This window comes from Garra rufa, chromosome 4 (assembly GCF_049309525.1).
Source record: "Garra rufa chromosome 4, GarRuf1.0, whole genome shotgun sequence".
NCBI classification, from domain to species: Eukaryota; Metazoa; Chordata; class Actinopteri; order Cypriniformes; family Cyprinidae; genus Garra; species Garra rufa.
In genome coordinates, this window is record NC_133364.1 from 24,154,038 (window position 1) to 24,295,238 (window position 141,201).

General features: G+C 34.2%; 2 protein-coding genes across 2 annotated transcripts; one reads left to right on the top strand and one right to left on the bottom strand.

Moving 5' to 3' along the window:
• The first annotated feature begins 42,965 nt into the window (after positions 1-42,965).
• sema3c (sema domain, immunoglobulin domain (Ig), short basic domain, secreted, (semaphorin) 3C) lies at positions 42,966-121,362 on the top strand. The gene is made up of 18 exons (XM_073838889.1): positions 42,966-43,099; positions 53,678-53,843; positions 77,845-78,005; positions 79,686-79,748; positions 83,784-83,903; positions 88,188-88,278; positions 91,444-91,563; positions 92,109-92,251; positions 92,374-92,488; positions 96,017-96,086; positions 100,025-100,169; positions 102,885-103,107; positions 107,180-107,268; positions 109,537-109,578; positions 109,754-109,911; positions 110,686-110,753; positions 114,095-114,225; positions 117,195-121,362. Exons 2-18 carry the CDS (start codon positions 53,711-53,713, stop codon positions 117,591-117,593), a joined length of 2,271 nt encoding a protein of 756 aa, XP_073694990.1. The 5' UTR covers positions 42,966-43,099; positions 53,678-53,710; the 3' UTR covers positions 117,594-121,362.
• A 2,308-nt stretch (positions 121,363-123,670) lies between these two features.
• cd36 (CD36 molecule (CD36 blood group)) lies at positions 123,671-139,354 on the bottom strand. The gene is made up of 12 exons (XM_073838890.1): positions 139,135-139,354; positions 138,297-138,457; positions 136,849-136,997; positions 136,048-136,193; positions 134,779-134,870; positions 134,513-134,562; positions 134,326-134,395; positions 128,304-128,488; positions 127,714-127,832; positions 126,890-126,963; positions 126,729-126,783; positions 123,671-124,157 (listed from the first exon to the last, which is right to left on the bottom strand). Exons 1-12 carry the CDS (start codon positions 139,255-139,257, stop codon positions 123,975-123,977), a joined length of 1,407 nt encoding a protein of 468 aa, XP_073694991.1. The 5' UTR covers positions 139,258-139,354; the 3' UTR covers positions 123,671-123,974.
• Positions 139,355-141,201: the final 1,847 nt, after the last annotated feature.

Below are 141,201 nucleotides of genomic sequence, written 5' to 3' on the forward strand. Positions count from 1 at the left end.
AAACAGAAATTTCACTTGTAATCGTTTTGGATGTTACAAGCTTGCTCAGGAGCACAGCCGGCACAGAATTGGACTTGGGATGCAGGATCCTTGGGTACGAATCCCGTGAAAAACATGACTCACAATGAAAGAGCTGAAAACTAGCTAAAACAGCATGCTTGTAATTGCATTTTACGCCACATTAATTTTTGTTTATACTATCGGGTAGGTTTAGGTGTAGTGCAGATAGTACGTAATTTTAAGTCATCACAGAGCATTAGAGATATAGCGCCACTCCACAGACATTTCAAGTCAGAAGTGCGTCAAAACCAACTTACCATAAAATAAAATGTACCATATGTATGTTCATCTGTTTCAACGAAAACTCTTTTAGCTGCACTTAATGGACATTTCACATTGAATATGTCACGAAACTTACATAGGGGTACATATTTTCGCATCTTGCGAAAAGTTCCCATAGGTACGTTTCCGTCATGAAATCAGGTTAAAATTTGAAAGAGATAGATCTCCCACAAATTCTGTCATAATTTACTCACCCTCAAGTTGTTGTACCTGTATGACTTTCTTTCTTAGGTTGAACATAAAAGAAGATACTTTAAAGAAGGGTTGCCCCTTAATAGTCGACTAAAATTTTATTAATCGCTTAGTCGCAGACAAAAAAACAAACACAGGAAGTGGCAAAGTCATGCAGTCCGCACGGCTGGTCTATTTCTGGTAATACAGTACATCAGGCAGGCATCCAAACAATCTAATGATTCGTTGACCTCAAATATGGCTTTTTATTTGAAAGATGTATGTAGTAGCAAGTTTACATGGTTAAGTTAACATTAATCTAATGTTAACCTAGTAAAATGTGCGCTATTCAAGTGTCTTTGCTGAGTTTGGAAGCTGGATAGTAGTGTACTCACTGCATGACACTTGCTCTTAAAATACTCCGTCATTTCTGGTCATACAGATAAAAATAATACATCTTTAGAATCTGTAAATACTATGTTTATTTGCGTGCAATCACAATACCAACGAAACGTTGCACCTTTGTAAAATAATGAAATCAAACAGGATGCGCTTTCTGCCGTCTCGGTCTCTGTAAACTTGAGCGCGAAACTGTGCTTACAGACATAAAAAAAATATATATCTAAAGTGAGTGAAAAGTCTACTTTTAAATGAACCAATTCGCCGACTTAATTTTCCCAGAAAACAAAGAAAGCGCTACTTTATAAAAAAAAATATTAAAACGTTAATGCAGTCTCCTTGCTGTTTTTTCCAAGACACATTCTTATTTATTACATCTGCCGGTGTGCTGTGGCAAGCATTATTTGCGTGTGCTTGAGTGCTTATTAGGCTATGTGGGCAATTAATAGCTCATTAATTATAATAATGGTCCACTAATGCTTAAAATGAATGAAAATCTTTAGACAAGGGCAGTCCTACTTTAAAGAATGTGGGAAACCAATTACTTGCTTATCTCCACTGATTTCCAAAGTATGGAAAGAAAATACTACAGAAGTCAATGGGGTCCAAAAAACTGTTTGGTTACCCATATTTACCTACATCTTCCTTTGTGTTCAGCAAAAAAAAAGAAACTTATATGGCTTTAGAACAACTTGAGGGTGAATAAATGATGACAGAATTTTCACTTGTGGGTGAACTATCCCTTTACGAGCCCCAGTGGAAGCCACGATTTTGTGAATGACTTAAATTCTGGTCTTTTTACTCACACAAAGCAATCACACGGTTTCGGGAGACTTCAGATATAGTGCATAAAGTTGTATGAACTACATTTCCAGTGGTTTTTGACTTTTTTGGAACTTGCCAGTCCCTTGTTGAGGATTTTGCTAAATATATAAAGTTTTCCACGGAAGGAGGCAAATCATATGGTTTGGAACGACACGAGGGAGTAAATGATGATTTTTGGGTGAACTATGCTTTAAGGCTGTAAAGAGGAAAACTTACTTTGTAAATCCAGACCTGGCAATGTATTCAAGCGCAGGCTTGGTAAATATGACTTTCCATTAATAAGTGAGCATTTCTCTGGAGTCAAAAGGGTTTGGAGTCGAGACTGTGGGCCAGTCATCAGTGATTCATGCACAGAGGGTGGCACGTGGCCACTCGGTTATAAATGAATGCCCTCTGTGTTGAAAGGTTGGCTGATTTCCATTACAATCTTTGCTTTGTTTACTTTATAATTAATCATTGAATTACTCGCTGACCAACAGTCAATAGGCCCCATTTCTCTTCTTGTTTGCCTGACCACCACGGCTTACATTTAATGTCCATTGTGTGCCCATGTAAACACATGGCCGAGCGAGAACGTTTAAAAGGAAATCTTAAGGGATGCTGTTAGAGAAGAGAGTTTGTTTTAGCAAAAGTGTTAGATTTACTGTCCAAGAATGTGTATGCAGAGTGAGAAAAAAGGAAATAGAGACAGGAAATGTCTTCAGGGGTGTGAAAAACCGATATAGAGTGCCTAGCATCCTAACTGACATACATTTAAGTGAATAAAATAAGTGACTAATTTTGGAACTCTATATATAAACAACAGCTGCGTACGGAAGTCTGCTTTATTTCCACCTCAGAGGAAAAAATCCAGGGTCTACAGTGTTTCACTGCTCACGACCCAAGATGAAAGGCTTCTGCCTCACTGCCACCCTACATAGAAAAAGCTGCTTGAAAAAATAGATTGATGGAGATGAACATTAGAATCAAATATTAGACAAAGTAGCACTGTGAGATATAAAGAGACAAGTTGTAATGTAAAGTTATAGTTGCAAGAAATGCAAGCATTATATCTTGTTCCTAATCTTTGCAATGCATTCTGGAATTCATCCAACATGTATACATGTTGACATTTGAGCCAAAAGAAGGTATTTTCACTAATCTATATTATGACTGGATTGCGTTCTAAACTGCCATTCGGCAATGAAGCCATTTGAAGTGTTTGAGCCGCCATTTTACTATTCCCTACTGACAGAGGGCATCATTGACTGACAGCTAAAACCTTGACCTAAAATAACCCGATTTGAATCAGACACACGATTAGTTTTTATGATATGTGTATGTAAATTAATTGTTACTTCAGATGTCATCTGCAATGTTTATGGTCTTTTCGAGCAAGATAAGCGATATATTGATATCGTTAAGGTGGGTGTGTTTGCTGCAAACTGCCGACACAGGTAACTAATCTAATACAAAATATATTTCTTTATATACTTAATTAGGCAGGAAATATTAAACATGAGCATATATCTGTTTTATTATCAGAAATCGATTCGGATAAAATATTATGTATAAATATTACAATGCAAGCCTGTGTTAATATTGCTCTATATTGTATTGAAATTCAAAGCTTACCATGCATCGGCTTAAAAATAAAGCTTCATGTCTTTACGTCTATACCATATGTAGTTTTTGAATAGATTATGATAAGTGTATTTTTTGTGTCCTGATTTTGAGAAGCATCTATTTCTATAGAAGCCAATTTCCACAACTGAATAAAAAAAAGATAAATGTGACTTTTTATCCCACGACTTTTTTTCTGCAGTTGCATGTTTTTGGACTTTTCGATCTTAGAATTGCTCGCAATTGTTAGTTATTAAGTAAATATTTAAACTCGAAATTCTGAGAACAGTCTTTTCCCTCTCAGAGTTTGACTTCATAACTTGCAATTGCGAGTTTATATCTCACAATTCTGAGAAAAAAGTCAGATTTGTGAGAAAAAAAAAGAAGAATTGCAAAAAAAAAAAGTTAGAATTGCAAGATACAAACTCACATTTGCGAAAAAAGAGTTTTTGAGCAGCATCTATTTCTATGGAAGTCTGTTTCTGCCACTAAATTTAAAAAAAAATTAAATAATTGCAACTTTTTTCTCAGAATTGCATGATACAAACTCTCAATTAAGATTTTTTTCTCAGAATTGTGACATATAAACTTGCAATTCTGAAAAATAGAGGCAGTTCAAACTTTTTTCTCAGAATAGCCTGACATAAACGCACAGCTGTGAGTTATAAAGTCAGTAGCGCGTGAAATAAACTCGCAACTCTCAGAAGGAAGCCAAAACAACTGTGAGATATAAACAAAATTATGAGATATAAACTTACAATTCTGAAAAATAAAGATATAAACTCGCAGTTCAGACTTTTTCTCAGAATTGCGTGATATAAACTCACAGCTGCGAGTTATAAAGTCAGTATTGAGTGAAATAAACTCGCAACTGTCAGATAAAAACTCAGAACTGCGAGATATAAACTCAAAATTATGAGAAAGGAAGTTGCAATTCTGAGAAATAGATACTGCAAGATATAAACTAACAGTTCTGAAAACTTGCAGTTCAGATTTTTTTCTCAGAACTGCGAGATATAAACTCACAGTTGCGAGTTATAAAATCAGTATAGTGTGATATATACTCGCAATTGGGAGAAAAAACTCACAATTTTTTGCTGCACATTTATATCTCGCAATTCTGACTTTATTACACAAAATTGCGAGTTATTAAGTCAGAATTGTGAAATATAAACTTGCAATTTTGAGAACATAGTATTTTTCCCATCAGAATTGGACTGGATAACTCACAATTGCGAGTTTATATCTCACAATTCTGAGAAAAAAACTCAGAATTGCAAGATTTAAAGTTAAAATTATGAGAAATAAAGTTGCAGTTCAGAGAAATAAAGTCAGAATTGCGAGATATAAACATAATTCTGAAAAAGAATGAGATATAAACTTGCAGTTCAGACTTTTTTCTCAGAATTGTGTGATATAAAATCACAGTTGCGAGTTATAAAGTCAGTATTGCGTGAAATAGACTTGAAATAGTAAGAAAAAACTCAAAATTATGTGAAATAAAGTTGCAATTCTGAAAAATAAAGTCAGTATTGCGAGATATAAACGTACAATTCTGAAAAATTAAGAGATAAACTCGCAGTTCAGACTTTTTTCTCAGTATTGCGTGATATATACTCGCAATTGGGAGAAAAAAAACACAATTCTGACTTTTTTTTCCTAGAACTGCACATTTATATCTCACAATTATGACTTGCGAGTTTGTTTCACAATTCTGACTTTATAACACACTATTGCGAGTTTATATCTCACTATTCTAAGAAAAAAACTCAGAATTGCAAGATATATAGTTAAAATTATGAGAAATAAAGTTGCAATTTAGAGAAATAAAGTCAGAATTGCGAGATATAAACATACAATTCTGAAAAAGAATGAGATAAACTTGCAGTTCAGACTTTTCTCAGAATTGCATGATATAAACTCAGTTGCGAGTTAAAAAAGTCAGTACTGTGTGAAATAAACTTGCAATTCTGAGATATAAAGTGAGAATTGCAAGATTTAAACGTACAATTCTGAAAAATAAAGAGATAAATTCGCAGTTCAGACTTCAATCTCAGAATTGCGTGATTTGAAGTGACAGTTGCCAGTTATAAAGTCAGTATTGCATGATATATACTCGCAATTGGGAGAAAAAACCCACAATTCTGACTTTTTTCTCAGAACTGCGTATTTATATCTCGAAATTATGAATCGCGAGTTTGTTTCGCAATTCTGACTTTAATACACACAGTTGCGAGTTTATCTCAATTCTGAGAAAAAAAAAGAATTGCGAGAAAAAAAAGTCAGAATACAACATGTCAACTCGCAATTGAGAGAAAAAAAGAGAGAATTGTGAGATAAAAAGTCAAAATGACCTTTTCTATGCCATTTTACTAGCATTACAGTTTCCATAGGAGTAAAATGTTGTGTACAGTCGTGGCCAAAAGTTTTGAGAATTACATAAATATTGGAAATTGGAAAAGTTGCTGCTTAAGTTTTTATAATAGCAATTTGCATATACTCCAGAATGTTATGAAGAGTGATCAGATGAATTGCATAGTCCTTCTTTGCCATGAAAATGAACTTAATCCCCCCCCCAAAAAAAACACTTTCCACTGCATTGTTAAGAAGGCTTCAGGGCGTCCAAGAAAGTCCAGCAAGCGCCAGGATCGTCTCCTAAAGAGGATTCAGCTGCGGGATCGGAGTGCCACCAGTGCAGAGCTTGCTCAGGAATGTCAGCAGGCAGGTGTGAGCGCATCTGCACGCACAGTGAGGCCAAGACTTTTGGAAGATGGCCTGGTGTCAAGAAGGGCAGCAAAGAAGCCACTTCTCTCCAAAACAAACATCAGGGACAGATTGATCTTCTGCAAAAAGTATGGCGAATGGACTGCTGAGGACTGGGGCAAAGTCGTATTCTCCGATGAAGCCTCTTTCCGATTGTTTGGGGCATCTGGAAAAAGGCTTGTCCGGAGAAGAAAAGGTGAGCGCTACCATCAGTCCTGTGTCATGCCAACAGTAAAGCATCCTGAGACCATTCATGTGTGGGGTTGCTTCTCATCCAAGGGAGTGGGCTCACTCACAATTTTGCCCAAAAACACAGCCATGAATAAAGAATGGTACCAAAACACCCTCCAACAGCAACTTCTTCCAACAATCCAACAACAGTTTGGTGAAGAACAATGCATTTTCCAGCACGATGGAGCACCGTGCCATAAGGCAAAAGTGATAACTAAGTGGCTCAGGGACCAAAACGTTGACATTTTGGGTCCATGGCCTGGAAACTCCCCAGATCTTAATCACATTGAGAACTTGTGGTCAATCCTCAAGAGGCGGGTGGACAAAGAAAAACCCACTAATTCTGACAAACTCCAAGAAGTGATTATGAAAGAATGGGTTGCTATCAGTCAGGATTTGGCCCAGAAGTTGATTGAGAGCATGCCCAGTCGAATTGCAGAGGCCCTGAAAAAGAAGGGCCAACACTGCAAATACTGACTCTTTGCATAAATGTCATGTTATTGTCGATAAAAGCCTTTGAAACGTATGAAGTGCTTGTAATTATATTTCAGTACATCACAGAAACAACTGAAACAAAGATCTAAAAGCAGTTGAGCAGCAAACTTTGTGAAAACTAATATTTGTGTCATTCTCAAAACTTTTGGCCACGACTGTATGTTTAATTACGTATTAAATTAACTAACAAAATGCTTCAAAATGCTGTTAATGAAATTATTATTCAAACATTTGCAGTCAACCTACTGTACGAATAAAAACAATATAAAGAGTGAATGTACAAGGCAAATTAAATAGTTTCTGTTCACTGTAGGCAAAACCCAAACATACCACACAAACAGCCTAAGAGTGGCAGGTCACCACAGGCTGTGCCATTATATATTTAGTGCTAAACTGGCTGTGAAAGGTTGGATTGGGCCCCAGGGAGCCCTACTGGCTCTATAGGCTGCAGCGCACAACCGTGCTTACCCAGCATGCCACTGAACGCCCATGTCAAGCGCCTCCACTGATTTACGATATGATCAATGGATATGCTTATAGTGATCTCATCTCTAATTGACAGTGGCCAATCTACCACTGTGATGCTGACAACAACATTTATTCAAACAAAATCGATGAAGAGGAACAGTTTAAAATCTGCAGTTTGAAATCTTCAAAGGATATTCCCAAGATGCTAAAAACAGACCTTAATGTGTCATATGACTCATGTGTGCTATAACCCGACAGAATTACATACAAACAAGCATTTTGTGTACTGATAGCTATATAAATCACATGAAAGTGCATCTGTAGAGTCAATATCCACTAACATGCTGCCATGTACATTAAGGGTCGTAAGTCATCCAATGCAGCAAAATGCTGAGGCTGTAAAAGACTAATTATATGATCAGCTGTGCATGTGTTGATGGGTCAATCGGCCTTCGCAGTACAAAAGCTGCTGTATTTTTGTATGATATATGCTAGTAGCCCAAGTGTGTTTATTTGTGTGTGGCTCAGTGAAGCAGAGCAGCAAATCAAATTCTTAATGAATACAGTTATGGTTAGATGAGAGAGATTATACAGTAGACAACTGTTGACAAATGCGCAAGACGCTAAAACAGCATTATATTGACATGGTCTGCTGGTTAATGAGCCATTCAGTGATAATCCTGTCATCCTGTAATGTTTGCTGATGAGGGATTTCGTGATTTCATTGATGATAATGAAGACAAAATATATGCATGATGAGGATAATTAGATTATTTTAATTAAATCCATACTGCAGGATTAATAATGCGTTAACAATGTTTTTAAAAGAAAACTGCAGGGGGAAAACTTAAGAAATAGTTCAAATAATCCAAGTAAAATATGCTGAAGATGGAAACTAATGAACTAATAACCTGAAATCACTTTTACAGACAATTTGCTCACTCAAATGTTTACTAGATGACATTAACCAGCTATATTCACAAAATAATCACACATACATGGTAATAAGAATATTACTGATATTACTAGTTTTACTAGAATATTACTAGTAACCGATGTTGCCTTAAAAATGTTTCTTGTAATGCACTATCCAAAATATTATAAATGAGAGGCTTGCTGTTGTTTAATCATTGTTTAATTTAATGCAAACCTTTTATCTGTTTTAAAGCAAACTAATGACAATCATCATTTGATTTCATACAAATTTTTGCAAAAAAATAAATAAAATAAAATAAATAAATAATATATATATATATATATATATATATATATATATATATATAAATTAAACAATATTTTCTAAAATTAAGAAGCTAATTGTCAACACAACAACTTCCTCACATTGTGTCAATCACATTTACACACTGCCTCCGAAGCTGGCAGACGGAAATTTTGGACCTTAAAGGTCCTTCCACACTCCAAAATTCTGGATCATTTATTTGTTTTTGCATGTTAAAAAATAAGTATGAGCTCACGTTGTGTCAATAACATTTACACACTGTTTTTGATACTTTCGTCCTTCATAAAACATTTTTTGAACAATTTTCAGCATTTTTTGGCATCCGTTGCAAGCATTTTGAGAGGCGTTTTGACAATTCTGAGCCAACGTGATGTTCTGTGCATGACAAATTTTGACGAATGTGAACCAAAATGGTTCTTCTATGGTATTGCTTGAAGAACCTTTTAAAGCACCTTTATTTTTAAGAGTGTATAGTGTGCAAGGACCTTAAAGTTCCCTAAAATTCTCATCCTAAATTTTCACACGTTAAAAAATAAACACAACCTCACATTGTGTCAATCACAAATTTACACACTGCCTCAGAAACCATTAAAAAAACTGCATTGGGTTCAATTTTCTGCTTTTTATGCATCCCTAGCAAGGATTTTGAGAGGCGATTTGACAATTCTGAGCCGCCACAATGTTCTGCGCGTGACAAATTTTGATGAATACGAAAATTTCAGACCTAGTAAGGTCCTTGCACACTGAGTCCGAAATTCTCGTCCGAAATGTTTGCACGTTAAAAAATAAATATGACCTCACGTTGTATAAATCACATTTTACACACTGTCATTTGTATTTCTGGCATCTGTAGCAAGCATTTTGCGAGGCGTTTTGACAGTTCTGAGTCACCGTGATGTTCTGTGCAAGACAAATTTGACGAATATGAAAAAGCCATACAAAAATTTCAGATTCAGGGTGCAAGGGCCTTAAAAGTCCTTTCACACAGAGTCTGGAATTCTCGTCCTACATTTTTGCATGTTAAAAAATAATTGCCACCTGACGTTGTGTCACTGCCTCTGAAACTGAGTTTACACACTGCCTCTGAAACTTTCGCCCGTCATAAAAAAAATGCATCGGGTTCAATTTCTGGCATTTTTTGCATCCGTAGCAAGCATTTTAAGAGACGTTTTGACAATTCTGTGCCACCATGACATTTTGACAAATACTAAAAAACACAAACAGAAATTTTGGACTAGTGTGCAAGGACCTTTAAGTTCTTTCCACACTGAGTCCAAAATTCTCATCCTAAACTTTCACATGTTAAAAAATAAATAGACTTCACGTTGTGTCAATAATGTTTACAAACTCCTTCCCAGACTTTTGCAATTTTTGAAACTTTTTTGCATTCGTAGTAAACATTTTGAGAGGTGTTTTGACAATTCTGAGCCACCGTGCTTCGCAAATTTTGACGAATACAAAAAAAAAAAAAAAAAAAAAAATTCAGACTCAGTAAGGTCCTAGCACAGTTAGTCTGAAATTCTTGTCCGAAATGTTTGCATGTTAAAATATAAATATGACTTCACATTGTATCAATTGTTGTATCGTACAAAAATTTCTGATTCTGTGTGCAGGGACCTTAAAAGTCCCTTCACACCGAGTTCTGATCTGAAATATTTGCATGTTAAAAAATAAATGCCACCTCACATTGTGTCAATCACAAATTTACACACTGACTCCAAAACCTTCGTCTGTCATAAAAAAAATGTGTTCAATTTTCGGCTTTTTCGACATTTTGACAATTCTGAGCCACCGTGAAATTCAGTGCGTAATGAATTTTGACAAATACGAAAAAACGTATACGAAAAATTTTGGAATAGTGTGCAAGAGTCCAAAATTCTCATCCAAAACTTTCACACGTTGTGTCAATAACGTTTACACACTGCTTCCGAAACTTTTGTCCGTCATAAATTTTTTTGAATGAGGTTCAATTTTCTGCATTTTTTGCATTCGTAGCAAACATTTTGAGAGGTGTTTTGACGTGATGTTCTGTGCTTGACAAATTTTGACGAATATGAAAAAAAACTCTGTGTGCAAGTACCTTAAAGGCAAACAGCAAAATCCAGAATTAAAACAATCCTTACTGCTTGAAGACTCCATTGTGTATTGTTTTGTGATTGTTTTCCAACTAATTAATACACATCAGACTTAGTGTGCTAGGTTTCTGTGCATGACAAATTTTTAGGAAGACAAGTATGAAAAAATGCATACAAAAAATACGGACTCAGTGTGCAAGAACCTTAAGAGTAAGAGTAAGAGTGAGAGAAAGAGATTTAAAGATTTCCTGCTTTTGTCCTGATGAATGATGTCATTTCCTCTTTTCATGAGCAACTCAATAACAGTGACGGTTATATAGCTCAGAACCTTTTAAGTAATTAAAACTGGTAAAAGTCCGGGAGAGGTAATTACGTGCCTTTAACAAATTAGCTTGAAATTAGATGAGATACACAATTGAACACAGTTGAAGAGGGATAGTTGACTAAAAATGTAAATTCTGTGGTGCATTAAGAATTAATTGAAGGAGTGTACATTTGAATGGCAAAAAAATGCATGGTTGTGATTTTTGCTTTATATCTGGGGGGAAAAAGTAACCACATTCAAGAAAAAAATGTGGACTTAAATGGGATTAATGAAAATCCATGTCCACGTCCATAGATAATACCAATTGTTTCAGCTCTGGTTTGGACTGGTCACATATGTTTGTAATTGTGTGTGGTTGATTGGCCAGCCTGTTTTGCCGTAATGAACCCATTTCCCAGGATTCTCAAAGTGGCCTTGAACACTGTTTGAACCTTTCATCAGCAAATGAGGTAATGACACAATGAGGTTTTCCAGTAAAGAACCAAAGCCTTGTGTAAATGGATACATGATCTAGTCCTTCTGCTGGCCAGAGTCTTATCTTACCAGGTCTGTACCTGGAACTCTTACAATGTGGTGTTTAGGTGAATATCTGGACTTGCTATAATCAAAGTATAAAATGTTCAAAATGCAATCAGTCATCATCAGCCTGTTTCTGAACATCTAAATCAACAGTTTCCATCCCAAAAAATGATTAGTGTGAAGTGGTGCTCTATGAGTGTGGATATTAAGTTTAATAGCACTGCTTGTACCAGTTCACTTCTGTGTTCATGGTGTTTCAGAGTATGTGATTACACAACAATTTATTCAGAAATGGGAAATTACTTCTACTTGTATCTACTCAACTACTGTATATTTTGGATGCATAAAATAGTAATTTTAGGAAATATTATTACAGTTTAAAACAACTGTTTTCTAAGTAAATATATAAAAAAAAGTGATGCAAAGCTGAATTTTCAGCATCATTACTCTAGTTTTTAGTGTCACATAATCCTTCAGAAATCATTGTAATATGCTGATTTATTATCAATGTTGGAAACAGTTGTGCTGCTTAATATTTTGTTGGAACCTCTGATACTTTTTTTTCAGGATTATTTGACAAATAAAGTTAAAAAGAACAACATTTATTCAAAATATAAATATTTTCTAATTCTTTGCTATCACTTTCAATCAATTTAACACATCCTTGATGAATAAAAGTATTAATTTCTTTCAAAAAAAGAAAGAATACAAATTTACGGACCACAAACATTTAAATGGTAGTTTATATTGTTACAAAAGATTTCTATCTTAAATAAACGCTGTTCTTTTAAACTTTTTATTAATTAAAGAATCCTGAAAAAAGTATCACAGGTTCCTGCAAAATATTAAGCAGCACAACTGTTTCTAACATTGATTATGAATCAGCATATTACAATGATTTCTGAAAGATCATGTGACACTGAAGACTGAAGAGTAATGATGCTGAAAATTCAGCTTCGCATCACAGGAATAAATTTCATTTTAAAATATATTCACATAGAAAACCGTTATTTTACATCGAAATAATATTTCACAATATTGCTTTTTTATTTTGTTGAAATTGAGTATATGAAAAACTTCTTAAAAAAAAAAAAATGCCAGTGAGTGTGCATATATACACTTTAGCATTATTTCATATATCAGAATTCTCTTTCAATGTATATCTAGGAGTTCTATATCACAAACTTTACAAAATGATAAATGTGTGAAATATTCTCCAAAGTTTAATATTTAGGGTTAGGAGTTTGCTCAAATTACTAATTGTGCTAATAATGCATATTCATCTTCCATTGTTAGTATACAGTGTATGCTACATTTAGTCACTGTGTACATATTCAGTCAAGATTCATTTATAATATATAATCATTTACTTAAACAAAGGCAAACTTACACTAGTGCTGGAATGCTGCTGCTTATTTAATGGCTTATTCAAATGCACATTTGGCAGTTTTTTCAAATCTGGAATGTGTGTTGTTAACCTTGTCCATAAAAAATTCAATTCATCAACTGAAGTCAACATGCATCCTTCTTCACTAAATTAAACGTAATTGAATTGCACTGTGTGGATGACAGGCCCCGCTCAGATCCAGATTTACATGATGATTGGTCATGCCTGTCTGCAATGACCTCTGGCCCCAGGAAGCATATAAAACAGCAGGATGTTTGGACAGGGCGGATTCAGAACAGCTTGCCCAATGTTTAGCCAATACCCTTTCATTCCGCCCAACCGGACTAATCAGAGAAATGTGCCGTCGTCCCACGTTGATTGACCTTGTATGCAAAGGAATAATGCATGCCGCTCTATTCTTACTTGTAAAAACAAAGTCGCAAGTTAAGTGCATTGTTATTGATTGTTCAATCTTAGTGGGTCTTTTTCTAGGCTGGAGGAAATTTATAGCTTTAACACAATTCAATTTTCAGATGAGGCTATCATATTATTTAGTTAAACGTTAGAGCACTTTCAGTGGGAGGCACTTCCTGATGCGCTGACTTCCTGAAGTCAGATTTTCTTCAGGGAGTGTTTATTGAATAATGATAGAGGAAACTGAAACCATAATGACTCAGAAAGTGGAAAACAAGTCTAAAATATTTGTAAGCAGAGCATCTGGCAACATTGCCCAGAGGAAGAATTTGCTCTGCTCAGCAGCTACTGGTAAAATTAGCATCATAGAGACAATCGGAAATAACAAAATGTCATGCTTTCTGAAAAAAGCCATTCCAAACCCGTAAGACCTTTGTTCATCTTCAGAACACATACTTTGATGAAAATATGTAGCTTCGGTTGAACCACTGATGTCACATGGACTATTTTAATGATGTCTATACTACCTTTCTGAACCTTGAATAACAAAATTTTATTTTTTGTGTGAACTGTTCTTTTAAGAATATATACATAGCTCACGTCTTAATGTTTTTCTATCCTTTGACAGTATTCAGTATACGTAATTAAATATTTTAAAATGCTCTAAAGTAGTTTAAAAGGTTAATTTATGGTCAAAGTAACCAAGATTGCGGTTTACCATTTAAACCAAAAAATAAAATTGGTTCATTTTAGGAAAAAAAATAATTTAAAATAATCAAAAGAGCTGAAGGAAGAAACATTTCATATATGAAAATACCACACAGTGGCACACACATTTTAAGTGACATTCAAACAAATCACTTTAACAATTCATTGATTTCAAAGAACTAACTGCAGATATTAATCACACTTTTCATTCTGATCAACATCTTGGCTAATGAGGCTGAAATTAAATTATCTTCATCTAATTGCTTTAATATATGAGTTCTTACACAAGGAGTACAAAATGGGCCTGATGTCTTGATCTTTAGCACATTAAAATCATAGCAACATTCATAATGTCGGTTACTTTATTCCTATATATATACACAGTCAAGCCCAAAATTATTCATACCCCTGGTAAATTCTGACTTAAAGTTACTTTTATTCAACCAGCAAGTTTTTTGACCATAAATGACACAGGCTTCTCCCAAAAGATAATAAGACGATGTACAAGAGGCATCATTGTGGAAAACATATTTCTAAGCTTTTATTTACATTTGAACACAAAGTGGCATGTCCAAAATTATTCATACCCTTTGCAAACTGTCACAGTCTATGGGAAAATCCACTTTCTGAAAACCATTTCTGAATGGTACAGAACTTTTTCCAAAGTTCTGTACCATTCCAAATAACCCAAGCTGTTCTAAAGCATCCTGATTACCCTGATTCATTGGGAACAGCTGTTTTAATAAACTCAACAGGTAAAAAACAGAAGCCCTCTGCTGTTGGTTTGTGGACAGTCATGGCTAAAAGGAGCTCACTGAGGACCTGTGGCTGCGCATTGTGGCTGCTCACAAGTCAGGAAAGGGCTATAAGACCATATCTAAATGTTTTGAAGTTACAGTGGCTACAGTGCAAAGTATTATTAAAAAATACAAGACTTTCCGCACTGTGAAAAATCTCAGAGGATGTGGTCGGAAGCCAAAAGTGACACCTGAGCTGGCCAGGAGGATAGTGAGAGAGGTAAAAAAAGAATCCAAGGATCACCATCAAGGACATCCTGATGAATCTGGGCTCTGCTGGTGGCAACATCTCAAGGCAGACAGTCCAACAGACACTGCACACCGCTGGGTTCCACGGACGCAAACCAAGGAGGGCACCACTTCTCCAGATAAGGCACACAAAAGCCCGCCTGTCCTTTGCAAATGCTCATCTGGACAAAGTAGAAGACTTCTGGTCTTCTGTTTTATGGTCAGATGAAACAAAAATTTAATTGTTTGGCCACAATGATGTAGCCTTCATTTGGCGTAAAAAAGGAGAAGCCTTCAACCCTAAGAACACCATCCCCACTGTCAAACATGGTGCTGGGAACCTAATGGTTTGGAGGTGTTTTTCAGCCGGTGGACCAGGGAACCTAATCACAGTAAATGGCACCATGAAAAAGGAGCAATACATTAAAATTCTCAACAACATCAGGCAGTCTGCAGAGAAACTTGGCCTTGGGCACCAGTGAACATTTCAGCACAACAACGACCCAAAACACACAGCAAAAGTGGTGAAGAAATTGTTAGCAGACAAAAACATTATCGTTTTCTAGTGGCCCAGCCAAAGTCTTGACTTAAATCCTATTGAGAATCTGTGGAGGGAGCTAAAGATCAGGGTGATGGCAAGGAGACCCTCCAACCTGAAAGAGTTGGAGCTCATCACTAAAGATGAATGGGGAAAAATACCAGTGGAGACATGCAAAAAGCTGGTCAGCAATTGTAGGAAGTGTTTGATTGCTGTAATAGACAATAAAGGCTTTTCTATTGATTATTGAGAAGGGTATGAATAATTTTGGACATGCCACTTTTTGTTCAAATGTAAATGAAAGATGAGTAATAATTTTTTCCACAGTGATGCCTCTTGTACATCGTCTTATTATCTTCTGAGAGATGTCTGTGTCATTTCTAATAAAAAAACTTGCTTATTTAAATTGATCCCCACATTGTGTAATTAATTTGATTACAAATTATCATCAATTGACAGCCCTAATATAGATAGATAGATAGATAGATAGATAGATAGATAGATAGATAGATAGATAGATAGATAGTATCACCAAATAAATAAATATATCGATTTAAAATACTGTTAAAATTAAGATAAAATAACAAAAAAGTAATGGTAAGTTATACATTTCAGTTTCACTTTTTCAAAAACAATTGTCCATAGAATGTCACAACTGACATTGTATCAGATCACAATCATCGCATTGCTTGATTAGAATCAAGCATTATGATTTCGAACAATATCTGCTTTTCATCTGTACGTCCATCTGTGCGTTTCCCAATGAAACCAATACACAGCTGGACCGGGTGAACTTCAGGCCACCGTACAATGCTGCCTTGACCTGGTCGTCCCTCAGGACAGCCAGAAGTAGCAGACATCCAACCCTGGTTTCTTAACTACAGGTGAGTGAGCTTAGTAGGTGTCAAGAGGATGCTGGGACAGGTTTTAGTAGCTACCTGGGGGATAGTTTGGGTGTAGGAACTTTCATTAAGGTCAAAAAGGTGGCTGCATGAATAGAGAGTGTGGGTTTTGTGGTATATCAATTATTCCACAAGGGATGCTTCTCTCTCCCTCAGAGCCACATGAGGTCCCAAGGATTGAATAATGTCACATCATGCATCTGCATTCAATGGCTGGAGAGGTAACTGATATGTTTTGTCCTTTGACCTCAACAGAAAGGCCAACATTCGTCACGCAGGACTGGGCTTCTGGAACATCTGTCAAAAGGCAGGTAGTCACTAGGGCAAGCTTGGTCGGCGTTCCCGCCCATGATGAATGGATGCTAATGGAAACTGACTCAAGAGCCATGAGACGGCTTGACCCCTTAGCACACCTACATAGTCTTTCACATGTTGTGAATACTTGTGTAAAATAGTGTCTCAACAGTTTTTTGAAACATAATTTTGACTTTTAGCCAGCTTTGGTGGTCATGTGGTCAAGTTTATGTGTCTAATTGGTTTTCCTAATTAATTTGCTTATTCATTCAGTTAATTTTAGACTTTCAAGCTTTAAAATGTCAATGTGATGCTCATTTTGGTATTATGAGGGTAACAATTTATAATAACTTTTATTAATAAATCATTAACAAACATTATATAATCCTTAACAGAACTTTAGTTAATATATATATTCAGACAACTAAAACATGAGATAATGTGCTTGTTAATGTTTACTAATAAACCTATTAAATATTATCTAATGATAATGAACAGATCATTATTTCATATTAACTAAAATGCTTACAAATGTCATTAAGCTTATAATTCACTATAAATGATTTTAACAGATGTTAAACAATAATGTACAAAATTTTACTGCTATTGAGGTTAAGTTTATAGGCAGGTTTGGTTATGGATAGGTTTTGGTGTCGCTGTTTCACTGTTTCCCTGCTTCCTGTTTGCCGTGCTGCAGAGTGGTCTGTGTTTGTATCTCCCTGCAGCTTTGTTTTTCTGTTGGATTCTCTATCTTATTGTTAATTCTGCCATTTTAAATTGATAGATATAGCTTAACTTAATTTCTGATCTTATCCATCAAACTAATCTGACTAATTTGATCGTTCGCCTTATTCTATAATCGCGAGTGCAGCGCGTTAACATTCCATTAGCCGTTTAATTTGCCACTCGCACTCCATTCACGCTTTTAACTCTTGTTTACTATTTTTAGCATTGCGTTAGCCGGTTAGCTTGCCATCTGCGTTCCATTCACATTTTTTCTCTCGTGTTTAATATCGTTAGTACTCCTTTAGCCGGTTCCGTTCCGTTTTTTTCTCCCCCTGATCTGTTCTTCAGGAATTCATCAAACAACATTGGTAAGTTGGAATCATTCTACAATCACGGTGAGTAATGGCTTCTTCTCCTACAATTGTTGTCTGCACTGCTTGCCACATGTATAGCTTATCTATCTCTGTCAGCAGTGAGCCTTATACATGTGATAAATTGGGGTTAAACAACACGTGTCACGTCCGAAATCATACTCTAGATTTAATACTGTCACATGGAATTGATGTTAATGGTGTTGAAATTCTGCAGCAAAGCTCAGATCATTATCTAGTCTCTTGTATACTCCAGATAGCTAAAACTGTTAATTCAACTCCTTGCTACAAGTACGGTAGAACCATCACGTCTACTACAAAAGACTGCTTTGTAAGTAATCTTCCTAACTTATCTGAATTCCTCAGCATATCCAATAGCTCAGAAAAACTTGATGATGTAATAGAAACAGTTGCTCCAGTGCACTTAAAAAAGATTAAGAAAAACAGTGTAACACCGTGGTATAACGATCACACTTGCGCCCTAAAGAGAAAAGCATGAAAAATGGAACGCAGCTGGAGGAAAACAAAACTAGAGGTTTTTTGTACTGCTTGGCGTGAATGTGACTTATCTTATAGAAAAGCATTAAAAACTGCCAGATCGGATTACTTTTCGTCTCTCTTAGAAGAAAACAAACATAACCCTAGGTATTTGTTCAATACCGTGGTTAAATTAACAAAAAAATATAGCAGCAACAGGTGCAGACATTTCTCAACAGCACAGCAGTAATGACTTTATGAACTACTTTACCTCCAAGATAGACACTAGTAGAGATAAAATTATAACCATACAGCCGCCCACTGCAGTATCGCATCAGATAATGCGCTGTAGATCTCCTGAGGAACAATTCCACTCATTCTCTATTATAGGAGAGGAAGAATTGTATAAACTTGTTAAATCATCTAAACCTACAACATGCATGTTAGACCCTATTCCGTTTAATCTACTAAAGGAGGTACTTCCAGAAGTCATAGATGCTCTTCTGAATATTATTAATTCATCACTATTGTTAGGATATGTCCCCAAAACCTTCAAACTGGCTGTTATTAAGCCACTCATTAAAAAACCACAACTTGACCCCAATGAATTAATTAATTACAGACCAATTTCAAATCTCCCTTTTCTGTCAAAGATACTAGAAAAGGTAGTATCCTCACAATTATGCTCCTTCTTAGAGAAAAATGGTATCTGTGAGGATTTCCAGTCAGGTTTTAGACCATATCATAGTACTGAGACTGCTCTTATTAGAGTTACAAATGACCTGCTCTTGTCAACCGATCGTGGTTGCATCTTTCTATTAGTGGTACTGGATCTTAGTGCTGCGTTTGATACTATTGACCACAACATTCTTTTAAATAGACTTGAAAATTATGTAGGCATTAATGGTAGTGCACTGGCTTGGTTCGAATCGTACTTATCAGACCGTCATCAGTTTGTGGCAATAAATGAAGAGGTATCATTTAAATCGCAACTGCAGTATGGAGTACCTCAAGGCTCAGTACTAGGGCCATTACTTTTTACGCTTTACATGTTACCCTTGGGAGATATTATCAGGAAACATGGTGTTAGCTTTCATTGTTACGCTGATGATACTCAGCTCTATATTTCTTCGCAGCCCGGCAAAACATATCAATTCGAAAAACTAACAGAATGCATAGCTGATATTAAAAACTGGATGGCAAATAACTTATTACTGTTAAATTCTGAAAAAAACAGAGGTGTTAATTATTGGACCTAAAACCTCCACAAGTAATAACCTAAAACACAGTCTAATACTAGATGGCTGCTCTGTAAATTCGTCGTCATCAGTTAGGAACCTAGGCGTCCTATTCAATAGCAATCTCTCCTTTGAAAGCCACATTTCTAGCATCTGCAAAACCGCATTTTTCCATCTTAAAAATATATCAAAATTACGACCGATGCTATCAATGTCAAATGCTGAAACATTAATTCATGCGTTCATGACCTCAAGGGTAGATTATTGTAATGCTTTATTGGGTGGTTGTTCTGCACGCTTAATAAACAAACTCCAGCTGGTCCAAAATGCAGCAGCTAGAGTTCTTACTAGAACTAGAAAGTATGACCATATTAGCCCGGTTCTGTCAGCACTGCATTGGCTCCCTATAAAACATTGTATAGATTTTAAAATCTTGCTAATTACTTATAAAGCCCTCAATGGTTTAGCTCCTCAGTACTTGAGTGAGCTCCTATCGCATTATAGTCCCTCACGTCCGCTGCTTTCTCAAAATTCTGGCAATTTGATAATACCTAGAATATCAAAATCAAGTGCGGGCGGCAGATCATTTTCTTATCTAGCGCCTAAACTCTGGAACAATTTAACACTGTTCGGGAGGCAGACACAATCTGTCAGTTTAAATCTAGATTAAAGACACATCTCTTTAACCTGGCTTACACATAAAAACATTAACACATTCCTATAATTCAAATCCATTAAAGGATTGTTAGGCTGCATTAATTAGGTCAACTGGAACCGAAAACACCTCCCATAACACCTGATGCACTCGTTGCATCGTAAAAAGAATGGCATCTACGCTAATATTAGTCTGTTTCATTCTTATTCCGAGGTCACCGTAGCCACCAGACCCAGCCTGTATCCAGATCAGATGGTCACTGCAGTCCCCCGGATCCAGTCCGTACCCAGCTTAGATCATGGATCACCACCTGGAGATGACTTCAATAGCCGTGGATGTCAACCAGATGAGCTCCAGAGACGGATCATCAATGAAGACCTAGACGGCCATCGGTGCTACACCACGGGATCCTGACGAGTTCTCTACAATCAGACATTGTTACAAACTGCTGGTTTCGTCTGGCCAGAGGAGAACTGGTCCCCCGACTGTTTTTTTTTCTCCATTTCTGTCACCTGTGGAGTTTTGGTTCCTTGCCGCTTAGTTGGGGACACTTTCCAGCAATATCGTATACTATTTGAACTGAACTGGATGATGATATCACTGAATTTATTGATGAACTGCCTTTAACTGAAAATTGATTATTTACAATAATGCGTTACTTACACACTATTGTGCTGTTCAAATACTGTGCAGTTGCTTTGACACAATCTGTATTGTTAAATGCGCTATATAAATAAAGGTGACTTGACTTGACTTGACTTATGGTTTGGTAAAGGGAATAACAGTGAACATGGGTCAATTTTAATACTGTTCTATTTATATTACATTGTTTTGATAAATAAACAATATTTTCTTGAGAAATCAATTTGTTTTCTATTTATTTCTCCTGTTGATGTATGAATACAGGAATACCCTACACAACAGCATACTAATATAAGTGTTGAGGCAATAAAAACATGTTTTGCAACCAAATTACAAAGTGTGTTATGTCTTCAAGCATTTAGCCTTACCTAAGCACCTTTTACACAAAAGCTGTTACAGCAGCTAAAAGTCCAATGCCCATAAAGATACTAAATGATTAGTAAATGTTTATAACATCTTAGACTGGGTACTGCAAAACATGAACAAATGAGTCAAATGAATAGTCAAAATTTGAAAATAGGGTGGATTCTAGTTATTTGGGACAATTTTGTCATTGACATTACTGCTCATAAAGGTAATAATGATTAGTCAACCTTTAAAAACATTTACAAATGATTAATTATTTCCACTTTGGAAGTCTACACAACAAACAGAGTCCAAACATATGATTTTTAGAGACTGTGATTATGAGTTCATGAATAATATGTTAACATGAAGAGTTTGTGAAGTGCTTAAAATGACTAATTAAGCTACTTTTCATTTGTAAATGTGAAAAGAGCATCAGGTAATATATGAACTGATGTTTAATGGCATTTGTTAGTATTAAAAAGTACTTGAACGTACAAGCTTTACATCACTGTAGACTTTGTTCAAATAATTTGAGAATTTTGTAAGGGCATGAGCATATGAATTTGACACTAATGATCCATTAAGCATTATATAATGTTTGTTAATGATTTATTAATGACGAAACTTTAATGACATTTCTAAGCATTTTAGATGAAATAATGATCCCTCAATTATTCGGTAATGTTTAACAAGTTTATTAGTAAACATTAGCACATTATCTCATATTTCTAGCTATGTGAATATGATTTGATAAGCATTATATAATGTTAATGATTTATTGGTAACACTTTATAATAAGGTGTCATTTGTTAACATTAGTTAATGTATTAGCTAACATGATTAAACAATGAACATTTATTGCAGTATTTATTAATCTTTGTTAATGTTAGTTAATGAAAATACAGTAGTTCATTGTTTGTTCATGTTAGTTCACAGTGCATTAACTAATGTTAAAGGGGTCATCGGATGCCCATTTTACACAAGTTTATATGATTCTTTAGGGTAATGAGAAGTCTATAAAACACTTTGGTTAAAATTTATCAATGGTAGAGTAAAAAACACTCTTTTTACCTTGTCAAAATCAGCCCTTTTTAGAGCGTGCTATTCTGTTGCGTGTTCCTTTAAATGCTAATGAGCTGCGCTCGCCCCGCCCCTCTCTGCCATGGGATGACGAGCCGTAATGTTTACTTTAGCCGCATTTAGCCACGAAACTTGCTAACTAGCACATTATTAAGAAAGGCATTTACAAAGATGCATAAAAAACCATTATAATCACTTCTGCTGTGGGTGTGTTACGGTTACTGAGGGTGAGAAGCCAGAGGGAAACTCACAGAAGCCAGGAGTATAAACAAACATGTATTTATTAAAACAACAAACAGAAAACCAGGAATTAAACAACACGACGTAACTTTAAGACCGGACAAGGAAACTGAGGAACAAACGACTAATAAAGGCTGGCAGAGGAGTGTGGCATGTTGACAAGAACAGGTGATACAAATCAAGGTAACAAGGGGGAAGTCCAAATATGGGCAAAAGGGGAAACCAATACAAACTAAACAATAGGAGTCCATAGGGGGGAAAACCTCTAGGAAAACAACAGAACAGTCTATAATCCTGATAGGGTGAAGCGGCATCACGAATGATTCGCACAAACATAGACGCATATGTAAAATCATCAAAAATGAAAGTAACATTAATCCTCTGCATCCGACAACAGAACACTACAATTGCTCAATCGGAGACATTCTTGTCTTCCCCTGCACCTGAGTCACACAATGGCGATCAGTGTTTCAGCTCAGTGAGGGCGGGTCTAAGGTAAGGCGCTCATGTCAATCAACTGTCGTGGGAGCGGCCTCTGTTGGTGTGTTGTCACAATGACAAGAAGCTGAGAATGACCTGATTTTAAAAAGGGTATATTGCTTTTAAAGATTAAAAAATACCACTGGGTGGATTTTTATCATTGTACCCCTTTAACAAACACAACTTGTAATTTTAATAATGCATTTGTAAATGTCAACATTAAGACGAACCAATGTAGTTAACTAATGAACCTTATTGTAAAGTGTTACCGATTTATTAATGAAAGTTATTATAAAGTGTCACCAAAGGTTTAGTTTGCTTACGTTGGACTGAAAGATCCTACCTGGTCTCATGATGAAAACACACCTCTGGGAACTTTTTCGCAAGACGTGAAACGTACCAATAAGCAGCACATGTCACTGCAGTTTCTAACAGAAATGAACACTAGAGGCGGTAAAAAAGCGAGCATTTGTAATCGTTGTTGTACACAGTTAAGATTACAGCTTCATATGTTTGGCTTTCCAGACATAACTAGCTTACTCGGTAGCTCAGCCGGCACAAAATTGGACTTAGGATGTGGAATCTTTGGGTACAAATCCTGTCAAAAACATGACTCACTATGAAGGAGCTGAAACATGAGAGATCGAAAAACAAGCTAAAACGACATGCTTGCGATTGTGTTTTTTATGTCACATTCGCTTTAGTTCATACTATTGAGTAGGTTTAGGTGTAGTGCAGATGGTATGTTATTTTAAAACGTCATAGAGCATTAGAGTTCTAGTTCTAGAGTTCTGTTAAAAATTCAAATTAAATCAGATGTTTGAAGTTCAATTCACTGATCTTAACAGTTTTTAGAGTCAGAACTACAAAACTACAGTATTTTTTACAAGACTACAATGTGTAATATCTATTTCACCATTTCAGCTAATTTCGTAAGAGTTTTAGTTGAAATGATAGAGTAAGAGTAATTTGTTGAAATGATGATTTGGAGCTTTACAGTTAAGGTTATTGCACACTGAGTCTGAATTTTTTTTTTTTTTTTTTTTGTCGTATTCATCTTTCTTTCCTATCAAAATGCTTGCAACGAATGTGAAAATGCAGAAAAGCGAACCTGATCTGAATTTATGACGGATGAAAGTTTCAGCGGCAGTGTATGAACATGATTGACACGTGTGGTCGTTTTTTATTTTTTTGTTGTGCAAAATTTTCGGACAGAAAATTCTCACTCAGTGTGCAACGACCTTTACGGTTCAAAGCAGTTATTATTGTATGTATTTAATTGTATCTGCATGAAGGTCTTCAAAACATAAATTATTTTGGTTCTCAGTCAAAAGAAAACCTTAACCTTTGGACTTGTATGAACGTGGGCCACATTTGGTTGCATTTGGATTTTGGCTTGATTAGTTTCATACCATATCCTTTCTGAAACTGCCAATTGAAATCTATTTGTTATACTGTGAACAAGAGTAGGCTACTCAGTTGACCAGATGAGTATTCTTCATTACCTTATTTCCCTTGAGGTCGAGAAGGTCACCCTTGAGACTGCCACTCCAGTTTAGACGGACAGCTGACCTACGACCTTTCCAAAGGCTCAATAGGAGAACCATGACCATTCGCAGCAGTCAACACTGATGTGATTTCCTAAAAGAGAAAGACCACAGAACAAAATCTATTGACACCAGCTGCATAGATGGAGGAATTGAGCATCGAGCCACTCTCATTCAAAAAGATAGACACAATTGCACTCAGTAAGTTGTTTTCCATTAACACAAGCAAATTAAAATTCCTCTGGTGTGTCCTTTTGAGCTCTTCGAGATACTAGAAGTAACCTACAATGGCAATTAAATCAAAACACTGTACTTGTAAAAAGTAAATTCTGAATTAGTTACTCAACCTCATTGTTCTCATATTGTTCATCTTTACACAAATTAAGATATTTTTGATGAAATCCAAAATCTTTCTGAACCTGCGCAAGTACAGCTACAAGATTTTTCTTTTTTTTTTATTGTGGAAAACTATTATGTGTCATTGACCCAAGAATGTAGCTGAATCCTCAACTTTAAAATCTGACTGTTTGACAGGAATCTTGTTCCAGGACCCAAAAAATGTGAATCTAAGAACATGCCCTACTTAACAAAACCGCAGTAGGCCTGTCCAACTGAATGGAATAAGAGGAGTCATTATGATGGATGAATCCTTGAAGGGAATGTTGAACCTGGTGCACCATGTTCACAACAGGTCTAATTTATCACGCTTGTTTCAGACCTATCCACATTGAAGGAGGTCAGTGACAGTCAGAAAGTATAGAAACTAAGCCGTGACCCCTTCAAGAAAGGTCAAGCAGGTTGGTGAAAACCTGAGTTTGAGGGTAGCTTGTTTTTACTGTCTAAAAATGTTTTTAAAACTTTTTCTGTCTCAACCTTGTGTGTCCACATACACATTCTTTCGAAGGTGTTCGCTTGGTATGTTCATCTGTTTTCACTTGCTGTAGGTTCCACCTGTCTACCAGCGAGTCAAACAATACCGTGTCGATGGACCGACCCCTCTTTTTTTCTGTCCTGTCTGATTTCCTTTCAGGTGAGATTGTTGGATCTGGTCCAAGAGACATTCAGAGAGCAGACAGAGCATGAAGAAGGTGATTGTTTACAGGCGTTCGGGAGGCACCAGGGCAAAGAGCATGTTCTGCAGCATTAGTTTGATTAGTACATGGTGCTGTGCTATGTAGGGTCTTATACTCCCCCAAACCATACTCAAGTACAGGTTCAGATACAGTGTCAGGTTTAGACACTCATGTCATTCTAAATCTGTATGACTTTTTTTTTTCCAGTGGAATCTTTAAGTAGATGATTTGATGAATGCTCATGCAACTCTTTTTCATATAATTCAAGTGGTCACATAGTGACTACTATAGCTTTCAAGCTCCAATACGGAAAACATTTTAGAATGTTCCTCGCACAAAACTATCATATGATTCAAGTAAACATGGAATATATATACTGCATAATTTGCATGGACAATTTTTTTGGTAATAATAAAAAAAGAATAGAAGAAAACGTAACATAAAATAAAATAAAGCAAAATAAAATAAAATGAATAAAATGAAAAAGCTCCAATACAGAAAACATTTCAGAATTATTCTCAAAAAAAAAAAACAAAAAAAAACAAAACAAAAAAAACATAAGTTGCATGGACAATTTTATGATAATAACATAACATAACATAGTATAAAAAAGGAGAAATATAACATAAAAAAGGAAAAACATAAAATACCATAAAATAAAATAACAAAATAAAATAAAAAATAAATAACATAACATTAAATAATATAATATAATGAAATAAAATATAAAATAAAATAAAAACAGCAATGTAAAATAACAAAACATAACATAAATTAAAATAACAAAATAACATAAAATAAAAAATAATAAAATAACATAAAATAACAAAATAACAACTTAGTTGAACAAACTAAAAAACAAACCAAAATAACAAAATACATTAACATAAAATAAAATAACATGCAATAAAATAAAATAGCATGCAATAAAACAAAATAACACAACATAAAATAAAATAAAACACAAACAAAACAAAATAACATAACATAAAATAACAAAACAACATAAAGTAATAAAATAAAATTAAATATAATAACAAAATAAAAAAAACAAAAAATGACAACATAAAAAAATAAATAAATAAATAAAATAGCAATAGCAAAAATAGCAAAAATAGCAATATAAAATAACAAAACATAACATAAAATAACAAAATAAAATATAAAATAAAATAACATAACATCAAAATAGCAATATAAAATAACAAAACATAACATAAAATAACAAAATAAAATTACATAAAATAATTAAATAAACTAACATAAAATAAAATAACAAAATAAAATAAAATAACAAAACATGACATAAAATAAAATAAAATGAAATAACAAAATAAAATAAGAAACCTAACATAAAATAAAATAAAATAAGACAACTGAACATAAAATAAAATAAAAAGTCATATAATAAAATAACAAAATAACAACATAAAATAACAACTTGAATTAACAAAATAAAAACAAATTAAAATAACAGAATAACAAAAAACACATTAACATAAAATAACATACAATAAAACAAAAATAACACAACATAAAATAACAACAAAATACATTAACAAAACAACATACAATAAAACATATAAAAAATAAAATAATATAACAAAATAAAATGAGATAAAATAAAATAACAAAATAAAACAAAACTACACAACATAAAATAAAATAAAAAACTAATTAAAATAACAAAAAACAAAATGACTTAACATACAACAACAAAACAACATAAAGTAATAAAATAAAATATAATAACAAAAGAAAAAATGAAATAACTACATAAAATGACATAACAAAATAAAACAAAATAACAATATAAAAAAACACAAAATTACATAACGTTATAAAATAAAATAACATAATAAAATAAAATGAAATTAAATACAAATTTTATTTTGGTTTCCACTTAATAAAAAAAAGACATAGCTGAGGGTGAGTAAATGATAACAAAATTTCCATTAATGGATGAACTATTCCTATAGTGACAGAATGCAAATGTGAATCTGTCTACATGAAATATCTCTTTTTATATGAAATGCATAATGATCCATGTCCAATGAAGATTCAAACTTGTTAATTTGTTGACAGGAAAAAAGAGACTCACTCCAGTGGATCTTCGTGTTCCTAATTTGCATAACTCTTTTAGCAGATAATTATATCTATCTTGTGATGTCCCGCAGATGTGTCTGCTGTGAATGGGGCTCCTTTAGTGCTGGTGAGTGAGAGGAAGAGAAAAAGTGCCAAAGACTAAAAAAAAAAAAAATGAAGGGAGTCCATTGTCCCTTTCAAGTTCACATGTTGTCAAGTATGTTACATTGTGCTATGTAGGTCTGCAGCATCTGTTCCACTTTTCGCTCTTTTACTCACTGGCTATGAACAGTTCTATCAAATGCTAAAAAGAGCTTATAGGGTTGTGATATACAGTTAAAGTCAAAAGTTTACATACACCTTGCAGAACCTGTTGTTCATGAGTACTTTGTTTGTCCTGAACAGTTAAACTACCCGCTATTCTTCAGAAAAATCCTTCAAGTCCAACAATTGTTTTGGTTTTCCAGCATTTGAGATGATCCAGTATGATCTTGCGACCCATCTTTTCACACTGAGGGACTTTAATATGCAACTATTACAGAAGGTTCAAACGCTCACTGAAGCATTAAAATGTATTAAGAGTATGGGGTAAAAACTTTTGAAATTTGAAGATCAGGGTAAATTGAACTTATTTTGTCTTCTGGGAAACATGTAAGCATTTTCTGTAGCTTCTGAAGGGTAGTACTGAATGAAAAAAAAAAAGATATTTAGGCAAAATAAGAAAAATTTACACATCTTCATTCTGTTCAAAAGTTTTCACTCCCCGGCTCTTAATGCATAGTTTTTCCTTCTGGAGCATCAGTGAGTGTTTGAACCTTCTGTAATAGTTGCATATTACAGTCCCTCAGGTGTCCTCAGTTTGAAAACATGGATCTCAAAATCATACAGTCATTGTTGGAAAGGGTTTAAATACACAAAAATGCTGAAAAACCAAATAATTTGTGGGACATGCTAACAAACAAAATACCTTTAAACGCAGGAAATTAACACATTATAGTGACATCCCTACTAAAAACTAAATTACTGAGATGTTTCTATAAATTGAATTCATGCCAAAGAACAAAAGACATACTGGATAACTTCTCTGAGACTTACACCCACGCTGTCTTGCAGGCCGAATCAAGCTATGAATCAAAATAGCGGCGCTCTTTAAAGTGCAGGAAATGTGATCTGTCCAGGGGATCTTTCCATGAGCGTATTCTTTATTAGGCTCGAGCGCTGAAATGCAGGGGATATTAACTTTAATGCAAGTCTGAATTGATTTGAAATCCAGTGATTATTTAATCATGAGAGAAAGTCTTTGGCTGTCAGCTTTATGAAATATGTCAGTAATAAAATTAGCTGTAGGGGCCAAAATTAATTTAACCATATTCATACCACATTTTTTAGCCCAAATATCTGCTCCCACTGAGCACTAGAAGAATGAAGGTTATTAAATGGGCTATATTGTGTGACTACCATACATATATTTTATGGAAATAGATGGGATTTGTCTTCGATTGGTAAAACAATCCAAGAAGGATTCACAGCACTTCATAATGCTTCAGTTCGGCTACAATCAGACTGGATTACTGCGTACAGAGAAAATAAGATGTACCAGGTCAGCCAATGTACATATTTGACATATTTAGTCAATTTTAGAAGTGCCCTGCCATTGAAACATCACAACAAGCTGTCTTAAGACACAACAAAGGTTTGTTAGTAGTAAAATGCCTGTATTAGTAAAACAGTTTTATGGTTTTGTGATTCAAAAGACTCAGAAAAGTGAATTTTTTAACTGTTTTTGCAAATAATATATACACTGTAATTTGTTTTTTTTGCTACAATTAGTCATAACTTAAAATTTGAAATAACATAAATTTCCAACTAAATTTAACTAAACTTTAGTGCTGGGCAACGTTTAACCGTGATTAATCACATCCAAAATAAAAGTTTTTGTGGCCATAATATGTGTGTGTGTGTGTGTGTTGTGTATATTTATTATGTATATATACTGTTTACACACACACATGCCTGTATATATTATACATTTAAATATATTTTGTTTATATTATGTACACAAAAACTTTTATTTTTGATGTGATTAATCGCGATTAATCATTGCCCAGCACTACTAAACTTATAATTTTAAGTGAAGCATGAGTACTTACTTTAAGCTGAAGCACATTATTACTTATTTTAATGTTGAATATTACATTTTTACAGTATATTAATTAATAAAACACCAAAAACCAAAAAACTTTTAAAATGTGCACTTTGTAATAATGTCAAATTCAAAGTTTTCTTCAAAGTACATTGTTTTAAGGTGATAGTTAACCCAAAAATTTAAATTCTGCCATTCAGAATCACCCTCACGTCGTTTCAAACCTGTAAGACCTTTGTTCATCTTCAGAACACAAATTAAGATATTTTTGATGGCCTGGAAACATTTCAGTTACATTGCTGTCGTATCAAGGGTCCAAAAAGTTCTTGGATTTCATAAAAAATATCTGAATTTGTGTTCTAAGATGAACGAAGGTCTTACAGGTTTGAAACAACATGAGGGTGAGTAATTAATGATAGAATTCATTTTTTGGGTGAACTATCCCTTTAATAATCTTATTATTTATCATGCTTTACAGCAAACTTGTTTTGATATGTTGACTAGCATACTAAAGAAAATAACTTTAATTAGTTTAATTTTAACCACAGTGTGTTTTTCAATATTACATTTAAGTTTATATATTTTAAATGTAATACAATAGAACATTACAAATGTTTTAAATATTTAAATCAAACATTTTAGTTAAAATTAAATGTTTTAGTTTATCTTTCAGCAGCACAACTAACCACATTTCAAAGACAACAAAAATCATTTCAAAATTTCATAAATAATTGTGAAATCTAGGTGTACTTCTGAAATCAATGAAATACAAATGTTTAAACAAACTATAGTTAATTTCCATTCAATTTCAATTAACATGCAATTAAGAGTCTGGAAACATTACATTCAGTTTGCATTTAAGCATATTCTTTTAAACTGTATTATTTCCATAAGTATGCTTTACACTGTAAAAAGTTTTCACCAGATTCAACTTAAAAACCTTCAGCAGTTCAGCAGCTGCCTTAAGTTTTTAAGTTAAATCAGCTTAAAGCTACAAGTCATTTTATCTTATTACAATATAAATGAGTTGATATAACTTGTGAGTTTAAATGACTTAAGTTGATTTAACTTAAAATCTTAAGGCAGCTGCTAAACTTAAGTTTTGTAAGTTGAAACTGGTAAAAACTTTTTACAGTGTACAAAGGTAACTTTTTTTATCCTCTGAATATTCAAGTGTGTGCGTACTGTGCCAGTTAGTACACCTTTGATAACCCAGTTACACTTACAGCAAACTGAATTTAAAATCTAATTTAAATGTAGTAACATATAATCATTGGCACTAAAAAAAGCGGGTGTGGGAAAAAAAAAAACTTTTTTGCAAGATGCGAAATACATAGCGTCATGTATGCTTTGTGACTAATTCGATGTTAAATGTCCACTGAGTGGCGCTAAAAGAGTGTTCAGTTTTTTCCCTGGAACAGATGAACAAACATATGGCAAATTTTATGTGACGTTGGCTTTGGACATTTCAACGCAGTTCTGACTTGAAATGTCTGTTGAGTGGCGCTATAAGTCTAATGCGCCGTGATGTTTTAAAATAACGAACCATCTGCACTACACCTAAACCTATCCGATAGTATGAACGAAAGTGAATGTGACGTAAAAACACAATCGCAAGCATGTTGTTTTAGCTTGTTTTTCGATCTCTCGATCTTTCAGCTCTTGAGTCATCGTGAGTTTTTCATGGGATTTGTACCCAAGGATTCCGCATCCTAAGTCCAATTCTGTGTCAGCTGAGCTACTGAGCAAGCTTGTAACGTCTGGAAAGTGAAACATATGGAGTAATCATAGCTGCGTACGTATCTCACATCTTGCGAAAAAGTTCCCACAGAGAGCGTTTCTCATTTCGATGCTTTCACCACTTGCGCCACTTGTCTATTTTGAGGTACCGCATGGGAAAGAAACAGACCGATTCTGACACAAGGACATGCACTCAGAGAGAAATGGTTGCTGAGTGAGTCAGGATGAGCTAATCTTGTTAGATCAAGATCACGCAGCTCTGGTATAAAGCTGACTTTGTCCGTTTTCCTCCTCGTCGCTCACTTACAAACTTGCCCTCTCCCTTTGGTTCAATCCCAAAATCGTGTGCCATCGATATCACTTAGATATGGATGTACTCTCGATCCCTCTCTTGAACGCCAAGTCGTTTTCCATCAAACAACATACGAGCCTGAAATCAATAACAAAGTCTGAACGTTTCACTCTTCAAGTGTCAGTGGAAATCTCACTCAAGCTCTTAGCAGCTGAAAGAGCTAAACATACAGGTCTATGTGTTCTCCAGGGTATTAGCAAGTTGACTTTCAGAGAACAGGAACTCTTAGTACTTGAAGCATGTCTCTCACAGTCGCGAATACCGCCGTTGTCTAGTTGGTGGCCAACCAAAGCCCAGTTCTGTCATTTCTTTGATAGTGATCCAAATTTTAAACCCATTGACAAATACTTTCAGTAGCTTAGCACTTTATACTCCTTTTTAGGCCTCTCATTATTCACCTTTTCTCCTTTGTTTATCCAAGCTTTGCTTCCCAGGTTCCAGACCCGGCCGCAACTACGCTATATATGCTAAAGCTAGATCCCCTGGCCTTTCAGGGAACAATGTGTTTCTATTCAGAGTCTTCGGCTAACACGCAAGGCTATCAATCAGTGGATCTGGCGCTTAGACTTACTCATCAAAGACCCTCATTAGAACTGAAGAATTTTTACCAAGGAGAGCTACAAAGGGCCGTGCTGGGTGACTGGAGGTGAAGCTGGTGAATTTCCCTGGAGCATGCTGGGCGAAAAGGCAGCTGATGTGTTTCAGCTAAAGCTTTGAAAATCCTAGGTGTAATAAAGTGCAGGTTAACGTGGAAAGTGATATATTTAAGGGCTATTCAATGCTGGATTCAAGCTCTTTTGTCAGTGGCTGTGAGATTTTGAGGATGACGTGATTATGTGAGATAAGTAACGTGAAATGTAAAGTTGAATTTTAGATATTTCATGGAGAAAAATCCTGGAATGTTTTCCTCAAAAGCCTTAATTTCTTTTCAACTGAAGAAAGAAAGACATGAACATCTTGGATGACATCGTGGTGAGTAAATTATCAGGAAATTTTAATTCTGGAGTAAACTAATCCTTTAATGGTCACATGACATGCAGGTAAACAAATAAAATACTTCAGAGTACAGGTTCAAGTCTAATCTTTCATATTCTGATCTCAATAAAAATGTCCTACTTTCCTACTTGTTCTATTCATATAGAGGACTTACAAATATTGCTTTTGACTTCATTCTCAAAATATTTAGACTTTATTCTCACATTTCAACTTCATTCTCTTAATTACGGCTTTATTCTCAAAATATTTAGACTTTATTCTCGTATTTCAACTTTGTCAAAATATTTCAACTTTAATCTTGTAATTTTGACTTTATTCTTAAAATATTTAAACTTTATTCTTGTATTGCTACAACTTTATTCTCACAATTTAGATTTTTTTCAAAACATTTAGACTTTATTTTCGTATTTCTACGACTTTATTCTCAAAATATTTCGACTTCATTCTCGTATTTCAACTTTATTCTCGAAATATTTCAACTTTATGCTTGTAATTTAGACTTCATTCTTAAAAAATTTCGACTTTATTCTCGTATTGCTACAACTTCAATTTCGCAATTTTGACTTATTTTTCTTAAAACATTTTGACTTTATTCTCATAATTTCGACTTTATTCTCAAAATATTTCATGTTTCATGACTTTATTTTTGAAATATTTAGATTTTATTCTGGTATTGCTACGACTTTATTCTTGTAATTTGGACTTTTTTCTCAAAATACTTTAACTTTATTCTCTTAATTTTAACTTTATTCTCGTAATTTGGACTTTATTTTTTTTTTAAATATTCAGACTTTATTTTCATATTGAACAACTTTATTCTCATAATTTTTACTTTTTTTCTAAAAAATTTCGACTTTATTCTCGTATTGCTATTCCTTTATTCTAATAATTTCGACTTTATTCTTAAAATATTTCAACTTTATTCGTGAATTTTGACTTTATTCTCAAAATATTTCGCAGTTATTTTTGTATTTCAACTTTATTTTCGTAATTACAACTTTGTTCTCAAAATATTGACTTTATTCTTGTATTGCTACTTTATTCAGGTAATATCGACTTTATTCTCAAAATGTTTTGACTTTTCTTGTACTTCAACTTTATTCTCGTAATTACAACTTTATTCTCAAAATGTTTTGACTTTTCTTGTATTTCAACTTTATTCTCGTAATTACAACTTTATTCTCAAAATATTTTGACTTTTCTTGTACTTCAACTTTATTCTCGTAATTACAACTTTATTCTCAAAATATTTTGACTTTTCTTGTATTTCAACTTTATTCTCGTAATTACAACTTTATTCTCAAAATATTTTGACTTTTCTTGTACTTCAACTTTATTCTCGTATTTACAACTTTATTCTCAAAATATTTTGACTTTTCTTGTACTTCAACTTTATTCTCGTAATTACAACTTTATTCTCAAAATGTTTTGACTTTTCTTGTATTTCAACTTTATTCTCGTAATTACAACTTTATTCTCAAAATATTTTGACTTTTCTTGTACTTCAACTTTATTCTCGTAATTACAACTTTATTCTCAAAATATTTTGACTTTTCTTGTACTTCAACTTTATTCTCGTAATTACAACTTTATTCTCAAAATATTTGGACTTTTCTTGTATTTCAACTTTATTCTCGTAATTACAACTTTATTCTCAAAATATTTTGACTTTTCTTGTACTTCAACTTTATTCTTGTAATTACAACTTTATTCTCAAAATATTTTGACTTTTCTTGTACTTCAACTTTATTCTCGTAATTACAACTTTATTCTCAAAATGTTTTGACTTTTCTTGTATTTCAACTTTATTCTCGTAATTACAACTTTATTCTCAAAATATTTTGACTTTTCTTGTACTTCAACTTTATTCTCGTAATTACAACTTTATTCTCAAAATATTTTGACTTTTCTTGTACTTCAACTTTATTCTCGTAATTACAACTTTATTCTCAAAATATTTGGACTTTTCTTGTATTTCAACTTTATTCTCGTAATTACAACTTTATTCTCAAAATATTTTGACTTTTCTTGTACTTCAACTTTATTCTTGTAATTACAACTTTATTCTCAAAATATTTTGACTTTTCTTGTACTTCAACTTTATTCTCGTAATTACAACTTTATTCTCAAAATATTTCGACTTTTCTTGTACTTCAACTTTATTCTCGTAATTACAACTTTATTCTCAAAATATTTCGACTTTTCTTGTACTTCAACTTTCTCGTAATTACAACTTTATTCTCAAAATATTTTGACTTTTCTTGTATTTCAACTTTATTCTCGTAATTACAACTTTATTCTCAAAATATTTCAACTTCTTAAAATACTTTTTAAACTTAAAATATTTCAACTTTATTCTCGTATTGCTACAACTTTATTTTCATAATTTTGACTTTTTTTCTCAAAACATTTAAACTTTATTCTCGTATTGCTACAACTTTATTCTCATAATTTCAACTTCATTCTCAAAATAATGCAATTTTATTCTCATATTGCTACAACTTTATTCACACAATTTAGATTTTATTTTCGTGTTTCAACTTTATTCTCAAAATATTTCAACTTTATTCTCGTAATTTTTACTTTATTTTTTAAAATATTTAGACTTTATTCTCATATTGCTACAACTTTATTCTCGTAACTTTTACTTTTTTCTCAAAACATTTTGACTATTATTGTTTTGCTACAACTTTATTCTTAGAATTTCTACATTATTCTCAAAATATTTAAACTTTATTCTCGTAATTTTGACTTTATTCTTAAAATATTTCAACTCTATTCTTGTAATTTCAACTTTATTCCCAAAATATTTCAACTTTATCCTCTACTTTTGTTTATATAAAGAAAACACAAATACAATTTTGCAACAGTGAAAGGGTGGTCTGTGTGTCTTTACATTAGTATGTGTGTCTGTTTGTGATGACCATTACTAATGCAGAGTTTAAGCCACCTCTGACCCCAGATTATGTATGAGCCACTTAACATCAGTGTGACAAATACTAAACATCTGTAAGGATGTAAAGCGCACACACATTAGTACAACTGGATGAAAGCAAACGCGGCACTTCTCCGCTGTGTGGCTCAGATTGTATCTCCATTTGCTATGTATTACTTTCCTTTCATTAAAATAATCACCTTAATATTCCAGAAACATTTCCTTCAGGCAAAGTGGTATTTTGGCAGCCAAACCAACCATTTTAGGCAAAAGTTTTTCAACATTACACAGTAATGCTTCCCAAAGCAGATAAAGTCTTTATAATTACAAGTCAAGTTTTCATTATTAAACATTTCAGCAAGTCGTTTGTGTGTTTTTGTTGATTTAGGCCTGATATATCTCCCAAGACATTTTGTAATTTATGGTTTCTGATTTGTGCTTTTGTTTCTTTGCTCAAGTAAGTAATGCAGTGTGTGTGTGGTTTTACAGCCCAACGAGCAACACTTCACTTTGACCATTTCACTGAAAAGCTGTAAATCTCTTCAAGAGAGAAGAGCTAATTATTTCCTGCTGTCCCAAAACATGTACTAATACACACACACACATTCACTTACACACAATTGGTTTCGGCTAGTCTTATTGTCAAGGCACTGCAAGCCGGCAGACTGCTTACGTATTAAATTTGAAGCTATAAATTGGCAGCAACCTGAGAGCTGTTGAGAGTATTTAACTTGAGACTGTAATTACAACTCAGGAATATAGTAACCTCTAATTACAACTCACAACCACAGGAAACCCTTTCACACATCAGTGATCTCACAACAGCTGAACAATGCAGATATTTTACAACTGAGGTTTGCTTACTGAAATTTATCCTTTTCCCTACAAAAAAATAAATAATGAAATTAGGTTACTGTATATATGAAATATGGAACGTATGGCAGCGTTTTAGTGCCACCTTAAAAACAAAATCTAGGATTATGAGATTAAAGTCGTAATATTCTGAGAAAAAAAATATAAATCACGAGAATAAAGTTGTAGCAATATGAGAATAAAGTTGAAATATTTTGAGAAGAAGTGTAAATTACGAGAAAAAAGTCGTAGCAATACAAGAATAAAGTCAAAATATTTTGAGAATAAAGTCAAAATATTTTGAAAATAGTCAATTAATTAAAATTTAATTAAACCAATGTTTCATTGTGAATGAAAAGACAATTTTGATTTTTTTCTACAAATATTTAGACTTCATTCTCATAATTTCGACTTTATTCTCAAAATATTTTGACTTTCCTCTTGTAATTTTTATCTCGTTCTTAAAATATTTTGACTTTATTCTTGTAATTTCGACTTTATTCTCAAAATATTTTGACTTTATTCTCATAATACTTTAACTTTATTCTTGTAATTTCAACTTTATTTTCAAAATACTTTGACTTTATTCTCATAATTTTGATCTTATTCTCAAAATATTTTGACTTTTTTCTCGTTATTTTGACCTTATTCTCAAAATATTTCCACTTTATTCTTGTAATTTCGACTTTATTCTCATAATTTTGACTTTATTCTAAAAATATTTTGACTTTATTCTCATAATTTTGATCTTATTCTAAAAATATTTTGACTATTCTGGTCATTTCTACCTTATTCTCAAAATATTTCAACCTCATTCTTGTAATTTCGACTTTATTCCCAAAATATTTTGACTCTTTTCTCGTTATTTTGACCTTATTCTGAAAATACTTTGACTTTATTCTCATAATTTTGATCTTATTCTCAAAATATTTTGACTTTATTCTGGTAATTTCAACCTTATTCTCAAATTATTTCAACTTTATTCTCGTAATTTCAACCTTATTCTCAAAATATTTTTAACTTTATTCTCGTAATTTTGATCTTATTCTCAGAATATTTTGACTTTATTCTGGTAATTTCAAACTTATTCTCAAAATATTTTGACATTATTATCATAATTTTGGCCTTATTCTCTAAATATTTGACATTATTGTTGTAATTTCGACTTCACTCGTAATTTCGAATTTATTTTCACAATATTTTAAATTCATTCTCGTATTGCTACTTGTAATTATTCTTGTAATTTCGACTGTTCTCAAAATATTTTTATTTATTACATTCACTTTCAGAAAATAAAATAGAAAATATTTTTCCTAATTTTTTCTTTGTGTCCTTTGTATATTATATCTGTACAATAGCCTTATTTATTTATGTATTTATTTTATTTTATCCAAATTGGTTTTTATACTTGATTAGGTTATCCATTAAAAAGGCAATTACACTTTCCAACTAATCTAAAGATGTTCCTTATGTGTCCCCAAGGGACAATTGATTTTTTGTATGGTTAAAGGATTACCAGATATCTTTATAGGTCATGTCACAACATCAGTGAGCAAATTGTCTTCTCTAATCAATTGGCAATTTGCACCCAGTGTGTGCTTTATTTTCAGGCAAACTCAGCATCTATTTGTTTGTTTTGCCTGGTACATGCACCATATTTGCTTTTATATCTACTAAAGTTTAAAAGTCAAGTTATTGTACTTCAGTGCTTGAAACCTAACTCGCACAAAAATGCATGAAAGTCACTGCATTAGACACACAATTCGAAACCAAGTGGCATTTGTGAGCAAAGCAAATCACAATTTTAGGAGACTTAAGTGTCCAAATTCTTTCTGGGGCCACTGTAGCTGTCATGCATTTCATTTAGAGTACTTTATACAGGCTCTTTGTAATTCCATTGAACATTTGGCTATCATTCACATGATACAGATCCAGCTTTCACCATCTGTAATTAATAACTTGGCAGTGGAATTGCGGTAGTGAGGGCAATTCTGACTTTCCTTGCTGAAGTCTGCACAATGTGGTTTGAAAATTGGCTCCAGTGTGTCCAGCTCTCTACACTCCCTTTGCAACTGGAATCTTGGACAGAAATAACATTTAATCTGGGATGTGGATGTGTGCATGGAGACATTTTACTGCTGATTTATGGTGCTTTTTATTAATGGCAGGATGATAGTTTAATCCGGTGGTTCTGAACTAGGGGGCTGTGACTCAAAAATGGGCCACAGGGCTGTTCTGATAGCCACACATACTGTAGCAGGGATGTTAAATGATAAATAATAAAAGGCTACTAACCATATAATTGGATAGCAAAATATGAGGCTTCCTATTTCTGATCACCCTGTTGGGGTTCATTTTGTTAACTTGTAAATTATTTTGAACATAAATTTTAAACAGGAGAAAAAAAAAAACTTCAAGATGGACGCAAGGTTCGTTTGGTGGCACAGAAATAGTGTCAGAAATCATTTTGATGCCTTTGGGTATTAAACTCATCTGTTTTTTTCTGTATATTGCTACCTGATCTCATGATGAAAATGTGCCTGTGAGAACTTTTTCGCAAGATGCGAAATAAGTACCAAATTCTCACCAGAAATTAACACTAGGAGTGGTAAAACAGCGAGTACTTGTAATCATTTTCGTACACAGTTATGATTACAGCTCCATATGTTTCGCTTACCGGATGTAATAATATTGTTTAGGAGCTCAGTCGGTATGAAATTGGACTTAGGATGCGGAATCCTTGGGTACAAATCCTGTGAAAAACATTATGAGAAATTATTTTATTACCTTATAATGTGAAAAAAATGCTTTTCAAAAGTTAAAATGGCTTAAATTTATTGATAAATCTGTTCTTAGCCCATTGACAATTTATATTTGTTTTCATTTCTTAATTTCATTTATATTAACTAATTTTTTATATAACTAATTAAAATGATTTTTTTTATGTAAAGTGTGCTTTGTTTCAAAGGCTGCATTTTTTTGCTGTTGATGGCAAAATATATAGAAAAATAGTCATTATAAGAATTTATTTTATTACCTGATAATGCGACAAAAATGCTTCTCAAAAGTAAATCTGTTCTCAACCCAATGGCAATTTATATTTATTTTAATACTTAACCAATTTAATTTCAAATTTCATTTATATGAACTAATTTTGTTAATTTGTTAAAGTGTGCTTTGTTTGTTTGAAAATACGCTTTTTTTGCTGTTACTGGCAAAATATATAGAAAAAATAATATGTTTATTTAGAAGAAAACAATTAAATGTAAAATACTGTTTTTACATACAATGTTTTACATTGCTACAAAAGATTTCTATTGTTTCATTTGTTTCTAATATTTGTATTATTTTAAATACATTTTATTCTGAACTTCATTTATGAAATAATCCTGGGGCGAAATACATTGTTTCCACAAAAACAGACATAATCATTTTTTATGGAAGCCTGTTTCAGCCACTGAATAAACAAAAAGGTAATTGTGACTTTTTATCTCAAAATTCTGACTTTATAACACCAGTTGCGTGAGATTGTGAGATACAAACTTGTAATATTTTTCCTCAGAATCACAATTCTGATTTTAAAAGACGGAGTCAGAGTTGTGAGATATAAACTCACAGTTGTAAGAAAATAGCATTTTTTCCCTCAAAATTGAACTTTATAACTTGCAATTGTTAATTTATATCTCACAATTTTAAGAAAAAAAGTTGGAATTGCAAGTTTATATAACACAATTCTGAGAAAGAAATTCAGAATTGCAAGATGTAAAATAAAAATAAAAATAAAGAGTTGTGAGGAGCTATGTCGCAATTATCTCACAATTGAGAGAATAAGTCAGAATTGCGTGCTTTTATCTCGCAATTCTGACTTTATTTTTTGCGATTGTGAGTTTATAACTTGCAATTCTGCAACTGATTTTAAAACTCACAATTGTTAGTTTGTCGTGCAATTGTGAGAAAAAAAGTCAGAATTGTGAATAGATATTTTGCATTATCTCACAATTCTGGGAAGAAAATCAGAATTACAAGATGTATAATCACACTTGCGAGAAACAGTCAGAAATGTGTTTGTATCTCGCAATTCTGACTTTATTTCTCGAAATTGCCAGTTTATATCCTGCAATTCTGATTTTATAACACACAGTTGTGAGTTTGTCATGCAATTTTGAGAAAAAAAGTCAGAATTTCAAGTTTAGATCATGCAATTCTGAGAAAGTCAGAATGTGAAGATGTAAATTGGTAAATACGAGAAAAAAAGTCAGAATTGCGTGCTTGTATCTCACAATTCTGACTTTATTTCCTGCAATTGCAAATTCATCTCCTGCAATTCAGAATTTAGAACTCACAATTGTGCATTTGTCATGCAATTCTGAGAAAAAAGATGTGTTGAAATTATCTCACAATTCTGAGAAAGAAAGTCAGAATTGCAAGATGTAAATCACAATTGCGAGAAAGAGTCAGAAATGTGTTTGTATCTCGCAATTCTGACTTTATTTCTCGCAATTGCCAGTTTATATCCTGCAATTCTGATTTTATAACACACAGTTGTGAGTTTGTCATGCAATTTTGAGAAAAAAAGTCAGAATTTCAAGTTTAGATCATGCAATTCTGAGAAAGTCAGAATGTTAAGATGTAAATTGGTAAATACGAGAAAAAAAGTCAGAATTGCGTGCTTGTATCTCACAATTCTGACTTTATTTCCCGCAATTGCAAATTCATCTCCTGCAATTCAGAATTTACAACTCACAATTGTGCATTTGTCATGCAATTCTGAGAAAAAAGATGTGTTGAAATTATCTCACAATTCTGAGAAAGAAAGTCAGAATTGCAAGATGTAAATCACAATTGCGAGAAAGAGTCAGAAATGTGTTTGTATCTCGCAATTCTGACTTTATTTCTCGCAATTGCCAGTTTATATCCTGCAATTCTGATTTTATAACTTGCAATTGTGAGTTTGTCATGCAATTGTGAGATAAAAAAGTCAGAATTGTGAGGAGATATGTCGCATTATATCACAAATCTGAGAAAGAAAGTCAGAATTGTGAGATAAAAAGTCAAAATTATCTCAATTCTGAGAAAAAAAGTCTGAATTTCAAGTTTAGATTACGCAATTCTGAGAAAGTCAGAATTTTAAAATGCAAACTCGTAATTGCGAGGAAAAAAGTCAGAATTGCCTGCTTGTATCTCGCAATTATGACTTATTTCTTGCAATTGCGAGTTTATATACCGCAATTGATTTTAAAACTCGCAATTGTGAGTTTGTCATGAAATTGCAAGAAAAAAAAAAAACAGAATTGTGAGGAGATATGTCGCATTATATCACAATTCTGAGAAAGAAAATCAGAATTACAAGATGTAAACTCACAATTGCAATTGCAAATGTATCTCCTGCAATTCAGAATTTACAACTCACAATTGTGCATTTGTCATACAATTCTGAAAAAGTAAAAGTCAGAACTATAAGGATAATTCTGAGAAAGAAAGTCAGAATTGCAAGATGTAAATCACAATTGCGAGAAAACGTTTGCATGTTTGTATATCGTAATTCTGACTTTATGTCTCGCAATTGCCAGTTTATATCCTTTAATTCTGATTTGCAATTGTGAGTTTGTCATGCAATTCTGAGAAAAAAAAGTCAAAATCGTGAGATAAAAAGTTGCAATTACTTTTTTTTAAATTCTGTGGCAGAAACATGCTTTCCATAGTTTTCAGTTTCGATACAAATAAATATTTTTTTAATGGTCATATTAGAAAGATTTCTATAGGGTCATGTGACAATGCAGACTAAAGTAATGATGCTGATCATCACAGAACTAAATTCCATTTTAAAATATATTTAAATAGAAAAAAGTTCAAGTAATAATCATAATAAAAAAAAAAATCAACATTATTTCTTTTTTTCCCCTGCTAAATTGTGTTGTAATTTTTATGTAAATGAAGTCAATTCTGCATCCATTGTGAGATCCAAAGTGGCTTCAATTATCAGAATGTGACTCTGGAGCTCTGGCACCGTCTTCCTAGACTGCTGCTGCTCACTGTGCAGTCAGAATCAGACTCAGAGGTCTGGAATATCTGTTTTGTGACTTGTAGAGAGAGAGAGAGAGAGAGAGAGAGAGAGAGAGGAGAGGAGGGGAAAGAAAAGAGGAGGGGGGCTCAAGAGGAGAGGAGTGTAATAGGAAACCAGTCCACCCTTCTCTCTCTCTCTCTCTCTCACTTTACCTCTCTCAATTTTCTCAACCTCTCTCTTCCCTGTCCCGCAGTCAGCCGGTTGGAATAACACCTCTCTTCACTCTCGCTGGGGAAGTCCACGCAACACTGTATTTCTACTCTACGTCTGGGACTACAGCACTCACCCACTCTCTGCTCAGTGAGGACAGTACAGCTGGGAAGCCTCAGAAGGTGAGTCCCGTTAGGGGCAGATGGGCTCCTGTGTGGACCGAAAGGGACAGATTTAGGGGAGGGGGCACTACTCCAGGCTCAGGCTAACAGGTGCAGACGCCCACCAGAGACAGGAAATCATAAGACCTCATGCTTTAGCCACTGAGAGAAGAGTCTATAATAAAAAAAAGATGGTTATTTTAGAAATAGACACTTAAATATATATATATTGTTATTTCTGACCTTTGTTAATATGCCTCCTGCTTTTTTTTCTTCAAAATGTATTGAGCAATATTTTCAATACCTGATAATATGGCAAAAATGTTTCTCAGAAGTTAAAACAGCTTAATTTTAGTTTAGCTTTCAGATTCATTAATTCGAATTACACTTTATTGATTTTTTTTTATTTTTTATTAATTGATTTTGATTAATTTTAGGGAAATTCAATTCATTTTTAAAGTGTATTACATTCCAAAAAAGTGCATTCAACCATATTTCATAGACCTATGAAACAAAATCTGATTTCATATCTAGAATTTTCTCTTCATTTTCTTTATTATTAGGCATTGTAAAAAGAGCTTTTGTCAAGTTGTCACAAATTGATGAATGGTAAGCATTTTATGCGTCCTGAGCGATTTTTTTGTTGGTATAGACGTTGGGGAATGTATGCTGTGTGTCTCACAGACAGGACAGCAGTGAGTGTGAATGAGTCTGGGGAGTTTGAGACTTACGACAGTGATGTTATTATTTTATAAGTGTGTCCTAAAGATAGTATCTGGGATTTGGTCCAATATAAAATGCAATATTGAATGGGGACTTTTATTGTTGTCACATTGGGGTAGTGTATGCATGCCTGGCTTTGTGTGTGTGTGTGTGTGTGTGTGTGTGTGTGTGTGAGCTGGTGGATGACAGGGTGTGGTATGGTGACGGGCATCTCTCCAAAAAAGCCCCCAAAAAATAAATAATTACATAAATACACTTCCAGAATGCATTAAGAATGTCTCTGCATAAAGTTAGGGCAGCACTTATAATATTTAACTAAAAATAACTAATTACAACGAAAATGTGTCCCTGGACCACAAAACCAGTCTTAAGTAGGATGGGTATATTTGTAGAAAGAGCCAAAAAATACATTGCATGGGTCAAAATTATCGATTTTCCTTTTATATCAGTAAAGATCATGTTCCATGAAGATATTTTGTAAATTTCCTACTGTAAATATATCAAAACTTAATTTTTGATTAGTAATATGCATTGCTAAGAACTTCATTTGGACAACTTTAAAGGCGATTTTCTCAATATTTAGATTTTTTTTCCACCCTCAGATACCAGATTTACCATTTCAATGTAAAGCTTATTTATTCAGCTTTCAGAGAATGTATAAATCTCAAAAGAAAAAAAAAAACTTATGACTGGCTTTGTGGTCCAGGGTCACAAATATGATATTTTCTATTTTTCTTAAAGATTTGAATCTCAAACTTTAAACTTCAGCACATTACTTCTCCAGTACATCTCAGTTTGTGCTACCGAACACATTAGCAAAATGCAAAAATCACAAAAAATATATTGTTAATAGTGTAGGAAGTGTGTATGAAGCACAGCTTACACAGAAGTCACTTGCAAACCAAGCAGCTTTCTGTTGGTAAACGCAGTAAATTTGTGTGACCAACTTGAACCTGTTGTGAAATCCTAACTGGAAAATCTGTCGCTCTCACTCAGAACTCAAGATAGCATGGATTCCTATTGAAATTACTGAAAAATCCAATGAATAAAGGTCAATGTGAGTTGCAAGTAAGCGAGTGGACAAATTTCACCTGACGGATGATAATTGACAACCTTCTATTAAAGGAGAGACCAGGAATCAAGACCAAGAACACCTTAGCATCATATTAGTTTTGCAAAGGCATGTACCACTACAATTCTAGCAATATTCATACTGTACTGTATTATGCAGTTTCCACAGCATTGTTTTAGAACATCACAAAAGACACTTAATTTCCTTCCATCTGTTTAACCTATTTTAGATGAGCTAGTTAAGTTGGCTGTTATATTTCTAGTGAGCAATGATTGGTTTTGACTGACACTTTCATAAGGAGCAAGATGGAAAACTCATTACACAGATAGCCATGACAAACACAAGACGATAAGCTTGAAGATAAACCGCTCGTAATAGGTTTCCAGGCTGCTGTGCGCCGAGCCGAAGCCGTATGAATGCGCATTATGACAGCTTTGATAGACGTTCAAGTTTCTCAGATGACGCTGTTGAGCTTGCTTGGATCGTGTTGTGGTTAAAAGCCAGTCAGAAATCACCTCCTGACAGAATTCATTAGGAAACTGGAAATGTCAGTGAAATAGCTTTAAACAATTGATCTCATAGACTTAACATTTCCTCCAGAAATGTGAAAATGTGCAGTTCTAAAGTTTAATAGGACTATTTGTCATAATACAATAAAGCATGCCCAGTCCAAAATCTTACCTATAACTCAAATTATTAACAATAAATGTGACCCTGAACCACAAAACCAGTCATTAGGGTCAGTTATTTACAATTGAGATTTACACATCATCTGAAAGCTGTATGGTTTTGGCCGAGATACAACTATTTCAGAGGGTGCAAAACAATCTGAATACTGAGAAAATCAGCTTTAAAGTTGTCTAAATGAGATTCTTAGCAATGCATATTACTAATAAAAAATTAAGTTTTGATATATTTATGGTAGTAAATTTGCTAAATATCTTCTGGGAACATGATCTTTACTTTATATCCTAAAGATTTTTGGCATAAAACAAAAATATATAATTTTGACCCATACAATGTAATTTTGGCTATTGCTACAAATATACCCGTAGTACTTAAGACTGGTTTTGTGGTCCAGGGTCACAAAAAAAATCTCATTAAAACATATTACAGTACAATGAAACAAATCCATTCACTCCTTTTTTTAAAACAAAACCTAAAAACCTAAACAGTCTGAATTATCAAGCCGTTTTGATTTTCTGAGCAGTATGATGTCACACTGCTCAGGCCCCGCCCACAACCGCTGACGGACACTCTCGTATTAGCATAATATTAGCATATAATGTCTCGTAACCAATGCAGGTGTTTTGTACTTGGATGTAAAAGTGAACATAAGAGTCTTCATTTTCTCTCGACATCAGAGCCACTGAGGACGCAGAAGATTAGTTTTGATTTTGATGGTAACATGCCACCGAATACACAAAACAAAGAAGAAAGGGGCGGGGTGAGCAGAGCTCATTAACATTTAAAGAGACATACACTGAAACGGCATGCTGTGAACAGAGCTGTTTTTGACAAGTTAAAAAGTTGTTGTTTTACATGACCATTGAGGAATTTCAGCCAAAGTATGTTGCTGACATTTCACAAAAGACCCTAAAAAATCATACCAACTTGGTAAATTAAAAATGGGCATCCTACTTCCCCTTTAACTGGAGCCTCAATATATTCTACTAATCGGTAGCTTAGCATTTTAAGTCATAAGACGTCAGCAAGTAGCTATTACTAGAATCAGCAGCATTTTAGAGAGCCATATAAAACATTGTTAGGTTTATATTAAAGTCCTGATGGAACTTGGTCATTAGACACATGATTAATGAGGGATTGTCTCATTTAAGGTTTGTGATCTTAGAAGCTTAAACATCAGCTCATGCTCAGTGTCGGCCCATGATAGATCCATGATGGCCTATGATGACTTTAGCAGCTGTATATATGTCTGGCAAGCTTTGACCAGTACTAGAAAGCCATTACTGTCCAGAGAGCAGTAGCCTCCACCCAGCTTAAGAGCTTCTCTCCAATATACGCTGCCAAACACATTTCAGCTCACTGCAGTTTATCATATGCTCAAACAAACACATGCACATGTATACACATACGTGCCCCTGTAAGTATGCATTGACTCATACAAAACAACAGTGAAACTTATTTCTTCTCCCCATTACAAACATCAGGCAATCACACTCTCACTCATAAACATGTTCTACACAAGCATACAAACTAGTCAGTACTAAGAGGGGGGCAATAAAGTTTTCATCGAATTACTAAAATGTATGCATGAGGGTGAGTAAATGACAGGATTTTAATTTTTTGGGTTAACTTTCTCTTTAAATGAAAAGGAACAAGACTTTTGATATGACACAGCTTCCTAAAACCCACCTGATCTCATGACGAAAGCGTACCTGTGGGAACTTTTTTGCAAGACACGAAATACGTATGAATTAGTACATATCACTGGAGTTACATAACACTACACTCTTAAAAATAAAGGTGCTTCATGATGCCATAGAAGTAGAGTTGCTTTCGTCAATGAAAATTATGACTAAATATCGTAGTCAACAAACCTTTATCACGTGACGAAACGTAAATGCTGTTCATGTGACGACTATAATTAAATGTATAATGCAATATTGTTGACGAATTGAAATGAGACTAAATGTGGTTTACAAAATAAAAACTATGCTAAAATGTCTCTTCATTTTCGTTGACCAAAACGAGACGAAACAAAATGCTATAACGTTATTTAGTTTTGTTTAGTCGCGTTATTATTATTATTTTGCAGTATTTCTGTTTCCTGTGTCTCACTTCAGGGGCTGCATCAGGTAGCACTGCGCAGACGCAGGCGTCATCACTTCCTCAAGCCCCACTCGCGGCATTATTTAGAAGACAACAACAAAGTTAAGCCTGACACAGAGAAAGAGACTGATGGCCAGCCAGCTGGGGTTCGTCTTTGGGAGAAAAAGAAGAAACGACACAGATTTTATTTTCACTTTTATAGTAGTGATGGGAAAATGAAGCTTTTGAAAGCACAGAGGTGTTCCCCTCAACTGTATTGTAAAAAGGTTCATTACTCGAAGCTTTTCAACATGATGCACACTAATGACATCTTGTGGTCAAAGGTGGAAAAAGTTGCTTTTGCGTCCCAGATGTCCAAGCCATTTTTGGACAGTTTCATAAACTAAATCAATTTGTGTTGGGTGAAATAGAATTGCATTACTAAAAAGAGACTAAAATACAATTTTCATTTACTAAAACTAGACTAAATGTCATCAGTTTTCGTTGACTAACTAGACTAAATGTCATCAGTTTTCGTCGACTAACTAGACTAAATGTCATCAGTTTTCGTCGACTAACTAGATTAAATGTCATCAGTTTTCGTCGACTAACTAGTCTAAAATGTCATCAGTTTTCGTCGACTAACTAGAGTAAATGTCATCAGTTTTCGTCGACTAACTAGACTAAAATGTCATCAGTTTTCGTTGACTAAAGCTAGAATAAATGTCATCAGTTTTCGTCAACTAACTAGACAAAATGTCATCAGTTTTCGTCGACTAACTAGACAAAATGTCATCAGTTTTCGTCAACTAACTAGACAAAATGTCATCAGTTTTCGTCGACTAACTAGACAAAATGTCATCAGTTTTCGTTGACTAAAACTAGACTAAATGTCATCAGTTTTCGTCGACTAACTAGACTAAAATGTCATCAGTTTTCGTCGACTAACTAGACTAAAATGTCATCAGTTTTCGTTGACTAAAACTAGACTAAATGTCATCAGTTTTCGTCGACTAAAACTAGACTAAAATGTCATCAGTTTTCGTCGACTAAAACTAGACTAAAATGTCATCAGTTTTCGTCGACTAACTAGACTAAATGTCATCAGTTTTCGTTGACTAAAACTAGACTAAATGTCATCAGTTTTCGTTGACTAACTAGACAAAATGTCATCAGTTTTCGTTGACTAAAACTAGACTAAATGTCATCAGTTTTCATCGACTAACTAGACAAAATGTCATCAGTTTTTGTCAACTAACTAGACTAAATGTCATCAGTTTTTGTTGACTAAAACTAGACTAAATGTCATCAGTTTTCGTTGACTAACTAGACAAAATGTCATCAGTTTTCGTTGACTAAAACTAGACTAAATGTCATCAGTTTTCATCGACTAACTAGACAAAATGTCATCAGTTTTCGTCGACTAACTAGACAAAATGTCATCAGTTTTCGTTGACTAAAACTAGACTAAATGTCATCAGTTTTCGTCGACTAACTAGACTAAATGTCATCAGTTTTCGTCGACTAACTAGACAAAATGTCATCAGTTTTCGTTGACTAAAACTAGACTAAATGTCATCAGTTTTCATCGACTAACTAGACAAAATGTCATCAGTTTTCGTCGACTAACTAGACTAAATGTCATCAGTTTTCGTTGACTAAAACTAGACTAAATGTCATCAGTTTTCATCGACTAACTAGACAAAATGTCATCAGTTTTCGTCGACTAACTAGACTAAATGTCATCAGTTTTCGTCGACTAACTAGACAAAATGTCATCAGTTTTCGTTGACTAAAACTAGACTAAATGTCATCAGTTTTCATCGACTAACTAGACAAAATGTCATCAGTTTTCGTCGACTAACTAGACAAAATGTCATCAGTTTTCGTTGACTAAAACTAGACTAAATGTCATCAGTTTTCATCGACTAACTAGACAAAATGTCATCAGTTTTTGTCAACTAACTAGACTAAATGTCATCAGTTTTCGTTGACTAAAACTAGACTAAATGTCATCAGTTTTCGTCGACTAACTAGACTAAATGTCATCAGTTTTCGTTGACTAAAACTAGACTAAATGTCATCAGTTTTCATCGACTAACTAGACAAAATGTCATCAGTTTTCGTCGACTAACTAGACAAAATGTCATCAGTTTTCGTTGACTAAAACTAGACTAAATGTCATCAGTTTTCGTCGACTAACTAGACAAAATGTCATCAGTTTTTGTCAACTAACTAGACTAAATGTCATCAGTTTTCGTTGACTAAAACTAGACTAAATGTCATCAGTTTTCGTCGACTAACTAGACAAAATGTCATCAGTTTTCGTTGACTAAAACTAGACTAAATGTCATCAGTTTTCGTCGACTAACTAGACTAAATGTCATCAGTTTTCGTCGACTAACTAGACAAAATGTCATCAGTTTTCGTTGACTAAAACTAGACTAAATGTCATCAGTTTTCATCGACTAACTAGACAAAATGTCATCAGTTTTCGTTGACTAAAACTAGACTAAATGTCATCAGTTTTCGTCGACTAACTAGACAAAATGTCATCAGTTTTCGTTGACTAAAACTAGACTAAATGTCATCAGTTTTCATCGACTAACTAGACAAAATGTCATCAGTTTTCGTCGACTAACTAGACTAAATGTTATCAGTTTTCGTCGACTAAAACTAGACAAAATGTCATCAGTTTTCATCGACTAACTAGACTAAATGTCATCAGTTTTTGTTGACTAAAACTAGACTAAAATGTCATCAGTTTTTGTCGACTGAAACTAGACGAAACTTGACTAAACTTGACTAGACTAAAAAAAAAAAAAAAGAGTATGAACATGACTAAAACTAATAAAAACTAAAATGACAGCTTTACACAAAGACTAGACTAAAACTAAAGTTAAAACAGGCCACCGAAAACAACACTACATAGAATAACCTTTTTTGTTTAAATGGTTCCATAAAGAACCTTAAACATCTGAAGAACCTGTTTCACAAAAGGTTCTTTGTAGTGAAAGAAGGTTCTTCAGATTATAAAAAGGTAAGAAAGAGATGATCCTTTAAAGAACCTTTGACTGAATGGTTTTTTGTGGAACCAAAAATGGTTCTTCTATGGCACCGCTGTGAACCTTTTAAAGCACCTTTATTTTTTAAGAGTGTAGAGGCGGTAAAACAGCGAGCACTTTTAATCATTTTCGTACAAAGTTATGATTACAGCTCCACATGTTTCACTTTCCAGACGTAACAAGCTTGTTCGGTTGCTCAGCTGGCACAGAATTGGACTTAGGATGCAGAATCCTTGGGTACAAATCCTGTGACAAAAAAACATGACTCAAGGTGAAAGAGCTCGAAAAACAAGCTAAAACGGCATGTTTGCAATTGCGTTTTCACGTCACATTAGCTTTTGTTCATACTATTGGACAGTTGGTACGTTATTTTAAAATGTCACGGAGCATTAGAGTTCTAGCGCCACTCAACGGACATTTCAAATCAGAACTGCCGTGACGTACAGAGAAGAGGCTCTTCAGATTATAAAAAGGTAGGAAAGATATGGTTCTTTAAAGAACCTTTGACTGAATGGTTCTTTGTGGAACCAAAAATGGTTCTTCTATGGCATCGCTTGAAGAACCTTTTGAAGCACCTTTATTTTTAAGTGTGGCGCTCATGGCGTAAGATGCTGAAAAAACAATTAAACATGTTAAAGATCATCCATATAATGAATGATTACATATAAAACAACTTAAAAACTGCATTTGAACTTTGCGAACATCACCCTAAGTGATGTTCTCCTGCATTCAGGCATTGCTGTTCACTGTGAACACACCCTGCGCTCATACCTCAGCAATTCAGACATGCACTGTAGATGTCTTGTACAAAGTTCCTATCAATCTTTCACATGATTCATGTATAAGACATGAGCATTGAGACTGTGCTATTCTTACCCTGTTCTTTGTCCTTCTGCACTCTCTCTGGTACGAAACAAACACATTATTAATATATAATTACGAACAGCATGTATTCTTATTTTCAGAGAGTGTCCTGGTCGAAGAAGGCTGTCTGTTCTCCCTGGAGCACGAAGCTGGAGTTCTTCCACAGGAAATCAAACTTTTTCCCCATTTATTATTGAACTTTTGTTGTTCCATAATAGAACAGATAGGAAAGATTTTTTTTTTTGTTAGAAATAAAAGCATCCACTTCTTTGAGCTCTCCCAACACTGACATTCCTTTTACACTGTACACGCCTTCCTCGTGTAAAGGTAAAATATTGACTCTGGTTGGAAAGGAGCCATTGTTTATACAGTATTGGCTGATATCATGAGTGCATCAATGTCATGACACTTTCTCAGCAGTATTTACACATACAGAAGGCCTTTAAGGAAAAAGCTTTCATGGATAGCAAAACATATCTGTTATGATATAAGCATTAAAATATGTATTTTAACTGGCTGGTTTTGATACACTGTTGATTTAGCACTTTATCAAAGCTTTTTTTACACAGAAAGTGGCTTATGTCTCAAAGGCAAAAAATGTTGAACTTTTAAAGGAATGTTGTGGGTTCAATAAGAGTTGAGCTTTATCAAAATCTGCAGCATGATGTCAATTACAACACATTTCAAATCATTCCTTAGTTGCATGTGCTGTAATGCATTTATAATGGAAGTCTAAGGGGAAAGACATTAAAGTTAAATGAAGCTTGCATATTTGCTACATTATTTTTTTCATGCAAAGATGTGCATTATTTGAGGTTGTACAAATTGACCTTTTAATAGCTACACTATTAGTCAAAAGTTTTTGAACAGTAAGATTTTTGCTCACCAAGCCTTCATTTATTTGATCTAAAATACAGCAAAAGCACTAATATTGTGTAGTATTTTTACTATTTAAAATAACTGTTTTCTATTTGCATATATAAAAAAGTGTTTATTAAAAATAGAAACGTTGTGTTACAATATATACCACTATTCAAAAGTTCTGGGTCAGTAAATTGTTTCTTTGTAATATTTTTATTCAGCAAGAATTATTAATATTATTCAGAACAAAGAAGTGTTAAATGGAAAAAAGTGATATTAAAGACTTTTAATATTGTTAATATTGATATTGTTAGAAAATATTTCTATTTTAAATAAATGTTGTTCTTTTTTACTTTTTTTATTCATTAAAGAATCAAAGAAAAAAATATCACAGGCTCCAAAAAATATTAAGCAGCATAACAATTTCAACACTGATAATAAATCAGTATATTTGAATGATTTCTGAAGGATCATTACCACTGAATACTGGAGTAATGGGCTGATGAAAATTCAGTGCTGCATCACAGAAATAAATTATATTTTAAATTATATTAAAATAGGAAACCAATATTAGAAATTGCAATAATATTTATTTTTTTTTCTGTATTTTTGGTCAAATAAATACAGCTTGATAAGCATAAGAGACTCTATTACGAACATTAAAATGGCAGTGAACATTTGGAACAATGTGAATTTTTGTGTTTATCTAGGTGTTATTTCTTAACTTACATTATTATGGAATTATTGTAAATTCCATATATTTTTTTAGTTTGTTAACGTGGTAATCCAGTGTTACAGATGCATTTTTCTCAAGTAAAGTGATTTTTTGATGTTTTTATAAAGTGTATCTTGAATATAACCACTCGCATAATTTTTATTAAACTTGTTTTTAACCTGTATTTAAAGACAAAATCTTGTACTAAGAACCATTCTTTGAAAACTAATCTTAGAATCTTTTGTAATGTTGCTCCTCAAGAAAATGTATCTCCAAGAATGATTAGATATCTAACACTAAAATATATTTCAATTATATATTTTAAATAATTTAACTGAAAAACAGGGCATACATACTTCTTAACATTCGTATTTTAAGTGTCTTAGTCCTTTATGTAATCTGCCACTGTAAACTGCATCTATTATTTTCACTCCATATACTCTTATAAATTCTGAAGTCTTCAAATTCTATTTTTCCTTCAGCACAACTCTTTCGACCTTAACAGTTCCTTCACCTTGTCTTCGCAGGTGGGCTGGTCTGGGTGTCTCTCCTCAGCAGCCATGGGGAGGTCAGGAGTGCTCCGGGTTTGGCCGTTTGGGACGAACATGCAGTTGTTACTTCCCCTTGTCCTTTGCGTCACCTGCATCCATGGTCTTTTCCCACCACAGCCACGGGTCTTCCTGCCATTTCAGGGTAAGAATGGTTAATGTCAGACTCAAATCAAGGCATTTCCTTCAGATGGGGGTTACTTTAATTACAAGAACCTATTCTGATGACATCATTTTCTTAAGTGAGGTCACTTCCCTTGATAAAACATTCTCATCATGCTCTAAACCAGACTGAGGGGTCTATTTGTCCTTCATTATGTCCCTTTGCCACTGTCATGAGCTGTGAATATGCTACTTTGGTGTTCAACATTGCTAAGATGTTAAGGATTGACTGAAATGAACATTTTAGTATATTACATTAAGATTTGCTGCGTTTTTATCCATTGGCACCTGGTCTTTCGTTCAATGATTTGCTGAGGAAAGCTTCACATTCATTCACATCACTTTTAAACCTTGTTTTAACAATGTGGACATTTTCTGAAAGACTCCGAAAGACTTGTAATTTTTGATTAGTACCTATGTGGTCGAGTTACATATAATTTGGGAAACAGTCAAACACTTTTCTGATTAAACTAAAATGTGGCCAGGAAAGTAGAGTAAACAGTTTTTAGGTACACACTGTACTGTTATTAAAAATATGACATTAGATTACTAGTTGAAATACACACCAGACTTGCACAATACTGATTTAGCATTTTAATTCCAGTTTAATTTTAATGCGTCACTACTGCTGATAAACTTGCTTTGATCTGAAGTGCTAAACATTAAAGTGACATTTAATACATGTTTTTATTGTTGTTAATATATCCACAGTATGGCATAAAGCGTGCTTGAAACATTATCTCCGGGTGCTAACTCAAGAATAATGTTTCCATGAGTTTGATCATTCTAATGGAAATGGCTGAGCTGGCCTCATATCAGATGTCAAGGGTGATCTTTCCTCTTATCTGCTGCAGCAAACATTTAATATAGTTGAGTAAGGGAATAAGTGGTGTGTCAGTGCATAGGGAATCTGGACGGTCATGGTGCAGAATACCAGTTGTTCTGCTTTCTGGGAAAACATATTCACTCTAAGACGATTTTCCAATCTGAAGTTATTGGTGTTAAATGGCCAAGTATATGTTCACAGGTGGGTTCAGTTATAAAACAAGTTCTATAATGACAACTCTCAGAAGATTTTAGCATGGTAATGGATATAACAATGTTAATGTATTTGGTATTGGCCTGTTGAACTGCTGCTGCTGTTGGTTACTGCTGTTGTTGTGAGTAATTAAGACATACTGCTGCTGCACAAGTAGCACATAAAATAGCACAAAGCAGATCTATACAGGTGGAGCTGGGGAGGTGGAGGGTTTCAGAGGAACTCTAAAAGCATGCTGTGAAATGCTCTAGTGAATGCTAACCAGACATTTAAATGTAAAGCAGCGAGTGCTTTTTTTGTAAAAAAAAAAAAAAAAAAAAACATCTACAAAATATTTTATAATATTAGTATTATAATATAACTAATACAGTAGTATAACTAATTTGTAAAGAATCACAAAATAACTTGATTATTTTAAGATAAGTTAGGTTACAAAAAAAGTTAACATATTTAACCTGAATATTTTATAGTAAAAATATGAAATATTAGTAAATATTAGTAGATTATGTAAGACTTGTGCCTTTTTTTCTTTTATGTATGGTGCACATTGCATATTGCATGAACACTTGTAGAATATTAGCCATTTATTAGTTCTAATTAAGCACATATTAATGCCTTATTCTACATGATTAATAAGCAGCTAATTAGGAATTTATTTAGAGAAAAGTCGTAGGTAATAGTCAATTGTTCCTTATTCTAAAGTGTTACCATTTTTATTTATCGACAGTTATACAAACAGACAATTTTGACGAAACAAAAATGTACTTTTGTATTAAAGTTATATGGAAGCCTGTTTTTGTAAATGTTATTATGACTTATCTCACAATTCAGACTTTTTTCTCAGAATTGCATGATTCAAACTCGCAATTTTGATTGTTTTTTCAGAACTGTGAGATATAAACTCACAACTGCAAGTTCTAAAGTCAGAATTACAAGATGTAAACTCGCAATTCTGCGAAAAAAGTCAGAATTGAGAGTTTATATCTCGCAATTATGACCACCCATTGATGTTCATGTCTTTCTTTCTTTAGTCGAAAATAAATTAAGGTTTTTGAGGAAAACATTCCCGGATTTTACTCCATATAGTGGACTTCAATGGGGTTCTGGGGGTGACTACATAATGCGTGAAGTCGAGCTAGTGCAAGAGAAGTATGTGGTTAAAAAAGTCAAGAAAAAGTTTCACTACATAAGACCCTTATTCCTTGATTGGGATTGTGTAGAGCCCTTTGAAGCTGCACTGAAACTGAAATTTGGACCTTAAACCCATTGGCTCCCATTGAAGTCCACCATATGGAGAAAAATCCTGGAATGTTTTCTCTGAAAATTGAACTTCTTGGAAGACATGAGGGTGAGTAAATTATCAGGAAATTTTAATTCTGAAAGTGAATTAACCCTTTTAGCATTTGACATAGTCTGGTTTTGTCAGTAGTGGAAATTTGTTTCTTGTTCTTAGCATCACACACTGTTTTTATTTGCTTTCCAGCTCTCCTGTTCCCTTCAATCCATGTTTTTGGCCTAATTTGTCATCCCATTCTTTCTCCTCGTCTTTCCAGCACATTCCCTAGTGTAGTCATCCGTCTATGTCTTATGTGCTGAAAAGAAGCAGTGGGACGCTTTGGTAATAGTGTCAGAGTGGATCGTGCCATGGAAAATCTCCGCTCAGACTCAAAGCATTCTGGAACGGTTTTGTGGCTTTCCGAAGAATGCCACGTAACACGCTCTGTTTGACATTAATAAGAACATCCTAAACAGCCTCCTGTCACTGTGCTAAAAACAAATTAAAGCCAGATTAGTTAGAAATAATCAAGCCAGCTTTATTTTAGACTATGTGTCTTCACCAGTCTTCTGAGAGTGCAGGTGTGGATTTGTGAGGTTGAGGCCTCTGGAGAAGTCTACATATAATAATTTTTGTTTGAGAAAAGGTGATACACCATATACTGAAGCATCTTGATCATTGGAAAATCAGATGTGTTTGTATTTTGCTGAGCATTTCGCAGTAAACGAACAGTGTAATGTATAGCCTGGGAATGTATCAACAGAAACAATTTATGAGGTCCCGGTTTGTCATCTATATGATTTAGACATCCCTTTAGTCCTTCAGAACTTCTGGATTTTTTTTGTAGAAGACAGATGTACAGGTTTAAAAATGTGAGTATTATAGCGAGCAGGGTCTGAATATGTCAGCTGGATTGGACTAGGAACGCTCCAGATGTTCTGGGGTGTTTGAGGAGATCTAGTAAAGTCACGTCTGAAAGCATCTTTATGGAGAGAGCTGGGAGCTTTGGGAGTCCCTCAGCATCCATTATGAGAGAAGAGGAAGACAAAAAATGAACGAAGAAGGGAAAACCTCAGCAGTATGGAAGATAATTGAACAAATTAAGAAAAGCTAAATGCTTTCCAAAGTCAATTCATAAGCACATTTGACTCAAATCTGTGCACAAATCTCCAATTCATTCTTATGAGATGTTCTATAAAGCTTGTCTTTGCCAGTAACCAGCAGCAGAAGAACTTCGCAAAGGGGCAGTTACTCTATGTGATTTGAACCAAACTAACACCTTGTGAAAAAATAAACCTGAGGAATGAAGTCCGCGTTAGAATGTTTTAACTGTTTGCCGGTAAGTCTGGCATGAGCTCTTTTGAAATTCGAGTCGGAGGGTATCTTTGCGTAAGTCAAGACGTTGAGAGTTTGTGTCGTGTCGAGAGGAAAGTTGCTGTCTCTGAAATTCTTCCTGTCGCTGCCAAATAATCTATTCATCCAATGCAAGGGCCTGGCAAAAGATAATCAGTTATAAACCATGATGAAGTTGAACCATGTGGTCCAGATGAATAATAATAATAAACATCTGTAATATACAACAATAAATAAGGGATTATGCATGATAATAAATCTCACGAAAAGTAGTCACGAAAGTATCCAACAAGTACTTAAATAGTAATTTAGGAGTAAACATTTAGTTCAATAATAGAAATAATGTCAAAATTTATTTAAAAAAAACCTCTTATATAACAAAATTCACTGGAAAAAAAATCTGTTAAGCAAAAATGCAATTTGCTTTTCAGATGAAATATGATGAGGATATGTTCTGGAAATTTCAGGAGAATTTTTTTCTCCTTCCAGACAATGCATTAATGTTTGGGAGGGGACAGCCAGACATTTGCCAATTTCATGAAGTCAGCCTGATTAATAATGCATTTGCTTCAATTAGGACACAATCGCAAACAGTTGGGTGTTAACTTGGCTGATCCCCTTTGTAGGGATAATGTGTTTATCAGTTCTGAGCCGAATCCACCCGATCTAAAATTTGGTTTAAGCCACATATGAACTTGAGCCAGGTAACACAAGGCAACACCCTTTGCAAATAACGGAGATCGTGCATGCTTTTATCTGTCCATGGGTGGGCTGTTGCGGTTTTCAGTTAACCTTCAGATATGGTTTTTCAACATCCACATCTGCCCTATAACGCAGCTTTTTCATGTGATTCCCAACACGAGTAGTTTGACCTTCTGGTTGTTTTACTAGCTGTGTCTAACTCTGTTTATATCAGCTGACAGTTCTGTTCTTTGTTATTTATAAACTGATATTTAACTGTGTATCAACTGAGGCAAGAAATGCATTTCATAATATAATCTGTGCTTTTAAAAAAAAAGCTTTTGCCATGTTGTGATGGGAAGTCATTTTTGACGAATTCATGCCAGTTTGCGTGCATGCACGAAATTTCTGTTTCCACAATAACACGCACCACACATTTTTGTCCTCGGATTGTTATAGTCATATGCAATTATGCAGTATTAAAACTCTTTTATCCTCCAGCAGGCCACAGCATTTAATAGTGTATGTGCGCCATATACTAGCAGTGATGCTATAATTTGAGACTGTTAAGCCTTCAAACATTTATGAAAATACAAAAAGCCCCATCTGATTTTTATCATAATTATAGTCTTTTAATGCAGAAAGTCAAGACTAACGTTTGCTCAAACCCAGTCATGGCTAGGGTAAAACATTCTCTGAATTTTCTACCCCAGATATCACTTTAGAATTAAACAACGTTGACCTAAGCCAACATCACATTCATCAGCAATAAGGTAACGTCTTGGGCATAAATCACTTCTGAGCTGTGGCTGAAGCCCAGATGTGTGATGTTGAACAATCCATTCAAAAGATTGAAAGTTTTACTTTGGTAAAACTTTAGAGTGTTTTTGATGTTTCTGCCATGATAAATGTGATATCTTACACTAAGACATTCAAAATAAAAACAAAAAAATTAGTGGTGTTCTCAGTGGTGGTTATATCATTGATAGGGTCTTGCAATGGTTTTATAGGTGGTTACTAGGGTGTTTGTAGGCAAAAAAACAAAAAACAAAATAAAAACTAAACAACAACAACAAAAATAACCAAACAAAAACATAACATAAACAAAACCAAACAAACACAAAAGAAAACAAAATCAAATCAGAATGAAACAAAATAAAAACAAACCAAAGCACAAAAAACACAACACAAAACAAAAATAATAGAAAATAAAACAAATCCAAAACAAAAATAATAGAAAATAAAACAAACTAAAAAAAGAAACAAAAAAACAAAAAACAAAAACAAAAAAAACAAAGCAAAAGAAAACCAAACAAAAACAACAAACCAAACACAAACACAAAATATAAGCAAATAAAAAACAAAGAAAACAAACTAAAAAAAAAAAAAAAAAACACAAAAAAACAACAAACCAAACAAAACACAAAACAAAAAAGTATGAAAAACCAAAAGACACCATACAAATAAAACAAAAGAAAACCAAAACAAAAGGAAATGAAACAACAAACCAAACAATACAAAAGTAAAGAATACAAAAGTAAATGAAAACAAAACAAACCAAACCAAAACACAAAAGAAAACCAAAACAAAATAAATGAAAAGAATGAAATAATGAAATAAATGAAAAACAAAACAAACCAAAACAAAAATCAAAAGAAAGAACAGAAAACTAAACCAAACAAAAAAACAACTAAACAAAGAAAATAAGAAATGAAAACAAAACAACAAAACAAACAAAAAACAAACCAAACAAAAACACAAAAATAAAGAATACAAAAGAAAATGAGAACCAAACCAAACCTCACAAAACAAAACAAAAAAGATAACTAAATCAAAAGAAAAAAAAACTAAAAAAAAAAAAAAAAAAAAAACCAAACAAAGCACAAAAGAAAAACAATCCAAACAAAACCACAAAGCAAGTACAAAACACAAAACAGAAAACCAAACCAAACAAAAAAACAACCGCCCCAACACAAAAGAAAAGAAAAACAAATCAAACAAAAACACAAAAACAAAACTAAATGGAACAAAACTATAAACACAGAAACACAGCACTTTTCATAAAATCTAATCATAATCGTTAGCAAGTTACTGTACATGGAGAAGTCTAATAATGTACTACAAGTTGTGTTTGAGGTTAAGAGGCCGTGGTTAGTCAGGTTAGGGTTAGAATGAGGTCAGATAAAGTATAAATAAAGTGTCAGCCTGTTTCAAGTTGAGATCTACAGTCCAAGTTCTTTGGAGTGGTAAAACTGATTATTTTGGCTGATTATAAGGATAATAGCTATGAACATCGAACACATGTCAAATATTAAGCAATGAACACAGACAAACACAGTGCAGAATGGTTGGGGAATTCCATTCTACACAAAACACGGCTTGTCGAAGCTGTCAGCAGAGGCACATTAAGGCCAACAAATGTGTTTATCTGCAGGCTATGTCTAGGTTAACCGTACTGATCGAGTTAGAGCTTGGACCGCAGTGCTCAAGGCAGACAATATCTGTCCTCTTTCTCGCCCCCATTTGACCTCTGTCTCTGGCTGAAGGTCTTTTGCTCACCTTTTTAACCTGGGTAAATATCGCTGTTTACTCTGTTTGCCTGCAGACACCATGATCAATCCATGTCTGTCAATATTGAGAACAGCCGGTCATAACGGTGGAGTTAACATGCATGTTCTGTCCTATTGATTCATGCTAATGCATTCAAAGGCTGTTCCATGTTTTCAGCCTCCAAGACTTTCTAAGCCCTTTATGCTATCTGTTTACTCAAACTGTGCAAGTCTATGGCTTTGAAATGAATGTTTAAAGCCAAATATGGTTTATGGTTTGAATATTCTTAAAGCTTTAACAGCTGAGTGGCCAAAACTCTAAATTGTAAAAAGGAAAGGGTTGGTTAGAAAGAAAAAGAAAGGAAGCATCGGTGTAATGGAATAGACAGGTCCTTCCTGTGTTCGTTTATATACAAATGTGAATTTCATTTTCAAAATAAGGCTTAATTTAGTCTACATGTTTGTATTCACTTGGATGCCTCCAAATTGCAGTACTTTTTTTGTTTGTTTTTTGGCTTTTCTACATTAAGTCTGCATGGTTAGAGAACGACTGTACAAAAACCGAATACAAACAACTTAAAACTATACTGTAGCTGAGTTTAGTTCCCTAGGGTATATATCATGAATGAATCCAAAGTCATATTTAACTGCAAAATCAACAGAGATAAATAAGCATTTTTTGGTAACACTTTACAATAAGGTTTCATTAGTAATGTTATTTAATGTATTAACTGTCAGTTAATGAAAATAATAATTCATTGTTAGTTCACATTAATTCACAGTGCATTAAGTAATGTTAACAAACACAACTTGTGATTTTAATAATGCCTTAGTAAATGCTGACATTAACATTAACTAAGATTGATAATGCTGAAGAATTATTTTTCATTATTAGTTCATGATAAGTAAAGTAGTCAGCTAATGTTAACTAATGAACCTTATTGCACAGTGTTACCCTTTTTGTTCCTTAGCTAAATATATTCTTGATTGTCATGGGGGAAAATAGGATCCTAAAAATAGACTTTGTTTTCTGTTTGTAAAATCAATAATAATAATAATAATAATAATAATAATAATAATAATAATAATAATAATAATAATATAATCTCAGAATGTTTTTGGGGAAAATTTTGGGTTAAAACAAACAAACAAACAAACAAACAAACAAACAAAAACAGACCAAATAAAACACAAAAGAAAACCAAATATAACAAAACAAAATCAAAAGAGCTTTAAAGTCCCCCTGAAATCAAAATTAAAGTTTTTTGGCTTTTAGTATGAATATATTAGCCTTAAGATTATCTATAAGCTAGTGTGCTTCAAAACAAAGACAAAATTTGCATTTACAAGATATGAGCATTCAAAACTTACAGTCTCGTCACTTCCGCCAATATGAATCAAGGATTTGGATGATATCACCGTGCACTTCAGTTTCTAATCAAACGTTCTGTCCAATCAAATGCTCTCTAGAATCCGTAGTGTCCCGTCCCCTACACAGAGACGCAATACACGGAGCAGATCATATGTGCGATCGGCATGTATTAAACTACACAGCCTCAGCATGATTATGATCACTATTTCGTTTTAGCAAGAGTTTCATATTGAATCTGTGGGTGATTTATTAGTCTGTGGCTGTCATAAGCTTACAAATGCGGCTTTACTGAGCTCAACGGCTCTGGCCCGAGCAGATATAAATGGAACGCTATTGGCTATTCAAAATAAGTGGGCGGGGCTGGGCGATATGTTTTTGTTTCAGTTAAAAGTACGTCACCACATAGAATAACGCTGCGTGTTTCAAGGCACTTCAGTGGACCTTTAAATAAGTTTAAAAAAAGCTTTTTTTTTTTTGCAAATTTTTTTTAATTGCCATGCAAAAAAATGAAAACGTATTAACCCTAAAAATAGGCTTTTTTTTCTGTTTGCATAATAGTAATAACAATAATATCATCTCAGAATGTTTTAAGGCGACATTTTGGGATTAAAACACTAAAACACAAAACTAAACAAAAAACAGACCAAACAAAACAATACAAAACAAAACACAAAAGAAAAACAAACGAAACAAAACAAAAACAGACCAAACAAAACAAAACACAAAAGAAAATCATACGAAACAAAACTAAACAAAGAACAGACCAAACAAAACAAAACAAAACACAAAAGAAAATCATACGAAACAAAACTAAACAAAGAACAGACCAAACAAAACAAAACAAAACACAAAAGAAAATCAAACGAAACGAAAAAAAAAAAATAGATCAAACAAAACAAAACACAAAAGAAAATCAAACGAAACGAAAAAAAAAGATCAAACAAAACAAAACATAAAAGAAAATAAAATCAAATGAAACAAAACAAAAAACAGACCAAACAAAACAAAACAAAATCAAACAAAACTAAACAAAACAAAAGATAACCAAAAGAAAACCAAAACAAGAAACAAGAAATAAATAATATAATAATAAGCAAAATATGTTCTTAATTAGCATGCAAAAAAACAACAACTTATGATAAAAATAAGCTTTGTTTTCTGTTTGCAAAACCAATAATAATAATAATAATAAACTACAACTACTACAATACAAACTACAATAATAAACTACAAAAGAAAACAAAACAAAAACTGAACAAAAACAAAAAAACTAACCAAACAAAAACACAAAACTAAAACAAAAAACCCCAAACCAAACAAAACAGAAGAAAACCAAACAAAACAACAAACTAAACACAAACCAAAAGAAAACAAAACCACATCAAAACAAAACAAAAAAATAAACCAAACTAAACACAAAAGAAAAAAGAAAACCAAACCAAAACACAAAATAAAAGAAAACCAAACGAAAATAACAATTTTCATGAGATTAACCCCAGTCTTTCCATTGTTACTGTTTTAGGCAAATCAGCAAGCAACACTCTTGTGTGTGCATGTTTATGCATAAGCGAGGGGTGCCTCGTGTTAAGGTGAAAGGTCGCGGGGGGCCCAGGGGGATCGGTGACAGGTGAAGATGTGGCCATGTGCTAATTGGGGCAAAGCAGCCATTAGCATGATGGGTAGGTTAACGTGTAAAGTTACAGCTCCTGTGGGGAACCCTGTGCGGTGCCAGAGAAATACAGCACTGTAACCGAGTCCGATCTGACGCAGAGAGATACGGAGGATTTAAGACTGCTGATAAACTTCAATGCTGCCAAGAAAGCAACCCCAACTGAACTCTGGGCTAATATTATGCTATCTGCAGCAGAAATCTGACAGAACTGGAAAATCTATTACCAATAAATATGAATTAATGCCCAATAATTTCTAATTGTGTTTACACAGGAAGCACTCATTTTCCTTGCAGACTTCCTAAATGACCTGCTCTGTCTGTGTTTTATAAGAATCTTGCTTTAAAGGTACTATATAATTTTTCGTTAAAGTTTAGTAGTAAAGTAATAGTAGTATTAAATTATATATTTTTAAGGAATTTAATTTGGCTCAGTGCTAACACTCAAAGTATCCCACAAATAAAGGCTGTATTATCAATTTTATGCCACTTTTATGCACTCAAACATATGGACTGCCATAAAGCTTTTTTCCATTATGTATAAGAGAACCATTGTAATAGAGTAGCAGAAAAAGCTCTTCTCTGACTGGCGACCCCAGAGGACAGATGTGTTGAAGGATTTAGGGGCAAAATGGCAGCCCGGCTAATGCAAATTGACGCAGTCAGTTGCTAACAGTGCTGTCAGTGTGAAATGCAATGTATGCAGGTCTTCTTCCTCTCTGCCAGTATTTATAAACGTTTAGTGAATGAGAGAGCTAGTGTATTTGTGTATGTGCGAGTGTGTATGTGTGCATTCTAGAGGCCATTGGAATGTGGCTAATGTCAAGAGGACAGACTGTCTGACGACTCTGTCGCATGTTACCCTACAGTCTGGGTGGTCGAGATGCGTTGAGCGCATCCCTACCTGCTTCCTGGGTTCACCTGATCACCCGAAATCAGAGTTTCTAAAAGATGTGTGACATTAGACCACAAAAACAGTCATAAGGATCAATTTTGCTGACTAAATAAGCTTTCCATTGATGTGAGGTTTGTTATTATAGGACAACATTTGGCTGAGATACGATCTAAATATTGAGAAAATTGCATTTAAAGTTGTCCAAATGATGTACTTAGCAATGCACATTACTAATCAAAAGATAAGTTTTGATATATTTACAGTAGGAAATTTACAAAATATCTTCACAGAACATGATCTTTACTTAATATCCTGATGATTTTTGATGCAAAAAAACAAAAACAAATATACCTGTGCTAATTAAAGGAGTAGTGCCCTTTCAGAACAAAAAATTACAGATAATACTCATCCCCTTGTCATCCAAGATGTTCATATCTTTCTTTCTTCAGTCATAAAGAAATGGTGTTTTTGGAGGAAAACATTTCAGGATTTCTCTTACATATAATGGACTTTTATGGTGCCCCGTTGTTTGTACTTCCAAAATGCAGTTTAAATGAAGCTTCAAAGAGCTCTAAATGATCACAGCCGAGGAAGAAGGGTCTTATCTAGCGAAACGATCGGTTATTTTCTAAAAACATTTACCATTTATATACTTTTTAATCTCAAACGCTCGGCTTGCCGAGCTAGACAAGATAAGCATTTGAGGTTAAAAGGTATATTTAAAATTGTAATTTCTTTTAGAAAATAACCCATAGTTTTGCTAGAAAAGACCCTTCTTTCCTCGACTGTGATCGTTTAGAGTCCCTTGAAGCTGCATTTTGGAAGTTCAAACTCAGGGGCACCATAGAAGTCCATTATATGGAGAAAAATCCTGAAATGTTTTCCTCAAAAAACAATTTCCTTACAACTGAAGAAAGAAAGACATGAACATCTTGGATGAGAAGGGAGTTGAGTACATAATCTGTAAATATTTGTTCTGAAAGTGAACTACTCCTTTAAGACTGGTTTAGTGGTCCAGGGTCACATATAAAAGAAAGTCAAAGCCATGATGGTTGGCAAGGAGTTTTGTTTGATTTTTAAGCAGTGTTTTTTTTTTTTTGTATAATTTGCACTATTATAGTATTTATTAATATTTGTAATTAGCTTTTATTCTGATGTTTTTGGTTTTCATTTAAAATTTCGATTTTTAGTATTTGTATGTGCTTTTGTCATTTTTATCATTTAGTATTTATATTGCATTTTTATATCAGATTTAGATTATATCATTGTAGTACTTCAAATTATTTCATTATTTCAGTTGTTTTTCCAATATTGTTAATAGTTTCAGTTCAGGTAGTTGACAGGTTGTCTTTTCTTTCATGAGTGTCTAAAGCACATAGCAGTGATTCTTTGATATGATCAACCCGAACGTTCTTCTCCCTTTCACAACACATATCACATCTAAACTACATGATCTCATAACAAAAACGTACCTATGCGAACTTTTTCGCAATGCGTGGAATATGTAGCACCCTGTATATTTAGTGACATACTGAGTGGTGCTAAAAGAGTGTTATGTTGGAATGTGTTATGTTGGAATGTTTTAAAATAATACATCTGCACTACACCTAAATCTACCCGATATTAAAAGGAACACTTCCTATTTTTTTTGGAAATAGGATAATTCTCCAACTCCCCCTGAGTTAATAAGTTGATTTTTACCGTTTTGAAATCCATTCAGCCGTTCTCCTGTTCTGGCGATATCACTTTTAGCAGCTTAGCATAGATCATTGAATCCTATTAGACCAATATAGCATCGCATTCAAAAATGACCAACCAGTTTCGATATTTGTCCTATTTAAAACTTGACTCTTCTGCAGGTATATAGTGTACTAAGACTGGCGGAAAATGTAAAGCTGCAATTTTCTAGGCCGATAAGATTAGGAACTTCGCAGCAAACTTCCTTGACTATTACGCCGGAATGGGAGTGTAGTTCCTAATCTTATCGGCCTAGAAAATCGCATCTTTACATTTTCCACCGGTATTTGTACACGATATAACGGCAGAAGAGTCAAGTTTTAAATAGGAAAAATAACGAAACTCGTTGGTCATTTTTGAACGCGATGCTATTGGTCTAATAGGATTCAATGATCTATGCTAAGCTATGCTAAAAGTGATATCGCCAGAACAGGAGAACGGCTGAATGGATTTCAAAAAAAGGGTAAAAATCAACTTATTAACTCGGGGGGAGTTGGAGAATAAGCCTATTTACAAAAAAAAGTGAAGTGTTCCTTTAAGAACAAAAGTCAAATGTGACCTAAAAATGCAATCGCAAGCCTGCCGTTTTAGCTTGCTTTTCGATCTCAAATCCTGACGAAAACTTACCTGTCGAAACTTTTTTGCAACATGTGAAATAATTACCAATAAGTACATCTCTCTAGCCTGACAAGCCAGACCCACATAAATGTAGGGTCTGGGCACTCTCCATAGACAGAGCTCAACCAGAGGGGTGGGATAAACGGTTGTCTTTCAAACTCCCTCTCCACGCAATAGGATAGCGCTACAACCAATCAGAGCAACGAAGAAGGTGACGTACTACGCAGTCAGAGCGACGGAAAAGCGAGTTCCTTGCATGTGTGTTGTGGAAAAGCTAGCGGCAGCCATCGCTCTATCTCTCACGCGTAATTCACAGAACCAGAGAATGTCTGACGCCTGTTTCACACATACTCTGTCTACAGTGCGTCTGCAGTCCGTGTGCGTTATGTATGCGGTGCAAAAGCAGCACGGACTCGTTTTGCTTTCACACAGCGTCCGTAACTGAACCGCGGCTCTTTACCACAAACACAACATTTATCCGTTATTTTGATTTAAAATCCAAACATGCTTTTTCAGCATTGTGATCCTCTTTAATCACAGTACACTAATACAATAATACTAGACATTTTCACGTTTAAACTCAATAAATATAAACAACGTATTATTCATCCATTCATCCTCAATAGAGCCATCGCTCTATTTCTCAGGCATAATTCACAGAACCAGAGAATGTCTGACGGAACTTATGGTCGCACGTCAGTCGTCATCATGTTAAACCCGCCCACCGACTCGTGATTGGCCCGGTCGATTTTGGATTTTTAGAAATCTCAAGTGAACGGAGAGTAACTAGACTGCCCTTGGAAGCAAAAGTTTAATAATGTCTGCGGTGACACCAACAAAACCAATGTTACATAAAACATACCATATGTACGTTCATCTTTACAAAAATAACATCTTTTTAACATCACTCACATCGAACATGTCGCAAAATGTACATAACACTAAATATTTTGCATCTTGTGAAAAAGTTCTCACAGGTATGTTTTCGTCATGAAATCAGGTTGTCAAAATATACTACAGAAACTTACAGGTGTGAAAAACTCTACTATAATCATAAACCACTAATTGTTATTATAAAAATAATGGAACTTTAGTCAATATCAACCTTTTTAATCACTTACAGCATGATAGATGATGCCACTAAACCAGGGCCAAAGATACTGTGAGCTAATGAGGATGACGTATGCGGTTGCCTGGATTGAGGCTTTGAGTCCACGAGTATGTGTGAAATCACTTACAGATCACATTATGTGAGTTTAACCATGCAGAACCAAACCAAAGAACCATGTTATTGTCTACACAGCGTCAGCTTTTGAAATGGGTCTAAGGTCATGTCGTGAAGGCCCGAGGCACTCGATCTTCATAAGGAACATGAGTTCTGGGTATTTGTTTCCTGAGCAACACTGGCACCAGTAGCGTTCTGAATGAATGGGACATTGCCTGTATATTTGCATACAGTTAATTTATACACACCAGGTTTTAGCTTTTAGGCAGTGAGGGGAAAGTTAACAAAAGCTATGGCTGTAATTGGAGCTCAAGCCGGTAAAGCAAAGTTAATGGAGGCTGGAAAACTTTGGCTCGGGTTGTGAACTGTAATTAGTGTCTCTCAGCAGGTTCATGCAATCGTTTGTCCACATGGTGTTATAGGCATGGAATCCTTTGACATTCTGAGAGTAGTCCATGTGACATTAGTGGTTCAACCGTAATTTTACGAAAGCTTTCAGACCCTGAATAGACAACAGCACAACCTTCAAGGCTGAGAAAGGTAGTAAGGACATCATTAAAGTAGTCCATAACATCAGTGGTTCAACCTTAACTTTATTAAGCTACGAGAATGCTTTTTGTGCACAAAGAAAACAAAAATAATTACTTTATTCAACAATTTTATTTAAAAAGTATATTTGTAGCTTCATAATATTACGCTTAAACCTGAACCACTGATGTCACATGGACTATTTTAATGATGTTCTTACTACATTTCTAGGTCTAGGAACATTTCAGTTACATTGCTGTCTATGAAGGGTCTGAAAGCTTTCAAATTTCATCAGAATATCTTAATTTGTGTTTGAACCAAGGTGAACCAAGGTCTTACATTTTTGGAACGGCATAAGGATGAGTAATTAATGATTGAGTTTTTATTTTTGGGTGAACTATCCCTTTAATGCTGAAACACCTCAGTCGTTCAAATGTATTTTTAAGCATACAGCCTGGTTAAATATGTTACGGCTGCCACTTCGATTGATTAATCTTTGTTTTACTTTCAAATTACATGGAAAAGCTGAGCTCAGGTCTGAAATCAGTTGTAGTGATTGTAATCTGAAAGGCGGCTGATTTTTGGTTAAATATTGGCAGTCGAGACAAAGGCGCACGCAGCACTTCAGAGTCACATTAGTGGGCAACCAAAACCAGACACTTGGCATGATGACTTTAAAATCAATCCAGGTTCCCTTGTAAAAGAGCTAAGCTGATATGAATCTGTTTATGTGATCACTCCAAGAGCAAGCATGTTCCTTGTAAGGCTAACAGACTGGTGTTATTCTGTTAGCCAGGCTCTAAGAACCTGATGATATTCTAATCAGGTGAGTTTACATTACATTTAATGCATTTTACATTTACTTATATTTAAAGGGATAGTTCACCCAAAAATGAAAATACTGCCTTTAATTACTCACCCTCATGTTGTTCAAAACCTGTAAGACCTTCGTTCATCTTCGGAATACAAAGATATTTCTGATGAAATCCGAAAGCTTTCTGTCCCTGCATAGACAGCAACACAACTGACACTTTCAAGGCTGAGAAAAGTAGTAAGGACATCATTAAAATAGTCCTTGTAACGTCAGTAGTTCAACCTCAAATTCATGAAGCTACGAGAATACTTTTTGTGCACAAAAAAACAAAAATAATGAGTTTATTCAACCGTTTCTTCTCTTCTGTGTCTCAGTTTAAGCATCCATCAAGTTTTGTCATAGTATTGTGGCTTCACAAAGATAATATGAACAAAGAAAAGATAGTATTGACAACATTGGGCTGGTAGCTAGGCAAAAAATGTCAAGGTGAATGTGTACATTAATGTGTATATTCATTAAACTCTTAAAGGAGAAGTTCACTTCCAGAACAAACAATTACAGATATTGTACTCACTCCATTGTCATCCAAGATATTCATGTCTTTCTTTCTTCAGTCGGAAAGAAATTATGCTTTTTGAGGATAACATTTTAGGATTTTTCTCCATATAGTGGACTTTAATAGTGCCCAATTTTGAAATTCCGATTCCAAAAGATTCCAAATGCGGTTGTAAACGATCCCAGCCAAGGAAGAAGGGTCTTATCTAGCAAAACGATTGGTTGTTTTCATTTAAAAAATACAATTGATATACTTTTGAAAGTCAAACGCTCGCAGTTTAAGACATTAACTTGTAAGCACGAAACACAAGATACTTATCTCTTCTAATAAAAATATGATTTTATTGGATAAACCTAAGACATACAAACTAATCTAGCACATAAACACACGCTCATGTTGTCTTGCTCTCCCTGAAATCTTTGTTCACTTAGCACTTGAGTCAGTACTTCTGTAGAGATGTTGAAATGATTTTTGAAGTTGAGGGAGAAAATACGATGGGATTTTTTTGACATACACTCTTAAAAATAAAGGTGCTTTAAAAGGTATTTAAAGTAATGCCATAGAGGAACCTTTTTTGGTTCCACAAAGAACCATTCAGTCAAAGGTTCTTTAAAGAACCATCTCTTTCTTTTTAAATTCTGAGGAATGTTCTTTCGCCACAAGAACCTTTTGTGAAACAGAAAGATTCTTCAAATGTTTAAGTTAAGTTGAATGTTTAACTATTTAGACAAAAATGGTTCTTCTATGGCATCGTGAAGAACCTCTATTTTTAAGAGTGTACCCTAATTGCTTAACCCAGAATACACAGAGAGGAAGAGCAGGACAAGACGAGCATTTGAGATTAAAAAGTATTTAAACTGTAGTTTTTTTAAATGAAAATAACCAAGGTTTTGCTAGATAAGACCCTTCTTACAGAAGTGAACTTCTCCTTTAAACCTGCCAGAGTTTCTCTAATCTTGTAACCTTGTGCCCTGTACATCCAATATGGATTTTTCTGGAAGCTTCTCTTGTATGATCAAACATGTGGTCTTGCATGTCTTGATGGTCTCCTCTGAGCAGATCGAGACTCATGCTGTTTAATAATGAATGTTTAAGACGTTTCTTAGCACAAAAGAGCTTTGTTCTAGTTCTGCTCGACTGCTCTGTAAAAATGAAAACAAAAAGGTTGTGAGTGGAATGAGGAAGAGGTAACTCCTCTATAACCAGCTAGCATGGTTGAGGTTCTTAGTTCATCTTATGGTTGGCTGCTCAAAGCTTGCTCATATTAAAGGTCTGAAGATCATCTTGTTCACATCACTAACGAAACAAGCTACTTTGTGTCTTATACTGTTGACTACAACTTTGAGTTGGTATTACTACAAGCAAACTGTAGTATAAGGAGAATCAATGGGAACTTTCCGGTTTTGACTACATAAGCTTATAAGTGACTTCTAGTCACATATATCAAATATCAATCCACTGAGGAGCTCAGGAAAAGGCCTAGACATAACACTTCTGAGGAAAACCTTCCCAGCATTTCTCCGCAACACATCCCTTCCAGAAAACCACACCATTGCCAGTTTAAAGAGCACCCTGCTGGGCAAACAACACTTCACATGTCACGGTCAATCTTATCTACAAAGCAACACCCAGAATGTCTCTTCCAGGACCAATCCTACTGGGACGTTTGACGAGCATCTCTGGGTTGATCTTCCTGATTTAACCATGCAGGAATGTGGTCAAGCCCATGACTAATACAGCATGTATGTTGGGGAATGTCACAAACAAAATGTATTATCAAAAGCCCTCTTGACGTGATTTAGCCTGGGGTTTAAAGTTACATATTGAAATATGAAATATGGTTTTAATTTGTGTGACGTTGATACATATTCATCATGTGTGCCGCTTTTGACCGCTGACAGTGAGTATGATAGCTGGAAGCGTTCAAACTCTGAGTTTCTCTCAGAAGTCGTCGTCTGGTTTGACGTCTGCCAACTTTCCTAAATGTAGCATAAGTGTGCTTTCTTTACCTTTTATCCGCACTGAAATCAGGACCCTCATCAATAGTTTTTTTGACTGTGGTCATGATTGGACTAAATGATGTTTTTAAATTAATAACATGCTTTAAATTCTGGTTTACCTTTAGCGAAATGCTTATGTGGTTTAGAATTCCCTTTCACTGATGACTGGGTTCTCCAAACATTCACAAGCTGTGTGTAGATGATGGATGCTTATTTTTGTGTGTCCAATTCTTGCTATTAACAAACCATTAACTTGCATTTGGCCCCAATAGACTCCTAATTTGCTGCTTATTAATAGTTAATTAATTAGGGATGTAGAATATGGTCATGTATGGTCAATATGTTAAAAGAGCAGGTCACTTTCAGAACAACAATTTACAGAAAATGTACTCACCCCCTTGTCATCCAAGATGTTCATGTCTTTCTTTCTTCAGTCGTAAAGAAATGGTGTTTTTTGAGGAAAACATTTCAGGATTTCTCTCCATATAATGGACTGCTATGGTGCCCCCGAGTTTGAACTTCCAAAATGCAGTTTAAATGCAGCTTCAAATGGCTCTAAATGATCCCAGCCGAGGAAGAAGGGTCTTATCTAGCAAAATGATGGGTTTCAATTTTCTAAAAACATTTACAACTTATATACTTTATAAGCTAGACAAAACGAGCATTTGAGGTTAAAAAGTAAATTATTTGTAATTTTATAAGCCATCATTTTGCTAGATAAGACACTTCTTTCCTCGGCTGTGATCGTTTAGAACCATTTGAAGCTGCATTTTGGAATTTCAAACTCGGGGGCACCATGAAAGTCCATTATATGGAGAGAAATCCTCAAATGTTATCCTCAAAAAACATAATTTCCTTACGACTGAAGAAAGAAAGACATGAACATCTTGGATGACAAGGGAGTGAGTACATTATCTGTCAATTCTTGTTCTGCAAGTGAACTACTCCTTTAATAATAGGCATGCTAATAAACAATTAGTTAATAGTAAGAAATTGGTCCCTACACTAAAGTGTTATCATGTGTCTAAAATCTGGACCCATTAAGCCATTCACAAAACAAAAAATACTCAGTTTTGAGTGTTGAAAATGTACAGTAGGCCTGTTCGTCAACAGTGAAGCTTCTCAAAAAACAAATGAAAATGATCAGCAGCATTGAACTATACTTCAATATGAGGTGAAAAAGACAAAAAAATATGAATTTTCAATTCCATCATCCAAATAAACCAGTCGTTCCAATGAAAGAAATAACATAACACATGTGAGAAATATATACACTGCCGTTTAAAAGTTTAGGATCAGTAAGATGTGTCTTTTTTTTTTTTGAAGAACAACTCTTTTGAACACTGATAATAAATCAGCCTACTAGAATGATTTTTGAAGGATCATGTGACACTGAAGACTGAAGTAATGATGCTGAAAATTCAGCTTTGATCACAGGAATAAATTAGATTTTAATGTTTATTTTAAAAATTGGAAAAAAAAATTGCATCATAATAATATTCACATTATGACATTTTTTTTGTGTATTTTTGATCAAATAAACAGCTTTGATGAGCATAAGAAACTTCTTATCTGATCTTACTGATCCCAAACTTTTGAATGGCAGTGTAGTTACTACAAGTCACTACAAGTGTAAAAGTGAAAGTGGGTGTGAAGTTGGCTTTATACTAAAGTTAATCTCGAGTAACTTTTTTTTTTATAGACGCAGTGTTGCCAATTATTATCTGAATGAACCGTTATGCCTCTCTGAGAATAAAAAACATGGTCAAATTAGTGACATTTCAGACAAATTTCAGGGCAAAAATGGTGTATTGCCCATTGTTAATTAGTGTAGCAATGTATGAAGCATGGCTCACACAAAATTCAATTTTAAACCAAACAACTTTCTGTTGTGGTCAGTGCTGCAAATTCACATGACTAAATTATACTTTTTTGTCTTTGCAAAACTTTCACCTACAGAGTGTTGACTGGATTTTGCCCACTAAATTGGGTAAAAATTACCTTACCCTAACAATGAACTTGAGATAATTCCATAAATCACTCATATGCTTTTTGACCCAGAATGAATCAGTATTTTCCAACAAACCATTTGAGTGAATGATTCAATGACTCATTAATAATGGCAGTCACTTGTTGCCAACTACTGAAGTATTGATGTAAACCTATAAAAGAATAAGAATGTGGCCCATCATTTTAAAAAGGATTTTTCTTTTTTGTGATCTTAAACATTCTTATTAGTCATTGACCCAAATATATTATGTAATCCTATTTGTCATACCGCAATATCACATGGCATATGACAACACTTCCTTTTCAAAAGCATTCAAACCCTAATCAAGTCTAATTTTGATGAAGCTGCCAAGCTTCTCTTGCAGCACGATGCAAACAGTGTTTCTCTGAGAGGTGCACCCTTTAGTTTTGGAGAAGGTTCATGATCCCAAACACAGGGCCAAATTAATACTGCAGTGTCTCATCAACAAAAAAGATGAATGTTCTCCATTGATGCAGTGTCACAGTCAAAGCTTTGATCAAATTCAAAAGGCCTGGCACAATTTGAAAAATTGCAAAATGTTGCAAAAGCGCCATCCAACAAATTCAAACTACCTGAAGTGAATCTATTTAAAATGGGGTTTAATGAAAATTATTAAAATGTGAGTTTGTACAAAAAGCATTTTTTAGTTTTGATATTTGTTAATTATTACAATTTCAGTGTAGGATTAGTAATTGTTAGAATGAATAGAATACAACACTAGAATTGCTATCCTTTCTATGTTAGTCACTTAGAAGTATGTACCCCCTGTTTGCCCTCACTGGAAAAAATGTGCTACGAGACATTTGACCTCAAGTCAAATGTTGTTTTACATTTAGCGTAAATTAGATAATCGTTCTGTTGTATCCCCTTGTGAAAACCCAAATATGAAATGAACTACATCATTTTCTCAAATCGCATTATTAGCAGGTGTGATAGCACCTGTCAATTGGGAATGCTGACTTAGATAGTAACTCTACGTATGATTCATGTTTTCAGGGCTCAGGGGTCAGACACAAAACACCACTGAATCCTCCTGAGAGGGGGAACGTGTGTCCGTTTATCTGTGGGGTGGGAAGGACTTGTGAACGTTTCCCACTGTGCTGTCTTTTACTTTCCCACATGAAGACTAATAAACACTGCCTCAAATTCTCAAAAAGGAATTCTGTCAGAAAGACAGAAAATATGAAAGTCAGATTAAACACAAAGGCACAAAAATAAACAGTTTGAGGTTTATCATTGTTTAACCTAATGAGCTTAAACTAAACTTTTATTTACATTACTGTTCAAAATTGGGTAAGTAAACATTATTTTTTGAATAGAAATTTTGATTTTATTCAGCAAGGATGCATGACATTGATCAAAAGTGAGAGTGAAGACATTTATAATGTTATAAAAACTTTATATTTCTAAAAAAACGCTGTTTGTTTCACAAAAATAGTTGGCAGCACAACTGTGTTCAACATTGATAATAATAAAATTCTTTCTTGAGCAAATCAGCATTTTAGAATGATTTCTGAAAGATCATTAGACACTGAATACGAGGGCTGCTGCTTTGCTTAAAGGAACACCATCCCCACTGTCAAACATGGTGGCAGGAACCTAATATTTTGGGGGTGTTTTTCAGCCGGTGGACCAGGGAACCTAATCACAGTAAACGGCACCATGAAAAAGGAGCAATACATCAAAATTCTCAACAACAACATCAGGCAGTCTGCAGAGAAACTTGGCCTTGGGCACCAGTGGACATTTCAGCATGACAACGACCCAAAACACACACCAAATGTAGTGAAGAAATGGTTAGCAGACAAAAACATTCATGTTTTCCAGTGGCCCAGCCAGAGTCCTGACTTAAATCCAATTGAGAATTTGCAGAGGGAGCTAAAGATCAGGGTGATGGCAAGAAGACCCTCCAACCTGAAAGAGTTGGAGCTCTTCGCTAAAGATGAATAGGCAAAAATACCAGTGGAGACATGCAAAAGCTGGTCAGCAATTATAGGAAGCATTTGATTGCTGTAATACCCAATAAAGGCTTTTCTATTGATTATTAAGAAGGGTATGAATAATTTTGGACATGCCACTTTTTGTTCAAATGTAAATAAAAGACTGTATGTACTTTAGAATTTAACATCTGGGAAATATTTTGTGGCATGGCAAAGTTACTTTTAAACTTTTAAGCAACACAGCATTTTTATATTATACAGAACTTGAAACTAAAATGTGCTGAAATTAAAGGCTCACCTAACAGCGCAATTTCCCTTTATGAAAGTCTTTAAATGGCATGAGTCTGCTGAATGGGGTGAAATAGGATTTTGTGATTTCTGTCTGAGGTTACAGAAGCTGCATGTTTCTAATTAGCCTCCTGAAACCTCTCCAGAAGCGGGATTTCTCTCTTTCGCTCCCGTTTTTGAGGTATTACATTTAAATTGCCTCACATCTGCCTCCTTTTGCAACGTCATGTCTTCATTCCCCTCCATCTAGTTCTCATGCACTCATTGCAGTCTTGCCCTGATGAGTTATTTAAGCAGTAATAATGCCACTCTTATCTCACTGAGATGCTATCTGTGGACTTTGAAGCCTGGCTGATGTAATCTGTTGCCCTCTGCACATCTCTTTATTAAACCTATGCTAGAATGACGAGTTTGACAAGGCCCTTTCCACTAATATAATCCTATAATAGACTGGTGAGACATGCTGTCTACTGTCAATGTTGTTCAGAGAGCCTGGGGTGATCTTCACCTCATCCTATGTGCTAGTTCACCTCCAAAAAATGAAAATTCTGTCACTAATTACTCACCCTCATGTCGTTCCAAACCCGTAAGACTTTTGTTTATCTTTGGAAAACAAATTAAGATATTTCTGATGAAATCCGAGAGCTTTCTGACCCTGCATAGACATCAACGCAACTGACATGTTCAAGGCCCAGAAACAAGAGAGGACTTCAGTAAAATAGTCCATGTGACTCCAGTGATTCAACCTTAATTTTATGAAGTTGCAACTTTTTGCGCACAAAGAAAACTAAAATAATGAGTTTATTCAAAAATTTCTTTTCTTCCATGTCTTTCTTTAATACATGTTCACAAAAGTACCACATTTTATGGGTTTAGAACAACATGAGGGTGAGTAAATAATGACAGGGATGCAAGGGATGGAGTTATTTGTCCTGGGATCCATTAAAAAAGGTGGGAACTGCACAGGTTTTGTGAATGTACAAACCTATTTGGCAGGTACTTCACACAGACATCTCTTTATTCGAGGATGAAAAGCAGAAACGTGAAAAGAAAGTGGTTGTAGATCAGAGAAATGTGACTTTCATTGGGACTAGAGGGAGTTATCCAGTCATTGAAGAGAAAAATAAAGAGGGAGGGTTTTAGAATGAGTGTTAGAAAGAAATAAAGACAAAGAGGAGGGTATCAACGCGGGTTCCACTTCGCTATACATTAGTGAATGACTAATGAGAAAGAACGATGAATATTCATGAGTTTGGCCTTCATTAGAGAGACTTTGATGGTATGGTAAAGGGTTGTTCGTCTTTGTAAACGTATGAGAGCATGAGTGAGTGTTTTGGAGTAAGATTGGGGTTCACCAAGTAAACATTAAAACTTCACATACAAATGCAAAGATGTTTGTGTTTGCATTGCAGAATTACAGAAAACCCAGTCCTTTGAGCACTACACTTTGTCTGAGAAGGAAATGGACTATAGGATTCTGTTCATGGATGAGGATCAGGACCGTATGTACGTGGGATGCAAGGACCATGTACTCTCGATGGACATCAACAACATCAGCCAGACCACGCTGAAGGTGAGAAAGCAGTCAAAACCTCTCTATATCGACATGAAATGTAGCACAACAGTTCTGCTGCTGTAGAAACCACATTTTTCCCCTTCTCATTTGACTAATAGGCGAGTTGCAGTTTGGTTAAACAGTGGTGGCTTTTGAGGAGAACACAACTGGCAAAAATTATGGAAGTTTATCTTTCCTCTTCCAGCTAAGGCTGGCAAAACTTCAGAGATTCATTGCATTCCAGTGCATTGTGCTGGTCTACAGTATGTTGCCTGTCTATCCTGCAGGGATTAAGCCCAATCACAAGTTTACCAGTAAAAAGCCTCACCCTCCAAAATTGGAGTACAATACAGCATGGTCTGTGTCTACTTTAACAGTTTGTGATTGCTAAATAACTACTAGGCTTTAAAGTGGATATTTATTGTAACTTCTTTGAAAAACATGAACAACAAATGAAGACTGAATGTCCAGGCTGTTAAGTGCTTATAATGAACCATGACTGGGGCTATTGATGAAGATGAAAAAATGTAATTAAAAAATGCACGAGAGGACAGGATAATGCAGAGACTCTAAATGGGGAGTCGCTTCAACACTGCAACTTGAATTGCTTGCAATTTTAAGCAATTTAATAGATCCTTGCTAAATAGTAATATGGACCATTCTACAGATTTGGTGCAAACTGCTGTCCCACAACCAAAAACACATTTTAAAAGCATAAAAGGGTTAGTCCACCCCAAAATGTTTTCATTAATCACTTAGTCCCATGTCGTTCCAAACCCATTAAAGCTTTGTGCGTCTTCAGAACACAATTCAAGATATTTGGGATGAAAAATGAGAGCTTTTAGGGCTGTCCCATTGACTGACAAGTAAATAACACTGTAAAGGCCCAGAAAAGTATGAAAGACATCGTCAAAATAACCATAATTTTATGAAGCTACGACAATACGTGTACGCGTGTATGTCATCATTGTTTCGGTAGTGACAAAAGGGAACAAATAATCCTTTATTTGGCAGAAAAACACAAAATTTTGGCACTTTTGTGCAAATTTTTTGTATTTTAGTATGTTTTAGAAGTGTTTTATGTGGGTTAAAATTCTGTAATACGATGTGGTCACTACCAAACTATTATTGTCAATACTGAAACATGGTCTATTTTGTCAAAAAAAATAAGTATATTGAATTATCAACTGAGATGTTATGCTAGAGTTTTTTTTAATGTATATTCAAACCAACAAATTTCAAATCAGTATGATCGATTTTGTCTTTTACAAAGATTAAAAATACAACAAATATCATAAATCACAATTGAAATATTGTTAAAATGGTAATTGTCATTGATTTACCTCTGAAAACTTTTTTCATAAAATAGAAATAATATATATTTACAAGAAAGATGTAAGCAATATCTTAATAGGTCAATATAGCCTTTCTTATTAAATTATACATTACTGTGTTTCAGTAGTGACAAATTTGGTGAGAGGACAAATTCCAAAACTTTCTAAAAATACAATATGAGAATTAACTTTTTAAATCTCTAAATTCTGTAGAATGGCCCATATACATATAAAATGGCTTTTTACATTCACACTTGTTTAGTAGTACCATCATACATGCATACAGAAAATCTGTCAAATGTCTAATGTTCTTTTGCATTTTTTTGCAATTTTCTCATTGCTCTTCTCTTATTTTTCTCCTCAGATCTTCTGGCCGGCATCCACTAGCAAGGTTGAGGAGTGTCAGATGGCTGGCAAAGACCCCACAGTAAGAACATTGACACTTTTAGACTCCTGGCATGTTATGGTTGGCCTGATCTTTTATGCCTCTTATTCACTTTGAAAGCAGCAGCATTCTTGATTCGACTCGTATTTGTCTGTTGCTTGGTGAAGTGATCATCCAGTGGGCTGTTTTCACATGCATTATTCTCCCTACAATCGCAGCAATTAATTAAACTTGTCCCAAATCGATCAAAAGAGCACCAAGCATGAGCTGATTTTAAATCAGTGTTTAGTCCTCGAATTGTAACCGTCATGGCTGGATCAGGAAGAGATAGACGAGTTTATTCAAAATAAAGTTGTATTATTCCAATTTCTAACAGTCATGGCTGGATCAGAAACAGATGGGTCTTGCCCCAGTGCCCATGAGCAAAAGCTGGGTCTAGATGTTGTCTGCAGCGCAGTGGGAGGTCACACCTTCTCTTTGTCATCAACTACATGTGTTAAAACAAAGGCTCACTTAAAAACTCCCACATATCATGTTTTCAGACCATTTTAAGTCTTATTTTGATGTAACAAAGTGGTTATATCCAAATGTCTGACTTGTTTACTTAGTTTTTTACATTAGTCTTCCCATTATTGCCATTATATTGTTCATTCAGACTGATTTGCGATCGAGCACGAACACAAGAGGCGAAATTTATCGCATGAACCAATCACAGGCGAATATAACCAGTCATATCCAATCATATTGCCTCCTCTCACGTGACTTCCAGGGATCTACGCTTACTTTTCCTTTTAGGAGCACTTGTGCTTACTAAATTAGGAGCACAGTCAAAATTTTAGGAGCACCTTCTAATCAATAATCCAAAAATCTGATCAAAAATTAGCCTTCCCATTATGAAGTGATATTTGATTTCCTTAAAAGTGATTTACAGGAAGATTTTTTGGCATTTTTCTAACTTAGAAAAGAAAATTAAAAAGTTAGAAAAGTTTTTAAATTAAAACAACAGAATAAGAATAAGTAGAATAAGTTACCAATCAAATGAAAATAAGTATTAACAAAATTATTTAGTACTACAGAGGTGGCACAGAATAACACAAAAGTGGCTTGTAGGTGTATTTTCATGTCTAATGAGGCTCAGAAGTGGCATGAGTGCAATCAAATTAATAAATTAATCTTGAGATTAATGTTTTAAATATAACATTTTGAATACAGCAATATTAAATGATTTAAACAACGGAAAAGATACTTTAAAAATAAAACTATATCTGCCAGCAGGTGGCGGCAAGACACTGATTTAATTACTGAATCATATCATTCATTTGATTCTTTCGAATGGCTGATTCATTCAGGAATAAAGCAAGTGGCTGTCTTTATGAAAGGGAAATTGAATCATTGACTCACTAGATTCGTTTAAAAATGCACATTCATTCATAAATGTGCAGCGGCTCAGTTGCGACTTGTTTCAGACAATTTTTGACGACGAAATAGAGCAAAATCAGGCAATAGTGTTATAATCAGACAATATAAGTTACTTAATATTAACTTCTTGTTTAAGAACTGTATTAAATCAATATCTATATCAATATGTTTACAAACTCCCTTAAAAATCATTAAAAGCTGTCACTTATCTTAATATCCGAAGTGTTACTCGTCGTAATTGCATTTTTACTAGTAACAATTCAATTAGAGAGCTCTATAATTAAATTTTTACTAGTAACAATGCCAAATAGAGAGCTGTCTAATTAAATTCTTACTAGTAACAATTATACTTAGAGAGCTTTCTAATTCAATTATTACTAGTAACAATTCCAATTAGAGAGCTCTACAAATTAATTTTTACTAGTCATATGTCTCCATTGACTTCCGTTCATTTTTAATTACAGAGCTCTACAACTGAATTATTACTAATAAGAATTACAATTAGAGAGCTCTCTAAATCAATTTTTACTAGTAATAATTTCAATTACAGAGCTCTGTAATTTAGTTTTTACTGCACTGTAAAAAGTTTTCACCAGTTTCAACTGTAAAATTAAGTTAAATCAACTTAAGTCATTTTAACTCACAAGTTAAATCAACTTACTTTGTTGTAATAAATTAAAATGACTTAAAATTTTAAGTTAAATCAACTTAAGTCATTTTAACTCACAAGTTAAATCAACTTACTTTGTTGTAATAAATTAAAATGACTTAAAATTTTAAGTTAAATCAGCTTAAAACTAAAAGGCAGCTACTGGACTTAGGTTTTTAAGTTGAATCTGGTGAATTTTTTTTTACAGTGTTCCGATTAGAGAGCTTTTTAATCTAATTATTACTAGAAAAATGCAATTACAGAGCTCTACAATTCCATTTTTACTAGTAAAAAACTACATTAAAGATATGTTTAATTTCAGAGCTCTGTAACTGAATTAAAGAGCTCTCTAATTCAGTTCTTACTAGTAACAATTGAATCAGAGAGCTGTCTAAACGGAACTGTTATTAGTAAAAATTGATTTAGAGAGCTCTCTAATTGTAATTGTTACTAGTAAGAATTTAATTAGAGAGCTCTCTAATTGTCATTGTTACTATATATTATATATAATATTTTAGGCTAAAATGGCTTGCCATATTCATTGCAATCTCACAAAGTCCATTATAATCAATGAAGCTCTCTATACTGCACAATGAATCTCTTATTTACACTCTCTCTACACTTCGTTTATGAAAGGATTCGTGAGATATGTGTGTGACACATTACTCAATGTTGCAAAAACACGTAGAACACTGCTTTCCCCCATTCATTCTCAATTACCCCCCAACAAACCCACTGTACGCTTTAGGAGGTCTGTTAAAACTCAATTGGCTCAGAGGAGGCAAGAGAGACATGGACTCCCGCTGTAACTTCACCTTTATTTATTTCTTTTTTTGCTGAATTCCAAGGTGAAAATGCCACAGAAATGTCTTTGGAAGTTTTCATAAAAATCACCCAGCCCTAAATTGTAGTGCTACAGTGGTCTAATAACTTTACCAGTGGGGGTACAAAGCCACATGTCACATAGTGATATATGCAGCTTTTGCAGAGTTCGCAGATCAGCCTTCCCGCACTGCTTCTGACAAATATTTGTGTTTGAGCTTTACAGTCTGTTTCCTCCCTCTGTGTGTGCCTGTGTTTAAACCATAGGGTTTATGTCACAGATTTCCTCTGACGTTTTATTTGCATCTATGAATCTGTAGCACAGCCCCTTGTCAGGTTGTTAGGTTTCCTCCTCTCACAGGGATATACCCCATCCTTCTCCCCCCTGACAGGACCAACAGCCATCGGAGCGGCAGCGCGTGACCTCACATCATCCGAATCCATCTGCATCATTTGGGAAACACTGAGGCGTTTCTTTAACAGAGCTGTAAATGATATTAAGACGTGTTTATGGAGCTCTTTCTTGTTAATTCTAGCTGATCTGTACGTGAACCATAAGCTGTCAAGACATCTCTTTGCCTTTACGGAAGAAAAAGGTTATATACCATAAATCAGAAGTGAATACAAGCCAGAAGAGGATAATGTTAATATGTGCAACAAAAAAAGAAATATTAATGACAAACACATGAAAGTGGAGATGGGAGGAGTGGATGGTCGGGTGTGTGCTATTGGAAGTGCTGTTATTTTTCTGGAGTTGCTCTTGAAGGACCCGTGTGTGCACATGCTAACCGAGAGCTCATGCAGCTGCTGTTTTGACACACTTCGCCAAGTTCCTAACTGCTCCCCTGGCGCTTCTTTTCTTTCTCTACTCATCCCTCTCTCACTCTTTCTTTGGGCTGGATCATGTGCAGTTGGTTTGGCATGACTTTAGTTTGGGATTCCTGTATTCTAAGACAGGCCTTGAATTCCTGACCTATATAAACTTCTACTTCCTCAATTACAGGTTTGGATCAAAATGAAATGTTTTCATTTTAATTGGCATTGTCAGTTTTCAAAACAAAAGAACTGAGCGTATCGTCTTGGTAATAGAATTATAGCACTAAATGGCTTAAAATGACCTCAAAAGAGATTTTAGTAAAATCTTTAGGAACAATAACAATGATCTCTATCTTTTATGTTCTCCTCAGCATGGATGTGGAAACTTCTTACGAGTGATCCAGCCTTATAACAGGACGCATCTATTCATCTGCGGCAGTGGAGCCTACAGTCCAGTGTGTGCATATGTTAACCGTGGCAGGCGTCCGGAGGTCAGTTTACACTCACTAATGAAAAGCAGACAAATCATCTGATTTAATTCAGTTTTACCTTCATTGTACTACATTTGCTTTAGATTTCTAAAATGTTGGATTGGGAAATAGACAGTAGGCATATAGTCTACTAATTTCCTGGTAAAAAGAAGTGTTTATGTAATCTAAAATTTAACATCCTTTAAAAAGCACATGTCAGTTTAGACCAGCAAGGAAATGAGGGTAGTTAGAGGTTAAAAGACAGAAAGAAAACCAAAAAAGAGACCACGATGAGACAAGACAAGATTAGATCAACTGAGAAAAAAAAAAAAAAAAAAATTTAAATTAAATGAGATGAGGCTAGATGTGGCAATCGAGAGAGGAGAACAAATAAAGCAACAGATGCCCACATTGACAAACGCTTGTGCGAGATGGTTATGAGTACAAACATGTTTTCATTGATCATAACTTCTGGAGAAAATTAGCGCAGGCACTTAACAAAAATGAAACTTTTGAGAGCACATATGTTGACCGCCTGTGTTCATGCAAACTACCAACTAGAGTATATTTTGAGCTGTGCATTTTACTGTATGCTTACACTACCATACACATACAAATCAAGGTACTCTTTAAGTTTAAGATGAATGTAATGAGATTAAGCAAGAGAAGATAGAAGAGCAGATGACAAAATAAACTAGAAGAGACGAGTCGAAACAAGACAAAACGAGAACCAGATGAGACGAGAGAAGACACAGTTGTGAATACACAGTTGAACGTTAAAACAAGAAATGAGACAAGATGAGATTAAAATGAAAACAGATGAGAAGAACAAAAAGTAATAGGAAGAGAGAAGCTGAGACAAATTGAGGGAAGATGAAACAAAACAAGACACAAGATGAGGACAGGCGAGATGAGACAAATAAAAAATGAGAACCATGTGGGATAAGATGAGAGGAGGCAAGACGTGACATTAGATGGGAGTACATACAAAAATAAAAGGAGAATGAGACTAAATGAGATGAGATCAGACAAAAGAATGAACAGAATGAGAAGATGTGAGACAAGAAGATAAGCAATAAAAAGTGAAGAGACAAAAAGCAGCAAGATGAAACGAAACAAGGCAAGACAAGAGATGAGATAAGGACAGGCGATTAGATGAGACAAGAAAAAATGAGGGCCAGATGGGATAAGATGAGAGCTGACAAGCTGTCACACGAGATGGGAATACATAAAGTTTAAAAGAGAAGAAATTAGATGAGATGAGAGAAGTAAAGATTAAACAAAATGAGAAGAGTTACAAGATAAGATTAGGCAATGAATGAGAATCGAGAGGAGATGAGGTGAGGTTAGATAAGAAAAGACTAGACAAAAACGAGACAAAACTAAATGAGATGAGACGAGACAAGACAAAAGTAGATGAGATGTAGATGAGATGAGATGAAATGAGACAATACTACATGAGATGAGACAAGACAAAACTACAATAGACGAGATGAGACAAGACAAAATTACGAGATGAGACCAGACAAAATAAGATGAGATGAGACAAGAGAAAACTACATGAGATGAGATAAGACAAAATTACATGAGATGAGACGAGGCAAGACAAAACTACATTAGACGAGATGAGACAAGACAAAACTACAAGATGAGACCAGACAAAATAAGATGAGATGAGACGAGACAAAACAAACATGAGATGAGATGAGATAAGACAAAACTACATGAGATGAGACGAGGCAAGAGAAAACTACATGAGACAAGACAAAACTACATGAGACGAGACTAGACAAACTAAATGAGATGAGAAGAGAAGAGACAAGACAAAATTACAAGAGATGAGACAAGGCAAGACAAAACTACATGAGACAAGACAAAACTACATGAGACGAGACTAGACAAACTAAATGAGATGAGAATAGAAAAGACAAAACTACATGAGATTAGATAACAAGACAAAACTACATGAACGAGACAAGACAAAACTACATGAGATGAGATGAGAAGAGACAAGACAAAACTACATGAACGAGACAAGACAAAACTACATGAGATGAGATGAGAAGAGACAAGACAAAACTACATGAGATGAGACAAGGCAAAACTACATGAGATGAGATGAGAAGAGACAAGACAAAACTACATGAACGAGACAAGACAAAACTACATGAGATGAGATGAGAAGAGACAAGACAAAACTACATGAGATGAGATGAGAAGAGACAAGACAAAACTACATGAGATGAGACAAGGCAAAACAAAACTACATGAGATGAGACAAGGCAAAACAAAACTACATGAGATGAGACAAGGCAAAACAAAACTACATGAGACAAGACAAAACTACATGAGACAAGACTAGACAAACTAAATGAGATGAGAATAGAAAAGACAAAACTACATGAGTTGAGATGAGGCAAGACAAAACTACATGAACGAGACAAGACAAAACTGCATGAGATGAGACAAGGCAAGACAAAACTACATGAGACGAGACAAAACTACATTAGACGAGATGAGACAAGACAAAACTACAAGATGAGACCAGACAAAATAAGATGAGATGAGACAAGACAAAACTACATGAGATGAGAAGAGAAGAGAAAAGGCAAAACTACATGAGATGAGACGAGGCAGGACAAAACTACATGAACGAGACAAGACAGAACTACGTGAGATGAGACAAGGCAAGACAAAACTACATGAGACGAGACAAAACTACATGAACGAGACAAAACAAAACTACATGAGACGAGATGAGAAGAGAAGAGAAAAGACAAAACTACATGAGACGAGATGAGAAGAGAAGAGAAAAGACAAAACTACATGAGATGATACGAGGCAAGACAAAACTACATGAACGAGACAAAACAAAACTACATGAGATGATACGAGGCAAGATAAAACTACATGAACGAGACGAGACAAAACTACATGAGATGAGATGAGAGGAGACAAGTCACAACATGAGTCATAAATGCATAGAGTATTTAAAGGTTTAAGAAAGATGTGATAAGATGAGAAAAGACTAAATGAATTGAGAAGAGATGAGACAAGATACGATTAAACAAAATTAAACGAGGAAACCAAAAGTGATAAGAATAGACCAGTTGAGACTAGATGAGGCAACCAGAAACACAATAAGACAAGAAATAAGAAGAGATGAGTAGAGGCAACAAGAGACAAAGATCAGATGGGACTGAATGAGACAATACTAAAAATGAGTAGAGACGAAAAAAGACAAGGTGAGATAAGATGCGGCAAAAATTAGTTTAGAAAAAGGATTGGGAAATAAGAAGAGACCAGATGAGATGAGATGAGAATCCTTAGTTAAAAGAAAAGTGATGAGACCATGAGATAAGAGGGAATGAAATTATACAAAAATAGTAGAAGAGCGAAGACACCAGATGAGATGAGATGAGATGAGATGAGATGAGATGAAACGAGAATCCCTAGAGGTAGAACAAAAAAAGATTGTAAAGAAGAGACGAGGCGAGACCAGATGAGACTAGAAGCAGTCCTGCTAGCCAAGTTCAAAAGCTTGTTTTCTATCATTCTTTTTTGTTTAAAAAGCATTTTCTCTTGGCTAGACACCAGCTGGACTATTACAGAATAAGAAAACTCTGCAATAGGGTGACCTGTAACCTTTAAAAGTGTGCGGAGTAGCTTTGTGACATAACAATGACTGGGCCACCCTCACGTGACTCACATCTTTGCCTAAAGTTGCGTGTGATGTAAAGACCCAATACATTAGTTAATGAATACACGAGTCCCCGTGACAAATTAGAAGCTCTACCACCAGCAGTTCTACACCCTGACGGAGGCTCTGTAAGTCTCTGGTTTCTCTCACTTAACATAACTGGCCAACATCATGACACCAAAGGAGAGGATAGACTGGCCTGGCAGTCGGAAACCTGGAAGCCTCTGGGCAAGTCTGTCCAACCAATCAGAAGAAAGCCAGAACCACTACACTAATGAGTGCTAGGAAACTCCTCAGAAATCTTTTTATATAGACTGGCTGTGAAACATTTCAGATCAAACTGAAAGTTGAGAATAGATTTGATGATGGTAAATAGGATGAAATGATAACCAGATTTCATTATTTGATCACAAAGGTCAAATTTGCAACTTATTCTAGGCAAGAACGTCCCACTTAAACAGGGAAAGACCAACATATAAGGACTAAGCACTGTCTGTTTTGTTTTTGTGTGCTATTTAGGAACGGGTTTATTTAAAATAGTTGATACCACAGTATTAGATTGAGTTAAATGAGATTTTTTATTTATTTTTTGGTGTCATTGGCAGGAGCAAGTCTTCCAAATCTCTTCCCGAGCAGAATCAGGAAAAGGGAGATGCTCATTTAACCCACAAGTCAACACCGTCTCAGTCATGTTCAGTAAGTGCTGCCGTCTTTTGTGTCTTTTTCCACAGGTGCCGTTTTGTCTCGGACACGTACGCTAAAACACTTTCTCTATGATCTCTTTGTTCATGACCCCATAGTGTCATAAAAACACCCACATTTTGTGGCTGTCTGCCCCCTTCCGATATAACAACTTTGGGTCACTCAGTGCCGCCCCATTAATCCTTTGATCTGTAATTGGCTAGTTGGTGTTGGGTTGCTGTTGACACAGCCAATGGGCTAAATTACACACACATTCATGCTTTCACACACCAGAGAGCCATTACAACTGCAACATAAACCAACCAGTGTTATTTTAGTATAATTTAAACACTATTATAGTTTTTATTAATATTTTAAATTAGATATTTTTACATATTTTACATTTTTAGCTTTAGTTTTAGTAATGTTGTTGTGTTTTTGTCATTATTATTATTATTATTTTTTTTAATGTCTATACAGTTTTTATGCATTTTTATTTCATTTTTAGGTTTGGGCTTTAAGAAAATCAAGTTAAACTGAATTAAATATATACAGTTGAGGTCAAAAGTTAATATACACCTTGCAAAATGTATTTATTTTACCAAAATAAGAGTGATCATACAAAATGCATGTTATTTTTTATTTAGTACTGACCTGAATACGATATTTACATATGTGACCCTGGACCACAAAACCAGTCATAAGGTTAAATTTGACAAAACTGAGATTTATACATCATATGAAAGCTCAATAAATAAGCTTTCTATTGATGTATGGTTTGTTAGGATAGGACAATATTTGGCCGAGATACATCTATTTGAAATCAGGAATCTGAGGATGCAAAAAAATCAAAATACTGAGAAAATCACCTTTAAATTTGTCCAAATTAAGTTCTTAACAATGCATATTACTAATCAAAAATTACATTTTGATATGTTTACAGTAGGACTTTTACAAAAAATCTTCATGGAACATGAACTTTACTTAATTTCTTAATGATTTTTGGCATAAAAGAAAAATCTAAAATTTTGACCCATGCAATGTATTTTTGGCTATTGCTACAAATATACCCCAGCGACTTAAGACTGGTTTTGTGGTCCAGGGTCACATATAGTCAACAAGAGAAAATAATAGTTGAACTGATTAAAGGTATACATAAGCTTGATTCTTAATACTGTGTTGTTACCTGAATGATCCACAGCTGTGATTTTGTTTAGTGATAGTTGTTCACAAGTCTTGTTTGTCCTGAAAAGTTAAACTGCCCGCTGTTCTTCAGAAAAGTCCTTCAGGTCCCGCACATTCTGTGGTTTTTCAGCATTTTTGTGTATTTGAACCCTTTCCAACAATGACTGTATGATTTTGAGATCCATCTTTTCACAATGAGGACAACTGAAACACTCATATGCAACTATTACAGAAGTTTCAAACACTCCCTGATGCTCCAGATAGGCAAAATTATGCATTAAGAGCCAGGGTTGTAAACTTTTGAACAGAATGAAGATGTGTACATTTTTCTTATTTTGCCTAAATATCATATTGTTTTCATTTAGTACCACCCTTCAAATGCTACAGAAGATACGTACATGGTTCCTAGAAGACAAAATAAGTTAAATTTAACCTGATCTTCAATTTCAAAAAGTTTTCACCCCCAACTCTTAATGCATTGTGTTTTCTTCTGGAGCATCAGTGAGTGTTTGAACCTTTATAATAGTTGCATATGAGTCCCTCAGTTGCCCTCAGTGTGAAAAGATGGATCTCAAAATCATACAGTCATTGTTGGAAAGGGTTCAAATACACAGAAATGCTGAAAAACCAAAGAATTTGTGGGACCTGAAGGATTTTCCAGAAGAACAGCGAGTAGTTTAACTGTTCAGGAAAAGCAAGGGACTGTGGATAATTCAGGTAACAACACAGTATTAAAATCAAGTGTATGTAAACTTTTGAACGAGGTCATTTTTTTAAAATTCAACTATTATTTTCTCTTGTGGACTATGTAAACGTCTCTTACGTGAAATATCTTATTCAGGTCAGTACTAAATAAAAAAATAACATGCATTTTGTACAGTCAGTGTATGTTAACTTTTGACCTTAACTGTAAATGTTGTCTTGGAAACTAGCTTTTCAGTTAACATTTGTTTATTTTTTTCAAGCTTTTTTATCGCTTTAATTTTAATAAAATTATAAAATTTTAATTATAATAACCCTGAAACACACACACACACACTCATCTTCCAGTTTACACCGCATGAGAACTAACTGCATGTGTCACACATATTCGCCTACAAAAATCACACACGCACACCCTATAAATATAATATGTTATAGGTCATAATTGAGTCATGTGTATATGAGAGAAAGTTTAAAGTGGTTATTCCATTAAGTAGAACAGTTCCTAACTGTCTAGACGGCATCAAAGTCTGACGGTCCTTGACATGACAGCCTACAGCTCTCTGTCTGACATCCGTCGGACAATTTCCATCTTACACTTGGCCCTTTGCCGTACATATCAACCACAGGCCCCAGCAATATGGGGTGATGAAGTGATAGAGTAGTGGACTGACGAAAGCAAGGAGAGATTTGGGGAATGGAGACTTGAGCAGGTCATTAGTAGAGCACACCGCAGAGAAATGTAGAGCCACAATAAATCTAAAGGTCTCATATTCAACAGACAGATGCGCTCAGCCAGTAGCAGAAAAGACACTTTATGCATTTGGGTTTACAAAATAAATGTATTTTAAACAGGGCTGTCAAAGTTAATGTGTTAACACATGTTAATTAAATTAGTTTTAAATTACATTAACAAATTTATTAGATTTGACATCTTAACTGTTTCAATCTGTTTTGTGTGATTAAAAAGATTAAAAATTATGTCATTAATTACTCACCCTCATGTCGTTCCAAACCCGTAAGACCTTCGTTCATCTTCAGTACACAAATGTATCCCTTTAAAAGAAAGAAATTGAATGTATTAAAACTTAGATGAAAATATATAACATATAATAACTATAAAATTGATCAGGATTAATTTTATAATCTATTTTCTTCCTTAGTCATCCAAGAAGAATCAATGAAAAAGGCTAAACTACTGCTTTCACAGATGTTCGTGAAAGATTTTCACTAAACATGCAAAATCTGTTTAAAGCAACTGTGGGACACATTTCTGTTTCTGTCTTTGGTTAGATCAGGAGCTGTTTTCTGGCATGTACATTGACTTTATGGGGACAGACGCAGCCATCTTCAGGAGCCTGACCACAAGGAACGCAGTGAGGACGGACCAACATAACTCCAAATGGCTGAGCGGTACAAACCATACGTCTTATTTTATCTGTCTACATTATTATGAGTGTTCTGTCAGAAAATTGTGCATTTTTTCCCCTTATAGCTACAAATAATTATTTATGTGGAGCATTAAATTACATGTTCACATTCCATGCCATTTCGGTAAAATAATACACAAACCACAAAGTAAAAACCATCTTTGCCCACGTCAAAGGAAATAGCTCAAACAGGATAGACTCAATATCTGTTTACAATGATTCCAGCAGAAAAAGGAAAACATATTGTACATGCGTGGTTTTCTCAAGAGGTCACATTATCTTTTGTGCGATACAATCCAAATATACACAATGAGACGCATATTTGGTCAGGATCTGTGAGATACATTTTCTTAACGCAGTTCGCCAGCAGCGATATTATGTTTCATATAAACTTAGGCATTAGCACCATGCAGAGATGTTTGATTCTTTAGGCAAGAAAAGATACAGTACAAACTTCTTATTTCTACTTTGTGGTTGATGTGGAGCAAATTGAGTGTTTAAGCTGTAGTTATTCTTCTCTTTGACTAGAGCCAGTGTTCATTGATGCCCACTTGATTCCTGATGGCTCGGATCCAAACGACGCCAAGCTTTACTTTTTCCTACGTGAGAGACTGACAGACAGTAGTGGAAACACTAAGAACATCCATGCTATGGTGGCTCGAGTGTGCCCTGTAAGTCAATTTACAACAGTTTGCAAGTTTTTATTTTAATGATAATGTAGTATCATTAAATGAACTGTATAATATATAAATGTATTAATAATTGATTTTAAGTTATTGTAAATTCTATTCAGAATGACGCTGGTGGTCAACGCAGTTTGGTGAACAAGTGGACCACGTTTCTGAAGGCTCGACTGGTATGTTCGGTTCTAGAGGAGGATGGTACAGAGACCCACTTTGATGAGCTTGGTGAGAAAACACATACTCATGTTGTGTTTCCATGTTCCATGATGATATTCCATAGTGCAATGGTTTTATACTGTACAAACTATATTTTCCAACCTCTTTACCTTAACCCTACCCCTCAAACAAAACTTTCTGTTTTTTTAGATTTCATTCTGTATGAGTTACAAGCCGTTTTCCTCATAGGGGAACCAAAAAATGTCCTTACAAGGTTAAAATTTACTTGTATTTCTATCCTTGTTTGTTTTTTTTCTGAAAAAAAAAAACAGGTACATACACACACACATTAGGGCTGGCTATCGAGTTTGGTACTTTTAAGGCACCGACCAAATTGCCTCAATACCATTGAGTAGCAAAAAATGTCTTGTCATTCGGTACCAAATTTCGATACCTAATAGGTTAATCTTGTCTACGCCAGTGAGCCAATAAGAATGCAGCATGCTTGATGTGCCTAAATCAAGTGGTTGTGATTGGCTCTGGTGAGGCATCAAGGGAAAACACTAGTTTACGCTGGCTAGTGTATCGGTATCAAAGTCAAGGCATCGGTATCAGTTTTCTTAAAATTTATATTGAAAAAAAAGTAGTGTTCAGGAACCATTAGCAAGTCAAGGAATTCATATTGGTTTTTATAAAATTGTTATAAAAAAAAAATGCCATTCAGGAACCGGTATCGAAATGAAGGTATCAGTTTTCATAAAATTGGTACCGGAAAAAGTATTATTCAGGAACCGTTATCAAAGTCAATATCGGTATCAGCTTTCATAAAATTGGAATTGAAAAATTTATTGTTTATAAACTGGTATCGAAGTCAAGATTTTATTATAGGTTTCCATAACAATATAATTGTTATGGAAAAAAGTGTTGTTCAGGAACTGTTATCGAAGTCAAGATATCGGTATCGTTTTTCATAAAAATGGTCCCAAAAAATGATACCAATACCTTGACTTGATAACGGTTGCTTAATGATACTTTTTTTCAATACCAATTTTATGAAAACTGATACTGATACTGACTTTGATAACAGTTCCTGAATGATATTTTTGAAGTCAAGGTATCGGTATTCAAAAAATTGGTTTAGAAAAAAGTATTGTTCAGGAATTGGTATCGAAGTTAAGGTATATGTATAGGTTTTCATAAAATTGGTATTGAAAAAAAAAGTGTTGTTCGGGAACCGTTATCGAAATCAAGATATCGGTATCGGTTTTTTATAAAAATAGTCCCAGAAAAAGTGGTTCCTGAGCGATACATTTTCTGGGACCAATTTTATGAAAAGCGATACTGATATCTTGACTTCGATAACGGTTCCCGAATGATAGTTTTTTCCAATACCAATTTTATGAAAACCGATACTGATACTGACTTTGATAACAGTTCCTGAATGATTTTTTCGAAGTCAAGGTATCGGTATTCAAAAGATTGGTTTAGAAAAAAGTAGGGATTCACCGATACGAATCGGCTGATAATGCTTGCGCGTTTTGTCAGTAAAGCCGGTTCTGTAATCAGCGGTAAATGCCAATGGTGCGTGATTTCACGTTGAGCCGTATATACTACACACAGCCGTTGTTTACCGACGAGCTGCGTAAATCAATGTTCATTATCAGTGTGAAAGTGCGCAGCTCGTCAGTGAACAACGGCTGTGTGTAGTATATACGGCTCAACGTGAAATCACGCACCTGATGGCATTTACTGCTGATTACAGAACCGGCTTTACTGACAAAACGCGCAAGTGATCGGCCGATACGGATTGGTGTATCCCTAGAAAAAAGTATTGTTCAGGAACTGGTATCGAAGTTGAGGTATATGTAAAGGTTTTCATAAAATTGGTATTGAAAAAAAGTGTTGTTCAGGAACCGTTATCGAAGTCAAGATATCGGTATAGTTTTTCATAAAATTGTTATTGAAAAAAAAGTATTGTTTGGGAACTGGTATCGAAGTCAAGGTTTCATAAAATTGTTATATAAAAAAAAAACGTCATTCAGGAACCGGTATCAAAATGAAGGTATCGGTTTTCATAAAATTGGTAGTGAAAAAAGTATCATTCAGGAACCATTATCGAAGCCAAGGTATTGGTATTTATAAAATTTAATTAGAAAAATGTATCGTTTAGCAACTGTTATCAAAGTAAAGGTATCAGTTTTTATAAAACTGATATAAAAAAGTATCATTCAGGAACCATTATCAAAGTCAAAGTACCTGTATTCATAAAATTGATATAGAAAAAAATGATCGTTTAGCAACCGTTACCGAAGTCAAAATGTTGTTTTATTTTTATTTTTTTATGAAAATTTATATAAAAAAGGTTTAATTCAGGAACTGTTATCAAAGTCAAGGTAACTGTATCGGTATCGTTTTTAATAAAATTAGTATATAAAAAAAGACTTGTTCAGGAACCATCGTCGAAGTCAAGTTATCGGTATCGGTTTTCAGGTTATAAAAAAAAAAAAAAATGTATCGGTCAGTAACCCTTAGCAAAGTCAAGGTATTGGTATCGGTTTTCATAAAAATGGTATTGAAAAAAGAACCGTTTAGGAACTAGTATCAAAGTCATTTGACACCAAATTGTTATAAAAAAAAAGGTGTAGTTTAGGAACCGGTATCGAAGTCGAGGTATCGATTTTCATCAAATTATAAAAATGATAAAATGATAAGACAAGTATATTTGACTATCATATATAAAACATACCGTTGGTAAAGTCGAGGTATCGGTATCGATTTTGACAACTTTTGAACGATACCCAGCCCTAAATGCTTTGGTTTTAATAAAGTTAAGATGTATGGACAACATCTGGGATGTGCTGTTGATTACCACAGACGATAAGTTATAATTTATGTAACAAACAAACAAAAAAGAAAGTTTACTTAAAAAAATAAATGTCATAGAACTATAAATGCATAAAAATCTTATATTAATACGATCATAAAAAGAAAGAATTTAAATATTTTGACAATGTTTAGTGATATTGTATGCAGCTGTGATATTGTAAAGTCCCCTAGCTGTCGATATAAAGGCTGCCTTAATATTTTAATTGTTTAAATAAAAACAAATTTCTTTCAAACAAATGTTCATTTCTACGAACTGTATTTTTTATGTATTTATATTCAGTAACAAGATTTGATTGCCATACCTTTAGGTACTAGAAAACAAATCCTAAGGGGGTCTTTAACGCCATTATACCCAAATTAGATACGGTTTTGTTAGCTCTTAACCTGTATTTAACCCAAAGCCACAGAAATTTCACATTCTAGTTAAACAGCTTTCTATAATTAATGATCATTAACCATAAACCAGCCATTTTGATGTTTGTCAGTATCCAACAATGGCCCTCGTCCATTTGTAAAGCTTTTCACCTCATTAAAATCCTTTTACGATCATAAAACACTCAGCACAAGCCGTTTACACTGGAGGGTTAAAGCCTGTGATGGATTTACACGCTTTCACCTGTTTTATTCTTGTTAGGCCTAACTGGAACCGTGTAACAATCTTCTGCGACAGATGTTCAGCTATTGAGTGAGTGTTTGTCTCTTTCTTTGCAGAGAATGTGTTTTTACTGGAGACGGACCACCCAAAGGGCCTTCTCATCTTTGGAGTTTTCACATCAACAAGGTAAAGCCAATAGCAATATTGAGCTTACCATTAATGTGCGTGTATATATGCATGTGCATGTTTTTGTGTGTGTGTGTGTATTTGCCAAATATAGGTCAGACGGGTTTGGAGCTGAGGGGATGACAGTGTTTCTGGGAAAATGTGATCACACCTGAGGGCGGTAAATGAAGGGAAAGGTCACTTCTTTACAAACAAACATCTAATCTTAGTTCATCCAAAAGGGTTTACAGTCATGAATTTAACATTTTTATTTTAAGGAAATCTCGCTGAATTATTCAAACTGCTCAGTCACACAGAAAGAGAGTGTAATATGCAGTGTGGTGTCACTGAGTCAGTTTAAATGTTTTTGTTGAGGTTCTGTGTAAATGAGTGTAAACTCTCAGAAACAAGCACACAGTACAGAAGTTCTTAGTTATGTTTCATGTACACAAACAGAAATAGACAAATACGAGAAACTGCTGACAAAGTTTGAATACAGAGCTATACATTTTTTATATTATTTATTACTAAAATTATTATTATTGTTGTTGTTATTTTTAATATTTGGACTAACTATTATATATTTAGTAAATATTACTCAATTCTTTTACATTACATATCACTTTTAGAATGTATTAATTTATTTTACTAATACTAAATTTATTTACTATTTACTATTACTATTAATTTAATATACTATTATATTATTATAATTATCATCATCAACTTATTATTTTTTTTTTTTTGCTTAGTTTATACATTAAATATGTAGATTTGATTTCTGGTCTATATTCTGTCAGGCTTATATTTCAAGGTCATTTATTCTTAAAGACAACAAGTGATGCCTTTTAATAATATTTTACTGAAATTATATCGAATAATACTATTTTAATAATATAATATAAAATATTATTGTTTTTCAGTTGAGTTATACATAAAATTTGCAGACTTGAATTAATATATAATATTTAATTTAATCTTATTTTATTTTATTATTAGTTTTAAACATATAGTATACTCTTATACAGTACATAACATTAATATGTTTATTTTATTATTAATATTATTTGTATTGCAATGTTCAAGACAGTGTTGTTTTTGACAACCATCTTAGATTTAGTCTTAGTCTTAGTCTTTTGGACTAAAATGCTTATTAGTTTTAGTCAAATTTTAGTCACTTCTATATGTGATAGTTTTAGTCAAATTTTAGTCGACGAAAAGTCAAAAAGGTTTTAGTCTAGTTTTAGTCAAAAAAAGGGGAAAAAGTCTTTTAACATTAATGTAGGTCAGTAAGTATTTTGCTGTTTGGTAGTGTCACTTATAAGTTGTGAAAATAGCAGATCTATAGTTCAACACAATGTGAGCTTCCGGATCGACTATTTTCACCAATAATTACAATAATGAAGGAATGCTTTTAGACATAAAAGACATATATTTGAAATACACCCATAGGTCCTCTCACCGTTTGCGACCACCCTGTGTGCAAACTGCCGCCATCATGGTTAATCGTCTGTCTGTCTGAGTGACAACAATGTAACGTGTTGCGCGTAACCAAACAAGGATAGAATGCTAAAACGGCTTGCCATACTAGTATGGCAAAGAGTATTTAATGCTAACACGGCTTGCCATAGCGGCAGATACTTTTTCGGTTTTAATTGGCATGCGCAATAAGCAGAAATGTCATGCATTTTAAACGTCTGACGGACCACCCACTAACATTTGTCTATTCTCGTCTCGTCAACGAAAACTCACACACGTCTCGTCATGTTTTAGTCATCAACGAGCCATTTTTATCTCGTCATCGTCTCATTATCGTCATGAAAAAAAGTGGCGTCAACGAAATGATTTCGTCATCGTCATTGTTAACGAAAACAACACTGGTTAAAGAACCCCATTTAAAACCTTAAATTAATAATGCTTTGGAATTTCATATTTTATGGTCATAAATATTTTATACAAAGTGAAAATATTTAATTTTAGTTTTAATATTTTACTATAAAACCATGTAGAATAACAATTGTATTCATGTAAAACTAATAATAATAATAATAATAATAATAATTATTATTATTATTACTATTATTATCATTATTATTAATAATAATATGTGTTTTATAATGTTAAAAAACGCCACTTAAAATCTTAAATTAATAATACTTTGTTGTTTTATATTTTTATGATAATTTTCTTTATAAGTGAGTTTTATTTTAATTTTAACATTTTACTATAAAACCACATAGAATTATGTGTATTATAATGTTAAAAGAACCCCACTTAAAACCACTTAAAATTAATAATTTTATGGTAATATTTTTTTAATTTTAATATTTAACTATAAATAGAGTAAAATATAGTATGACATTTTTTTCATGTAATACTTAATAATAATAATTATTTACATTATTATTTTTATATATTATTATAATTATTATTTATTATGTGTATTATAATATTAAAGAACCACACTTAAAACTTTAAATTAATAATGCTTTGGAATTTCATATTTTATGTTTTTGTTTTTTTTTAAATAAATTTTATGAAATTTATTTTATTTTTTATATTTTACTATAAAACCATGTAGAATAACACAATTGTATTAACATAAAACATAATAACAATAATAATAATAATAATAATAATAATAATAATAATAATAATAATATAAATTATAATATATAATTAAATATAATTATAAATGTTAAATAACTCCACCTAAAACCTTAAATTGATAATTCCTTTCATATGTCATGATATTTTTTTAATAAGAAGTAAACATATATTAATTAAATTATAATTAATTAAATTAAATTATAATTTTAATATTTTACTATAAAATGTAGACGTTGTTTTATCCATATAATCCTACATAATAGTAATAATATTATAATAAATAAAAGGAACAAATTAAATATTATAATGATATGTACTATATAAGAGTATATTTATATTATTGTAAATGTTGGTACTTGTAAACATTTGTATGTATATAGAATATGCTATATTCTAAAATATATTATTTATATTTACTTTATAATATTTTTTTTCTAATTTATATATGTAAAATATATATTTTAATTTCTAATTATATAAAATTAAATTCTAAAATGTAAAAAATGTATATTTTATATTTGTAATATTATTATATTTAATACATAAAAATGTTCTTTAAAATAGATTATATACCTTAGGTTTGAAGCATTAGACCCAAAAAGGATGGCAGATTGTGTTTATATGAATAAAGGTCAAAAGTGCCCATGAAAATCAATTCCACATCCCTTTAAAAAAAATAAAGTAATGCCAATTTTTGAAGTTCTGGAGGAGAAATGTTTAGGTACAGAGGATTGTAGCCCAGTTTGAGAGGTTGAGATGTGTTTTTCCTGAAGAGAAAGATCTGAGAAGCCAGTGGTCATCATTTATTATCTCATTGTTTAGGCTTTCATTGTTTCTCATATGGGATATTTGCTATGATTCATTTCATTATGTTTATTATGGTGGGTTTCTATGAGTGTATGTTGGGGCGTGTGTGTATGCGAGTTGTGGCTTAATGAGGTGAGATTTCGGTCAAGGTTTCCGAGCTGTGGTTCGCTCTCCAACCACGTTAAATCTGTGTGGTTTTCCTAATGAGGCCAATCCAAACAGCGACAGCTTCTATGTCCCTGCCCTGCTCTGTTATTTATCATTATATTTTGCCTCTTTGTCTTTGTTTTGCGATCAAACAAAGAAACTCTTTGCCTTGCTGTCTTGATCGAAATCTACCATGTCCAGCCAAACCACATTTAATCCCAGAGTACAAGCAAAGTGGTGTCCCTTTTCCTTTATGCGGCATTTTCTCTCCAGTGTAACTGTGTTACATCAGCCCTTCTATCCAAATGCTTTGGAAGGATGTGCAAGACTGTCTTTTCACTGTCTGACCTGCTTCATATTAAATAGATCTGTGTGTTTTATGTTTTTCTATGCAGTTCTGTGTTCAGAGGTTCTGCTGTCTGCGTGTACAATATGGCTGACATCCTGACGGTCTTTAATGGACCGTTTGCGCACAGGGAAGGGCCTAACTTCCAGTGGGTGGCTTTCCAGGGCCGGATCCCATACCCACGACCGGGAACTGTGAGTCACACACATTAATGTCCTGCCGTGGTACAGTCACTCTGTTTATAACACCATTAAACGGAGTAAATATTTGTGAGTTTAGTTGAAAAGGCAAATAATTATAGATGAGAAATCATCTTCATTATAATCTTATTTTCAGTTGAGTTTATACACTGCATTTGCAGATTTGATTTCTGGTCTGTCCTCTGTCAGGCTTATATTTCAAAACCATTTATTTTTTAGTAATATTTTACTAAAATTCTATAAAATACTACTATTATATTATAAATTATAATATATATGTTATATTATATTTTTCTATTTGTAGACTTGATTTCTGGTCAGTCCTCTAGCTAATAATTCCAGGTCATTTATTTTGAAAAGAAGTGATTATTTTTGAAACAATACTTTACTATAAAATAATAAATATAAAGCCCATACTATTCATTAATAATTTAATAGTGTTTTTGTTTGTTTGTTTTTTAGTTTATGCTATAAGGGCTTATATTTTATGATATTTATTTTTTAATAAGTGAATTTAATTTTAATATGTTACTATAAAACCATGTAGAATGACATTATTTTATTAATGTAATAATAATAATAATAATAATAATAATAATTATTATTATTATTATTATTATTATTATTGTGTGTATTATACTGTTAAAGAACCCCACTTAAACCATAAATGAATTAATAATGCTTTGGAGTTTCATATTTTTTGGTAATTTTTTAAATAAAAGGATTTTTTAAAAATATATTTTACTAGAAACCCATGTAGAATGACATTTTACTTATTTTATTCATGTAATATGTAATAATAAATTAATATAAATAAATAATGCACTGGAGTTTCATATTTTATGGTATTTTTTTACTAGAAACCCATGAATGACATTGTCTATTTTACTTAATTTTATTTAATTCGATTCATGTAATATGTAATAATAGTAACAATAATAAAAATAAATTATTATTATTACAAATATGTGCATTATAATGTTAAAGAACCCCCTTAACCATAAATTAATAATGCATTGAAGTTCCATAATTTATGGTATTTTTTTTTAATAAAAAGAAAGATTTTTTAATTTTAATTTTAATATTTTACTAGAAACTCATGTAGAATGACATTTTATTTATTTTATTGTATTCATTTAATATGTAATAATAGTAATACTAATAAAAATAAATGATTATTATTATAAATATATGTGTATTATAATGTTAAAGAATCCCCCTTAAAACCATAAATTAATAATGCATTGAAGTTCCATTTTTTATGGTATTTTTGTAATAAAAAGAGAGGATGTTTTTTATTTCAAATATAATATTTGAAATGCCATGTAAATTGGCATTTTATTTTATTTTTTATTCATGTAATAAGTAATAATAGTAATAATAATAAAAATATATTATTATTATTGTTATTGTTATTATGTGTATTATAATGTTAAAGATTCACGCTTAAAACCATAAATTAATAATGCACTGGAGTTTCATATTTTATGGTATTTTTTTTTTTATAAAAGAGAGGATTTATTTTAAATTTTATTATTTTACTAGAAACCCATGTAGAATGACATTTTATCTATTTTACTTAATTTTATTTAATTTGATTCATGTAATATGTAATAATAGTAACAATAATAAAAATAAATTATTATTATTATTATTATTATTATTATTATTATTATTAATAATTATTATGTGTGTATTATAATGTTAAAGAATCCCACTTAAAACCATAAATGAATAATGCATTGGAGTTTCAAATGTTATGGTCATTTAATTATTTTTATAAGAAGGGAGGATTTCTAATTTAATTTAAATTTTATTATTATTATTATTATTATTATTATTATTATTATTATTATTATTAAAAGAAACCCACTTAAAACCTTAAATTAATAATGCTTTTTGCTATTTTATGAACATTTTTTTAATTAATGTGAGAATTTTTTATTCTAATTTTAATATTTTACTATAAAACCCATGTAAAATGACATTATTTTATTAATGTAATATTTAATAATTAAATAACCCCACTTAAAACAATAAATAAATAATGCCTTAGTTTAATATTTTATAGTCTTTTTTTATTTTTAAAGTGAGGAATTTTAATTTAATTTTAATTGTATTATTTTACAATAAAACCATGTAGAATGACATTATTCATGTAATGCTACATAATAATACCAACAGTAATAATAATAATAATAATAATAATAATAATAATAATAATAATAATGTTCATTATGTTAAAGAACCCCACTTAAAACCTTAAATTAAATTAATAATGCTTTGGAATTTCATATTTTATGGACCTTTTTTCTATAAAAAGTGATTCTTGTTATTTTAATTTTGATATTTCACTATAAAACCATGTAGAATGACATTATTTTATTCATTTAATATGTAATAATAATAATAAATTATTATTTAATAACTAGAGAACCCCACTTAAGTATATTATTATTATTATTGTTATTATTATTATGTGTATTGTAATGTTAAAGAACCCCACTTAAAACCTGAAATTACGCTAATAAATGCTCTGGACTTTCACATTTTGAATGTTTACAATTACATTTTTTAAATGACACACTCGCATGGCTGTTCAAATATTAGTTTGAGTCTGTCAAAAAGACCCAATTAAAGTGACAAAGCTTTTATAAACTACAGCATGATTATCTAATCTTTAAACTGTTTTTATCCTTTTCCTGTCAGTGTCCCGGTGGTGCGTTCACCCCTCATATCCAGAGTACTAAAGAGTTTCCAGATGATGTGGTGACGTTTGTGAGGAATCACCCCGTCATGTTTAACCCCATTTACCCAGTCGGCAGGAAACCTCTTGTGGTGCGGACGCACGCCGATTACAAATACACATCTGTAGCTGTGGACCAAGTCACCGCTGCGGACGGACACTACCAAGTTCTATTCCTGGGCACAGGTACATCCCCACAGTGTGACAAATCTCAAGAAAAATAAACTACACGAAAACATCAACCAACCATCAAATGAAAAATAGTTCAAATGTTCCACAATATATTTCAACAACCTCACATAGTCTGTTTGTGGAAGGAACTGGCACACTTAGCTTTACTTGACTGCTTGTTGACCTTTTCAACAGACTAAATAGCTTTTTCCAACTAAAAATGAGAAAGGCAGAAAAGTTGGAAAGTCTTTTACTGACTGATAACATTTTACTAAAAGTGATTTGTCAGTTAAATTATACTTCATTTAATATACTTTAAAATGATACTGTACTTCAAAAAATGTTGGCAGCAAACATACACTTGACAGTTTACATTATACAAAACATGCCAGAGCAATGCTCCTTATAATTTTTTTAGATAAAATCTCATAGAAATGTAATCTTATATCCATCTGTTTTTCCAATTACTTTTTAAAGGGAGTTTTAAGAGGCATGTTGCAACAGTAAGCGTACATGCTCATGAAACATTGAGCTGTGGTGCTCATGTGGGTGATGTAGGTTTGAATCCGGCCTGCAACGCGTCCTATTTTCCCTATATATTTTAAAAAATCTCTAGTATATTTTAAAGCAGTGGTTCTCAACCAGGGGGGCTGGGATCCACTAGAGAGCCTCAACAAACATCCAAGAAAGCCACACAATGACTTTTTAACAATATATTAATTTGAATATTTCAGTACAATTCTATGGAAGCCTGTTCCCGCCACTAAATAAAAAATAAAGGTAACTGCAACTTTTAATCTCACAATTTTTTACTTTTTTTCAGAATTGTGTGATATAAACTCGTAATTATGAGAAATGAAGTCAGAATTGTGAGATACTTTTAATTAAAAATAAGGAGTAACTTTTTTTCCTCAGAACTATGAGATATTAACTCGCAATTGTGAGTTATAAAATCCGATTCTGAGGGGGGAAAACTTGCAATTGCGCAATTCTGAGAAAAAGTTGCGAGATATAAACATACGACACTGAGGAAAAAAAGTCACAATTACAAGATATAAACTCGCAATACTGAGGAAAAGTCACAATTGTGAGATATAAATTTGGATACTGAGGAGAAGTTACAATGGCAAGACATAAACGCGCAATACTGAGGAAAAGTCACAATTGTGAGATACAGTATAAGATATAAATTTGGATACTGAGGAAAAGTCACAATTGCGAGACAAACTCGCAATACTGAGAAAAAGTTACAATTGCGAGATATAAACTTGCGATACTGAGGAAAAAAGTTTCAATTGTGAGATTTAAACTCGCAACACTGAAGAAAAGTCTCAATTGCAAGATATAAATTTGCGATACTGATGAAAAAAGTCACAATTACGAGTTTATATCTCGCAATTCTAACTTTATTTCTCAGAATTGTGAGTTAAATCTCGTAATTGCGAGTACGTGTGATGTCATTTAGACTTAATAACTTGCAATTGTGCAATTCTAAGAAAAAAAATCACAATTACAAGATATAAACTCATAATACTGAGGGAAATAGTCACAATTTTGAGTTTATATCTCACAATTATAACTTTATTTCTGAGAATTGTGAGTTTAAATCTCGCAACTGCGAGTTTGTCACGTAATTTAGACTTAATAACTAGCAACTGTGCAATTTTGAGAAAAAAAAGTCACAATTACAAGATATAAACTCTTAATGCTGAGGGAAAAAGTCACAATTGCGAGTTTATATCTAGCAATACTAACTTTATTTCTCAGAATTGTGAGTTAAATCTCATAATTGCGAGTATATGTCATGTCATTTAGACTTAATAACTTGCAATTGTGCAATTCTGAGAAAAAAAGTCACAATTGCGAGTTTATATCTAGCAATTCTAACTTTATTTCTGAGAATTGTGAGTTTAAATCTTGCAATTGTGAGTATATGTCATGTCATTTAGACTTAATAACTTGCAATTGTGCAATTCTGAGAAAAAAAATCACAATTACAAGATATAAACTTGTAATACTGAGGAAAAAAGTCACAATTGCGAGTTTATATCTAGCAATTCTAACTTTATTTCTGAGAATTGTGAGTTTAAATCTTGCAACTGCAAGTTTGTCATGTAATTCTGACTTAACTTACAACTGCTCTGAGAAAAGTCATAACTGCAAAGTTATAAAAGTCACAATTTTAAATTTATTTACCAGAATTGTGAGCTTAACTGTCGCAATTGCGAGTTTGTCACGCAATTCTGACTTAACTTGCAATTGCACAATTTCGAGAAAAAAAGTCACAGTTGCAAGATATAAACTTGTGATTCTCAAAAAAAACTTCACAATTGCGAGATATTAACTTGCAATACTCATAAAAAAAAACAACTGTGAGATATAAACTTACGATACTCACAATTGCAAGTTGATATCTCATATTTTTAACTTTATTTCTCAGAATTGTGAGTTAAATCTCACAATTGCAAGTTTGTATCACATAATTCTCACTTTATTTCTCAAATTGCGAGTTTATATAATGCAATTTTAAGAAAAAAGTCAGAATTGTGAGTTTGTATCACACAATTCTGACTTTATTTCTCATAACTGTCTGCAAGTTTACATCTCACAGTTCTAAATTAATTTTTTCAATTGCAAGTTTATATCACGCAATTCTGAATTGCAGAACTGTAGTCACAACTACCTCTTTTATTTTTCATTCAGTGGCAGAAACAGGCTTCCATACAATTTATTCATATTCAAATTACTATTACTTATTATTATTATTAATACAAGTGAATTCATGAAATTGATTATAATGCTAAAAAAAAAACAAAAGATACATCATTTTTTTCTTTATATTTTTTTTACCAGCAGAAATACTATGGGAAATGTCTTACATTATATAAAGACCTTTGAAAATTGTGTTGGACAAAGAAGGGCATTTGAGCCAAGAAGTTTGAGAACCACTGCTGTAAAGTATATTCAATACTATAGTATAAAAAATAAAATTCCAACTAAATTTAAAATCTCATTTTTACATTTTTAAAATAATTATTCTGTTCCATTCCATTCCACTCTTTACAAAAATCTAACAACACATACAGAGATAAATACAGACATAAATCTGTCTGCCACTGACTACCCCTAGGGGGCAGAAAGTCTACACAAAATGCACAAATATCATCATCTAATAATTAACAACATAAACATCTTTTTTCTATCTGTTCTGTATCAGCTAAAAGGAAGATATTATGATTCCTGCTGTGTCACAGCACGAGACACAGTATTAACGTTTGGAATGCCAATGGAAGAATGAAAGAAAGATTGTGAGTGTGTGTTTATCTGAGAACAGAATCGACAGCAGACAGGAGACACGACAGCAGACAGGCTCTGCGGTTACTAGGGAACGGGGATAGGGACATTTGGAGAGAATTCAAAATCACAGCTGTTTGTATTGGCCTATCAAAATTCCTGATGGAAAGCCAGGAGCATTGTGCGCCACGGCCTGCCTGCTCCTTGGCAGGGTTTCGCCTTGAAACGTTGGCTATTAAAAATGGGAATTTCCAGAGTTTGAGCTGAATTCTCTATCATCCCTTTCTCTGAGGGTCTGGAGCAAAATATACAGACCTATCATGACCTCACAGAATGGATGAGCTTGACAATAAATGGTCAATGGGAACTAGTGGCATCAGGTTTATCACTTAAGACGTGCTACAGTTCAAGATATCCAATAAATAAATTCCACCAGGCAGATGGCAAAAAAAATAAAAAATGCTTAGACTTGCATTGAAGTAGGGCCACGGGCCATATCTAGGGACTAAAGGGTGGGCTCTTTTGACGTGAAAAATCACCTAGCAACCACCCAGAACACCTTGGCAACCAAACACTTTCCTCTGAAGTCTAGTTTGCGGATCTGTTTCTCAGAACAGATGCTCAACAACATCAAAACCCAACCCAGATACTCACAAGCTAAAAGATTTCAAAGAGAAATTCTGCAAACAATGGAAAGTTCGTATGCAGTTCAAAACCAGACCGCATTACCAAGGTTGTTTTTGCTTTCCAGACTGTCCAATACACTCCTGATGTTCTGATATTGCGTTCACAGATAAAGGCACGGTACAGAAGGTCGTGGTTCTGCCGTCAAACGGCTCTCTGGATGAGGATCTAATCCTGGAGGAGCTGGAAGTGTTTAAGGTCTGAGTTCTCGCCACACATCACACATCAAAGTATCTAGAGGGCAGACTGCAGGAGCAGAGCTGGCAGTGCCACAAAGCGTTTATTAAAACTCAGTGTTGTTCTAAGGGAAGGCAGATTTTTAATGGGAACAAAGACTGGGCATGAGGTGAGGAAAAGGATACGTTGTGGGCTTTTCTCATGATCTGCTTTGAGTGGCTCGGAATCGTCAAAATAGGCTTAGGCATAATGAATCAATTCGTGGACCATGGAATGCCACACACATAGCTCAGTGGGCTGTTTAATTTGGCATCTGAACACATACTCGAAAAATTTGCACATAAAAACTCAAAACCACCTTAAATAGGCAATTTCTCATTGAAAACTGCAGTCCCATTGTGATGTTTATTACTGATTCAAATGGCAAATGGAAGATTTACTTCAAGATTAAAAATGTTTTGATAACATCCAAAATGTTCATGTCTTTCTTTATTCAGTCGAAAAGAAATTGTTTTTTGAGAAAATCATTCCAGGATTGTTTTTCCAAATAGTGGACTTTAATGTTTTCCAATGGTTTGAACTTTCAAATTGCAGTTTCAATTCAGCTTCAAACGGCTTACCATGATCCCAGCCAAGGAACAAGGATCTTTCCTAGAGAAACAATCAGTCGTTTTCTTAAATAAATAAAAATGTATATACTTTTTAACTTTTTTTGCTTTGTAAACAGTGGGTCGGTACTTTGGCCTAAGTCAACCGGGACCTTTCCCAACATGACTACGTAATGCGTGAGGTTGGGCTAGTGCAAGACTTAAAAAGTATATAAATTTGTAATTTAAGAAAATTACCAATCGCTTGGCTAGTTAAGACCCTCATTCCTTGGCTGGGATTGTGTAGAGCCCTTTGAAGCTACACTGAAACTGCAATTTGGACCTTCAAGCCACTGATCCCCATTGAAATCTACTATATGGAGAAAAATCCTGAAATGTTTTCCTCAAAAAAAAAAAAAAAAGTTTTGGCAAATGAAGAAAGAAAGACATGAACATCTTGGATGGCATGAGGATAAGTAAATTATCAAGACATTTTTATTCTGGAAGTGAACTAATCCTTTAAAACACATATGCTTTAGAAATGTCATATTTGTAAAACTGTCAAATGGTGTAATCGTCAAGTGAAAAGTGATCACATTTTTTTTTCAAGTTTTTTATTTTTTACAATCTTTTTGAATCATGTATACCATGATGTTTTCTTTGGGTTATACCATTTGACATTATCATAAAAAGGTGAAATTATCTGTCATTTTTGCTGTTGCATTATAAACAAACATGATGGCATCCATAGTCCACAAGATCATTATAAAGGTGTTTAAAACACAAATTATATCTACTTATTTACTTATATATTTCCCAATTCAGTTAAGTTTATGAATATTAACTCAAAATTAACTAAAACCATACAATCAGTGACAAGCTTGATTCACTGCCATGAAAACAGGAATTATGAAATAGAATTTTGAATATTATTACACCCAAGGCGCACTGCCCACAAGGCTATCAGCGCCAACAAAATATAAATAAATAATTAAATAAGAATAATGATAAAAATTGTGACCCTGGACAACAAAACCAGTCATAAGGGTCATTTTTTGAAATTAAGATTTATACATCATATGGAAGCTTAAATAAATAAGCTTCCCATTGATGTATGGTTTTAGGATAGAACAATATTTGGCGTCTGAGGGTGCAAAAAAAAGTTTAAAGCCTTTAAAATTGTCCAAATGAAGTTATTTTGTCAATTTTCTACCATAAATATATATAAAAAAATGTATTTTCCTTATTAGCATGCATTGCTAAGAACGTGATCTAAGAACATACTTAATATCCTAATGATTTTTGGCATAAGAGAAAAATCAAAAATTTTGACCCATACAATGTATTTATGGCTATTGCTACAAATATACCTGTGCTACTTAAGACTGGTTTTGTGGTCCAGCGCAGGGTGCCGCTAAGGGGGGTGGGGTGGTGGGGGGGATAGTTAGGACAATTCTAAGGGCCCACGCCCTTTAGGGGCCCCCAGAGATCTGCTTTGGTGTGGTGGGGGGGCCCAAAATTGCGAGCGGCGCCCCTGGTCCAGCGTCTCAATTATGAAAATGAAATAAAAGTAGCTACCCACAAGCTACTTAAATAAACCCATGCCCATGTTGTTCATAATCTCCATATCGGTAGCACCACACTGATTCTACATTGTTAAAAATATTTTTATTTCACCCTATTTTTTTTTTTTGATTTTCAGAAGCAATCTCCAATTACCAACCTACAAATCTCATCGAAAAAGGTAACTACATTTAGGAGCTCTTTCATCTAGCTCCATTGAGTGATTAAGCGCTACATATAGTAAGTGGGGGTGGCGGGGGAAATGTTGTTGCTTTAATTCTGGGTAATTATCTTGTCACCAGTCCTGTGGGTTAAAGGAACAGCTTTTGAGATATCTGGCTTTGTATGTGTTACAGCAACAGCTGTATGTTAGCTCGGAGCACGGAGTGTCCCAGGTGTCTTTGCACCGCTGCAACGCATACGGCTCTGCCTGCGCAGACTGCTGTTTAGCGCGGGACCCGTACTGCGCCTGGGATGGGCTCAGCTGTTCTCGATTCTACCCTACTGGCAAGAGGTACACAGGCACACACACTAACACTCAGGGTGGCATAAATTGCAGCAGCAGGGCAGAAATAAATGATGAGAGACACAGCTTTGGTTTCATTTGGTCATAAAGCAGAGACACACAGTCTGGGTCGAAAGATTATTCATGGGATTTGAACAAACCCTGAACCATACGTATTAAAATTCATTTTGTCACTATTACATTTTAAAGGGTTTGGGTTTGGCTTAATATTGTCCTGGCAGATGATAAAACAGATTTTAAAAAAGCCCAAGATATATTGAGCAACCAGCCAACAATGAAGTAAAAATCACTTTGAAAACTTTAGCAACTGTGTATCAACACTTCAAAACCATCCATTCTTCGTAACTCAGACCGCACACATACAGCCTGTCAATCAAACAAAGAAGCCCACATATCACATATTAATGAGTGGCTTGTTTCACAATGGGACATGTTAATGTGATACCTTAGCCAAACAGTTTCTCTTGATGCCAGATGTATTCAGAACAGAAAATATTGATCGACAGCACAGCCATCAAAACATCCATTCCAGAGTATTGAAGTGGAGAAAATCCCCCAGACATTTCATTTCACTGCACTTGTGACAGCTGAATCGTGTTAATTATCAGAAATTAAGCTAGAATTTGACTTTCATGACAAGGAGTGTGTTTTATCGAAAAGAAAATTGTGCAAACATTCAAAAGTGAGAGAATGTAAGAGTGAACGGAAAGAATGCATATATGAAAATATGTTGGATTAATCCTACGTAAATGTTTTTTCCAGGAGAAGCAGAAGGCAGGATATTATGCATGGGAATCCACTGACTCAGTGCAGAGGGTTCAATCTGAAAGGTAATGACTACCTGCATGTCAACGCTTGGGCTAGGCAAATAAAGGTTCAAAGTTATGTGCTGAGACAAGAATTTAAGATTTCAGCAAGCAGTTTTGTGAAGCAGTTTGAAAAGGCTGTTTCCATTTATTTGATTCAAAGTCATTGGGTCTTTACATCTCATAATTAGACTTTGTGTCTCACAACTGCGCCTTTGTTTCTTGTAATTGCATCCTTTTCTCGTAAAAGCAAGTACTATTTCTTTAAGTTCTATTTCTCTGTAGTTCAAAACAGCATCTATTTCTGACTTCTGACTCTTGCTTTTTCCTATAAGCGCAGCTTCATTTGGTTAAACTCATAATTACAAGTTGAAAACGAATGAAACGTTAATGAAATCTCAATAGCATTTAAAAAGCATTGACAGCAGTGTCAACAGTTAATATGTGGTCACATCAGCAAAAATATAATTATAATTAATTATAATTATAATAATTAAAAACAGTCCATTGTCTACTAGGAGACATGATTAAGAAGTAGAAATTTGCCAACTGGTAGACATATTTGACTATTGTCTCTATCATGGTTACATGCTTACTTAACATTGCTGTGCTACATGGTCACAAAAACACATCATTTGTATGAGTTTTTAGGCTTTGCGGTTTAAAAACAATTGATTTTAAGCCGTTGAAGCGCAATCAGCAGCAAAAGAGAACCCATTCCGCTATACACGCTGTCTGAGATATATATATATATATATATATATATATATATATAAAAGTCCCTTTAAGGCAAGTCATGTCACTCGGCGGCCATCTTTGCAACGCTTCTCGGGCATGCAAGTGCAGCTCCTATCTCTTTGAATGGGAAAACATCAAATTCTCCAAAACTGTTCACCAAGCTTACAATTAAATTTCATATTTGAAATCACCAATAAAATCTGACAAGAATTGCCTCATAAATATGGTTCCTTGTGCTCCAATAGCATTAAAAAACGCTAATTTCAGGCTAGATCAGCCAGTGCGCATGCGCAGTACTGAGCGCACATCTTTGAGCGCCGATTGTTTCTATAGCAACCGGGACTTCTAACAATAGCTGTAGTGATGCGCTGACTTCACTAATCAACGATTGGCTCTTTCGTTAAGAAGGCGTTATTTTAAAACGTCCCGGAGCATAAGAGTTATAGCGCCACTCAACAGACATTTCAAGTCAGAACTGGGGTGATGCGTATAAAACCAGCGTCACATAAAACGTACCATATGTACGCTCATCTGTTCCAGAGAAAAAAAAATGTAAAATCTTTAAGCACCACTCAGTGGACATTTCACATTGAATATTGTGCGAAACGTACATGGCGGTACGTTTCCACAGGTATGTTTTCTTCATGAGATCAGGTTGAGATCTGGGCAGCTCTTAAAGTGACAGCAGTCTAATTTTCCTGCTGTCTGTCATTCATTTTAATCAAACAACAAAAGAGCAAAATTTCTCACTGCTCTTTACTAAATTAAAAAACAACAACAATTGCTTTGTTAGTGCGGTTCATTTGAGTAAGTGTGAACGCTGACATCCAAATCCTGGCACTCACCAAACAAGCAGACCAAGGCCGCTAAAAAGATTGGTCTTGGTCCACTTCCAAACAAACTCTGATGCGGTTCGACTGAAGTATGAACGCGATAAGGACCAAACACTTTGTTTGAACGTATCACTATGCCTTTAGGTTCAGTATCTTTAGGTTCACTCTGAAAAAAGCCAGTGTGAACACTAAGCGGACCAGGACAAAATGTATAATTTTCATTTATGGTCCAGTGGTCCAGACCAAATGAACCAAACAAACCGAACTACAAGTGTGAACACACCCTTCTTCTCATTTAATCACTTTACTTGTCTTCAGTGAGCTTGAGGTTTTTTTTTTATCATTATTATTTAGGCTAGTATTAGTTTTTGCAATATTGACAATGGTGGCAAAAATTATGAAATGTCTATGGTATCAAAAATGTATATCATAATGACCTTATTTAATGCAAAAATACTATACCGTGATATATATAGTTATTGTGTAATATTATGATATTTATGTAGATTGTCCCATATCGCCCACCTTATTGTCAATAGTGTAGCATTGTATGAATCAGCGCTCACACATACACTATCAGTCAAAAGTTTTTGAACAGGAATAAACTACATTTTAAAATATATTCAAATAGTAAACAGTTATTTTGAACAGTCAAAACATTTCAACATTTTACTGTTTTTGCTGTACTTTGAATCAAATAAAAGCAGGCTTGGTGAGCAATACAGACTTCTTTAAAAAAACATTACAAATCTTACTGTTCAAAAACGTTTGGCTGGTATTGTATATCTCTTTCGAACCAAGTAGCTTTGTGTTAGCTAGCACAGCCAATCTTGAAGCAGTTACGGAAATCTGCATAATGGTTCACTCTATCACGGAATTCCTCATCACGTGCATTGTTGCTTTCTATTTGTGAGGACAAATTGTGCTAGAAATGTAGTCATGTCTGGTTAGGACACACAATTAATCATTTGCAAGACCATCTAGAGCTGAATCAATCTAGTGACTAAGTATTTTACTCATCAGCAACATGGATCCATTTTGGCGTTATGAACGTTGTCATAGAAACTAATCATTTCGAAATGCTCAGAGAAAATCTCCAAGTTGTCATCTTGTAATTATGCTAATACTCACATGAGCACAGCCAATGCTAATGCTAAAATGCTCATGCATTAAAAAGTCATTTTATAAGTTAATACTAGCATACTATTTTCATACATTTACATAAAATGTATTTTCCTAATGAAATGCATGCTTTCATGCTTAACTTAATGCTAATTGACATACAGCCTCAGACATCTCTCTCTCTCTCTCTCTCTTCTTCCACCACTCGTGTCCTTATTTTCTCTCGTTTGTCTAATCCTCTCTCTGTCCTTGCGAGAGAATCTGTCATGGGACCAGAACACCTGTTAATTTGAATACAATTGGCAGCGATACTGTCAGCGATCCAGATGACTCAGTTTAACACTTCAGATGCATCAGAATTATTAAATAGCAGTCTTAATGAAGAGTGGAAGTGTTATCCCAGCTCTATGCTCAAAACAAAAGTAGCATAATATCAAAACAGATGTTGGATGTATGAAATCATTGGCCAGTGTACAGGCTCACTTATCTAATTACACACTTATGTGGTCCACTATTCTTCAGTCTAGTTTACTCTATACTCAGTGTACTTGAACCCAATCATGACCCTTATCTGCAGATGTTAGCGTGACAGTTGAATTGCAGCAGTACAATTACAATTAGTATGCACTAAGTGTTCGAGAGCTTTGGCTAACACTTGAAATCTTGTCTCAGCCTACAGGAATGCAGTGGAGATGACTCAGTATGGTGTCAAAAACAACACCACTTTCCTGGAGTGTCAGCCCAAATCTCCACAGGCCTCTGTTAAATGGCTCATTCAGAGAGACAACGATCGCAGGAAAGAGGTCAGACAATCCTGTCCAAAATGACACAACATTAAACCTTGATCTGTAACAGCCAATACACAGTACACTGCTCCAGGCTATCGGCGGATGATGCTTTCAATGAAATATCATCATGTGTTTGTAATCATCAAACTGTCCCATTAGAATGACTCATCCTAAACTGTTAATGGCTCCTCTGAGCATGAAGGATAAGAAATAATGGATGCACAGGGATGTTCAATAATTTTTTGTTTTGTAAAGGTCTGGTGAACTTTGATGAACTTTTTTGATCCAACTTTGATTCAACTGTTGACTACTGTAGATAATATAAGATTACATAAACCACAATTTCTCACACTATTAATTTTGAAAAACGTAATCATATATTAAAAATATTGCTGTTAGAAATGTTTATTTTATTAAAATATATAATTAAATTTCTATACATTTACATAATAAATTGAACTGTTTATTACTATTATTATTATTATTATTACAGCTTTTATATAAAATATTTTATTCAATAAAAAATATTATATATTATTAATAATAATAATATCATCATCATTGCTAAAATATTATAAGTTTTTAAATAAATAATTTTTTTATTATATTATATTATTATTTTAATACTAAAATATTATTTTTTATTATAACAATATTGTTATTATTATTACTGTTGTTTAATAATAAAATTATAATTTAAATAATAATTAAAATATTATATTTTATTAATAATAACAAAAATATTTGTATTTTTGTATAAAATATAATTTTTTATAATTAAAATTATATGTTATTATTCAATAATAACAACAATAATTATTATTACCATTTTTATATCAAATATAATATTTTTATTATTAAATAATAATTATTGCAATTATTAAATATGTAATGTTTATTGTTATTATTAAACAATAATATTAATAATTATTATTAAAATAGTATATTTTATTATTAAAATAACAATAATTATTTTAATAATTATTATTACTAGTTTTTATTATTAGTATCATCATCGTTAAAATATTGTTGTATTTTATTATTAAATATTAACAACAACAATTCTTTAAGTTGTTATATAAATATATATAAATATAATATTTTTATAATATAATATAATATTATTATTTTATTATTAAAATATTAGATTTTTAGTATAACAATGTTATTATTATTACTGTTTTTGTTTAATAATAAAATATTTAATTATTATTATAAATATGTAATTATTATTATTATTATTAAAAAATATTTTATTATTAAATAATAACAATAAGAAATATTATTATTATTATTACATTTTTTATATAAAATAACATTTTTATTATTAAATAACAATAAGAATTATTATTTAAATTGTATATTTTTATTATTATTAAAAACAACAACTATTATTTTTATTACAGTTTTTATATAATATTTTACTATTAAATTACACCATTATTATTACTGTTGTTGTTTAATAATATGTAATGTATTATATAATTATATAAAATTATTATTAGTATTAAGGGCTGTCAAAACAATTAATTGCATCCAAAATAAACGTTTGCATTTATATACAGTCATGGACAAAATTGTTGGCACCCTTGGTAAATATGGGCAAAGAAGGCTGTAAAAATAAATCTGCGTTGTTTCTCCTGTTGATCTTTAGTCAAAAAATCTGCAAAATTCAAACATTTCATTAAAAAAAAAAAAAAAATTAAGTGGGGGGAATATAATATTATGAAATAAATGGTTTTCTCTAATACACCCTGGCCATAATTATTGGCACCCTTGTATTCAAAACTTTCTGCAACTTCCATTTGCATGACAGCTCTGATTTTTCCCCCTTCATGCCTGATGAGGTTTGAGAATATATGACAAGTGATTTTAGACTATTCCTCCATACAGAATTTCTCCAGATCCTTCAAATGTTGGTTCTCACTCTTCTTGAGTTTATCCCACTCATTTTCCATAGGATTCAGGTCAGGGAATTGGGATGGTTATGGCAGAATCTTGATTTTGTGTTCACTGACCAGTTTTTGTGTTGATCTTGATGTTTGTTTTGAATCAATGTGGTGATGGAAGATCTAACCATGACCCATTATAATATTTCTAACTGAGCAAGTCAGTTTTACTATTTTATCTGCTGGTATTTGATATAAAACATGATGGCATGTATCTGAACAAGATGTCTAGGACCTTTGGTGTAAAATTAGGTCCACAAAAAAGAACATCTGGTGATATATTTAAATGTGGACATGGGGCACTTTTTTATCCCTGTGCGCACCAAACCTTTAATGTGTTCTAGCTCCAAAAAAGAAATTCTCATTTCATATGGCAATAAAAGCCAGTCCTGGCTGAAGTTCCAGTATGGTGGAATTTGATTTTGCATGAGAGCAGATGATTTGTTTCTTGAACAGTGTCTGAAATGACTTGTTGTGATGGAGGTGCAGTTTTCCTTTATTTTTAATATTTTTTTCTGACACTAAAATTCAACTGATTTCTGCAATTTTCCATCTGTGATCTTTGAAGAGTATTTGGCCACTTAAATTGTTCTCTTTGCTGCACATTAAGACAATATTGACACACATCATGTTTCAAGCAGATTTTTAACATCTCCAGTCCATTAAAACTTCTTAATTATTTCCCTGATGTTGGAAATGAGAATATTTAATGTTTTAAGTATTTTCTTAAAGCCACTTTGTATTGTGTAAAGATCAACAATCTTTTGCTGTACATCAGAAGTATATTCTTTGGTTTTACCCATTCTGATGAATGATTAGGTTGGTTTGGGCTTTGTGTTACTAATATTTATTCATCTGTGCACCAAGACGTCATGACTGGACAACATCATGTTTCCACACACACGCACGCACGCACGCACGCACACACACACACACGTACACACGCGCTGACACAAACATTAAATTCAAATAACATTTAAGCAAATATATAAGCAAAATAATATAATAATAATAAATTTTTTTCTCTGTATGCAGGTGAAGCTGAGCGATCGCGTGGTGTCCACCAACCATGGTCTGCTTATCCGTTCAGTGCACACTTCGGATCAGGGCCTGTACTACTGCCTGGCCACAGAAAATGGCTTCAAGCGCACACTTGCTAAGATCCGTCTCCAGATTCTGAGCGAGGCTCTGGTCAGCGCTCTGAGCAATAAACATTCTCCCTGGGGCTGGGCAGCCTCACTGCACCCTAAAGCCCTGGTGTCGGCCTTCAGCCCGGCTGAGACGTTGGCCATGCACCAATACTGCAAGGAACGCAAACAGATGCAGAGTCTGCAGAACATACAGAGCCCCATGAGAGGCGATCTGGGCAAACTCAAACCCCTGCTGGACCACAGGAAGAGCAGGAACCGCCGGAACCACTTACTAGGGCAATAGAGGTGAAACGTAAGGGAAGGAGATGGATGGAGAGATGACGAAAAGGAATAAAGACTTGCATCAGAAGAGAACTCGAGTGGAAAATAAGGGAGGAGAACGTTGGGGGAAGATTCCTCTGTTATGAACCTCATTTGTTGTTGTTTTTTCAAGCGCAAAGCATCTCAGGCGCTTCCTGTACAGCAGTCTTATATACATGAACACCCAGAGCAGAGGACTCTGAAACATCTTCACACACACGCACTCAAGCCAATTTGTGTTTCAAGTAGCATAATACAAAACGTTATATGTCATACAGTAGTATTGTTGTCATTGTATGTGTATGTGACATTTCAGAACAAACCATGAAGGAATACAAAGTCCTTTCTTGTGTTGATGTACTTCCTGTTGAAACAGGCAGTTGAGGCGGGACATATGCAGGGGCTCGTCCCTTTTTAAACTGCCTTTAGTTTACATTACAGCCACAAACATTTATTTCTGCTTGCTAATCCTAGTAAAGTATTACCAAAAGGGACAATCTCACTCTAGAGCGCATTTCATTGGACTAAAATTTGAATACACCCATTAGTGCAAGTTGAGTCATCAATATTTAAGTTTGTTTACTGGAAGAGAAAGACTGTAAATTGCATATGTACATATCTGCTGAAGGGTTGTCAAATTTTAGGACTACATAAGCTAGCAGACCTAACAGGACCCACAGAAATTCAATTTTGGTCAGTTTTGAATTTAGATATAGTATTTTGTTAATTTATAGATGTAAACTTGAATTAGAATTAGCTTCTAAGTTAAAATAAATTGATTAAAAGCCACAAAATTTCAGTACTGATTTTCTTTAACATCCCTGCAGAACATTGTGATTACAATTAAATACAGTCGAGGTCAAAAGTTTACATACACCTTGTAGAACCAAAATAGGAGGGATCGTGCAAAATGCATTATCTTTTTTTTTATTTTTTTTTATTTAGTACTGACCTGAATAATGTATTTTACATAAAAGATGTTTAGATTTAGTACACAAGAAAAAGTAATAGTTGAATTCATAAAAATGACCCTGTTCAAAAGTTTTCACACACTTGATTCTTAATACTGTGTTGTTATCTGAATGATCCACGGCTGATTTTTTTTTTTTTTAGTGATAGTTCATGAGTTCCTTGTTTGTCCTGAACAGATAAACCGCCCGCTGTTCTTCAGAAAAATTCTTTGGGTCACAAATTCTGTGGTTTTTCAGCATTTTTTTGTATCTGAACCTTTTCCAACAATAAATGTATGATTATAAGATCTACCTTTTCACACTGAGGACAACTGAGGGACTATTGCAACTATATGCAACTATTACGGAAGATTCAAACACTCACTGATGCTTCATAAGGAAACATGACGCATTAAGAGGCAGGGGTGAAAACTTCTGAATCGAAGATCAGGGTAAATTTAACGTATTTGGTCTTCTGGGAAACATGTAAGTATCTTTGTAGCTTCTAAAGGGCAGTACTAAACGCAAATAGATATGAATATTTAGACAAAATAAGAAAAATGTACACATCTCCATTCTGTTCAAAAGTTTTCACCCCCGGCTCATTTTTCCTTCTGGAGCATCAGTGAGCGTTTGAACCTTCTGTAATAGTTGCATATGAGTCCCTCAGTTGTCCTCAGTGTGAAAAGATGGATCTCAAAATCATTCAATCATTGTCGGAAAAGGTTCAAATACACAAAAATGCTGAAAAACCACAGAATTTGTTGGACCCGAAAGATTTTTCTGAAGAACAGCAGGCAGTTTAACTGTTTGAGACAAACAAGGGACTCATGAACAACTGTGGATCATTCAGGTTACAGATGTAAACTTTTGAACAGGGTCATTTTTTTATAAATTCAACTATTATTAACATCTCCTGTGGATGGTATGCAAACATATTTTATGTGAAATATCTTATTCAGGTTAGTACTGAATAAAAAATGACATGCATTTTGTATGATGCCTCTTATTTTAGTAAAATCATTAAAATTTTGCAGATTCTGCAAGGTGTATGTAAACTTTTGACCTCAACTGTATGTTCTAGCAATCCAAGTTTGATTTACATGACATGCATTTACATGTCCATGTTTAGTAAAATTTCCATAATTGCAAAAAAATTGTTTATTCTACTACCTACAAATCTACATTAAACAAAAACAGTGGCCTTCTAAAGTCAATCAATGGCCTCCACACATCAAGATGATAATTTAGAGCATTGTAAAAGCTTGTTTTCTAGCAAACCAATTGTTTATGGTCACTGAACAGATCACGAGAACATTTCTTGGAGATAAAAACATGATGCATAGACCAAAGTACATCAGCCCAGCTGCACCACAGATGTTCAGAAAGGAAGTGAGAGGGAGAGAAGTTGGCTTGGAGACGTTTCAAACTGTACCAGACAGGTGGCTGTAAAGACTTGTGTTTTGCCAAGTGTTGAGCTTTGGGAAAACAAGATTAATCCAAATCACATCATTTTAGTTTCGTCATCATGTACTCACCCTCATGACCTTCCAGACACCTAGGACTTGGTATATAGAGCACTTTTTTGTCCTTTAAGAAGCTTGACAGGCAGTGGTCATGTCTTCAGTATATGGAAAAGAGCAGCACGAACATTCTTCAAAATATCACTTTTTGTATTCCTAAAAAGAAACAATGACGTAAATTAGGCCAGGCGAACTATTGGCTAAAATGTGTGTGAGACTTCTGATTCATGCTGACATGAATGACAAAGTGCAGTAAACTACATGAAAATAATTTGATAAGAAACAGCAATTTTTAACCTCCTATCAGGCAGCAAGAATGACAAAGGAAGCCTCTCACATTAGTTACAATTAAGCACCCGCTCCTTAAGTTAAAAATAAGGTTAATACTGAACCAGAATGAATCAGTTGAAATACTTAGATATACTTAAGCACCAGAAATAGCACAGTGTTTAAATCGCATAAGGACAGGCCCAAAAAGGCATGTGATCATGCATATTGTATCATTGTTATACAGGCACATGTTTGATGTTAAAAATGAATGTCATGTAAATGTATTGTGGTTTGCTTAGTGTGCACAGCTGTAATGTGTTTGTCACTCATTTTAGATGATGTATAGCATTGTACAGCTTCCAGTTTTGGATTACTCTGTGTCTGTGTAATTTATCTCTTTTTGTATTTTGAGTATCTGTAAATAGTCAAAATTGTTCAGCTCTAAAAACACATGAGAAATTCAGTCACACTTCAGGGGCCGGTTGCATAAAAGGTTTAGACTAGTCTTAAAAGTTAGTCAGCTATTTTTCTTTCTTTTTTTTTAATTTAGTTACATAAAAATGTTCATTAGTCTAAGCTGAATCCAAAAAATAAGACTGATTACCCTTTGGTTAACTGCTAGCTGGTCAAGTTTACGCAACCGGCCCCAGTTTTACAATAGAACGCTCTATGGCTATTATAATCATTTCATTCACATTTACACAGTCTTCTCTCTCTTTCGCTCTGAAATGCCCAAATTGAATTAGTTTATTGCCAAACTTCAGACGTTTTTGACTGAATCTGCATTTTGCAGATGTTTCATGTTCACGTTTTTTTCTGTGGCATTTTGTTCCCCTTTTCAAAGGGCATTTGGAGTAACAATATGTTTTAATATGATATGCTACTATAGCAAATATGCTGTATTCCCTGTGAATGTTAATGATAATTTTATTTTATTAAATGTCTTGATTTGTGTATTCCTATTTATTAATATAAGCCTGAACAACTGCATTAAACAACTTTAACCAGTTCCATGCGTCACTAACTCTTTACAAGATAATCTGAGAATGGTTTCATATCTGTAGAACTGAATAATATCCAGATTAAACTCATAAAGAGTCAAAAGTTATGAAAAACAAATTAACACCGCAACAGAACAAGACTGTTAGTCTTGTAATTGAACGCATAACACTGTTACGTTCACAAACAGTCAACATAGGCCCAGTTATTTACAAAAGTGAATATGTCGATTTTTTTACGACTCAAATGCATTTTTGGTTAATTTGTGCTGTGTGAATATCTTTTTTTACAGTCTATGGTGTGAACAGAACCGTGTCGGACAACTGATACAATGCAAAATCCCGCATCTTCTGTTTGATATTTTCATGTGTAGATTTAATAACTTACAAAGAAGCCGAAACGACGCGTGCCATCTGAAGGTTTTCATACCAGTCTTTCAAAGGAGTTTCCAGTCAGTTTTATGCTCAGCTTCTAAACGGTATAAAAGCTGTTGTCAGCTAATTAGACTGATAAATTGACTGATGAATTCGCGTCTAGGTGTTATAAGTGATATTCACAGTTATCGCGATAATTGAAAACATCGGACGGTTGTTTAAAAAACAGACGGTTGCCAATCCCAAAACATTTTTTTTAATATGAACCCGCAATAAACCGCACTATTCAGACAGCGTTATTATATTTATTATATTACTTAGGATAAATATATTACAACAATTATTGTACATCTTCATGGCCTGCTTTAACTACAATAATGATGACCGAAAAAAGTTATTTAATTAGTGTTTTAAAGATTAATTTTAGCCAGTGGATATTTGCATTATAGCCATAGACACTTAACACTACACAGAAAAATAAGGGTTTAAAAGTGTACCTTTTGGGGCTTGTCGCTGGAGCAGTACACATACATCTTTGATACATATTAGTAGGCCTACCTAAAGGGTGCGTGTTACTACTCTAATTTACTAATACATATAGGGGTAAAAAAAAAGGTACAAAGATGTCCTTTTAAGGGTACTGCTCCAGCGACAAGCTGTTGTACCTTAAAAGGTACAAATTTACATCCCTATTTTTCTGTGTAAGTGCAAATAGCAATATTTACACTAAGTGCAAATAGCTATAGATTACATTTACCTGTTGAAATAGCAATATTTTCTGTTATTTATACTATTGCAAATAGCGGCAATTATCTGCACCTCAGTATTGTAGTACATTATAAAACAGTATGCAATAACATATCAAGAGTAAATCTGAATTTAAATTCAAATTATTAAATGGGTGTCATCTTATTGTGACAATAAATCCTTTCCTACACTTAGCCTAACCCTTACCCAATACTTTATTTTCAACTTTTCAATTACTTCACTCATTTTTATTGAAAATAAAGGCCTTTCTGAAAAAAGATCGGCAAACTGTGGATTCGAACTTGGGTCCATCTCGTCAAAAACGACTACACTTCAGACATTTTACCTGCTACGCCACTCACGAGGTGGGTTTTCGATTGTCTTTTTGTAGTGTTGACTATCCAAATCACAGGTTGTTGGGAACAGTTGATGTAAACAGCCTTTCCCAATAAGGTGGGCTATTTGCACTCAGTGTAAATAGACACTCTGTTATGGTTCATTTTATAATGTGGTAAATATAATAACAGGAGAAATGAGCATGTGCAATTAATTTATTATCAGTTGATAAATAGACAGTACAGTACTAACAAATTAAAACATCTCTAATAACGACCAATTATCAATATGGTTCTGATATATTGTGCAGTCATATTACAGCACCTCATATATGGCCTTATATTACTCTAGGAGTTATTGGAAATGTCAATATTTCTAAACGATGGATGGATATTGGATATTTTTATAATAGTAGTATAAACATAGGACAAGCCTTATCTAATGTATATAAAGCTTCATGCTGTTCGCTCTGGCCTTTAGCAGTTTTAAACCCATGGTTCAAACCAGAGCAGAAAAGCAGCAGTCAAAGATGACCAGTTACATTTTTATAATTCATAAATCAAGAGAAGGGGGTCTCTCCCAGGCCTACTTTCATATTAAACCTGTTTCTCACTCATGTTTCCCACTCAACCCCAAGCCTCTCGTTCTGATTTAGCAGCCATTGGAGAATGGAAAATAAATCTTATGGATTTACAGGGTATAATCTGGAAATCTGTTCCTGAATTCTGTTTCTGTTTTTCAGCCTTGTTCTTACGCATGAGAAGGCAAAACTTGAAATGTGATTTGTGACGTGTAAAAGGCAACAACTACGCAAAGGGTCCCTAAAAAAATCCAGAAAACAAAAATAACAATGAGGCCAGGTTTCACAGTTCTTTGTTTTAATGAAATTGTGCTGACATACAAAACTATTTCATATTTAAATTAACCACAGTATGACCACAAAATGGCAGAATTTGTGCCCTGATATCTATTTAAAGTATGACTTGATACAATATCAAGCGAAATACAGAAAGAAATCATTTTGCTCCACAAAAATGCAGAGTATATAAATTATATAAATAGAATTGCGGTACTCTGAGCGCAAATAACAATTACAATATACAATTCCCACAAAGTGCGCTATCAAAAATCAAACACGCGAAGCACCAAGCATCCCTCCCTTTATTTAACCACCAAATAAACTTTGCTTTTCTGGTTTATTGCACACCACGATCGATCCGATCAAACAGCTGAGGAATAAGACTAAGCCAACCACTATGAGTCCAATCTGAAACCCCTCCAACAGGTCCATCCGAGCAATCAGCTCTTTCTTGAACATGTCAGCCGTCTCATCGTCCAGAACTGCCGTCTGACACAAATAAAAGACAAAAATCTTACAGTCAGCAAGCAGTGAGGCGGCACCTAATTCTGCTCTTATGAAACAATCAGATAGTCCAGGGGTCAGACATGTGTGAGATTAGCTGTTTATGGACCGTAATAATAATTCTGATAAATCAGATGTAAGATTTCAGAAATTACTTTGTTGGTCCCAATAGGTCTAAAGTACCCATTTAAAGGGGAGATAACAGATCTTGAGCAGACTTGCTGCATCTAAATGCAAATCACAACCCACAGCGTTTAATCATACACTATGCACAATATATTTGCATATATTATTTAATATACGAGTCAAAAGTTTTTGAACTTTGATTTTTAAAAGTTTTTTCTGAATTCTCCTCTGCTCACCAAGTCTGCATTTATTTGATCCAGAGTACAGCAAAACCAGTGCAATTTTGAAATATTTTTACTATTTAAAACAGACCGTTTTCTATTTGAATTTATTTTAAAATTTAATTTATTTTTGTGATCAAAGCTTAATTTCCAGCATCATTGCTCCAGTCTTGAGTGTCACATGATCCTTCAGAAATCATTCTAATATCAGGGCTCGAAATTAACTTTTTTACTTGGTAGCACTGGTGCTTCCAATTTCTTTTTAGTAATGCATCGATCTTGATTCTTCATAGCCGATTCTGATTGCCGATGTTTTACAAGCAAATGGGCTGATTTTGAAAGCTTTTATTTATTTATTTTATGCCTTAAGCAAGGGACAAATGAATGAAAACATGAGTACATGAACAAGATGTTTATTTTCTCTATAGGTACAGCCATTTAAATTAGAAAAAATAAATAAATAAACGACACAGTTCTTTCTTAGTCGTGTTGACAAATGCAGCCATAATTCAAAGTAGGCTACTCTTTTAAAGGAACACTCCACTTTTTTTGGAAATAGGCTCATTCTCCAACTCCCCCCGAGTTAATAAGTTGATTTTTACCGTTTTGAAATCCATTCAGCCGTTCTCCTGTTCTGGCGATATCACTTTTAGCATAGCTTAGCATAGATCATTGAATCCTATTAGACCAATAGCATCGCATTCAAAAATGACCAACGAGTTTCGATATTTGTTGTATTTAAAACTTGACTCTTCTGTAGTTATATTGTGTGCTAAGACCGGTGGAAATGCAAAGCTGCGAGTTTCTAGGCTGATAAGATTAGGAACTACACTTCCATTTTACTGAAATACAAAGCTTTTGTAACATTACACAGTTTATAATGTTACAAAATATTTTTATTTCAAATAAATGCTGCTGTTCTGAACTTTCGATTCATCAAAGAAACCTGAAAAAATTCTACTCAGCTGTTTTCAACATAATAATAATGATAATAATAATAAATGTTTTTGAGCACCAGCACCAAATCAGAATATTAGAATGATTTTTGAAGGATAATGTGACTGGAGTAATGATGCTCAAAATTCAGCTTTGAAATCACAGGAATAAATTCAAATAGAATTATTTTATAATTTATAATATATTTTACAGTTACTTTAAATTGCAATAATATTGGATCAAATAAATGCAGGCTTGGTGAGAACAAGAGACTTCTTTTAAAAAAACATTACAAATCATGCCTTCCAAATACTTTAGACTGATAGTGTATACACTGCTGTTCAAAAGTTTGGGACCAGTACGATTTCATATGTTTTTTAAAGAAGTCTTTTCTGCTCATCAAGGCTGTGTTCATTTGATTAAAAAAATAGAAAAAACAGTAATATTTTGAAATATTATTGCAATTTAAAATAGTGGTTTTCTACTTTAACATACTTTAAAATGTAATTTATTCCTGTGATGCAAAGCTGAATTTTCAGCATCATTACTAAAGTCCTCAGTGTCACATGATCCTTCAGAAATCATTCTAATATGCTGATTTATTTTCACTGTTGGAAACTGCTTAATTTTTTAATTATTTTGGAACCTGTGATACTTTTATTGTGATTCTTTGATGAATAAAACATTAAAAAGAACAGTAACATATACACAACCAAAGTTTGGGGTCAGTACATTTTTTCTTTCTTTATTTATTTGAATGAAATTAATACTTTTATTCAGCAAGGATGTGTTAAACTGATAAAAAGTGATAGTAAAGACTTATATTGTTAGAAAAGATTTCTATTTTGAATAAAGACTGTTCTTTTTAACTTTGTATTCATCAAAGAATCCTGAAAAAAATGATCAGAGGTTCCAAAATAATATTAAACAACACAACTGTTTTCAACATTAATAATAAATCAGCATATTATAATGATTACTGAAGAACTGTGTGACACTGAAGACTGGAGTAATGCCTAAAGAAAATTAAATTGCAATTATATTTCATATTATTACTTTTTCTGTATTTTTGATCAAATAAATGGAACTTTGAGCATAAGAGACTTAAAAAAACATCACAAATCTTACTAATTTACTTTATATATAGCAGTTATGTATATAGAAATACTATTTAATAATAACAATAAAATAAATGTTTTATCAATGGCCAATTACTTAACAAAAGAAAGGTTTAGCTGAAACTAACTGAAACAAATGCTTCATTAGCGCTTACCTCATTCACCCACAAAATAGGGAAAATTGTGTTGTCCTTGATTTTGTTCAAAAGTCTGTAAGAAAAACATAAACAGGACATCATGTTAGACCATGCATGTATGAATTTAGCAAAGTGCACTTGCATCCCTGTCAATATGTGATGTCTGTTTATGTACATACACAATACTATCCGATGGGCCATACAGCATGTTGAGCTGAAGTCTTTTTGCAAATCTCAGCGTGAAACCTGTAATCTACAAATGACACAAGACGCATAGACATTATCTTATCTTAAAGGAGTAGTTCACTTTCAGAACAAAAATTTGCACAATGTACTCACCCCCTTGTCATCCAAGATGTTCATGTCTTTCTTTCTTCAGTTGTAAAGAAATAGTGATTTTTGAGGAAAACATTTCAGGATTTCTCTCCATATAATGGACTTCTATGGTGCCCCTGAGTTTGAACTTCCAAATTGCAGTTTAAATGCAGCTTCAAAGGGCTCTAAATGATCCCAGCCGAGGAAGAAGGGTCTTATCTATTGAAACGATCAGTTATTTTCTAAAAACATTTACAATTTATATACATTTTAATCTCTACACAGAGTACACAGAGAGCTAGACAAGATGAGCATTTGAGGTTAAAAAGTATATAAATTGTAATTTTTTTTTAGAAAGTAACTGATCATTTTGCTAGGTAAGACCCTTCTTTCCTCGGCTGTGATCGTTTAGAGCCATTTGAAGCTGCATTTTGGAAGTTCAAACTCAGGGGCACTATAGAAGTCCATTATACGGGGAGAAATCCTGAAATGTTTTTCTCAAAAAACATAATTTCCTTACGACTGAAGAAAGAAAGACATGAACATCTTAGATGACAGGGGGGTGAGTACATTATCTGTCAATTTGTGTTTATTTACAAAATTTATTTCTGTAAATTTAATCCTTTAAAGCTTTTTCTTTAAAAAAGAAAAAAAAAGAAAACTTGTGCAAACTGTAATGGTTCCTCACCGGTTCTACATCCAGAAATATGGAGTGCTCATCCACGTTTGGGTTCATTCCGACCACACCTTGGTGAAGATCCTCGCTGCCATAGAGAAAGTGGGGTAGGGAGATGAATACTGGGGTTCCTGTTAAAAAAAAAAATATTGAATGTAAAAAAAAAAAACTCAAAAGTGAAAAAATAATACATTCAGTAAATGTTAGTTTAAAGAAATAGTTCAGGCAAAAATGAAAATTCTGTCATTAATTACTCATCCTCGCGTCGTTCCAAACCTGTAAGACCTTTGTTCATCTTCGAAACACAAATTAAGATATTTTTTTATGAAATCCGAGAGCTTTCTAACCCTGCTTAGACAGCACAAAAAAACTAAAATAACAACTTTATTCAACAATTTTTCTTCCCTGATTTAACGTCTTTTGCCATTATTGTAAAATAACATGACGCAAAATATCTTAATGTGTGTTCTGAATATGAACAAAGGTCTTACGGGTTTGCAACAACATAAGGGTGAATAATTAGTGACAATTTTTATTTTTGGGTGAACTATCCCTTTAAACTTTAGCCTTAGTTAACTTGATAAAAGTGCCAAAGCACTGACCTCTACAGGCAGTGAGGTCAAGAAGTCCTGCCGTAGTGCAGTTTTTGGTGAGCACACGATCTGTACAGTAGCACATGTTATCTGGGTTTTGCACTGGAGAGGCCAGAGCTTCAGGTGGCAACATATACCGATACACATCAATTCCCTTCAGGTTAACAGTTCGCTCATATATCCCAGATATTGACCTAGAGGAAAAGCACAATATTTATCACAAATGTATGTGTTGCAAAAGGGCAAGGAGTGTTTCATTACATTAACTATCGACATTATCATCTTCATACTGAACAGTATATCAATTGTTTTATAATTGATACAATACAAATACTGTTTAAAGGTTTGGAATCTATAAGATTATTTCAATTTATTTATTGTTATAATCTTTTTTTTTTTTTTTTTTTTAAAGAAATCTTATGCTCACCAAGGAGCAAGTTTGGGATCAGTAAGAATTTTAATGTTTTTTTAAAGAAGGCTTTTTGATTAAAAATACAGAAAAAATGTAATATTGTGAAATATTATTGCGATTTAAAATAGTGGATTCCCTTCAGTCGAATCACTTCGACGTTACATTGGGAATCGCCTGAGAGACCAATCATCTCTGAGCCTTATTCAAAAGGCCAATGAACATTGGCGAGTGGTATTTGCGTGGCAAGCCACTCCCCCATACATACGGTTATATAAGATGGCGGCGCGCACCACTCATTCAGATTTTCGCTTTCAGAGCCTCTACATGCTCAAGCCTGACTTAAAAAAAAAAAAAAAAAAGATGACGTTCCTGCTGCTCTTCCCCGCTGGTGTGCTGCTGATCGAAAAGAGCAACATCTAAAAGAGTGATTTCTCGGCAGCCGATGGCGGGCTCCTGCGAGCGGCCGTTTTCACGGCCTCAACAAAGACCTCCTGCTCTCCAGCGAGCAAGCCCCATTAAGTGCACAGTGTGCCGCGGTTTCCTCCCTGGGCAGACCGGGACTGAAAGAGCAATTTCTCACGGTCGTCAGACGTTCTTTTCAGAATGGCTTTTCGGCCGTGCGTTTCTGGGTGTGGCAGTTTCCTCACCTCACTGGACGGACATTAACACTGCCTCACATGTCTGGGCCGCGAACATGCTGAGGCGGCGTACACGGATGGTTCGTGCGTTCATTGCGAACGCGGCAGGCGGTTAAACCGTCAATGTTTTTCAGCCGCCGTGGCGAGACACGAGGGGGATTTAAGAGTCACGGTGCAGAACGTATCGCCGGCTCCAAAAGCCCTGCGGACTTCTGCCCATCTGCGCAGCCCTGTCGAGCTTCCAGAGCAGTACGCCTCCCCGCACCCCGGGCTGGGCGTCTCCTTTGGCGCTCCACAGCCAATTCTCCACTGCCATTCTTCCCGGAGGTGCACGAGGAGCTGGTTAAAACGTGGCGGGCACCTTTTTCAAGATTCAGTCTGGATTCAGAAGAAGAGATGATGCCAACCCCTCAGAGGACCGCAGATGATGCCAGCCTTGAAACAACATACAGCACTACATAATTTTCCTACAAGTTTGATTACAGCACATAATCATTGCAATTAGTGTTCATCATCTGTTTGATTACACAGTTACTGATTTTAACATTTATATCATATGTACATCGACTTAACATACAGTATTCACCACTAATAAGCTACTAAATATATTGTAGTAGCCTAAACTTTTGTACAGCTGCTTTGCAACGATTTGTATTGTGAAAAGCGCTATACAAATAAACTTGAATTGAATTGAATTTTTCATCTCGACCGCTGCCCAGCTCCTCTCCCCTCGCCACCCTCGATGGCGGGGCGGCCAGGGGATATGTGTCGATCCCTCAGGTCGAGCGCGCTGTGGTGGTGCATCTTTGCCCGCGTGGCGCCGCCACCTGGCGGCATCGGCCACATCTCCCCTCCAGGGCTTGTGTGGAGGTTGGCGGAGTGCAATTAGACTCTTCTCCAGGACGTACATCCTTCTGGGTTAAGTGCGAGGTGCTTCCATTTGGCCAGTCCCCTCCTCCCCGCCTTCTTTAGGCTACAGGAGCTCCCCTGTCCCCTCTTCGGCAGACAGGGATTCGCGTCTCCAACCGTCTCATTGACTGGTGCTTTCCAGCCCACTCGTGAGTTCCGTTCTGCGAATCCGGGGACCTGGTGCTTCGGCACCCCTGCCATCTGGTCCTTTAGGCCAACCGAGGGAAGAGCAGACTCTGCCTAGTAAGCCAGAGGATCTCTTTCCTCGGTCGGGAGCCCGACTCGGTCCACAGGACAGCCCGCCTTACTACCAAGAGCGCGCAGTCAGTACTGTAGTGCCTGAGTTTATTCAGGCACAACACAGCGGTCCCTCTCAAAACTCAGAGGCTCCTGGGGCACATAACAGCTCTAGCCGCTCTGCCGCTAAGCTTGTTTCATGTGAGACCGCTTCAGCACGATCGAGTCCTATGATGGGCATGGAATCTCGGCTCACTCCAGGCTGGCGTTTTCCCGCAGTTTTGCTGACCAGTCAGCCCGTGGCCTACCACGGGTTGAGATGCTGTGTGCAACGGGCATTTACAGCTCGTCCACCATCTGCTCCCATGGAGTCTAACATGGCAGATTTTGCTACTTGCCATTCATATGAAGCCAGGGAAACTCAACCGTGCAGCCCATTGGCTCCCGCAGACCTCTCCGGCCTTTCACAGGCCGTGATAGAAACTATCACTCAGTCCCGAGCTCCCTCTACCAGGCAGGCTTACGCACTGAGATGGGGTCTGTTTGCTGACTGGTGTTCCTCTCGCGGAGAGGATCCACAGAGATGCACGATTGCAGTAGTGCTTTCCTTTCTGCAAGAAAAGTTGGAGCGCAGGCTGTCCTCTTCGACTCTCAAAGTATACATTGCTGCCATCGCAGCGTATCACGATGCAGTGGATGGAACATCCCTTGGTAAGCACCAACTCATCGTGAGGTTCCTGCGAGGTGCGAGAAGGATTAATCCTCCCAGACCGCACCTCATACCCTCTTGGGATCTCTCCGTCGCCCTCCAAGGCCTGCGGGATGCCCCATTCGAGCCACTGGCGTCAATCGAGCTAAAATTTGTCGCTTAAGACAGCGCTCCTGACTGCCCTGGCTTCCATCAAGAGGGTAGGGGACCTACAAGCCTTTGCTGTCAGTGAAGCGTGCCTAGAATTCGGGCCCGACGATTCTCACGTTATCCTGAGACCCCGGCCCGGCTATGTGCCCAAGGTTCCCACCACGCCTTTCCGCGATCAGGTGGTGAACCTGCAAGCTCTGCCCCTGGAGGAGGCAGACCCAGCTTCTGCGATGTTGTGTCCAGTCCGTGCTTTACGCATATATGTAGACCGCACTCAGCACTTCAGACGCACCGAGCAGCTCTTTATTTGCTTCGGAGGTCAGCAGAAAGGAAATGCTGTCTCCAAACAGAGGTTGGCTCATTGGGTGGTAGATGCCATCTCCCTGTCATACTTGTATCAGGGACTGCCATGCCCTTAGGTGTTCGTGCCCACTCCACACGGAGTGTTGCCTCATCCTATGCGTTGGCTCATGGCGCCTCTCTAGCAGATATCTGTAGAGCTGCGGGTTGGGCAACACCGAATACCTTCGCCAGGTTTTATAACCTTCGCATAGAGGCTGTCTCCTCCCGTGTCCTAACATAAGGACTTCAGGTGAGCGGGAGGGCGGCTGGTGTCGGCTTGCTGCGCCATTCCCACGAGGATCCGTGCGCTATTTTCCCAGAAAGTAGCCCCTTGGTGAACCCTGGGTCCTCCATGCCCCGCAGTCAGGGCTAGATGCGGAGTAGTTCCTGACTGTGCTCCTGCCGGGTCTCCTTCGCCCCGCAGGTTGTGGCAATATTCTCAGTATTTTTCCAGCGGTCAGCCAGAAGGCCGCTGTTTTCCTCGTATATCCCTAAAAACTTATGGATATATTGAATTTACTTTCATTCCACATGTAAAGATCTCATGTGCTCCGCCCCCCCAACCTCTGCTTCAGTACAACTGGCATCCCTGTGGGGCCCCCCTCTATTGGCCCTCAGGGCGTTGGGAAGGTTACGTTACAATGACCACCTGTGGACACGTCTGGTAAGACCAGCCGGCACGTGGCGTTGTGCGTAATGCGACGTCAGGGTCGTGGCCTTTTCCATGGGTCTAAGTTCCCAATGTAACGTCAAAGTGATTCGACTGAAGGGGAACGTCTAGGTTACGTAGGTTACATTCTAGGTTACATTCCCCTGTAACGCCCCTGGCATTGCGCTGACCCCGGCTTGATTCGGCTCTTCAGCAAAAACCTGAATGAGTGGTGCGCGCCGCCATCTTATATACCCGTATGTACGGGGGAGTGGCTTGGCACACAAATACCACTCGCCAGTGTTCATTGGCCTTTTGAATAAGGCTCAGAGATTCCCAATGTAACGTCTCCGTTCCCTCCTTCAGGGAACGAGGGTTACCTACGTAACCTAGACGTTTTCTATTTTAATATACTTTAAAATAGAATTTTTCCTGTGATGCAAAGCTGAATTTTCAGCATCATTACTCCAGTCTTCAGTGTCACATGATCCTTCAGAAATCATTCGAATAAGCAGATTTATTATCAATGTTGGAAACTTTTCAGGATTTTTACAGGAATAGTTTTTCAGGATTCTTTGATGATTAAAATGTTTAAAAGAACAGCATTTATTTAAAATTGAAATCTTTTTGTAACAATATACACTAATGTACAAAGTTTGGGGTCAGTATTTTTTTCTTTCTTGCTATCTTTGAAAGAAATGAATACTAGCAAGGATGTGTTAAATTGATAAATAGTGATAGTAAAGACTTATATTGTTGGAAAAGATCTCTATTTTGAATAAATGTTGCTCTTTTTAACTGTTTTTCAACAAAGAATACTGTAAAAAGTATCACAGGTTTCAAAAAATTATTACATAATTATTAAAAATTATTATAGTTTCCAAAATTGATAATAAATTTGCATATTAGAATGATTTCTGAAGGATCATGTGAACTGAAAACTGTAGTAATGGCTGATAAAAATTCAGCTTTGTATTACAGAAATAAATTATATTTTAAAGTATATTAAAAATACAAAATTGTTATTTTAAATTGCAAAAATAAACGGAACTTTGATGAGCATAAGAGACTTCTTTAAATAACATTAAAAATCTTACTGATGACAAACTTTTGAACGGTAATGTATATTAATTACATTAAACTGATATAATAAAAGTCACCCTTGTTTAAAAAGTATCCTTTAGATTTTACAATTCTACATTTGATTTTATATTTTTTATGTAATGCAATAACATTTATACATTTTAAAGTGTGTTTTAAGTGTCTAAATACTTTTTTTAGCCATTGTATATGCATGAATGACAACATGAGGAAAAAATAGATCTTTCAAAGGCCTCAAGACATCTCAGTAATACATAAATTTAAAACTAAATAAAAAAAAAAGAAAAGCTGTCTAGCTTTGATCTCCTGCAGTTATGCCTTTACAGTCACACATGATGTATTATGATGAAAGTGAGGGAATGCTGGCATTGCTACAGTTTTTTTTTCTTCTGACATCTATGACCCTTCAGTAGAGAAGGAGCGGCCTGACCTCTGGTGGTAATGACAAACACAAACTGGACGCAAGAAACCTCCACGTGGATGCATTGTATCTGTATATATCAGGATTCTAGATCAAAAGTAATTGGATGTGGAGAGATAAAGTCCATAAACCCTCATGGAGAAGACGAGACTTTAATCAATAGATTATGAGAACATTGCTGATGAGTGGCATTTCAAAACATACAGTGTCCTCATGAAGTATTTGGAAATTCATGTCTCCAATAAAATATATGAATGCTGTATCAAATGGTATGCATAAGCATAAGCAATTAACTAATAATCATCTTGAGACCAGCTGGTTAAAAGTTCTAAAGTAGTTCTGAGACTGAAAAGTCTAATATCAGATCATCAGTATATATTTTGTCCTAAAATAAATCTTTATCATTTTAAAGAGTATTTAATTTACATTTTCTACTGACTATCAGGGAACAAACTGAAAATACCTGCAGATATCGGGAGAAAAGAAGAACAGGGGTTCTTTCTTGTCCAGGAACGGGTGGAAGGAGGAACCATCTGTTGATGTACAGTATGTGATTAATGTGTGAAATATTACATTTATATATGTCAACAATGATGTAATTACTTCACAATTAATTCATTATCAATGCAATACGTTAAAGGTAAACTTGCCTGATCCGTTTATCTTGTTGCAATAGGGATCATTCCAGTAACTCAGTGATCTGTACAACATTAAGTTTTTTTGATGAGATTGTTAGTATGAGTTTTGCTAATGTTGCATTGAATGTGACTGATTCATTGATTACTTAAATAATAAACTAAATTACTGACAGTTGCTTCTGTATATACCATTTTTACATTCAAGGTCTACAACCCAAATAACCATGTAAATGTTTCATGCTACACAAAATCTTTATACTCATGTAACATATACTTACGTTTCACCCTGCCAGCGATCAATCGTGGCTACTTTACTGATGTCATCTTTGCCTGTGAATACAGTGTATGGTCCATCTAAGGTGTCATTGTACTAAAAGAAAAGAAAAAGAAGCACATTTTCTTATAAATAACTCAACATATGGGGCAGTACAAACTGGAAACATTAGCATTTTTAAATTAAGATTTAAAGACATTCAGACTGAAGAGAAATTTTGCAGATTAGCTTCAAAGCTTAATCTATAACCAGCTTTCATTAATCCATTCATGGGGTGTTTAAAGAAATAGTTCAGTCAAAATGAAATTTTACTGAAAATTACATCATTACATCACATGGGTGCCATCAAAATGAGTATCCAAACATCCGATAAAAACATCACAACAATACACAAACAATCCACCCAACTAAAGATGTTTTAACTTCAAAACCACTGTTTCTGGCTAACATTCGCGAACAATGCATTTTTTAGTTAAGAAAAAGCCATTTAATCTGAAATCACTTGTAATTGTTTTCATACACAGTTATGATTACAGCTCCATATGTTTTGCTTCACGAACTTAAAGGAGTAGTTCACTTTCAGAACAAAAATTTACAGATAATGTACTCACCCCCCTTGTCATATAATGGACTTCTATGGTGCCCCCGAGTTTGAACTTCCAAAATGCAGCTTCAAAGGGCTCTAAACGATCACAGCCAAGGAAAGAAAGGTCTTATTTAGCAAAATGATGGGTTATTTTCTAAAAAAAATTTACAATTTATATACTTTTAAACCTAAAATGCTCATCTTGTCTAGCTCGGCAAGACGAGCGTTTGAGATTAAAAAGTATATAAATTGTAAGTGTTTTTAGAAAATAGCCGATCATTTCACTAGATAAAACACTTCTTCCGCGGCTGGGATCATTTAGAGCCCTTTGAAGCTGCATTTAAACTGCATTTTGGAAGTTCAAACTCAGGGGCACCATAGATGTCCATTATATGGAGAGAAATCCTGAAATGTTTTCCTCAAAAAACACTATTTCTTTACGACTGAAGAAAGAAAGACATGAACATCTTGGATCGAAACCGAATTTCAATTAATTGCACAGCCTTTAAATATTCTTACACCTTACAATCATTGTTTTTTTGTTCTTACACACTTAGTAACTTATGTTGTCTCATCTAAATTTGCTAATTGTCCAATAATTTTTTTTCTTCCTGTATATATGATATAGTTTATCAATCATGAAGTTATAAATATGCTTTATTAGCAAGTGAATGCCATCAAACTTACTGGATAAAAAACTCCAAGCATGCTGCCCAGCATTGGGTCTTTGTAGCCCCACAACAATTCCTTAACAGTCCTGTTCTGGAAGAGACTGGCATCGGCGCGCTGGATGAGCAAGTTTGCAAGTTTATGATCTAGTAAACTGTAACACCCTGGAAGACAAGAAAATACAGTTCAGGTTGATCACAGCACAAGTATGAAACCATAACCTGTCATAAATTAATCTGCCTAATAAAAACCTTGAAATCAACAACAAGTAAAGGTTATTTGCATTTATTGTCTATTACAGCACATTTATCTGACTGAACATCACCTGCAATTATGAATATCATCTATAACAATGGATATGTGGTAATGATTATACAGCTTTGTCGGTTACAGATAATCGCAGATATCAACATTTTATCTTTTGATTTCACAAACTTTTGACTTGCTTCAGAGCTGACAACCAACACTGAAGCATTATCAACAATATCAGGGGTCAGCAACCTTAGACATGTAGCTAAAAGTGTTTGTAATAAAGATTAATATTTCATGTGTTTATTATACTGTATACACACTTACACTAGTGTTCAATATGTTGGGATCTCTTATGCTCACCAAGATTGCATTTATTTGAATTGAATTTAAAATAACTGTTTTCAATTGTATTATATTTTAACATGTCTATATTTTAACTGTGATGGCAGAGCAGCCATTTCTCCAGTCTTGAGGAATATGCATCACGTTAACTCGTCATGAAGGAAAACAGACAAAGAGGAAGACAGAAGGACAGAGAAGGATAGCAAGAGATGGTTTTCGAAATACATACTGCTACAGCTAGATCGAGCGATGTGAACACATCCTCCTCTGAGCCTACTGACATGCTAGGCTCAAAGATGGCTCCCGCCGGCAGTATAAAGGACACAGTGAAGTTATCATTGAAGGTGATATTTCTTTTGGGGATAAAACGTGTCCTAGAGAACAACAGAGGGATGAGAGCACATTAGACCACTAAGAAATACGTTATGACCATGTGGATTAAAATTGCAAGAAAAATGAAAGTTACAAGTTGTAGGTGGTGTTTTATTGGTCATATTACTATATAGCAGAGAAGGCCCACACTTAAAGATTGTGAGCCATTTAACATATAGGCCCGGTTTCCCAGACAGGGCTTAGACTAAGCCAGGATTAGACCATAGTTCAATTAGGACATTTAAGTAATTTTTATAAACATGCTTAGAAAAAAACATTACTGGTGTGCATCTTGAGACAAAACAAAGGCACTGATATATTTTAAAATCAATCAGTGCAATTTTATTTCAGTTTAAACTGCTCAGACTTACATTTTAGTCTAGGACTAGGCTTAAGCCTTGTCTGCGAAACCGGGCCATAGTGAAGTAGTGCTGTCAAACGATTAAGTTATAAAAGTAAAATCAAAGTTTTTGTTTACATAATATATGTGTGTGTACTGTGTATATTTATTACGTATATATAAATACAAGCACACACACACACACACGCATGTATATATTTAAGAAAAACTGTTTATATATTAAAATATTTATATATAATATTAGTTATATGAATATAAATATATACATGTAAATACAATAAATATTTTCAAAATATATATTGTATGTGTGTGTATTTACATATATACAGTACATAATAAATATACACAGTATACACATATCATGCACACATAAACACTTTTTGTGTAATATAAATGTAATACAAATAATTACACACACACGTTGTGTTTACATGTTTCATGGGGACATTCCATTGGCGTAATGGTTTTCTTACTGTACAAACCGTATTTTCTATGGCCCTACACCTACCCTACCCCTAAACCTAGCCCTCACAGGAGATTGTGCACACTTTTACTTCCTCAAAATTTCGGTGAACAGTTATTTGTATTACTTTTAGAATATGACAGAGGGAGGAGTGTCACATTTGCCTTAATTAGATTAGATTATCCGAATAGATAAATTAGTGCTTATCAACATGCAATGATGAAATGACAACAGCATGATAACTTTTGAACAACCTTGAAGTGCTTATGTTGATATTGTCTATTTTTAAGCACTATACTTTTGCTTTATTCTAAATTTTTTGCTTTATTTCACGTAGCTCAAGATGTTTTCGAGTACATTTTAAAGATCAAAGAGTGAATTTGATTTCACATTTTACTTTCTCTACCTTTGAGATAAAGAAGAATTGTTTGTTTGCATAAGTATTGATTGAATATCTATTAATATAGCAAGTCTTACTTGTATGTGTACGGTCCTTTCTGCACCAGCTCAGGTTTCGCCCCTTCACTTAGAACCTCACCAGGGTTTTGTACGTTATACAGCCAAAACTGCCTGTATATTGCCGTGTCTACAGACGTCCAGGTGTCGAACGCTAAAGTCCCGTTTTCCAACACGGTTTCCTTTTGAGATACAAAACATACTTAGTGACAGATTCTCTTAACACTTCTTATACTACATTGTGTACTTGAGTACAATTCAAATTGGGGCAAGTTGTCACAATCCAGTGAATACTGGTCAACATGGTGTTATTTTTAGTCATTATCTGTATAGGCACACACTTTTAAGTCTACAATAATGTTATTAAAGATTCTAATCCTTATTTGGCTTGGAAGAGAAATAGAGCTCATTTAACACACACTGTCATTGACCTTGACACCATGAGGGAAGTCGAGAACCTGCTGTTTAAATACATTAAATATAAAATATTAACTAACATACACAAAATATCTCATGCAAAATGTGTTAGATTCAATTGAATGGTTTTCCAGCGAAAGTTAAACAGTAAAAAGAGTTCTTGAGCAAAACATGTAAAATTCTTATCAATAAATTGCATATAAACCACATATGACAACTTGCCCCAGCCATACATTTATTTATGAAAAATGCCCTTGACCCATAAATCCCATTTTATTCAATCTCATACATCATTGATAGTTCGTTGTACCCTACATTGTCTGTTCCTAAATTATTCAGAATATTTATCCACAGCAACTTCATCGTGTACTGTATATGTCTTTCTACAGGATCTGCAAATGCATGTGCGCCGAATATTGATATGAAAAAAACGACGACTTACATTGAGCACGGTGTTTTCAATGAACATATCGCCCACAGGGATGAGAATAACGCCCAGCACGGCGACCAGGGCGCCCACCACGGTTCCTGTGATGAACCCGCATTTCAGATCACAGCAGGTCATGATGGCGAGCAGCAGCCTGGACCAACACTGACCGGCGGCGCGTAAGGTGCCAGCATGAGGTCGTCCTGGGAATTATGTAAGTTCCAGGGATCGAAGGTTGCAGAGGAGGAGATTTAAGACTGGATTGCTGCGTATCACACCCGAAGACCCTCGTTAAGACTGAGTTACCAGAGCCCGATAACGCACTGCTGGGCGGGGAGCGGGCGCGTAACACACGGCATTCAGAAGCCAAGGCCAATGTCAGTATCAGTCGAGAGCTGAGCTTAACACAGTTTACACTCGAAACCGACTTCGAAAAGACTTGAGAGACTCAGAGAGAGAGAAAAAAATAAATGGATTTTTTTTCTAGATTTAGAGCAGGATTAATGTAAATGTAATGGAATAGTTTTTGTTATTACTGTTGATTTTAATTTACTTTTAAACATTAAATGATATCTAACTGAATAATTTATAACTAAATAGAAACAGAAGAGAAATCGAGAGAAAAAGAGAAATATTTATCGTAACTAATTATATATTATATTATATCATAACTAATTAACTAATTTTAACTAATTAATTACGTTGACGCATTAAACTGACAGCCCCAGTTTTACGCGTTAACCTAATTAATTAGTTATGAAAAAAATAAAGCGATTAACATACTGTAACTGGCCCCGCCCCCAGACCTGTACTTCATCTTATATTTCATACATCATTCTGTCATCATTTACTCACCCTCATTTCCTTTTTAAACCTTTTTTTTTGTGAAACAAATAGAATAGAACATCAGAACACTGTATGGTCCAATTGACACATTCAGAATCAAGCATTTCGGACAGTCGTGTATATATAAAAAAATCTACATTAGAATAGAATATCGGAGCACTGAATGGCCCAACTGCCCAATTGATCAATCAGTATGAAGCATTTCAGACAGTCTCTATCAGACCACTGAATCACACAATTGGCCAATCAGAATAAAGCATTAGAGACAGTCTTGTATATAAAAAAAATATATACATAATCTACTATATAACAGAATAGAATATCAGACCACTGAATCACACAACTGGCCAATCAGAATAAAGCATTAGAGACAGTCTTGTATAAAAAAAAAAAGTCTACAATAGAATAGAATAGAATAGAATAGAATAAAATAGAATATAGAATAGAATATCGGAGCACTGATTGGCCCAACTGACCAATCAGAATCAAGCATTTCGGACAGTCTTGTATAAAAATAAATATAATCCACAATAGAATAGAATAGAATAGAATAGAATATCAGAGCACTGAATGGTCCAATTGACCAAATCAGAATCAAGCACTTCAGACAGTCTTGTATAAAAATAAATATAATCTACAATAGAATAGAATAGAATAGAATAGAATAGAACAGAATATCAGAGCACTGAATGGTTCAACTGACCAATCAGAATAAAGCATTTCAGAGAGTCTTGTATAAAAAAATAGATAGTTTACAATAGAATAGAATAGAATAGAATAAAATAGAATAGAATATCAGACCACTGAATGGCCCAGTTGGCCAATCAGAATAAAGCAGTAGAGACAGTCTTGTATAAAAATATATATAGTTTACAATAGAATAGAATAGAACATCAGAGCACTGAATGGTCCAGTTGGCCGATCAGAATTAAGCATTTCATATAGTCTTGTATAAAAATGTATATGATCTACAATAGAATATATTAGAACAGCATATCAGAGCCCAATTGACCTTTCAGAATTAAGCATTTCGGACAGTCTTGTATAAAAAGTATAATCTAGAATAGAATAGAATAAAATAGAATATCACACCACTAAATGTCCCAACTGACCAATCAGGATCAAGCATTTCAGACACTTTTGTATAAAAAAAAAGATATAATCTAGAATAGAATAGAATATCAGAGCACTGAATGGCCCAGTTGGCTGATCAGAATTAAGCATTTCTTATAGTCT

Bases quoted from the DNA above. Each gene is read 5' to 3' on its own strand.
- sema3c (XM_073838889.1), top strand. From the start codon at position 53,711: ATGGGGAGGTCAGGAGTGCTCCGGGTTTGGCCGTTTGGGACGAACATG. The intron at 100,170-102,884 runs GTGAGTCACACA...TTTTCCTGTCAG, and splicing joins CATACCCACGACCGGGAACT to TGTCCCGGTGGTGCGTTCAC. The intron at 103,108-107,179 runs GTACATCCCCAC...TTGCGTTCACAG, and splicing joins AGTTCTATTCCTGGGCACAG to ATAAAGGCACGGTACAGAAG.
- cd36 (XM_073838890.1), bottom strand. From the start codon at position 139,257: ATGACCTGCTGTGATCTGAAATGCGGGTTCATCACAGGAACCGTGGTG. The intron at 136,194-136,848 runs GTATTTCGAAAA...CTTGTCTTCCAG, and splicing joins CGATCTAGCTGTAGCAGTAT to GGTGTTACAGTTTACTAGAT. The intron at 126,784-126,889 runs GTATGTACATAA...TTTTTCTTACAG, and splicing joins GGCCCATCGGATAGTATTGT to ACTTTTGAACAAAATCAAGG.